Source organism: Mesoplodon bidens (assembly GCF_964165515.1).
Source record: "Mesoplodon bidens genome assembly, chromosome: 10".
Taxonomy (NCBI): Eukaryota; Metazoa; Chordata; class Mammalia; order Artiodactyla; family Ziphiidae; genus Mesoplodon; species Mesoplodon bidens.
This window is the reverse complement of record NC_138172.1, coordinates 35,887,658-36,004,675: the sequence shown is the minus strand read 5'-3', so window position 1 is coordinate 36,004,675 and position 117,018 is coordinate 35,887,658. Positions and strand designations below refer to the sequence as shown.

At 45.2% G+C, this 117,018-nt stretch overlaps 2 protein-coding genes and 2 pseudogenes across 7 annotated transcripts; 1 reads left to right on the top strand and 3 right to left on the bottom strand.

Annotated features, from left to right (window-relative positions):
• Positions 1-13,035: 13,035 nt before the first annotated feature.
• On the bottom strand, positions 13,036-40,036 carry TKT (transketolase). The gene is made up of 14 exons (XM_081247246.1): positions 39,843-40,036; positions 30,436-30,553; positions 29,492-29,605; positions 28,592-28,689; positions 24,149-24,340; positions 22,163-22,281; positions 20,505-20,698; positions 19,595-19,759; positions 18,280-18,436; positions 16,333-16,463; positions 15,646-15,729; positions 15,445-15,538; positions 14,021-14,143; positions 13,036-13,325 (listed from the first exon to the last, which is right to left on the bottom strand). The coding sequence occupies exons 1-14, from the start codon at positions 39,947-39,949 to the stop codon at positions 13,150-13,152; spliced, it is 1,872 nt and encodes a 623-aa protein (XP_081103372.1). The 5' UTR covers positions 39,950-40,036; the 3' UTR covers positions 13,036-13,149.
• On the top strand, positions 16,490-18,123 carry LOC308624204 (dihydrofolate reductase-like; annotated as a pseudogene). The gene has a single exon. The product of its transcript is annotated as a dihydrofolate reductase-like (transcript).
• Positions 40,037-52,334: 12,298 nt separating the features above from the next.
• Positions 52,335-112,482, bottom strand: DCP1A (decapping mRNA 1A). 4 transcript variants are annotated; one of them, XM_081245582.1, is made up of 10 exons: positions 112,312-112,482; positions 109,372-109,412; positions 106,994-107,121; positions 83,936-84,002; positions 79,020-79,158; positions 72,217-72,330; positions 60,926-61,675; positions 58,898-58,963; positions 56,844-57,062; positions 52,335-56,294 (listed from the first exon to the last, which is right to left on the bottom strand). In XM_081245582.1, exons 1-10 carry the CDS (start codon positions 112,444-112,446, stop codon positions 56,214-56,216), a joined length of 1,740 nt encoding a protein of 579 aa, XP_081101708.1. In that variant the 5' UTR covers positions 112,447-112,482; the 3' UTR covers positions 52,335-56,213. The 4 variants fall into 4 exon arrangements, with proteins under 4 accessions (XP_081101708.1, XP_081101707.1, XP_081101705.1 ...); XM_081245581.1 differs by lacking the exon at positions 58,898-58,963 and having other exon boundaries at positions 112,312-112,480; XM_081245579.1 differs by lacking the exon at positions 72,217-72,330 and having other exon boundaries at positions 112,312-112,466.
• LOC308623760 (ferritin light chain-like) lies at positions 63,200-69,410 on the bottom strand (annotated as a pseudogene). Its single transcript has 2 exons — positions 69,406-69,410; positions 63,200-64,936 (listed from the first exon to the last, which is right to left on the bottom strand). The product of its transcript is annotated as a ferritin light chain-like (transcript).
• Positions 112,483-117,018: the final 4,536 nt, after the last annotated feature.

Here is a 117,018-nt window from a genome sequence, read left to right as displayed (position 1 = left end):
TATAGATTTGCCTATTCAGGATGTGTCATATAAATAGAATCATACAATATGTAATCTTTTGTGACTGGTTAAGGAATTCCCTTTCAGGGTTGTATGATATCCCATCATATATATTGACCACACTTTATCCAAATAAATGATGTAGAATCCTGCTTTCATCCTGCCAAATGGAGTAGAAGGGACTATATTTACCTTTCTGTCCTGCCTGAGGAAAAAAGAAACAAAAAACAAAAACAAAAACAAGATAAAATCAATGAAACAACAGTTCTCAAGATTCTGCACATGAGGTAACAAAAGGCAGTGTTCCCTGAGAGATGGGAAACATGGAAGGTGAGCCCCATGTTTGCCCAGCTTACTGCCTGGAGACAGTCTCCAGGCTGAGGCTTAGGGAGGGGAAACCAGGTGGTGCCCCGTGGACTCCCCAAGTTGGGAAGATGAAGCTGGGAATTCAGGAAAGCCAAGGGGGCTGGAATTCAGAATGTAGCCTATTGGAGATGAGAGAGAAAGGCCCAGAGGTCTGCAGAGAATCCTTCTGGAGTATTTGGCTAAGCACTCATCAGGGCATGTGTGTGAGGAAATGCTCCAAGGTGAGAAAGGATTATCTGAGTGGATAAGAGGGAGCAATCCTTAGAACTCACAGGGTGTTGGGAACAGTGGCTATTCTCAGAAGCCATACTGGAAAACCTCATGATTCAGGGTCATTGTGTAGAGTACCCAGAGGTCACCACATCCTAGAACAAAGCCTAAGAATATTTATGGCAATATAAAAAGTATCCAGCAACCAATCACATAAAATCCACAATGTCTGGTATCCAATCAAAAATTACCAGGCATGGGACTTGCCTGGTGGCGCAGTGGTTAAGAATCCGCCTGTCAATGCAGGGGACACGGGTTCAAGCCCCGGTCCGGGAAGATCCCACATGCCGTGGAGCCACTAAGCCTGGTGCCACAACTACTAAGCCTGCGCTCTAGACCCCTCAAGCCACAACTACTGAGCCCACGTGCCTAGAGCCCATGCTCTGCAACAAGAGAAGGCACTGCTATGAGAAGCCCGCGCACCGCAACGAAGAATAGCCCCCACTCACCACAACTAGAGAAAGCCTGTGCACAGCAACGAAGACCCAATGCAGCCAAAAATAAATTAAAAAATAAATAAATTAAAAAAAAATTACCTGGCATGAAAAGAAACAGGAAAAATATCAATTGAAACTGACCCAGAACCAACACACATATTAGGATTTGCAGACAAGGACATTAAAACTAGTTATTAACTAAATAATTATAATAACTATTCTGTATTTCAAAAAGTTAAGTAGAGGATGAATAGGCAAAGCACAACAAATTTTTAGGGCAGTAAGTAAACTATTCTATATGTTAATATATCGATACAAGTCATTATACACTTGTCCAAACTCACAGAATGTATAACGCCAAGAGTGAACCCTAATGTGAATGTGGGCTTTGGGTGATAATGATGTGTCAATATAGGTTCATATCAATTGTAACAGTTGTACCACTCTGGTGGGGGATGTCAATAGCTGGGGAGGCTATGCATGTGTTGGGGTAGGGAGTATATGGGAGCTCTACCTTCCACTCAGTTTTGCTTGTGAACCTAAAACTGCTTTTAAAAATAGAGACTTTAAAAAAAATAAACAGAAATATAGAAGATACAAAAAAAGACCCCAATTACACAATGATGTCTGAGATTTTAAAATATGCTGACTGGGATTCACAGCAGATTAGACATTGCAGATAAAAACTTAAAGACATAGCAACAGAAAGTATCCACAATGAAACCCAGAGTGGGGGAAAAATTAACAGCACCAGTAAGTCATGGTACAACCTCAAGCAATCTAATCTATATCGAAGTGGAATCTCTGAAGGATAAGGGAATGATGGTACAGAAAAAATATTGGAAGAAATAATGGCAGAAAATTTTCTAGACTTGATGAAAACTATAAATCCGTAGCTCCAAGAAGCTCAATGAATCCCAAGCACAACAGACACAAGGAAAATACACCAAAGCACATCATAATTAAATTGCTAAAAAGCAGTGATAAAGAGAAAATCTTAAATATATCCAAAGAAAAAAGTCATGTTACAGGCAGAGGAACAAAAAAAAATAAGGATGACAACAGATTTCTCTTTGGAAACAAGGCAAGTGAGGAGACAAGGGGGCAAGTCTTTAAAATACTGAAAGACACACACACACTCAGAACTCTATGGCCAGCAAGGGTGTCAAGAGTTTTTCAGACATCCAAAGCTAAAATAATTCATCTCCATTTACAGAAAATGTTAAAAGAGATCCATCAAGCAGAAGGAAAATTATTCCAGATGGAAAGAGGGATCTACACAAAGGAACAAAGCATACCAGAAATAGGAAAAGTATGGACGACTTGGTATAGTAATGAAGCTTTGGTGAACTGTTTTCTGGAATTGCACATGCAGGGCAATTAGTTCCAGAGGTGACATGATTTAACATTTCTTTATAAAAATGTCCTTATTCCTCTAGGGGTGGACGCAAGGCAGGAAAACTGTTTCTGCAGGTAATGAAGGGCAGGAAATTAGCAGTGCATCTGCATACACCTTTCCCAACCACCACAGTGAAGTTTTTCTCAGGTTAGTTGTACTCTTTTGCTACTCATTTCTCATTTACCCATTTTGTTGGACAGCTATTCATGTGCCATCTGCCCCATGCACAACACTGCAACTGGCTATGTGGAGAAAAAGACAAACCAGAAAATTACCCAGGTTTTAAGGATTTCACAGTCTAGAACAAAGTGCCATAATAGCAAGTAATAAATACAACTGCCTTATGAAAGGAAGAAATATAGAAGAGGCAGGGAGGGATTTCTCCCAACCAGAGATCTAAGGAAGGCCATTTCCTAGGTAACCCTCCGAAGCATGAGAATTTAGAAATATTTAGTTAAGAAAGGCTGCATCTTATCTGTCACGTGTTGGCAACTTCTGATGAAAATATTAAATTTCTGGTTAAAATATAAAATTTCTCCTCCTGCTTCATGCCCCTGCCTTCTGTTACTCTACTATGTTTGAAACTGGAGGAGCATGGAGAGGGAGGGGGGGGGGGAGAGACACAGAATGGATGGTGAAGCAGCAAAGTGGAGGAAGATAGTTTTCACCACCAGAATATCTCGATTATCTCCAAAGGCCGCTGCTAGCAGGGTGAGTGGCCTTGGAAATTACGACTGTAATTTGGGCTTGCTTGCAGATTTCTCAGGTGTGTAGGGGGTGTGAACAGAAAGACGACCTTTTGGTTTGGGAGGTTTGGAATCTGTGGAGAAGTGTGATTAATTTTTCAAGCACTCTATGCATTGATATCCTTTTTGTTTTCTCTTGGTTTAGTGGACCCTTTCTTGAGAATTTCAGCCCATCTTGTCTTTGCTAAGGAAAGCCACAGAAAGGTGATATTCTGGGCCTGGGACTTGACGTGTGTGTGGAAATCTCCCATTCTGTTCATTAGCCGGGTTTGGGGAATCACTGGCCTGGAGGACATGAATTAGGGCTGGTCCAGCTTTGGACTCCTCTTTTCACAGGACCCGGGCCATGGAAAACATTCAATAAAATATTGGTTGGAGATGGAAAAAAAAAAAGAAGTTCCTCTTCCTGTGAAAGTAAAATTAGAAGTCTTTTCAGGCATAGTTGAGATCCAAATTACTGACGTTAGCATTCAAGGCTGCATCCTTCCTCCCCCAGCCCCCCACCATGTGTGCCCTCTAGTTACACTAGGCATGGGCTGTCACCCAGATGGGCTGTGCCTTCCTCCTGAGAGGCCCTTGCCCGCCAACCCAAGCTTTCTCTTCCTCCTCCTCAGCCCCCCGTTTTCTTCCTGTTGTCAAACTGCCTTGTGTTTTTCTCAGCACTAAGTGATCCACACCAGCGCAGCCTGGGGAGGGGGTGGGAGGGAGAAGAGGAAGTGGGAGAGACCATGGAGGAAGTGACAGAAGCTGGGCCGCTGGGGCTGGCGCTGGAGAGACAGGGGCGATGGTTTGAGGTGAGGTTGCAGCAGGGCAGGAAGAGGCCATTCAGGGCTTCATCCAGTGGTAGTCATGAGGGAGGGGATGTGCTTGAACAGTAAGTGTTTGCGTCAGGTTCTAGAGGATTCCCTTGGGCTGCTGTGTAGCGAATGAGCTGGGGGGAGGGGCAGAAGTCAGAAGGCATCTGGAGGCCATTGACTGCGCTCTGTATAAGAAGAGGTGATGGGGACTTCCCTGGGGTGCAGTGGTTAAGAATCTGCCTGCCAGCACAGGGGACTTGGGTTAGAGCCCTGGGCCAGGAAGATCCCACATGCGGCGGGGCAGCTAAGCCTGTGAGCCACAACTACTGAGCGCGCGCACCACAACTACTGAAACCCGCGTGCCTAGAGCCCATGCTCCGCAACAAGAGAAGCCACCGCAATGAGAAGCCGGCGCACCGCAACGAAGAGTGGCCCCCGCTCATCACAACTAGAGAAAGCCCGCACGCAGCAATGAAGACCCAGCGCAGCCAAAAATAAATAAATAGATTTATTAAAAAAAAGAAAAAGAAGAAGAAGAAGAGGTGATGGAGGTCTGGACCAGGATGCAGGCAGAAGCTGGCATATTTGGGATCATTTAGGAAGCAAAATCAATGGGTCCTGGAGTTACTGGGAGAGAACCCTGTCCGGTCCCACGAGCGGGGCAGGGGTGAGTAATTGCCCAAAACTTCCTCTTCGTCCCAGCATGCATCTTGTAATTTCAGTGCTGTGTGACTACTGGGAGCCATTGCTGCAGCCCAGGGTCTCTGGTCCATGAGTCAGCTCTTCCCTAGTCCTTACAGGTGGAGGTACAGGCTACTCCTCCACATGGGCCACTTTTTCCTACAAAGTGATGTGACTTGGGCCTCTGAGGTGATGGAGAGACAGGCTCTTTGCTGAGGTCTGTGTTCCTGGGATCAGCTAAAATGAAATTCCTCGCGGGTCTAAACTTCAACGCCCCTCACCCCCAGCCTGGTGGACCTGGGCTCAAGCACATGCAGAGGCCCTGGCTTGTCTCCAAATAGCTCTTGTAAGGATAGAGCTGCTCATCCAGTTCTGAACTGTATGATGGTTTTCTTCATCTTTTGAGCTGGAGGAGCAGAGGGAAGCTTCTTGAATTTAAGGTGCGAGTATGGTTAGGAAGTTTTTGTTAAAACTCTGATCAGCTGCCTCCTACCCCCATGAAAATATGAGAAAAACATTTATTGCATGTTCAGATCTGAAGTCACTGAAGGCAACATAAAAATGGGCCATGTATGACTTGGGTACTAATAAACTCACCCTTTGTCCTTTGAGGAGTACTGAGGTAGAAAGAGACATTTTCTGGGGAAAAGCATTTGTCGATGTTGGAAACTCTGTTGCTTTTTTTTTTTTGTGGTGAGATGGGGATGAAGGATGGGGGCACTGGGCTTCCTCCACCCTGGCTCGGGTGTGTGTAGGGAGGTGGTCAGTGACCTGGGGATGAATTTCTGCTCCCTTTTTTTTTTTTTTTTTTTTTTTTTTGCTGTACGCGGGCCTCTCACTGCTGTGGCCTCTCCCGTTGCGGAGCACAGGCTCCGGACACACAGGCTCCGCGGCCATGGCTCGCGGGCCCAGCCGCTCCGCGGCATGTGGGATCTTCCGGGATAGGGGCACGAACCCGTGTCCCCTGCATCGGCAGGCGGACTCTCAACCACTGCGCCACCAGGGAAGCCCTCTGCTCCCTTTTTAAAGAAGCTTCCCTCCTCTTCCCCTTTAAATCCCAGATATTTTCCTTTTTCTCTTAAACTTCAAGTTCTAACGTCCAGATGAGTGTTCTCTGGGAGATGATGGGTGAACCATGAACTGGGCAGATTGGGGGGCTGATATGCACTGAACTGTGTTGCTCCCAAATTCATAGGTTAAAGCCCTAACCCCCAATGTGACCATATTTGGAGATGGAGACTCTAAGGAGGTATTTAAGGTTAAATGAGGTCATGTGGGTGGAACCCTGACCAGATAGGGTTAGTGTCCTCTTACTTAGAGACACCAAGGGCACTGTCTGTCTCCACTGGCACAGGGAGGAAAGGCCATGTGAGGACATCTATAAGCCACAGTGTAGGCCCTCACAAGAAACCGAATTGGCCGGCACCTTGATCTTGGACTTCCAGCCTTCAGAACAGTGAGAAATAAGTTTCTGTTGTTTAAGCCACCCAGCCTGAGGAATTTTGTTATGCAGCCCGAGCTAAGACCAGGGCTTCAGCAGCTTTGGGGTCCTCCTTTTTTTTTTAAAAATAAATTTATTTGTTTATTTATTTATTTATGATTTGCCCAGTAGTGGGATTTCTGGGTTGTATGGTAGTTCTACTTTTAGTTTTTTAAGGAACTTCCATACTGTTCTCCATAGTGGCTGTATCAATTTACATTCCCACCAACAGTGCAAGAGGGTTCCCTTTTCTCCACACCCACTCCAGCATTTATCGTTTGTAGATTTTTTGATGATGGCCATTCTGACTGGTGTGAGGTGATACCTCACTGTAGTTTTGATTTGCATTTCTCTAATGATTAGTGATATTCAGCATCCATTCATGTGTTTGTTGGCAGTCTGTATATCTTCTTTGGAGAAATGTCTATTTAGGTCTTCTGCCCACTTTTGGATTGGGTTGTTTGTTTTTTTGATATTGAGCTGCATGAGCTGCTTGTAAATTTTGGAGATTAATCCTTCGTCAGTTGCTTCATTTGCAAATATTTTTTCCCATTCTGAGGGTTGTCTTTTCGTCTTGTTTATGGTTTCCTTTGCTGTGCAAAAGGTTTTATATTTCATTAGGTCCCATTTGTTTATTTTTGTTTTTATTTCCATTTCTCTAGGAGGTGGGTCAAAAAGCATCTTGCTGTGATTTATGTCATAGAGTGTTCTGCCTATATTTTCCTCTAAGAGTTTTATAGTGTCTGGCCTTACATTTAGGTCTTTAATCCATTTTGAGTTTATTTTTGTGTATGGTGTTAGGGAGTGTTCTAATTTCATTCTTTTACATGTGGCTGTCCAGTTTTCCCAGCACCACTTATTGAAGAGGCTGTCTTTTCTCCATTGTATGTTCTTGCCTCCTTTATCAAAAATAAGGTGACCATATGTGCGTGGGTTTATCTCTGGGCTTTCTATCTTGTTCCATTGATCATATTTCTGTTTTTGTGCCAGTACCATACTGTCTTGGTTACTGTAGCTTTGTAGTATAGTCTGAAGTCAGGGAGCCTGATTCCTCCAGCTCCGTTTTTCTTTCTCCAGATTGCTTTGGCTATTCAGGGTCTTTTGTGTTTCCATACAAATTGTGAAATTTTTTGTTCTAGTTCTGTGAAAAATGCCAGTGGTAGTTTGATAGGGATTGCATTGAATCTGTAGATTGCTTTGGGTAGTAGTGTCATTTTCACAATGTTGATTCTTCCAATCCAAGAACATGGTATGTCTCTCTATCTGTTGGTTTCATCTCTAATTTCTTTCATCAGTGTCTTTTTTTAAAAAATTTATTTATTTATTTATTTATTTTTGGCCACCTTGGGTCTTCGTTGCTGCCCGCGGGCTTTCTCTAGTTGCAGCGAATGGGGGCTACTCTTTGTTGCGGTGTGCAGGCTTCTCATTGTGGTGGCTTCTCCTGTTGTGGAGCACAGGCTCTAGGTGTGCGGGCTTCAGTAGTTTTGGCTCACGGGCTCTAGAGCGCAGGCTCAGTAGTTGAGGCGCACGGATTTAGTTGCTTTGCGGCATGTGGGGTCTTCCTGGACCAGGGCTCGAACCTGTGTCCCCTGCATTGGCAGGCGGATTCTTAACCACTGTGCCACCAGGGAAGCCCCATCAGTGTCTTACAGTTTTCTGCATACAGGTCTTTTGTCTCCTTAGATAGGTTTATTCCTAGGTATTTTATTCTTTTTGTTGCAATGGTAAATGGTAGTGTTTCCTTAATTTCACTTTCAGATTTTTCATCATTAGTGTATAGGAATGGAATGCCTTAATTTTGTATCCTGCTACTTAACCATATTCATTGATTAGCTCTAGTAGTTTTCTGGTAGCATCTTTAGGATTCTCTGTGTATAGTATCATGTCATCTGCAAACAGTGACAGCTTTACTTCTTCTTTTCCGATTTGGATTCCTTTTATTTCTTTTTCTTCTCTGATTGCTGTGGCTAAAACTTCCAAAACAATGTTGAATAATAGTGGTGAGAGTGGGCAACCTGTCTTTGCCCTTACGTATTTTCCAAGATTCATACTTCAAATCCCCATGTCTGTAACACCCAGATCCCCGAGAGTTAGTGATTTCTGGAATCCTGCCCAGAGCACTTGCCAGTGTCCCCTTGCTTTCCTGTTACCTCTCCCCTCACCCCGAAGGGGACAGAAGAGCACAGGGGAGCCCCAGGCAGGGACTCATCTTGGGGAGGAGGGCTGGAACCTGCCTCTGAAATGCTTTAATTATTAAAGTAATACCCACCCCCAAAACCCATTGTCCCAGAGGCTGGGAAGGACAGGCTGTTTGAAGTGGCAGCTTTCTTTGTGGCACAACCTGGATCCCCCTACACACAACATCCGGGGAGGGGATCTTTGGTGAGATGAGGGAACGGTTGTGACCCCAGCTCTGCTGCAAGAGGTGTCTGTGTGGATCTCCACACGGAGATCCTGGAAGCACAGGTGTCCTCACTGGGAGAGAAAGGAGCACTTGGTCCGCAGCTGCAGTAAGACACCTCACATTCTGCCCCCCTGTCCTCACCACAGAAAGGACAGGAAGTGAAGGTCTTCAAGTCCTATCAAAAAGACAGGAACTGGTGAAATCTGAGTAAGGTTTGTGGTCACCTGAGACATTGTACAAACGTGCATGTCCTGGTCTTGGTGATGCACAATAGTTATGTAAGATGCCACCACTGGGGAAAGCTGGTTGAGGTCATGAGACCTCTTCTTTTTTTGCAACTTCTTGTGAATCCACAATTATCTCAACAAAAAAGATTTAAAATAATGGCAGACCCACAGAACGGGAGAAAATATTTTCAAATCATAAGTCTGATAAGGGACTTGTATCTGGACTATATAAATAAAGAACTCTTACAATTTGTCTTAGTTTGGGCTACTGTTATAAATTACCATAGACTGGGTGATTTAGCCAACAATTATTTATTTCTCATAGTTCTGGAATGTCCAAGATCAAGGTGCCCTCAGATTTGGTGTCTGAAAGCCCTCTTCCTGGTGTGCAGGTGGCTTTTTAGTTATGTCCTCACATAACATTTCCTGTGTGCATACAGGAAAGACAGATCTTATTTGCTTCCTCTTTTTTTTTTTTTTTTTTTTTGGCTGTGTTGGGTGTTCGTTTTTGTGCGAGGGCTTTCTCTAGTTGCGGCAAGCGGGGGCCACTCTTCATCGCGGTGCGCAGGCCTCTCACTATCGCGGCCTCTCTTGTTGCGGAGCACAGGCTCCAGACACACAGGCTCAGTAGTTGTGGTTCACGGGCCTAGTTGCTCCGCGGCATGTGGGATCTTCCTAGACCAGGGCTCAAACCTGTGTCCCCTGCATTGGCAGGCAGATTCTCAACCACTGCACCACAAGGGAAGCCCCCTTTGCTTCCTCTTTTAAAAGGGCATTAATTCCATTGTAAGAGCCCCACCGTTATGACCTTATCCAACCCTAATTATCTTCCAAAGGCCCCACCTCCAAATTTCATCACACTGGGGATGAGAATTTCCACATATGGACTTTGAGGGGATACAAACATTCAGTCCATACAATTCAATAATAAGAAGAAAAATAACCCAATTTTAAAAATAGGCAAAGAATCCATATAGATATTTCTCCAAAGAAGGTGTGCAAATGGCCAATAAGCATATAAAATGATGTTCCACACCATTATCCATCGTAAGAATGCAGATCAAAACCATGAGATACCACCTCACCTGTAATAAAAAAGATAATTACAAGTGTTGGCAAAGGTGAGGAGAAATTGGATCTGTTATGCATTGCTGGTAGGAATGTAAAATGGCACAGCCATCAGCCTTGCAGTTCCTCAGAAAGTTAAACATAGATAGTTACCAGCAATTCCAATCCTAGGTATACACCCAAGAGAAATGAGAACAGACCACAAATGTTTATAGAAGCGTTACTTATAATAGACAAAAAGGAGAAATAACTGATGAATGGAAAAATAAAATGCGGTATAACCATACAATAATATATATTATTTGGCAATAAAGAGAAATGAAATTCTGATACATGGGTGAACCTTAAAAACATTATGGTAAGTAAAAGAAGGCAGAAAAGACCTGTATTATTTTGTCAGGCTCACCTAGCTCAGCCTCGCCTGAGAACCGAGAAGTCCCCAGGGCACCCCTCACCCCTGTAGCCATATCACATGCACAGCTGTGGGGTGGTGCGAAGAAAAGTGGTCCCTGGCCTCCCCTCCCTGCCAGCTGGGCTGGGAGGCCCTTCACTGGTGCCAGGAGTTTGTCCTGAGGCTGTTGTGGTGCCCTGAAGCTGACCCTCCGCAGGCCATGCTGACCTCCCACTCAGCTGCCTAAGCCATGAGGCTTGGCCAGGCCTTTCTGGCTGGGAGGTCAGGCCAAGGAGAGCCTTGGGCACTGTGTCCTGGCTTCTCATCCTCCCTGGCCAGGGGCTGAGGAGGAAATAACAGGTTCCTCAGACTCTCATGAGGGCCCAGCTGACTGGGCTTCCTGCACGTGCTTGGCCACACCGCACGGCATGTGGGGTCTTAGTTCCCTGACCAGGGATCGAACCCGTCATCCCTGTAGTGGAAGCGTGGAGTCTTAATCGCTGGACCCGTAGGGAAGTCCCTACCAAGCACGTTTTATACTATGTCTTCTCAGCCAAAGAGAGGAAGCAGGGTTTCAAAGGCTCATCATGGGCTCTGGGTCCATAAATGTCCCAGTTTCCTGTGTCCCTGATGTCTTAGGACTAGGTCTGGGGCCTTGGGAGTATTGTCACTTCCTCCATATCCTGCCCAAGTCCCAAGGGCCTGCCTGCCCAGGCCTTTGTCTTCTCCCTCACAAGCTGTGTGGGTTTCAAGAGGCTTAGCAGGCTGGGGTGTTGGGGCAGCTGCCTGTCCTGTCCCTCTGCTTGGATTATCCAGGGCTGCCCAGGTCCTTGGGGCCTTGGCTGATGCATATAGATGGGCCCAGCAGGTCTACCCTAGCCTCCCTGCAGGCCTGGGCCTGTGTCCATGGCTCAGGTGCCCTTTTCCCACCATTTGCTTCTAGAAAGTTACGTGCATGGGCCTTAGGCCCCAAGGACCACAGGTGGCTTTGCTGACAGCTGTACAGAATCTGAGCTCCAGCGTGCTCCGTCCACATTCCCCATGGCCATGGTCCTGCAGGACCCAAGGCCCTTCTCCAGGTGCCCGCTGCACAACCCCTTCTCCAGGGGGCCGAGGGGTAGTAGGGTGCAGAGGCTGAGGTCTCGGAGTGAGAGAGACCCAGGTTCCAATCCCAGCTCTGCCTTTTACTACCGTGCTGGAGTAACTGGTGTCTCATCTGAGCCTCAGTTCTACCTCATCTGAAAGATGGGGATGATCCAGTTGGAAGGGCTAAATAGATGTATACACATAAAGCGCTGGCTTGCAGGAGGTGTTCAGCAATGTCACCTTCACCTCCCACTCCTCACTGGTCTTGGCTGGCTGCAGCCCAGTCCTGGGACAACAGCCGCTATCCCACTCCTCGTCTCAGCCCCACCTTGGGGATCCATTCCAGGCATCACAGTACCAGGGATGACCACCAGGTGGCGCCCACCCCAGCTCCCTGTCCCCAGGCTGCTGCTTTGCAGACCTCCATGGACTTTCTTACTTTTTTTCTGGTTTACTGTAGTTTATTTTGGATTATACAAGAAGGGGCATCAGAGTCGTGTCAGGACCCAGAGCTCTGGCTGAGAACTATCCTCTTCCCCCCCACCCCATTGGTCCCAGGCAGGAAGAGAGGGCTTGCCTGCTCCCCACCTCCCCCTACCCATGTGGGCTTCCTGCAGTGCCTGGTGCCAGGCTCCCTGGTGTTTGCCCTGATGTCTGCTTCTGGTGCTTAAATTGTTTCCAGTTGGTGCCAGCAGGCTGATAAGCCCTGGCCCAGGACTCCTCCCCACCCCTGCTCTTCCTGGCACCCTTTGGAATTGGTGTTAAACATAGGCACACAGCCTCTGGTCCAGCCAAACCCGGCTGAGTAGCCTTGTGAGCTTGCTGACTGTGGGTGTGACTGCTTTATACTGTCCAGATTGTTGGGGGGACAAATAGACATGTCTGTGAATGTCTCATCTCCCCAAGGACTCCGGATTTCCTGGGAACCCCACCAGTGGCTGGGAGCACCCAGCCCTCTTTCCCTGGCATTAGTTTGTCCTAGGTCGGGATAAAGTTCTATGCATTTGGCTACAGGCAAGGCCTACCGCAGCTGAGCCCAGGGATCGAGGGAGAAGTAAGCTGTGGTCACAGGGGTGAGGGAACCAACCCCACACAGAGGCTGGAGCTTGAGCCTGCACAGCTTTCTAAGTGTGAGCAGAGGCTCCTGGACCAGCTGTCAAATACAGAGTCCCCGGCCCCAGAGGCAAGGCCCAGGAAACTGCATTTTCACAAGTCGAGGGGAGGCAGTTCTGCCCACTTGGAATTGAGGACTGCTGGGTCTGTGGTGCTGGGTGGGAGATTCTTGTTTTTCTTGCTGCCTGCAGCTCTGATGCCAACCTGAGAGCTTCATTCTTTCTCAGGATGGGGCTACCCTGTTTCCCTCTGCTTCTCTGAGGCTGCTGGTTAAGAGGGCATGGGAAGGAACTGGAACAATAAGCAAGTGCCCTCCCTACCCCAGGAGACCTCGGACCACAGGGGTCAGACTATGAGGCAGCTCCCTAGACCCCTGGGGCCGGGCCAGCTGAGGGTGAGGGTTTCCGCCTCTGGGCTGGAAGGCAGGTTGCAGGCGAACCTGGTGGTGCTTGGGAAACAGCAGCAGCTCAGAACCAACTGCGCCAACCTCCCTACTTCTCCCTCCACCCTTCTTCCTCTGAACCAGCACTGGCTGCATTCACACCAAAGAAAAAACATTTCAGGAGCCAATTCATTTTTCTCAAAACATATATTTATGACTCCTCTCGGTACATCTTTGAGCACCTCTGCCAGGATCTCAGGAATGTGTAGAACTCACTCCCACGCTGTACCCCACACCCCCCACTAGGCCTTGGTGACCAGGCCCCGCACGGCTTGCGCGATGGCGTCCTTGTCAATGCCGAACATCTTGAGCAGCTCTGTTGGTTTCCCGCTTCTTGGCACCTGGCTGACAGCCAGGCGAGTGACAGTGACGCCAGGCTCGCCCACTACTGCAGAGGCCACTGCCTCACCTATGCCACCTGGACAAAGGGAGGGAGGTGAGTCAGGCGATGCAGCCTCAGGTGAGCAGTGGGCGGGTCCCCAGAGCCCCTAGCTGCCCCCGGGGCCCTGAATCAGTCTGAGTTTATTCCCTTTCCCAAGGATGGGGGGATGGCATATATACCAACCACCCTGCCCCACGCCTGTAGCCAGAGCAGACATCACCAATCACAGTACTTATTTTTTTCATAAGCCCAAATATGGCCTCTGAATCATATTTAACACCATCCTCTGGGCAGCTGTCATCAACATCTGCACTTGATCTCAGGGTCTAAGCCCGTCTATTCCCCTGGGGCCTGCCTTGGAGGAGAGAGTGGTGTGTATTTGTAGAGAATGGCTTTGTGAAAAACTCATTAAAGCCAGAAGTTTGTGTCGCTTTCCCAGTTTGATTCTGCACAACAGCCTTAACTTTCAGGTACTTCAGAGACATGACCACTGTGTGCTCTTAGCACGGCTGGAACCCTCTCGGGCTTCCTGGGTCAGGCAGGGATCCAAGGAGCCATTCCAGCCATTGAGTTCAAGGGTCCCCAGGCCAAGCCTGAGGTCTGTTAAGAGGCCAAGTCCCAGCCGCTCTGGGTTTCCTGGGCCGCAGCTACCCTCCTGGGGCTGGGATAAAGGAGGATGTCCAGCCCTGTGCCCCCAGCCCTCCCAACCCGTGTGTCCCTGGCTCTCTCACCTTCACAGTAATGGTCCTCCACGGTGACGATCCTGCCCTTGGTAGCACGGGCGCTGTCGAGAATGAGCTTCTTGTCCAGGGGCTTGATGGTGAAAGGGTCCAACACGCGAATGTTGATCTTCTCTGTGAGGGGAGGAGAAGTGGGGCGGGCTGAGGGGAAGGAGCTGGGCGCCGCGGGTCTGCCCTTTGGGGGCCTTTGATGGGCACCCTGCGAGGGGGCCTGTCACACAGCTGCCCACCCCTGATGGCTCGGCCACCTCCTCTGTTGATCTGTGATGCCCGTGTCCTCCGCACCCACCCCTCCACCTCGGAGCCTCCCTGGCCTGACAGGAGCAGCAGGTCTCAGGCAGGAAGAGGAGCGCCTCTCTCTCCCCTCACGCCCTGCGCTGCAGGATCTTGGCCTTTGGACAGACTGTCAGGGAAAACCAGAGGGACGGCCGCCTCCAGGGGTCCGCCCTGAGGTAAAGTGAGGGCATGTGGGGTGGTGGGGAGGGGAGCTGTGGCTGCAGGCAGGGCGGTGTCAGGTCAGGAGGATGGGTCAACCCTTCCCCTGGATCTCCAGCCCGTCTCGCTCCTGCTCTGGCCCTCCCCCCAGTTCCTCAGAGCTCTGTTCCTTCTGCCTGGGCCTCTTCGATACCCTCTTTGCTTATCAGTTCCTACTCACATCTGAGGTCATTTTCTTTTCTTTTTTTAAATTTATTTATTTTTGGCTGCACTGGGTCTTCGTTGCTGCGTGTGGGCTTTCTCTAGTTGTGGTGCCTTGTCTTGTTGCAGAGCACGGGCTCTAGGCGCGTGGGCTTCAGTAGTTGTGGCACGTGGGCTCAGTAGTTGTGACTCCCAGGCTCTAGAGCGCAGGCTCGGTAGTTGTGGCGCACGGGCTTAGTTGCTCCGTGGCATGTGGGATCTTCCTGCACCAGGGCCTGAACCATGTCCCCTGCACTGGCAGGTGGATTCTTAACCACTGCGCCACCAGGGAAGCCCTGAGGTCATTTTCCTAAGGACACCCATGTCCGCCCTCTCCTGGGTGCTCAGCACAGCTGAAATCTGTTGTGATTCTACTGCAGGGGAGGCTAATGCCTGTCTTCCCTATAGCTAACACTTGTGAGCTCGCAATGATGATAATAATGCCAGGTCACGTTTATTAAATCCTCAGGACAGCCCCGTGGGGAAGGTGACAGAACCTCCATCATGGGTGGGGAAACGAGGCACAATGATGCTGAATAACGTACTTAATTAGAAGCCAGCTAAGTAGATTCAGGCTCCAGGGCCTCGATCTGGCCACCATGCTGGGCACACAGTGAGTGCTCCAAGCCTGGCTTTTAGTAATATTCTCATCATTTAATTAGACGAGATTTTTCTTCACCCAAGACCGGGTCTGCAGTTAGCACCCCCATCTAAGACTTTGTGGGTCCCGCCCTCCTTACCTTTCTTTAGCAGGTCAGCAGCAGCCAAGGCCTCATGCAGGGTCACCCCCGCCCCGATCACAGTCACCTGGTCGTCCCTGCTCTTCAGGACCACCTGGGGGCAACATGGGGGCCAGTGAGGCTCAAAGTCTGGTAGACTGGGGTGGATCCCAACCTCAGGCTCTCTCTGTGGGGTCTCACTGGGGCATAAACCACACTGACCTTGGCCTGCCCGATTTGGAAATCCTCATTGTTGTTGTAGATGATGGCGTTTTCTGGGCGGCTGGTCCGGATGAAGCAGATGCCCTGGAATGAAACAGAGTAACTGAGGATTTCAGGACACAGGACTTCCAACCTTGAGGACTGGAGTCTTTCCTCTGCAGCACGTGCCTCTCCAAATATTCCTCCTGCGTGACAGCCAGCCCCAAGCCCCAGATGGAAGGTAACTTCTCCATCAGGTAGACTGGCCTCCAAGGACTACACCCCCTCTGCCCCCCGCCCCAGAGTGTTGTGGCTTGCCCCCTGCCCTCAGAGGGATGAGAGCCACGTGAGACATTCCAGTCAATGGCAGCGTGGCTCTTGTTCAGGACTCAGTTCATTCTGTCTTGGAGAATCCAACTCAGGGAGGGCAGACAGGCATCAACTGCTGGATTGGCAGGGGCTGCCAGGATGCTCAGTGGTGAAAGAGAGCGGTGATCAATTAGCAATGTCTGCCACGCAGCAGGAAGGGTGGTGTGTATTTCATTTTTCCTGGTCTAACTCCTCCAAGTCACACCACCAGTGCACGGTCAGGAGACACCACTCTGGGGCAGCAAATGACCAGCTCTGGGCCTGCATGCTAGCCTCCCTTCCCGTCCCTTTAGGGAAGCGCTAGCTGCCAGCTGAAGAAAGAACAGTCAAGTGACCCACCTTTCTATTGGCTGCTAATTCCACTGCCTTCTCCGTAGACACCCCATCGCTTGGGTAAAAGACGGTTGACATGGGGAGAGACCGAAACATAGCCAGATCTTCCAGGGCCATCTGGGAGGGCCCATCTTCCCCTAGGGTGTGGGAAAGGATATGCTGAAGTAAGACCTCATGCGTGGAATGGAATCCTGGCCCCAAACCCTGTTTCAGAAGTCCGGGGACAGAATTTCGCGCCAAGCTGGTGGGCTATCCCTGGCAGTGTGACGTGGTAGCTCGGAAGTGTTTTCTGCCACCGTCATGGTTCGTCTGTTAAACTGCATTGTCGCTGTGTCCCAGAACATGGGCATTGGCAAGAATGGGGACCTGCCCTGGCCCCTGCTCAGGTAAACAGAATTTGGTGATTATGGGTGGGGAAACCTGGTTCTCCATTCCAGAGAAGAATCGACCTTTAAAGGACAGAATTAATATAGTTCTCAGTAGAGAACTCACGGAACCTCCAGAGGGAGCTCATTTTCTTGCTAAAAGTCTGGATGATGCCTTAAAACTTATTGAGCAACCAGAATTAACAAATAAAGTGGACACGGTTTGGATAGTGGGAGGCAGTTCCGTTTATAAGATATCCAGGTGTTCCTTCTGATGTCCAGGAGGAGAAAGGCATTATGTACAAATTTGAAGTATATAAAAATAACAATTAATGTGAAAGTGATTTCTGATCTATTTCAAGCCTCCTCCTCCCCCCCCAAAAAATTATGTATTTTTTGTTGTGGAGACTTTTATTGACTTTAGATCTATGGATAATTATTTCTAAGCAAAGTACTTTTATTCCCCATTAATCTTAACTAGACTGTATCAGATACCATTTGTGAAACATTTCTTGCTGTAACTGCCCGAATGCCCATCAAGAGTCAAGAATAGGTGACCAGCACGTGCCTAGGGTAGAATATCTACCAAGACAGCCCAAAGTGGCAGAGTCCCCTGGTAGCATGAGTTGAAACCAGAGCCTATAGGGCTAGGAGCTAGGCAGATGGGTCCAAAGGTCAGAAATGGATTATAAACAGAAGAGCTAGCATTCAGTTATTAAAATTAGATCAAAAGAGGGGCTGTGAATTACTTTATATCACACTCTTGAAAAAAATTCTGTTCACTCAGACTAGGAGTCAATAAGTTGAAAACTCCAGGATATTCCACAGAGCTAGTAAAGAGGCAGGTATGAGACTACCTTTTCGGTGGTTAAAGGAGAAGGTTTGAGACCTTAAAAAACTTTGTTTCTGATCTTCAATGAGATTGCATGGGATGTTACAATGATAGAATAAGAATTGGCTGCTCTTTACAAAAAAGAATAACCTAATGTCAAGCATAATGGCTAAAATTAAAAATTCAAAGAGGTAAAAATTGAGAATGAATATTGCTAGAAACCAAAATTAGTAAGTTAGAAACTAAACTTCACAGAATTAAAAAATGAAAATTAAAACTTGTTTTACCCATCACTTTAGCAAAGATTTAGATTAAGTATCCAAAAAAAAAAAAAAAGCATTTTCTGCCTTATAAATTGGTACAACCTTTTTAGAGTGTAAGTTAGCAATATCAATTAAAATTCAAAGTATTCTGGATTTGGACCCAGAACTTCCACTTCTAGAAATTAATCCTGAACAAAGAAATGGACCCAAGAGTATTTCTTGCAACTTTCTTTTTCAAACTTGGAAACAGCCCAAATGTTGATTAATAAGAAATAACCAGTATGTCTATAAAATGTAACATCTGTAGCAGTTAAAAAGAATGAAGTACTGACAGAAAAATGCCAAAAATTGCTAAGTAAAAGAAGCAAATTGTGTGTAATACTCAAAATGTTTAATAAATGTTCATGTGTGGGAAAAAGCAAAAAAAAAAAAAAAAAAAAAAAAAGAACTCCGGGGACGTCACAGGTGTGAGCACCCGGCCGCAGCTCCTTACCGATGGACACGCCGCAGTGGGAGCCGCAGAGGTTGATGTTGCTCTCGGAGATGGCTGCCATGCGAATCTGGTCAAAGGCCCGCGTAAAGAAGGCTGCAAAGGTGCTGCAGAAGGGCACCGTCCTGTCACGTGTGGCACAGCCCACGGCGACGCTCACCTGGGGGCAGAGTGGGTGGTGTCAGCCCCGAGGAGGGAGAGGGTGGCCAGGGGGCCCAGGACCCCCAGGGCCACCTCTTGGGAGGTGAGGGTTCCGTCATCCTAGTAACTGTTAATTCTCCTCCTCCCATGCAAATGATCCTGTGCACCCACGGACTCCACAGTCTGTTTCCAAACTCCTTCAACTTGCAATAGTCATTTCACAAGTTCTCTTAAAATCACTGTCCTGGGGAACACTTTTCTAGCAAAAGCCTTTCACAGAGCAGGCTATTAAGCTTGGGCATGGACGGTCCATCCTTCCCAGGCCTCTGCAAGTCTCCTCCACCATCTCCCTGCCACCCCAAGGCCTCTGCAGAGACCAGCCCTCGCAACCCCTCTGCATGCCCAGAGGCCCCAGGCCCCAAATGCTGGCCCAGAAGCACTGAGTGCAGGCACTGGTTCTAAATTGGCATCACCTCCACAGCTCTGAAACCCACCAGCTGACAGGAGCCCTCCTTCCCCAGCCCCCCACCCCCCGGCCCCGGACCCTCCAGCTGCCAAGGCTGGAAGCCAGAGACAACTTCAGGTTCAGGTGGAGGAAGAACTCTGGATGCAGCAGAGTCAGGTGGTCTCCAGGGGGAGGAAGCTCCCAGTTCCTAGAAGCCTGCAGGCCAGGCTGGGCTCCTCGGCCAGGATATTTTGAAAAACAGGACAAAACACTGTTCCTTATTTAACAACCATAGATCCTGACAAGGAGCTGTTAACCCAACTGTGTGCATGGCAGGGGTCCACAAAGTTCTCTCAACTCTGTATTCCACAGGGTGGCAAGGGCCAAAGCCTTGTGCATAAAAGGGCCCAGCAGACTTTGGCTGCTCGTTCCAGCCTCTTGGCTGTGCCTGCCCTTCCGCCTGGAGGGCCCTTTACCCCCAGAGAAAGCCCATCCACCACAATGACTGGCCTGCGTGCAGCATCCCCTGCTCAGCTCCCCTGTGTGCACTCACCCAGCCCTTGGGTGTCACAACACCCCTCCCCCACCAGTTACTTGAGGTCAAGGGTCAACGCTGGGTCCTAGCTGTTTCTAGGGCCTAGCAGGCACCTGGCACTGCCAAACACGGCTGCTCAAGGGAACAGGAGGGGTTCAGCCCTGCCCCTGCACCCCTCAGACCCCAGCTGCACCCACCATGTTCTGCTCAGCAATGTAGCACTCGATGAAGCGGTCTGGGTGCTCCTTTTTGAAGAGTTCTGAGAAGGTAGAATTCTTGGTGTCCCCGTCCAGGGCGATGATGCGGTCGCTGGCGTGGCCCAGCTTGGCCAGGGCCTGCCCATAGGCCTTGCGGGTGGCTATCTGTAGGGAGGGGAGTGGGAAGGCTGAGCACCTCGGGGGCATGTGGCCTGGAGCCCAGCTCAGCCTCTGGGCCATAGCTTCCACCAGGGAGGAAAAGGGTAAAAACAGGAGCAGAAAAAGGAAGCCCAGCAGCATATGGCCCTGTGGAAACTTCTGTAAGGTTGCCAATAAGAAGTTAAAACGATGAATGTCTTGGGTGCAGCCTCTTGTCTCCAGCCCGGCTATGAACCATCTGAGCTGGAAAAGATGTCCTAACACCCCCATTTCCCCAGCCCTGTAAAAGAGGCCTGTGAACTCGCCCAACTCTGCACGAGAATACACTGAGGGCCTGGCAGTCAGAAAGCCTGACTCAGGTGGCACTGATGGGTCCACAAGGGGGAGTGCCCAGAGCCGGGCAGGCCTGCCCTTTGCCTTTGCCTGGCCAGAAGTGGGGGAGTCCTGAGCACAGGCCAAGGCCGTGATGGACTGGGGCTGAGGGGGGACTCAGAAGCTGTCAGCTTTGATCCCAGTAGCTTGCTGTGTGACTATGGGCAAATCCCTTGCCCTCTCTGAGCCTCTCTGCATGTAAATAATTCCAGAGCTGGCTGGCCCCATGAAAGAACTGGCAGGAGCACCAGCTTAGGGTTCCTCCTCAGCCCGAACTCATCTAATCTCTCCTCCCTTTCCCAGCCCCAGCCCTGGGGAACCAGAGAACCGCTGCCACCCTAGCCCAGCCAGTCCAGAAAAGTGAGGCCCAACCGGGTACCTTGTCCCCAACTTTGTAGCTGGGTGGGGTGGGCATTCGGATGTTGGTGATGTCCACTGAGGGGGTGTCCTCTTGCGGGGGTTTCGCCAGGATCTTCTTTTTGCTCTGGATCTGGCTGTAGATTTCCTGGATGATCTGATCAGCCATGTTTTTGGGGAGGGGCTTCCCATGCCAAGACTCCTTATCTTCTACCCCTATGGGTACAATGTAGGAGGGCAGAGGGACAGGTAAGGTGAAAGCTCCCAGAGGGCCAGGAAGCTGCTCGAGGGGGCCTAACCCCCCACACGTCAAGGGCAGGCCACCATGGGGGTCAGGGAAGGAGGACCATGGTGACCAGCACTCAACTGCAGGCCCCTGTTGAGTAGCGGCCCAGTCCCCCAGGAGCTCCCAGTGGGGAGGGGGCATGTGTGGTAGATGAATGTTGCTGGCATGCCACCCCATCCCATTCCCCTTGCATCACCTCCCCATCCCAAGCCTGCACAGTGTGGGGTCTGCTGTAGAAATCACACTCAGTTTGTTGAATAGGTTGGGAGAGGAAGCTGAGGCCTAGGGCGGGGGGAGCACCGCCAAGGTCACCTATGCATCAGTGAGCAGCAGACGGGGCTCTGTAAGCCCGCAGGTGCATCCCCCGCCGTGGCATCTTGCCGTACGGGAACCAGTGAGACTTAATAACCCTCTCCTCTAAGGTCACCTCAGATGTCACCACAGCCTGGAGAAAGCCAAGGACTAACCCTCCCAAGCAGCCCCCAGGAGCTATGAGGTTTCCAGATCCCACGTGGTGGTAACACCTGAGGGGTCAGCATCAGCAGCACTGAGGCCATAACTGATCCCAGAGTCCTCTCCCAGAAGGTTCCAGAGCTGTACACTTCTTCCCAGATACCAGTGAATATCCTCATTTACCTCAAGTCCACACAGGCAGAGGGGGACGTGACCCCTGGTGGGCAGGGGGAGAGCCGGGCACGTGAAGCCAGCCCAGAGCCTGCAGTTAGCCCTTTTAGTGCCAGACTCCCTGTATCCCTGGGCAAGTCCCTGGCCACTTCTAGCCCCATCTTCCCATCGTTACAATGGGCAAGGGCCATCCCAGCCCCAAGCGAGGGTCTGGAGCCCGTGCCTAGGTGCTAGGGAGGGACTTATGTCTGCATGGCTCTCAGGCCAGGCACAGGAACCATCTTCCAGACGCTCCTGGGCTGCCCACCCGCACAGCCCTCTGAAATCAGTTTTCCATTGCATGAGGGGTACCCCGCTTGCCTCCTAGGGAAGAATCTAGGTCTCCCCAGGCTTTCCTGGGGCTCCCTGCATCAGCCCTTCGGCTCAGGGCAGACATCGGGAGCTGTCAAGGTCGCTCTGCAGATGCCAGGCAGGGAGTGTCCTCTCTCCTTACCCACAGTCCTTCCCAAGTCCTCCCTCTCCTCCTGCCTACACATGACCCCCAGTCAAGACCAGCCTAACCAGGCTCTAAATCCCAGCTCAGCCACGCTGCCCAGCAAGTCTCCTGCTCCCCCTTCCCTGGACTGTGTGCACTCCGCTGAGGAAGCCAGCGGCTGGCTCAACCCCAGACACGGGCTCTCAGAGGCACGCCTCCTAAACACCCCCCTCTTCAGTCAGCCACAGGGCCCGGTCCCGGGGTGGTGGGTGGAAGGAGACTCAAGCATACAGACCTGTGATGCCTCGACCCTTGAAGGTCTTGGCAATGATGGCCGTTGGCTGGTTCTTGACCTGCCCGAAGGCCTTACACAGCTCCTCCACGCTGTGTCCATCTACGATGACGGCGTGCCAGCTGGGGACAGAAAGAGGGCATGAGGGGTGAGGGCCCTGAGAAGGGTCCTGGGGAAAGGCCCTGCCCTCGCTCCACTGCACGGCTGCGATCTGGAAAAGAGCTGGAGGAGTTGGGGCGCCTCAAACCTGCCGGTTTCCGATTTGGGTTTAATTTTCTCTTTTCACATTGTTTTACTTCCTCTTGTTTGCCTTTGAACGGATTTTCCTCCTCTCTCCTAAGTAATGCAAAGCCTAGTTCACTTATTGTCTTTCATTCCTGAGCTATTCATTTCCTACTGAAAGCTGCTTTTAGGACAATGCACTGGGTTTGGAATCTACTGCTAGATTTTTGATGAATTTTTATTTAAGGGACACATCCGATCACTCCATAGATGGTGGACGTGGTGCCGGAAACTTGAATAAATTAAGTCATGTTGTCAAACATCCAGAGGAAGGAGCCTTTCTCTTTCAGGCAATCCCTTCTGGGACACTTTTTGGCAGATTAATAGTAACAGAAGTAGCAGCTCACACTTATTGAGTGCTCACTCTATGTAGGCACAGGGCTGAGCACATATTAACCCATTTAAACCTGTTGTTGGGCTTCCCTGGTGGCGCAGTGGTTAAGAATCCGCCTGCCAATGCAGGGGACACGGGTTCACACCCTGGTCCGGGAAGATCCCACGTGCCGCGGACCAGCTAAGCCCATGTGCCACAACTGCTGAGCCTGCGAGCCACAACTACTGAAGCCCGCGTGCCTAGAGCCCGTGCTCCCAACAGGAGAAGCCACCGCAATGAGAAGCCCACGCACCGCAACAAAGAGTAGCCCCCGCTTGATGCAACTAGAGAAAACCCACGCTTAGCAATGAACACCCAACGTAGCCAAACATAAATAAATAAAATAAATAAGGCAAATTATTAAAAACAAACAAAAACCTGTTGTTGTCCCCATTTTATAGACATGTAAGCTGACATACTGAAGGTGGAGTAATCTGCCCAAGGCCGCAAAGCAAGTTAAGTGATGAAACCAGGACTTAAGGAATCTGGCTTTGTAGCCACAAGGTTATGGACACAGACCCAAGGATGCTGCCGGGGTTATACTCCAAGCCCCCAGCCCGATGTGGCCTTGAGGAGGTCTGTTCCTGAGGCATGTTATGGCTGTTTCTTCCCCTGTCCAACAGAGAATCTTTCTTCTCTTCATTTTCTCCCTCTGTGAGGTCACTCAGAGTTAACAGCCCTGTGTCTGCTGTGTGATCAGGTACTGCAACTCCAACTCGACTTTCCCTGGTCATCGGCTCATCTATGAAGGGTGGCCTTGGAGGCCCTGGGCCCTCAGAGCCCAACTGCAGAACTTGTATTTGGGGTAGGGGAGGGACATCAAGGTGAGGCCCTCTCTGGCTGACACCCACCCAGATGGACCTCCCTGCTTTGTAACACGTGACTCTGAACTCACAACCATCCAAGGCCCATGGGGGAAATCTGGAAACCCTATCTCCCGTTTCCCTATGAGAGGTCTGTTCCTCCTCCTGTCACAAGAGGTAACCAGTGGCCTGACGTACTGAGCGAGCCTGGTCCACACCGTGCACCTCCTGCCTCCTCACCCAAGAACAAGGTGAGGATGTGTGAGATCACGTTATGTGGATGCTCTGAGAGCCATCACACCACTCAACGTGCAAATAAAGGAACTTGCTCAGAGCTGGGCCTCAGCCCACAAATCCATGGCACTGGTCAGGGTGGCCACTTTAAGTCCAAATGCCCTGTGAGTCAGACCCTGAAGGGAGACCTTCTTTTGATGGGGCTTAACCTCTGGCTTCAGCCCCGGCATCTGCAAAGCTTCTGGCACAGAGGTCTCCTCTGCTATGAGGGTGCTCAGGCCACAGCCTCGTACGTACCCGAAGGCCTCGCAGCGCTTCTGGTAGACGTCCATCTGATGCTGCAGCGGGGTGGGGTCACTCTGGCCCAGGCGGTTGATGTCAAGAATGGCGACGAGGTTGTCCAGCTTGTAGACGGCTGCAAAGGCCATGGCCTCCCACACGGAGCCCTCTGACAGCTCGCCGTCTCCCAGCATGCAGTAGACACGGTAGCTGTGGGTGGGGGTGGGGGGTTAGAGACTGGCCCCCCTGCCTGGCCCACGTGCCCCTGGCCTTTCCCTCTGGGATGTGCAACAGCTGTGCCCACCCCAAGTCCACACCCAGTGAGGAAGGGGCTGTGAAGGAAGCTGTCAGGAGCTCCAGAAAGTAGCACCAGCTGCCAAGAAACAGCTCCAGACAGCAGTGTGGAGTGGTTAGGGCACGAAGAAAATGATGAGGTTCACACGGGCTGACTACTCACGCTGGGCGGGAGGGCCCTGAGCCGCCCACTGCCGGGGTGCACCCACTTCTCTCCGCCTCACCGTGAACCAGGACTGCTGGGGGAGCCCTGGGACTCGCTCAGTGAGCCAGAGGGACAGAGGACCTTGCTGCTCAGAGGAGCTGGGTCAGGGAGGCCATCTGTGATGCACCCTAGAGGGAGGCTCCAGGGGAAGATGAGCACGCACGAGGGGCTTGAAGGCCGGGGTCACGGTGTGGGAAGGTGCCTCAAAGGATGGGCTCCTCCCAAACTGCTGGGGCTGGTTCTCACCCAAGACTAGAGCTGGGCCTAGGCTTTCTCCACCCCAGGGGCTACCTCCTGCCCTCAACACAGGCAGCCATGATTGTTCCAGAGGCAGTGTGACACGGTAAAAAGAGCAATGAACTTGGGATAAATTACCCAGAAACAGAACCTTCCCTGGCTGGGGAGGGTGGAGCCAAGGGGTGAGGCTGGAGGCAGGGAGACCAGTTCAGGGACCTTGACCCCAACGCCCAACCCCCCAACTCTGCTTAGCATTGAGTAACCCTCTCAAAGAAGGAAGGTAAGTGCAGTTGCTACTCCCAAAAAAACACACAGACAAGGAAACAGGCTCAAAGGTCAAGGCACCTGCCTGAAGATCATGCAGTTGGGGAGCAGCTGAGGGAGGATTCAAACACAGGCCTGACTGCCCAGCCCAGTCTGTCCACTCCTTGCTGACTAGGATCACACACAGGGGGAGGGGCAGCAGGATGCCGAGACCCCCTTTCCCCTGCCCAGCGTCCAGATGCGTGACCCCAGGGAGCGAGGCTGGTACCTGGATGGCTCGGAGGGACACAGCCGCCCGCCCTGTTGCTGAGTGGGTTGGGCCTCCAGGCCTCCCTGCTGCAGGGCCAACGCAGGGGGAGCTGAAGAGAGGTGGGGACGGCTGTGGTGCTGTCAGCATGACTCAGCACCCCTGCAGGCCTCCAGGTCAGGGAGGGCTCCTGCATCCTCCCCTTGCCGTGCCAGGCCCGTACCTTCACTTCTGTGGCCTCCAGCAGGCCAGGCCACTGGTTCCCCCACAAGGAGCAGAAGGTCCCACTCACAGAGGCTTATCTGAAGCTGGGTCTTGCAGGCTGCAAGGGGGGCCCAAAGACACTGCAGGGGTGGGGTCTGGCACAGCAGCTCCCGAAAATGACCAACCTGATGGGGCTAAACCAGAGAAGCTGGTAGGGAACTCGACTTCCCCAAAAAGGGATTCCAGGGAAGCAGACTGGCTGCCTTCCCAACCCCACACCCACTTCCAAGGAACCTGAACTGGGGCCAAGAGTGGAGTTCCAGCATAGCCTCAGACTCAAGTCAGGAGGGTGGCGTGGGGAGACACTGGGGGTGCTTGTGAACAGGAAAGGGGGCCCTGCAGAAGCCAGGGCTAACCCTGAGGCTGCATACTTCCTGAAGCTGTTAGATTCAGGGTAGGGCTACAAATGCCCACAGTCCTGAATTACCATGAAGAGAAGAGACCCTAACGAGAGGGCCAACATTTGCTGCAGGAGTTGGGAAACCACCTCAAATATCCAACAACAGATGACGGTCTAAACGTGTTACAGCATCCCCATAAAACAGAACAGTATCCAGTCATTAAAACTAGCTCTTGGACTTTCCTGGTGGCACAGTGGTTAATAATCCGCCTGCCAATGCAGGGGCACGGGTTCCAGCCCTGGTCCGGGAAGATCCCACATGCCGCGGAGCAACTAAGCCCGTGCGCTGCAACTATTGAGCCTGTGCTCTAGAGCTGGGAAGCCACAACTACTGAGCCCGCGTGCCACAACTACTGAGCCTGAGTGCCACAACTACTGAAGCCCACGCACCTAGAGCACGTGCTCCACAACAAGAGAAGCCACCGCAATGAGAAGCCTGCGCACCGCAACAAAGAGTAGTTCCCACTCGCCACAACTAGAGAAAAGCCCACGCACAGCAATGAAGACTCAACACAGCCAAAAATAAAAATAAAATAAAAAAAACAAACACTAGCTCTTGACAGGGTGTGAGAAAGTGTTCAGATTTTTCTAAAAAGCATTGGGTAAAATTGTATAAATACTAGGATTATAAATCCATTAAGTTTTTTCTCACAATAACATGGAGGAAATAGGATACATTGTTAAGTGAGACTGAAATGGGGGAGAGGTGGTTAAGAATAGGGAAGATGTTTGTTTCTTCTTTTTTTTTTTTTTTTGGCCACACCTCGCAGTATGCAGGATCTTCATTCCCCGACCAGAGAGTGAACCCATGCCCCCTGCAATGGAAGCACAGTCTTAACTACTGGACTGCCAAGGAAGTCCCTCGTTTCTTTTTAATGCATTCCTGTATTTTAGATTAGTATGTATTTTATAATAAAAAAAATTATTTAAAAGAGAAATGGGGAATTCCCTGGAGGTCCAGTGGTTAGGACTCAGTGCTCTCGCTGCCGGGGCCCCAGGTTCGATCCCTGGTTGGGAACTAAGATCCCATAAGCCATGTAGTGCAACCAAAAAAAAAAGAGAGAGAAATGGAAGAGAGCCAATTGGATGTGTGCTCCCTGGTTGATGGCTGGACAGACCTGACTGGAGGCTGGATCCAGGACCTCTGGCAGCTGGAGCAGCCTGGTAATTCCCTTAACCCCTCAGCCTTAGCCAACCCTGGCCACTGAGAACCCAGCTAAACGCTTTCTCCTTACACTGGCTTTTCCCATTATGTTAGGGTCAGGAAACGACCCTTCATGAGGAATTATTTCAAGCAACTGTAGAGAATAATTAACTCACAGCTCTGGTTCTGTGCCAAATAAAATACTCTTAAACACACATCCCATTCTTTGTGACTTTCTTCACTGCTGCATGGTGAATCACTTCTGGGTGTAGCTGAGCCTGGCCCCAGAGCCCAGCCCGGGAGGCTATGCCATCAGGTAACACTGGCCTGAGTCTGGGAGGCCTCACAGCCCCAGCCCACCTCCTGGAGAGCTGTCTCAGGAGCTTCCCCTGCACACAGTAGGTGCTCACTGGGTGGAGCATCCAGTCAGGCTCCCTGTAGCCACCTGCCGCCTGCAGGCCAGACTCCCTCGGCCTCTCCTCTGGGAAGCTTCCCACCCACAGGGCTCCCTGAGCCTGTTGTGCTTCCCTCAGGCCCCTCAGAGCAGCCTGGGGACCCTGAATATGGACTCCAGATGCACACCCTGGGTTCACATCCTGCCTCCACCATAAGCAAACATCTTACCTCAGTTTCCCCACCTGTGACAGGGGCAGCTGTACGCACCTTATCACCTTATCAAGGTGAAACCCTATAAAGCACAGAGTACAGGGCCCTAAACGGTAAAGGAATGCAGAAACCACTTTGACAGCCTGCAGCCAACACTCCTCCCCTCCGCAACAGAGACCTGTCTGCAGGCCTCGGTGGATGGCCTTGTAGTTGAAACCTGCCTCGAGGGCCTTCTCTCCCAAACTGCCTGGTGCTGGAGCAGCAAACCTCTCTGACCAGGCTGCTCACCCTCCACAGGCCACTCTCTCCAGGGTTCATCTCTTCCCTGGCTGACACGTGGTGGTCAGGGAGGCCCAGAAACACCCCCGGAACACCCCATTTTCTCCTTTCCCGAGGTAAAGGCGAGTGGCTCGGGCCTGGGTTCTTGGCACCTAGTCAGGCATTGAGAGGTGGGCCCACCTAAGACTTCCAGGGTCCAGGTGCCAGGCTTGGGAGCAACATGGGAATTCATGAGCCAAAGCGCTCTGGCCAAAGAGCACGTGGCTCTGGACGCAAGCCTGGTCCTACCGGTCACTATCCAGGGACACTGGGCAGGTCCCTTCACTCCTTTGAGCCCATTTCCTCATCTGAAAAGGGAGCTGGTCCTGGTACCAGCCTCATGCCACACATGCACGGTTAGTCACTCAATTCCTAGTCCGCCCTGGGCAGGCAAGGAGGTGCTTGGGGGCAGCGAGTAAAGCTGGGCCACCAGGACCCCTCCCAAAACCATCGTGGGTGGGGGTGGGGAGTGGGAGTGTTACCTGGCTTTGTCGAAGTATTTGCCGGTGTAGGCCATCCCGCAAGCGGCCCCAAGGCCTTGGCCCAGGGAGCCCGTGGCCACGTCGGTGAAAGCTTGTTTCTGTCATGACAGAGGGCTACAGTTACTACAGGCAATGTTTCCCAGAAGTGCCTCCCAGGATTCTAGCCCTGTGGCCTTGGGAGCCTCGAAGCCACACCCCACCCATACCCAGGGTGCAGGCAGGTCTGCAGAAGGCAGAGTGTGACTTCTCATTATGCCCCTACAGCAGTAATTGTGGGTGTGGTTCAAATACCAGCTCGGGCCATGGGGAGCTGCGTGACCTCAGGCCACGGACTGAATCTCTTTGGGCCTTCGTTCCTTCATCTGTAAACAGAGCCCACATTATTCACCTCACACAGTGGTTGGGAGAATTCATGACAAAACTGAAGTATTTGGCCCTAGTGGGTGCCCAGATGGGGCGTCACAGTTTCCATGGTAACCTCATGAACTCCAAACGTTTGCAGCGACCCGAGGAGCACACCAGGCCCCTTCCGTGGGTGTCACCAGCATCCTGCTGTGACCCCCTTAGAGAATCCCTGGTGAACCTCTTCTCCCAAGCTGTGTCTAAGTGGCCAGGGAGGCCCAGCAGGGAAGGGAAGCCGGTGTTTGGTGCCTGGGGAGAGGCCCTCCCTGCAGTTGACCCAGAGTGCCCTGGGCTGGGGCCTTAAAGGTCTCACCCTTCAGCACAAGCTTGGGGTAAACAGCGTGCCCCCAAACGCCTGCTTCTTCCTCCCTTTAATGCCCTCCTCTGCCCTCCAACACCCTCAGCTCCTCAGTGGGTGCCCTGCCCCCTTCCCGCATGCCTTGAGAAACAGGAAGTGGAAGCAGAGGCGTGGAGAGGCTCCTGGTGGGGTGCACTTACCGGGACAGGGTGCCCGTCCAAGTCAGAGCTGATCTTCCTCAGGTTCAGCAGCTCTGCCTCAGGCAGGAAGCCGGCTTCAGCCCAGACGGCATACAGGATGGGCGCTGCATGGCCCTGCAGGGGATGGACGGGGGCGGGTGGGGGGGGGGATGGGTCCGATGAGGAGCTGTTCCCGCCACGCCCCGAAGCCCAGGGCCTAGCCAAACCAAACCTGCCGGCCCGGGTATCCCTTTCAGGAAAGGAAGCAAGTGAAGGCTACCTTCCCTCCTTTCATCCCTCTCCAGCCCAAGGTTCCCACAGCCAAGGCCGAGCAGGCCCTAGGACAGGTGCAGGGGGAGCGCAGCTGTGAGGCCCGAGGCCAAAACCCCAGCAGGCAGCCGGCCGCCCTAATCCCTGGGTTCTGGCATGTGAGCAGACTTGGACAGACTTCTAAGCTCTCATGCCTACCCCGAGAGACCAGAGGCCATGGAGCCAGGCCTGGGTACAGGTGGATTTCGGGGTTTCATGGCATAGTTTGTGGCTATGGTTCTCAAGCGGGGCGGCGGGGGGAGGTGGTCAGGGCGCCCCATCCTAAACCCTACTGCAGGGCATCACCACTCTTGAGGGAGCGAGCGTGGCCTGGGTACTGGCCCAACAGAGACGCGTGTAGAAAGCCACAAAGCTATACCCCAGACCCGGACTTCAGTCCTGCCTGTCAACACCAAACATGGGCGGAACACCCAGACCATTACCATTAACCCCTATGAATTCGGTTGTTTATTCCTTAGCTTGGGGTTAAGTTTACCAGCTGGGTCAGCACAGAGCAAGACACCGAGGGAGGGGCCGGACGGAGCAGGTGGAGAAGAGTGGTGAGGGGCTGGGTTCACACCAGGGAGGTAGGTCCCCTTCTCACCATTTCAGGGCCCACCCAGCCCCAGGTGAAGGACAGAGGGCTGGCGTCCTACCTTGGAGAGCACAAAGCGGTCGTTGTGAGGGTTCTGAGGATCCATGGCCTTGTAGCGCATGGTGTGGAAGAAGAGGACAGCCATGATCTCGGCGGCGCTGCAGCATGACGTGGGGTGGCTGTGGCCCAGGAGAGAGACGAACGCATGCATCACAGCCCTGAACCCCTGATCTACAGGGCTTATCCCACGCCCACAGACAGGGACCTGGGGGTGCAGGTCCCAAGGAGTCACGGGCTTGGCTTGTCAGAGAGCCACGTGCTCCTCCCTCCTGGGAGGGTTACATGGGGTCTCAAGGAGGCACTGCTGGCAGCATGGGGGTTGCACCCTCCCAGGGGCCAACAGTTTGGACCCTCAGAGTCACGGTAATTGAAGAATTCTGGGGCTGGACTAGAGTAAGAAAGGAGGAGGGGTCCAGGAGACTGCGGTGGCCCCTCTATGAACAGTTAGCTAAGTCCCAGTGGGACTGCCCAGGACTCTGCCCACCTGTCAGGGCAACCTGGCCTCCCAGGCCCCCAGGGGTACTGGGCCTCCTACGGCCCTGGGCGGGGGCTAACGGACGAAGGCTCCCAGCAGCCCCCACCCACAGGGTTGGTAGTCTGAAAACTGGGCCTTCGGGCTCTCCAAGAGCATCACTGGGCTACTCGGCAGGCTTTTAATGGGCATTTTGAGGGCTGGTATAGCCACCAGGAACCATGTTTTTGCACAGAATTTAAAAGGCAAAGCAATCTCTTGTCTTCTACAAAGGCTACAATCCTGGAAAAAATAAAAACTCCTTCTGCCTGAGACAGGGCTGGGCTGGGGCTGACAGCAGCAAGCACCTGCCCTTCCAGGCCTGGGGCGGTGGGGTCAACGGGTCTCCCTTTTCTAGGCTCTTGTTCTATTTGCTGCACAGTTATTTGAATGGCTCCTGGGCAAAGGACTTAACCAGAGAACGTACAAGGATTATGTCTTAGAGATGTGACTTATTCAGGTTTCTTAGGACCCACTTGGTTGATTCAGCCCCAGCCCCCAGGAGTGGAGACTGGGGTTCCCGGCAGGACATGCTGTGATTCCTGAAGCCCTCTGGTCCGCAGCTTGATTACAACGTCAGCCTCAGGGCACGTGCCTCCCAGCCGCTCCCTCCATGCAGCTCAGCACAGCCTTCTGCCGCTGCTCTGAGGCCCTTCATACTAAAACATGCCCACTGCCAAACTCAAGGGCACATGCACCACCTGGAGTTCCGTGGGCCTCCCTCCTCCCTGCCAGCCGGCTCCCACCACGGGTTAGGGGTGAGTCACTCCCAGAGCAGACACATTAGTAGAGAAATCCGGAACTGTCCATGCTGGTTTAGTACCCACATCCCCAGCACACAATCGTCTTATACTTAACCATTTCTACGAACTCCTGGTCATGGGGAAAGACACTAGACCTGAAAGAGGGAGGCGAGGAAATGTGAACGAGAAACCTTTCCCTGCCTGGCAGGAACCCAACTCCCTTGTCCCTAGCGCAAAATTCAGCTGGGGGACACCCCAGTCAACACCAGCCAGGCTGACCTCTTGCCCTTCCCCTCCTAGGGCAACCCCATCCCTGAGGAACCCTCTTTCAAAAGTCATGACCCTGTTAGGAGAACAGTGGGGGAAGGATGTGGGTGGAGAGCAGGCCAAACTGCTCCAAGAGAAAGAAGGCAGACACGGGACAGGAGCTTGGCCTGCCCTGCCCACCTGGCGGTTCCCAGGAAGGGGCTTCAGGCAGAAAGGGCTGTGACACAAGCACTTTCTGCACATGGTGGAAGTGTGCCTGGCCCAGGCAAAGCTGACGTGGTAGGAGGGAGGTCACCCGTGAAGAGACACCAGAAGTTGAAAAGTAGTTGATTTGAACCCTTCCTTGCGAGACCCATGGGGGTTGAGCCTGTATTTCCTCCAAAGCCTGCATCCCGGACACACTACTAGCCCTACCTTCATACCTGCCAAATAAAAACATACAGGATAAGGGATCCTTGGGGGCCAGGTGTCTGCTCCACCCCACCCCAGAGCTTTCAGGGAACTCCCTCTGAGAGGTGTCCCAGGGTGGGGATATGGGCCACTCAGGCTGTGACTTTAGCACATGCTTCACCTCCCTGAGGCTCAGCTTCCTCACTTGTAAATGGGGTGCTGTGTGCAGATGGCAGGGGGTCCCTAAGACAATGAACTCAAAGTGCCCAGGTTACCATCAGCCACCACCATCTGCTGGAAGACCAGATGCCACACTTCTCAGTGCCTCCAACTCCTCATCTGCAGGCTGGGACCGCGACCCTCTGCGGACCACGGGGCAAGCAGGAGGGAAGAAATAAGCTGAGAATTGAGATGGGGCTCTGCAAACCGTAAACTGCTGAACACACGGGAGACAGTTACTTTTAGGTGCAACTTACTAGAGGAACTTCAGTGTAGAGAGTCTGTGGTCTGAGGGCCTGAGATTCTCCTGTAACCCCAGCCTGCCCTGGGGGGACAACTGGGGGTGGGGGCCCACCCCAAGGTGCTGTACAGGACAAACCCATGAATGTAAACTGGCAAGAGGCAGGGAGGGGTGTGGGCAAGGTGGGAGGCTGCAGGGAACTTTATCCACTACGCAACTCTTTGTGATGCGTGGGGGTTATGAGTTTGTTCCAAAACCTGTCCACTTACTCCTAATTAGTTCAATCTATGAAGGTGGTGCTGAGGCCTTAGAGCTGGGCCTAGGTAAGTCTCCCAAAGGCCCCCCACCTCTGGGAGGACATTCTTCCAGATGTCCCCACCACCACCCTTCCCTTCAGCATTCACTCTGCTTGCTCACAGGTTTCCCTGCAGAAAAAGTGCAGAGAAGATCCCTCACCCCCTGGCTGGGCACCTCTCCATTATCAACAGATAATGCTGCCAGCTGCTGGAAGATGGCCCTTCTCCCACCCTACACATGTCATACACATGCCTCAAGGCCTCAGAAAATGAACCAGGGAGGTGAGCACTACAACAGCCTCTCCAATGCTTAAAAATACAAAGAAAAAAAATCTGTTATGAAGAAAGTACCCGAAGGAAAAAGTAAGAAATATGAGTTGAAAACCAACAGTTAAGGTCCAACCTAAAAAGTTAAAAAATACAGTGAGCTCAAAGACAGTAGAAAGATAAAAAATGGAAATTTATGAAATAGGAAGCAAATGTACAATGTTTAAAAATCGAAGTCAAGAGCTAGCTCTTCAAAAAAGAAAAAAAAGGGACTTCCCTGGTGGCGCAGTGGTTAAGGATCTGCCTGCCAATGCAGGGGACACGGGTTTGAGCCCTGGTCCGGGAAGATCCCACATGCCACAGAGCAGCTATGCCTGTGCACCACAACTGCTGAGCCTGCGCTCAAGAGCCCGTGAGCCACAACTACTGAGCCCATGCAGCCCAGAGCCTGTGATCCGCAACAAGAGAAGCCACCACAATGAGAAGCCCGCGCACCGCAACGAAGAGTAGCCTCCGCTGGCCTCAACAAGAGAAAGCCCGCGCACAGCAACGAAGACCCAACGCAGCCAAAAAGAAATAAAGAGGATATTTCATGACAGTATATTCCTATAGTGGAATGCTATGCAGCAACCTCAACAAGATCTCACAAATACGACACGTGAACAAAGCACACTGCTGACAGATCTCTACAGCAGGGAAGACCATACTGTTTATGAATTTATACAAACATTAGAAGACTATAAGGAAAACAATAAAATGCAAAACTCAGTGTATAGTTCTTTCTGGGGGAAACCCTCCTTCTGTGAGGAGGGAGAGACACCCAGCAGGTTCTAAAGCACTGTAACGTCCTAGTTCTTAAGCCTGGAGGTACACCCAGGTGAGTTATTTATAACATGTACATCATTTATATTCTTTTTTAGGTATATATTAAAAAAAAATACTCAGGGGACTTCCCTAGTGGCATTCTTAACTAGTGGTTAAGAATCCGCCTGCAAATGCCGGGGACACGGGTTCGATCCCTGGTCTGGGAAGATCCCACATACCGCGGAGCGACGAAGCCCGTGCGCCACAACTACTGAGCCTGTGCTCTGGAGCCTTTGAGCCACAGCTACTGAAGCCCGTGCGCCTAGAGCCCGTTCTCCGCAACAAGAGAAGCCACCAGTGAGAAGCCCACGCACCACAACAAAGAGTAGCCCCCACTCACCACAACTAGAGAAAGCCTGCGCGCAGCAATGAAGACCCGACGCAGCCAAAAATAAATAAATAAAATAAAATTTATATATTAAAAAAAAAAAACAGTAAAAAAGAAAATACTCAGGCAAGAGAACCTCAGGATGCCAGGACACAAGCCATCCTTGTTTTTCCTGTTCCTAGAACCACCTGGGCTGGCTCCTGCCTGGAAAGACTGCCTCCACACCTCAGGCTGTGAAGAAACAGAGCTATGCCCCACACCACTCCCTCCGAGAAGCCCTCCCTGACCACACTATCTAAAATACCTTCTTCAAGACTTCCCTGGCGGTCCACCGGTTAAGACTCCGCGCTTCCACTGCAGTGGGCTTGCGTTTAATCCTTGGTCAGGGAACTAAGATCCCGCAAACCGCATTAAAAAAAAAAAAAAAAAAAAAAAACCTTTTATCCCCTCACTCATACCTGCCGCCAACTGACATTATGTGGCTATTTGTTGCCTGTCTATCCTAGGTGCAACTCCAGCTCCAGGAGGGCAGGGAGTTTGAGCCTTTTCACTGTTGTAGCCTCGGGCCTGAAGAGCATCTGGAACAAAGACTGCACAAATAAATGATGTATCCTGGCTCCAAGACTCTAGGGATGTGACCTCTCTGAGCCTCAGTTTCCTCAATGTAAGATGGAGACAGTAACAGAATCTGACTGAACGAGGTAGTATTTGTGTGTAAAGAGCTTGACACAGTGCATAGGAAAACGGCAACTGCTCAGTAAATATCAGCTTTAAAAATACCAGATACGAAGTTGAACCTCCTTCTCATTTTGAGGATGGGACCACTAAGGTCCACAGAAGGGGGAAGTACCTTGCCCAAGGTCACACAGTCTACCATCAGAAGAGCTAGGAGAAAAGCAAAATGCTAAGAGAAAGTGAAGAATGGATAAACAAAATGTAGTATATCCAAACAATGGACTATTCAGCAATAAAAAGAAACGAAGTACTAATTCATGCTACAACATAATGACCTTCCAAATATTGTGCTAAGTGAAAAAAGCCAGACCCCCAAAGACCTCATTCTGTAGGATTCCATTTATATGAAATATCCAGAAGAGTTAAAATGGGAAGTGGTAAATTCACTAAAACTTATTGTAAATCAGTGTCAATATACTAAATTTACTAAAAGCCACTGGACCATACACTAAGAATGTTATGATATGAAAATTATACCTCACTAGAGCTATAAAAGGATGATCTTTAAAAGGAAAAAGGTGCTCAGAGCCCAGTAGAGGAAATACTTGAGCAGCCACACTCCCTTACCCAGTTGTGCAGCCCTCAGAGATTACAGCCAGGCCATGGGTGAGACTGACTTCTGAGCAAGAAGGCCAACAGTGCAGGCCCCCACCAGCTAGACCCCACATGCTGGGGCAATCGCCAGCTCCCACCAGCCCACCTCATGGAGTGGACTTCACCTCACTGTTCAGGGCAGGAGCACAGAGTCTGCCTAAGGACCCAGCGTCCAGGGCTGGTAGCTGTAGTCTGTGGCAATAAGGGAGTTCCTGAATTTGTGAGACTGGGCTCTAGTGACAACAGGCCTCTGCCTAAAGAGGCAAAGTCAAGGGGAGTCAGAGCTGGTGGTCCAGGGGCCACAGTGTGATCAGCTCATGGGAAGACAGGAGAACATCTCAGACCCTAGCCAGGTGGCTGCACCAGGTTCCCAGCTTCAGGAAGCACTGCCCATCAGCCCTGCTGAGTTCAGAGGCAAAGAACAGGGTCATTGCAGGACAGCCGGGTGTCCTCACACAGAGTTGGGAAATGCCGCTGCTGGGGTAATCTCAACGGGCTTGCTCTTGCCTCAGTCAGGGCCAAGCTGGGGCGAAGACAGCCCGAATGGAGAAGCAGGCCCAGGCAGCAGTTTTCTGCCCAGAGAGGCTGGGCCAACAGGGGCCCTCTGAGCACTCAAAGCCTCTCTAAGCACCAGAGCTGGGTAGAAGGGAGGGATGTACTTCCAGCCACTTCAAGGTCACGTGAACCCCCCAGGACATGAAACCCGCAACAGGAGGTGGCAGGACCCCAGAGCTTGCTCATTCTGGTCCCCCAGCCCCACCCCGGAGAAACCCAGTTCAAAAACCACCTATCTGTGAACTTCTCCTTTAGAGATGGGGAAACTGAGGCCCTGGGACAGGAAGGGTCTTTCTGACAAGGGCACAGCCAGTCGGAACACAGCCAGGGTTAGATTTGTCTCCCTGTGCCCACCAGCCAGGCCTGGCCAGACCTTATGTTCCCGAGTATCCACCCCAACGCTGTGGGTCAGAGCCCCGGGGACTTCTAAGCACAGCCCGCGCCTCCAGATCTGGGCCTGACTCTGATGGCGTCCTCAGATGACACTCAGCACTGTTTGGATAATGCCAGTCTAGCCCGCTTGGTGAGAACTCAGAAATCTCCACCATGAGCCTCAGCAGTAAGGGCCCCTCTGACAAGGCCGTCAAGTCTCATCTTTTAAAGCCTGGATGAGCTGGACCCTTGCCACGGCTGCCACAGCTCCCCCAGCACGCAGAGGGAGGGGCAGGTGACCTGGAGAAGCTGTGGGTGTTGCCACAAGGAGCCCTCTGTGCAGGCTCTGTCCCTCAGCTCCTCGGACACAGAGGCCAGTGTCCTCACTTCCCGGGCCTGGTGACGTCCACTATCACTTGGTCAGTGATGGCACAGGAAGGGGAAAGCTACCAAGATATCAGGACTTCACCGAATCCTGAACACCACGGCCTGGTCCTCACTGATCCAATGTCAGTCCAGCCTCCGCAGTGACCATGAAAAGACTTTGGCCAAAGTGCTGTTTCACCACTGGGGGTGTAAGCTCCCCCAGAAAGGAGACAACCTGACAGGATGGTCACTTTGGCCATGACTGCACAGAGCCAGGGCCTCAAAGCTGAGCCTTCACTTGATGGACCGCACCCATTGCTGTGAGGGAATAGTCGGCCTTAAAACAAACATCTGGAGACCTGTTCAAGTCTTCCTTTACTGGTTTTTTTTTTGTGCAGAGCTCTTGGCACATGCCTTTCAAAATCTCTTGTGACAGAGGTAGTAATAGTAACGTTACTTCCTTCTGAAAAATTAAGTTTTTTCTAAGTATTTCTTTTTTTTTTTTTGGCCTTACAGCATGTTTTTTTCTAAGTATTTCTTTCCTGCATTTTTTTCGCATGCTCAAAACGAACAGGATTCACTGTATCTTGCACTTTTTCTTTTTGTAAATGGACACTTTGAGTTCAGTGAGTTCCTCCCTAAGGCATTACAATGTAAACCTGGGTGTAACTTAGTTGCCAATCCAGTATCTTTTCCCCATAGAAATCAGAGTTTAACTATCTAACAAAGACCCCGGAGACCCATTGGACACCCTCTCCCTTTGGGAGCCCCCCTCCCCCAGGTGTAAATGTTATTTCATTTCTTTCCAAGTGCCTTCAAACTGACTGAGATCCCTTATCACTGTGCCTTATCTTCCCCTTTCTAGTTTCTCTCTATTTTCTGGCCTGGTGCTGCCTGCCTGCCCAAGAAGTCTTCCTGGTTTAACATGAGCCCCTCACTGGACAGCATGGAACAGCTATGGGCAAGTCACTTAACACACTAGCCTCACTTTCCTCCTCTATAAAATGTGATATGACAGCGTCTGCCTCATTGGGTTATTCTCAGAATCCATAAAATAATACTAGCAATAAAGGATGCTCCGTGTCACACCAGGGGTACTTACTGACCACTCAGGAACCCTGTGATTGTCTACAGGTTTTATCCAGACCTGTAAGATGCTCAGAAGTGTAACACGATTTTGTGTCCCTCCAGCTAGACCGACAGGAATCTGGCTAGAGAGCTCCTAGCATACAGCAGGGCTCAACAAGGTTCTGCAGGGCAAATGATCCCCTGAAGTGGTCAAGGGAAGGGGATCCAGTAGTACTCACCAAGCAATATAGGTGTGCAGACCTACTGTGTGCCGGGCGGGGGAGAGGGCACCAAGAGTAAGCCAGATCCCTGCCTGGCCAAGGGGTACCCCGCATGATCGGGTATCAGCCAGAAGCAAGAATCTTGTCTTTGTTCTAAAGAGAAGACTTGGCTGGGAAGGTTTCTGGAAACCATCCCCCACCCAGACTTCAAAATCATTTCATGAACCCATCACATGCTGTCTGGGCAGCCTCATGCCCCGCCCCAAAGGGCTGGAATCCTGAAAACCACTCAGTGTGTAGGCGCTACTACTGTTCCCATTTTACAGAGCGGGAAACAGGCTCTGAAGCGACTCACTAGCTGACCCTCTCAACTACCCCACCTGATGCCTCCAGCTGCACAGTCGCCAGCTATCATTACTGTCCCTTGCAACTGGCCATCTTCAGAGAAGGCTCCTTGGGATGGGCAACAGCCTTTCTCCATCTTCTGAGCCATTAGGGCTGACGGGAAAGAACGCTGGGGGATGGGCCTCTGACTTGAGGAAAGTGCACCTGGAGGCTGGCCCTGCATGTTCACTCCAAGGCCCTGGGGCTCGGTTCTTGGTTCTCTTAACTTCCCAAGTCTCCCCTCCTCCACCCCATCCCCTCCTCATGCCCCCACCCCAGAGGAGATCCTACACTTTCCCTCACAAGGGATGCCAGGGTTCTGCATCCACGTGGCCACCTTCCTCCTCGCTCCCCACTCCTGGAGTCTCAGCACCCCTGCTCCAAAGCCAAGAGTGGCAAGAATGTGCCTCTGAACAGGAATGTGAGGTGAAGAAGGGGACGGGTAGTTTGAGGTAGGGACAAGGCCGGGGCCCCCAGGCTCCTCTGCAAGATGAGGGGTTAACACAGGCGGCACGGGTTCAAATTCCAGCTCTCGCCGCGTGCGACCTCGGGCAACTGAAAAATTCGGAGCTTCAGTTTCCTCACGTGTGGGTGGAACATTACCAGTTACCAGGGTGGAAAGGGTCCAGGGGTCGCGCGTGCCGAGGGTACAGGGCTTGTCTCTTGGCGAGTGGGCACTAATGGTGGCCTTCCCGGGACGGCCGGCGAGGGGCCTCCGCAGTGCGTAGCCGCGCGTCCCCTGCGCCTTACAGCAGCGGGGAATGAGGAGCCGAGCCGGCCTGAGGCCTGCTGGGAGCCGGGCCCCAGCAGGCGGAAGCCGGGCCGAACGCGGGCGCGGCGGAAGGCTCCTGCGGCGCTGACCTGCGAGGCGCGCGCTCCGCCATCTGACCGCGCCCCCGGCCGCCTCCCTCGTGGTGGCGCCGTGCAGCGCGACATGGAGCCGGCGTGCCCGCGGCCCCGGCGCCCTCGCCCTGCGCCCCCACTCACCCCGAGCCGGCCGCCGTGGTGGCCTGGATGGAACTGATGCGCAGGCGGTTGGCCGTGTCCTTCAGGGCCTGCAGCTTCTGCTGGTCTGGCTTATGGTAGGCCTCCATGGCGCGGCCGGGCGAACGGGCGGGTGGGGAGGCCGAGGAAGAGGAGACTCAGTGCAGCGTAGCTGCAGGCAACTGCTAAGGCCGGACGCAGCGCGAGGGCGCGTTAAGAGTCCTGGGAGCCGCCCGCGGGGGCGGGGCGCCGGCATCACCCCAGGTTGCCCCGCCCCGCCCCGCCCCCAGACCCGCGGAGGCAGCCCCGCCCCAGCCCTCCGGCGCTGTTAGGAAACCGAGGCCGTCGGGAGCTGGCGAGTCTCTGGACCCAGCCCGATGCTGTCCACCCGCCTAACCTCTCCGTCCCTCTTTCCTTACCCCGAAATCTGCGGGGCAGCTGCGGGCTGCCAGGCTCCTGTGAGTCAGGCTACACTGCCATGCCGAGATTAACCACCGATACAAATAATGTGATAATAACTGCAGGTTCTAGGCCCGGCTCAGGGTTCAACTGTTGACTCGCATGTTCACTGCAGACCGCTCTCCTTCCTCCACAAAGCCCTGGAGTGAAACTGAGAGGGGAGGCTTCATTGATTATCCCTTAGTAAAAATGAGCAAACTGAAACTGGCAAGGTCAATTAAGGTCACAGGGCTGGTGCGTGCAGGGGGCTCTGCCCTAGCAAACACGCCCTATCCTCAAGCCCCAGCCCCAGAGAGGGACCCCAGGGCTTGAGGAGCCTGTAGGAGGATGAGGATTATGAAAATGAGAATACATATTAGTAGTAACGATAATATCAGCTAATGTTAACTGAGAAATTACTAGAGGCAAACCCTTCACAAGTTATTAGGGCCTAATAACACTGCTGACTCTTAGGGAGATCACTGGGTTTGGTTTCCAGGTCTATAGGGACAGGAGAACCCACCTCTGCTCTTACCAGGTCCCCTGGTCCCCAGGAGGACGAGGGTCCCCCGAGTGGGAGTAGGGAGGGGACCGTCATCACAGATGTTGTCGGTGGAGTTCACCCACCCCACATGCCTCAGGAGGCTGATACCCTTTACCATGTCTTATACAGGAAGAAGCTCCATTTTACAGAGGACAGAGAAAGGTATCCTCTCAAATCAGTGGCTGAGGAGGAGGCTGCATCAGACCTGTCTGATGCTGAGCCCCTGAGCGAGCTGAGGGAGGCAAGTGGCCAAGCCTTCCTTGCCTGTGTCCCCTCTCTGTCTTTTGCCAACACTCAGAGCTCTGGGTCATGAGGGACAATGGACTGAATGTGACTGAGTCCCCCACCCCAACTCTAGGCGCTCCTTGGCTGTTCCTCTGCTGGCCTGGCTCCCAGATGCCCAGCCAGACCCTAAGCCAAGTGCATCTCATAGCACTTGGATCCTGCTGGCCCAGCCCATGGAGGGCTGCCCACCCAAGGTTGGCTCCAAAGCTGGCAAGGGCTGCAGGCTGGATTGGAGTGAGATAGCCCCAAGGGTATGCCATGTCAGAGACCTGACATGTGCCTCTGCCCTCAGTCTGATAAGAAAGCACATACCTTTGAAACCCTTTGGAAGCTCTGTGCCTTCCAACTCTGGCCTTTAGAGCAGTGGTTTCCTGTTCCGAACCTCAATTTCTCCCTCTGCCCAATGGGACTAATCCTTGCCATTCTGCACCTACCCTGGTCTCTAATGGTGGCACAGGTCTCTCCATGGCTCTGGGGATCCAGCAGTGATAGAAGAAAATGCCCCTCCACCTGCCCCATTGTGGGGCTCTAGGGACCCCTGGGGCAGCTTCTTGTCATCCCAGGATTCCAGGTGAATAAGACCCAGTTTGGCATCACCACAGCCTTCTCTCCCACCCCGACCCCCGACCCCCCTGGCCTACAAGGGCTGGGCGCCTTAGCTAAGGCACAGGGCAGAGCCAAGGTCTAGCTCCTCCTGCTGCTCAGATCTGGGCACCCAACTAGACCTTGGACATGAAGACCTCCACAGTGCTCGTGCCCTTCCACTAGAGACTCTGTGCCTGGGAGATGATGCTGAGGGAAGTTCCATGGGCAAGCATGTCTGCAATGGCAGCAGGCACGGGCTGGTGGGGGCCTACGTGGCCATTTCACCCAATCGGTGTGAAGACCAAGCCTCCTGAGAAATGGGGATACTCTAAAGTATCCCCATTTCTGACTTGTGGACAGAAATTGGAAGGGCCTGTGGGGAACTGTAGCTCGTAAGGGTCCCAATCACCAGACATGACAGTCCCCTAGCTGGCTGAGTCATAAGAATTGTTTTGGGGCTCTGAGAACTCTCCAGAGAAAAACATCGGGGAGACCTGGACAGACCTGAGTTCAATGCCTCATTGGTTACGCCGTGGGGCTAAGTGAAGCACTGAAAGTCCAGCTGTGGTGGGGAGATGTCTGTGACATGTAAACAGGGTAAAGCAAGGTATAGAACAGCAGGTAGAGTGTGATCCTATTTCTGTCAAAAATAAAGCGTGCACACGCATGTGTGTGTGTGCGCATGCGTGTGTACCCATGCATGTGTGTGTTCGTAAGTGTGTCTGGGCAGAACAGAGACTGCAAGGACAGACTTCAAGCCATGGGGGACTTTGGAGGGTTGGACTGAGGGAGACTTTGGGTTTCTACTTTACGAATTTCTCTTTGGCTGGAATTTAGTGCTAGTGAACACTTTTGACTTTTATAATCCAGAAAAAAAGCAAAACAAAATTCCGTCTTGAAAAGAGCACTGTTGAGATTGGGAGATGCATTTTTTAAAAAAATTTTATTTTTTAAATTAATTAATTAATTAATTAATGGCTGCTTTGGGTCTTCGTTGCTGCACGCGGGCTTTCTCTAGTTGTGGTGAGCGCACGGTACTCTTCGTTGCGGTGCATGGTCTTCTCATTGCGGTGGCTTCTCTTGACGCGGAGCACGGGCTCTAGGCGCACCCGCTTCAGTAGTGTGGCTCACGAGCTCTAGAGCACAGGTTCAATAGTTGTGGCACTCGGGCTTAGTTGCTCCGTGGCATGTGGGATCTTCCCGGACCAGGGCTCAAACCCATGTTCCCTGCATTGGTAGGTGGATTCTTAACCACTGTGCCACCAGGGAAGCCCTGGAGATGCATTTTTATGAATGCGTTTTTGCTTGTAACTTCTCATGATTATGTAAAGCTGCCTCTGTGTTTCATAAGCCAGGCTGTTTCCTTGGATGTTTTTGAGTTGGGAGCAAACCTCCAGGTGGTAGGTGCTCACCAGTGGGAGGTTCCTCCTGCCCTTGCTCTGCTATCTACATGAAATTCAGGGCAGAGCTATCCTGATGTGCTTCTGCACATCCCCTAAGTGGACACCAATGAGGCGTGAATGGGTCCTGAGCAGCTGTGTTCCTGAATGACAGCACTGGGCATCACTTTGGCAGGTCTGGCCCACGTGCGGCTCCCGGGGCAGGCCTGGGCTAGTGCTGGGGGCCCTAAGTCAGGCTTGCAGTGGAGGCAACATCCCAATCTGGGTCTTCGGGACACTGTCTTTGACTCATATCCGGGGCTCAAAGCCTGTGGGGGCCTGGGATGAGTCCTTGTGCGAGGATGTGTCCAGCCTCGTGTCCACCAATGCGTAGTAGAGGGTCCACTCTTGGACACTCTCTAACGGGCTTGTAGGTTGATGAAGAATTCAGTTTTTTTTTTTTTTTTTTGTGGTACGCGGGCCTCTCACTGTTGTGGCCTCTCCCATTGCGGAGCACAGGCTCCGGACACGCAGGCTCGGCGGCCATGGCTCACGGGCCCAGCCACTCCGCGGCATGTGGGATCCTCCCAGACCGGGGCACGAACCCGTGTCCCCTGCATCGGCAGGCGGACTCTCAACCACTGCGCCACCAGGGAAGCCCCAAGAATTCAGTTTTTTTTTTTTTTTTTTTTTTTTTTTGTGGGTTTTTTTTTTTTTGCGGTATGCAGGCCCCTCACTGCCGCGGCCTCTCCCGCTGCAGAGCACAGGCTCCGGACGCGCAGGCCCAGCGGCCACGGCTCACGGGCCCAGCCGCTCCACGGCACGCGGAACCCTCCCGGACCGGGGCACGAACCCGCGTCCCCCGCATCAGCAGGCGGACTCCCAACCACTGCGCCACCAGGGAAGCCCAAGAATTCAGTTTTAATAAATCCATCTCTCCTCTCAATGCTGGAAATTTCCTTCCAGAGGCATTTTTGGGGTAAAGTTTCTTTTGATAATGTTGCCTCCAGGGACGTGAGATGACACACAGTTCAACTCACAGAACCTCTGATTTTTCTGATTTAACTTTTGATTTTATTCTTGTTTTTTAAAAACACTGCCCCCCCTCCAAAGGTAAAAGTAAAAACCTGGAAGGTATAGAAAATTTAGAAGTAAACTAAAATTGTATGTAATGCCACCCAGAGAGGCTCACTGTTAAAGTCATTTGTTCATTTGACAAATTTTTTTTTTTTTTTTTTTTTTTGGCTGTACCACGCTGCATGCAGGATCTTAGTTCCCCGCCAGAGACTGAACCTGTGACCCCTCCAGAGGAAGTTCTGAGTCCTAACCACTGGACCACCAGGGAATTCCCTCATTTGACAAATACTGATTTATTACAATTGTTTGAAGAAAATAAAACAGGGTCAAGGGTCAGGGAGAGGGGCTGGAGAGTAGAAGTGGGGGTCCCTTCAATAGGTGTTTGCTACTATAGTTCTTTTGTTTTCTTATTGTCAGGATCACATAAAATTCTCCATTTTTCATTTACATTTTCCCATTAGCATTCCCAAATTCTTCAAAGACATCGTTTTTACTAGTTGTGTATTGTCCCATCATGGAGCTATGTCCTCATTATTAACCATCCCTCAGTGATGAGTATTTGGAGTGCTTCCAGGTTTTCACCAAGATGTATTACCCTGCAGTTAACATGTGGTACCTAAATCCTTGACCTCCTGGCAGCTTAGCCGGGAGTTTTCCCAGAATTTTTAATGGGAAACTGCTAGGTCAGAGGTTGGCAACCCTTCTAAAGCCCTTGATACATATTTGGCAATGAGCTCTCCAGGAAATCTGGTTGTGACTCAGTCACCTCTGCCTCTCAGCCATGTGCTTGGGGGAGAGGGCAGAGGGAGGGAATCCAAGACCTGCATGGCCTTGGGTGGATCCCTGCATGTTTCTGGGCCTCTGTTTCCTCACATTTGTAAAATGGGCTCATTCTCACAACAAACAGAGGTTTCTTCTTGTTTTCCCTTTCTCTGCCTGGGGAAAGCAAATTCAAGGTGGGGAGGCTACCCTCATTTTCACAGCTGTAAGCTCGTCCTGGCAGTGGTATGTAGGCAGCAGGAGGTATTAGACCCCCTTGGCCAGTGAGCAAAGGGAAAATCAATGAGAAGAGAGAATTCTGAGATGAATTTTATAGATGGTTTTCTCCAGGACACCTGCAGACTCTGGGACCGTAGGCACTGGGCAAGAGCCCCATGACAGGGAGGCAGGGGTGGGGAAAGGGAACCTGGACACAGGGGATAACTCACCAGCTCCTCGACTTTGCTGGAAGTCAGCTCTAACCCAGGTGCACATGGCTCTCTCTCCTTCCTTTCTCATTTTATTGCTTTTAAAAAAAATCACAACTTGGGAATTCCCTGGTGGCCCAGTGGTTAGGACTCAGCGCTTTCACTGCCAGGGGACTGGGTTCATTCCCTGGTCGGGGAACTAAGATCCCGTAAGCCGCGTGGTACTGAAACTGTGCACCTCAGATTGGGACTTGAATCCACATGCCGGGACTCGAACCCAGCTTAAACCCAGATTGGGACTTGAACCTACACGCTGGGACTCGAACCCGGCCAAAACCCTGACTGGGACTCGGACCAGTCAGGGTTGCTTCTTTACTCCCAAATCTTCTCTCTGGATTCACTTTTCTTCTTGCAAAAATGTATCTTTTAATAATTTTTTAAAATAAATTTATTTTTATTTTTGGCTCCGTTGGTTCTTTGTTGCTGCACATGGGCTTTCTCTAGTTGTGGTGAGCGGGGGCTACTCTTCGTTGCAGTGCACGGGCTTCAGTAGTTGTGACACGCAGGCTCGGTAGTTGTGGTGCACGGGCTCGGTAGTTGTAGCGCACGGGCTTAGTTGCTCCGTGGCATGTGGGATCTTCCCAGACCAGGGCTTGAACCCATGTCTCCTGCATTGGCAGGCAGATTCTTAACCACTGAGCCACCAGGGAAGCCCATCCTCTTGGATTTTTTATTTTAACTAGCCTTGTAGGTACAAAGTAGTATCTCATGGTGGTTTTGTCATTTACTGCTTTAAAAAAAAATTATACAAGTAACAACACATGTTCTTTGTAGAAAATTTGAGAATATATCAAAATAATGTGATAGACTGTTTTATATGTCATTCTGAAACCATGCACCCCAAATTGGGACTTGAACTCACGTGCCGGGACTCAAACCCAGCCAAAACCCAGACTGGGACTTGAACCCACATGGCTGGGACTAGAACCCGGCCAAAACCCCCAGTCTTCCAACTGAGATTGCACACCTGGTTTCAGGACTTAATGAAGCTCAGGTTTTTGATGTCTCATCACAGAAAGGATTCAGTGAGACAAAGTAATAGGTAAGAAGTGAGAAACACACTCCACAGACAGAGTGTGGGCCATCTCAGAAGGTGAGAAAGGCACCAGGATATGGGATTGTCAGCTTTTATAGGGGTGGGTAATTTCATAGGCTAATGAGTGGGAGGAGTATTCCAGCTATTCCGGGAAGGGGCGGGGATTTCCAGGAACTGGGCCACTGCCCACTTTTTCATCCTTATGGTTGGCCTTGGAACTGTCATGGCACCTGTGGGTTTGTCATTTAGCTTACTGATGTGTTACAATGAGCGTACACTGAGGCTCGAGGTCTAGTGGAAGTCGACTTGTCCACCATCTTGGACCCATTTGGTTCTAATCCGTTTATGTCATGTCCTCGGGCTATGTCATTCTTTCAAAGGTTGTGCCCTGCCCCCCTTCCCTCCTGTTTCAATTCACCTAGGCTGTGTCCCCAATTATTCAATCAAACACTAACCTAGGTGCTGCTGTGAAGGTATCTTGTAGATGTGATTACATCCCATAATCAGTTGATTTTAAGTAAAAGAGATTATTCTAGATAACCTGGGTGGATCTGATTCAGTTGGTTGAAAGGCTGAAGAAAAGTGACTTCTTCTGTGGCAGCTCCAGCCTCCTCTGCAGTTTGTGACTTACCTATCAGTCCCCTCACCCCACCACCTTGGAGCAATCCAATTCTTTGCCATAAATCTTTAATATAGACCTACAGGTTCTGCTTCTCTGCTTGTATCCTGACTGATACACAAAGAGGAAAACTTCATCCCCCATAATCCACCATCCAGAGGTCACTAAGGACAACATTTTGGTTATTTCCTTCCAGCCTTTTGTTTTCCTTTTTATCCATGAACATAAATATTTTAAGTAAGGTCATGATCCCTCTGGTTTATATCACTGTGCATCTTAAATGCTTTCCCGCAGAGTCCATGTGCTTTTCTACCCCAGAATTATTACTGGCGCAGAGGAAGGTCATCCACTGTCCCCTCTTGGTTGGACGTTTGCGTTGCTTCCGCGTTTGTACTGTAGCAAACATACTTGTGCTTTCACTGTAGCTAGCACTTGCTTCTGGGAGAGAGGGCTTCTTTTCTGGTCATCACTGTGTGTCCTTGGCCAATCCCAGGACCAGATTGGATGGTCGACCCTCTGAGTCACCCCCAAAGGCTGGGGCTGCAGGCACCTGGCACTCCTGAAAGGTGAACACCAGCATGGAGCCCAGCGCAGCCCTGCCAAGCCTGCTTTCCTTGCACACAAAGGAAAAGTGCCTAGTCATTGCAGCTTGCGGTTTGAGTAGCAGAGCCTGGGCACCTCCCTGGGTGGGGAGTAAGGAGCTGCCTCAACAGCCCCCATCAGTTCCTGTCCGGGTGTGCCATGCCAGGCTGGGCTTGGGCAGTGCTGCTGACAGTCAGGGCACTTCTAGGGCAGCCGGGCCCACCTGCATGGCCTGCGGCACAGAGTGGGGAGAGATTGTCACCCTGTTCCCTCTTCTGATATCTCCTGGTTTCCCTGAGCAAGCTGGGTGGTAGAGGTGGCTTTTATTCCTGTGGACATTAAAGATGAACATTTTTGTTTTGTTGTGGGGAGATTAAGTGGATTTTCTCCTGGGCAGTTGTTGAATAGCTGAAGTGGTGGTTATTTAGGGTAGGGCTGCAGCAGCCTGGAGAAAGGCATGGATCCTTTCCCTGTTTAGAGCCACATGGCTCCTCCTGGGAAACACGAAGCCGTAACAGTGTTTGGCTAGGAGGAACAGTCAGCAGCCACAGGAAGTCCCAAGCCCAGGTTGGTTGCCCTCCAAACACAATGGCTTTTTCTCCCCACCCCACCCCCAGAATTAGCAGTGACATCTAGTCAGCCTTCCTTCTGGTGACTTTGATGAGGCCTCAATTGACCCTTTGATTCTCTCATGAATTCACTCCTTTGTTGCATTTACTAAGGCCTGTGTGCCAGCACTGTGCTAGATGTTTGGGGAAGAAGATGATCCTGTCTTGGTTCTCAGATCACAGGTCACAGGTCGGCAGGGGCCACATGGCCCTGTCCTGTGATCTGTACAAAGAATTGCCTGCTGAGACTGCAAATCAGGGAAGGCTCCAAGGAGGAAGTGACAACCGACAGCAAATTTTGAAATAACAGTATTCCCTGCCACCAAACTGTACCTGTGTCATGCTGGCATGGGTGATGGGGATTGAGACTATAAACCCATTTCAGATCTGGACCTCGGCTTCCCAGCTCGGCCAGTGTCCTGGCAGGATGCCTCTGAGCCACTCCCACGCACCCCCCCACCCCCGGCCTAGGGCTGAGAAAGCCCTCTGAAGAGCCATACCTGGGAGGAACGGATAACAACTGGTGACTGGCAGCAACGCCACTGTCATTTCCAAATGTGTTTCAAAATTCTCCAGGGACCTGAAAGCTTTTTCCACGTTCCACAGACCCAGAGGGAGGTTTGAACTGAACACGTCCAGGTCAACTCTTGCCTCTGCTGCCCCCTAGCTGGGTGAACTTGGATGGATGGCCTTCAGCAAATCACTCAGCGGTCAGTTCCTTCATCTGGAAAATGAGGCAATGACATGTGTCCCCCAGGTGGTCAGGACGGTGAAAGTCACTCTATTCCACAGAGTGACGTGCAGCCCTGTTCCCGAAATCGCAGTTTACCACGGAGCCCAGGCTAAGGGGACAGGGCAGGCGTGTGTGGGGCTGTGCCCATAGTGGCCAGCACTGAGTCTGGGACAGAATAGGTGCTACCCCCAGCCCCAAGGGTCAGATGGGGACCAACAAATAGGGTGTGTGTGTGTCTCTCCCACCTTCCCTCCTACCTTTTTCTGAGGTTGAGGCACCAGCCATCGCACCGGCCCATCATTTAAGGGCTCCAAAGTCCTCGGGGAGTGTTAATTAATAACTTCGCCATCTTGGGCTGGAGCGCAAACAGCTCCTCGGTCTCCTTTTGGGCAGGAGCCCAGTGAGTCAGGGCAGGCGATGGAGGGGGGCGGGAGCTGGCTCCCAGGTGTGTCAGCCCTGGACGGGCCCTTTGTGGGAGAGTGGCCATCTTCTGGGTGAAGGGGAGCCGTGTCAGAGTGAAGACCAGGGCTCCTATTTACGGGGGCATTCTGAGAATTTGTGTAGTCATGCCCAAGCATTTCCATATTTAATATGGAACATCTGATTATAAAGTACTTTAAAACTTCTCCTTTAGATCACAATTTAGGTCTTATTTAAAAATTATGTAGGCATAGGTTACATTCTCTATGAATTCTAGGTCAAAATGGTAAAGGTGAAATGACAAAATATTTGTTTAAAAGGGGGTGAGGTGCCTGCTAGGGTGGAGACCACACAGTAAATGGGGGTGTTGCCGGCAACATTGCTAGCGTCCCCTTTCCCATCAGGGGGCCTGTCGGGGTAAGGGTCAAACAGAAGTCAAGGAAGCTTCTCGGTGCCAGCAGGACGGGAGAGGATGTTAGCCCTTCTGTCCAGAGGGAAGACCCCTGCCTGGGAGAGGCTGGGAGGGGCAGTCTCGGGGGGCAGGGACACGTCAGATATAAAAACAACAAAACGGGGCTTGGTTAGCAAAGTGCGTAGGGGTCCAGACCTTTGTACATGCTTCAGAAGCCAGGGCACCACTGCCAACACTGAGAAATTCCACAGAACATGGCGGGCGGTTTGCTGGGGGTGCCTCTAGAGCTTTGCCAGGGCTCAGGCAGTACCAGACCCATCTTTCTGGAGGGGCAGGGACGCGGTAAGCAAGCAGCAGTTCCTGTGGACTGTGGCCGCCTTCTCAGCTCCGAATTCTGGGGCCCTTTTTAGACTGATGGGCTGACGTCAGTCTAATCACAGCCAGGGCCTCAGCCCCTTCCCAGGATGACAGGAAGCTGGTGTCGTGAGTGGCCCTTTCCCGAGGCTGCACTTTGAATGGCCTCCACCTCTGAGGGATGTGGGGAGGGTTAAAGAATGCACACAGAGCACACAGCACACAACAAACGTCGGTTATGATGACTTGTGGGACTGTACTTCAAATACATTCAAACTTATGTGAAAGAAGTGCCTGGGAAACACAATGTGACTGTCATGCGGCCTTTGTATCACCTCCTTCCAAGCCATTCTACCGCTGGGCATAAGAAATCTCTTAGTAGTAGCTTTACTTTTAGCTAATTTGCCTGGTGAACCTGAAGAGAATATATGTAAGCCCCATCCTCCCACCCTGTCATGAGTTCCGTCTGCATGAGCGTGGCAGCAAACTTAGGTGGAGAATCTTGATCTAAGCCCTTTAGAAACCTGTTGGCGTCTTCCCATTACATTTGGGGGTAACAGAGACCCCAAAAGACACGGTCTGAAGGAGGGAATGCAGGCTGGGCTCCGGGGTTTGCTTGATTTAGTGACTGTTTTGCTGCTCTTCCCTTCAGCTTTCCAAGAACCTGGCTTCATCTTTAGAGGAAACCCCACGGCCGGATTTCTAGCTGCTCATCCAGGAGAGACAGGCTGGTTCTTGTAGCTCTGACAAACACAGACGCCTCAGCAATCTCTAACTCACACACTTACTCAAAGACCAGGTATTTTTAAAAATTAATCACTTAATTAATTAATTAATATTTATTTTATTTTTGGCTGTGTTGGCTCTTTGTTGCTGCATGTGGGCTTTCTTCAGTTGCGGAGAGCGGGGGCTACTCTTTGTTGTGGTACGTGGGCTTCTCATTGCGGTGGCTTCTCTTGTTGCGGAGCATGGGCTCTAGGCACGCGGGGATCAGTAGTTGTGGCTCACGGGCTCTAGAGTGCAGGCTCAGGAGCTGTGGCGCATGGGCTTAGTTGCTCTGCGGCATGTGGGGTCTTCCCGGACCAGGGCTCGAACCCGTGTCCCCTGCATTGGTAGGCGGATTCTTAACCACTGAGCCACCAGGGGAGCCTAAGATGAGGTATCTTTTAGCAACAGCATGAACCAGGATCCATAAACGGTGAGTGAAAACATCATTAGAAACAACCAGGAAGCCTAAAATCCCAAACCCTATGGCTCTTGTTCACGATCCAGTGGCCTTAGTTTTTCACGAAATTCCAATGAACCTGGTTACCTGGTTTCCTAGGTCATGACAGCTGAAAAGCAGCACGTGAGTAGGTCAAACTAGCTTTTTTTTTTTTTTTTTTTTTTTTGTCAAACTAGCTTTTAATAAACAGTGGTAATGTGTGACCTAAGGAATTATAGAAAGCAATCTAGAATAATTTATCGTGGAGGCAATGGAGTCAAGAAAGGAATTCTAGACCAGCCCTCTGGTCTGCTTGGCTTTGGGTCCCTAACTCAGTACTGGCTTAATAAGCAGCAGGCCCTGTCACTCTCGGCTTCAACTCCCTTCTCCCTAAAATGGGTTATTGTGAAGATCAGGAAAATAATGGACAGCAATGCTTAAGTGCTGAATGAGCATGCATTAATGATGACTGGGGGGTGTGTGTGTACAAAAGTCATAAAGCAAGGGTTAAGCATATGCTCTGCTCTAAAAAAGCAGGCAGCCGTAACAAACATTTTAGAGAGAATTTCATTTGGAACCACACTTAATGTGAACAATTACTAGGGAGATATATGATTAACACTTTTTTCCTTTTCCCTATGTCCCATAATGATCACATTTTACTTTCTTCCCTCCCTCTTTCCTTATCATCCTAGATGCCTGGCACATATGACAACTCAATACACATGAACTGAGTGAATTTGGGAAGTGACCTGGAAGGTTAAGTCCCCTGTAAAACAGTGTTTTTGGTCGTGATTAGACCTGTACCCTCCATCTGGGGAAAACTCAGAGGAATAAATGGAGTTGTTTTGTTCTCTCACCTCACTCCCTCTCAGCAGTAGGAGACTCTGGCAAAGTGTAGCAACTCATTCAAAAGTTCCTATTTCTGTAAATTCAATAAAAACACAATTAAAATTTAGTAGGTGCTAAAACTTGGTTTTGAACTTTTATTAAAAAAATATATTTGCAAACATATAAAATTTAGGATGAAAAATGCTCATCTGAAAACAGGTAATAACTTAATATTTGCAAACATACACAGATGGTATAAAATCCATACCATTAAAAATGTTAATGATGCTGTATTGCGCTCATGGAACAAAAATCTTGCTGTAACCCCAGAGCTTCTCATGCTCACGTTTCAGGGCGCTGAGACTCTGGTACACTGAAGGTCATGAGAGCCACATGGCCAAAGCAGGAATACAGAATAAAAATCCATTTAGAACACATACTGTTAAAAACACGTTTCTTAAGGAATCACACAGATAAAAGGGAAACACAATTTTGCATTTTCCCCATTCAAAGTGAACGATATTGCATCATAGCATTTCAAATGAAGATGTCAAATACAAAACCGAGTGAAACATTGCACACATCTCTCCTGCTGAATTTGCTGAAAAACAGGCTCCTTGAGGCCCCGGCCCACTCAGGGAAATGTTCTCAAGCACAGCTTTAAAAAGCTCAGTGTAAGTTGCTTTACTTGTTTCAGATCTTAACATTTTAGACACCTGAAAACACAGGGCACTATTGGTTCCAGAAGGCCCTTTGAATACAACTGAAGAAAACCAAAGACAAGTAAGAAAGAAACACGTGCTCAGCAGCAAACACGCAGCAAGAATGCAGGACACACGTCCCTGTGATTCCTCGTCTTCACTCACGTGGACTGAGCCCACTCGTGCCTGTGCTGCCTCTCATTCCTCTGTGTTTCATTTTGCCCAGAGTTACAGTATGATGGCTAATTTTGTTTTTTAAGCAGTTAGGCACCTTCAATTTCATGTTGCATTGTTAGTAATACAATGGCAGTTATGGCCTCTACTACCAAAATGAGAAAATTTCAAACTACATTCTTTGGGGAGGAGAGTAATAAAGCTGCGTGGTTTAAAAATATTTACCTAGTAGATTTGATGGGGTTTAAAATTTTTACAAGAAAACATGGGTGGAAAAAGAACAATTCTTGACATGCAAAATCGGGTCATATTCTAAACTTAGCCTGTGCATCCTCCGGCAGAGAAGGACCCAGGTCAACTTGGGCTCTTAACAAAACCCCACTCCCAAAAGCCTTCCAAAGTAAGCCATGGACACACATTCACATGCAGATGGCATGAATGCTTCTGAAACTGACAGTCACTTGAAAACCTAGGATTCAAAGTCACACCTTACAAACCTCGGGAGAGATGCACAATGAGGAGGAGCTTCTTCCTTAAAGGAAAGGAGCAAGGCTGTTTGGGAGGTGGGAGTCCATTCAAAGACACCACATTAACTACAACCAAAGAAGAGTAGTGCCACCCACCCAGGTGAGGGGTGGCATACAGACAGTCACGGTGACCTAAATGCAGGCACCTGCAGTTCTGCAAACCTAGCAAGAAGCATCTCTGTTTTGGTGTCCATTTTGATTCAACTAAGGTTTAAAACTAAGATTCCAGTAAAGTCACTGTAGCAATGTAAACATGCAACCTAAACTAGCATGAGGTTCTGGACAGAAGCCTGAATGAGGAATAAGGCAACTGAACTGCGACTTTCGGGCCAGGGTCATCCAACTGCAACTGTTCAGGCTTGGCCTGACTTCTCTAGGGACTCATTCTGGCCTGAACTTCCTAGTCATCATGATGGGGAACTTCTGGCTTCTGAATTTTCAAAATGCTTTGAATACATAAATCTGGGAGTTGAAACAGGTTTACCCTTTTCAAGTCTCCATGACTTGGGCACTTAAAAATTTACTTTCACACTAAGGAAACCCTATCACAGATTCTCTTTACTGTCTGTGATATTCATTCCTTGGATTAAAGGGTGAAAATTAACAGATCTGATTAAAGACCCTCTTCAGGATATTCTCTCAACTCTCTCGTAATATTGTCCATACTCAAATCATCATTTCAATTCAAATGTCTATCATAACAAGAATCCTTCGATTCTTCCGCTTACCAAAGCCCACTGAGACTACACCTGGGATGCTAGCAAACCTACCAGGGCAACTGTTTTCTGAGAACAGTCACATGGCTCCCTGGACACCATCTCCTGGTGTCAGCAACACTTCACGTCTTACTGTAACTTTCTCTTTCCCAGGTGACACGCAAGCAATTCATTTTTGGTTGCTGAATTTACACACTACCTTTGAAAACAAACTATTCCTAATGGAGTATGAGAACTTAAAAGCTTCCCTGACTTCTGCGCAATTCACAAATAACTAGGTAAATGCAATAGAAGACACTAAATTGGGAAGCAGAAAAGTTGCCCAGGAAGCATGTTTAGATTAACAAAAGCCAATCAAGGTATTCTTTATGCTAAAAAACTAAGAGCAAACTAAAACAAGTATGTAATTCACAAGTAATTTTCTAAAATCTCAGCTAGAAAAAAAAAATCTGTGGACTTATGATTGAGTTACCATTAAAGCTTAAATGATTGTTCCCGAGGAACCATTACATCTGTCAGCATTATTCACAGCTAATCCTTATGCTAGCTGGTTGAGCCAATTGGGTTTTACCCCATCATTAAATAGTGCTCAGAAAAGTAAGCAGTGCATCTTAATTGGTTAAATACTACAAAATGACCTGTATCATAGAAACGAAGACACTTTCATTCAAAGAAAATCTTAAAATTACTATTGCTGAAATAAATCAAAATCTACATTAAAATATTACTAATCACCATTACATGCCATAAAAGAATAAATATAAATCATGGCAGATCAATAGCAGCATAACAAAGCATCTTTACATATTTTCACACTTTGGGCTGCAAAAGTACTCACAGCCTAGGAATACATTGGTAAAGTTCTGAATTTCACACTTTGTTTTAAACTCCATATTCTATAATAAAGTAAGGGCAGTGTGAATAACAGCTCCCTTTTCTGCATAGCTTTAAAACTATTCTCAGTAGACTTGAGGAATGGAACCAGAATGGCTTTGTCAGATTGGTCCACTGGTCCTTTTGTCAAAGTGTTAAGGAAAACAATTAACAATGACTTCTCACTGTGTTTAGACAGAAAAGGAAAATAAGGCTATGATTCACACACAAATTTAACATTTTCAAAACCACTGGAGAGTAACTTAAAGTGAAGATTTCTGATAGAATTCGGGCCTTACCAGTCTCAGCCTTTATTTCAAAGGTGTGCCACGCCTGCTCCTATACCATGACAGGGCCTGCAGGGCCCGATTCCAATGTATCCCCGCACTGGGAACCTGCTACATGGCAGCACTGGGGACACTTAAAAACAAAACACAATTAAGAAATTTCAGAACTTTTAAGGCCCAAGTGAGGCATTCATATAAAATATACTTCACTTGAACAAATCATTCCTAATTTGCCAGCTTAAACTCTGACCGTTAAAACACGAAGCTACTTTGCACAGAGCTGACTTCTGCTCTGTTCTGAACTTGACTATCAGCCCAATGCTCAAGTTTTTATGGGGGGAGTGGAGGGGAGAGGGGTGTAGGCTGGGCTGAACTCTGACTGCTGCAAGGCTGGTGACCCCTTTTCCCTAAGACCTTGAACGTGAAAGTGAGTTGAAAATCAGATTCCTTATTTCACAAACTTGCTTAGATCTGATGAAAACACCCACACAACTCAACACAATGGTCTTTTTTTTTTCTTTTTTTTTTTTTGTCAAAACAAAGGTCTGCTGGTGATGCTTCACAGTGAAACCTCCATTATCACTGGGAACGTCACTTGGAAAACATTCTTAAGGAATGAGTCTCTTTCTCATAGGCTCAATTTCAGGATTCTCAAAACTCAATGTTGTGTTTAGAAGTTTCCATGATGAGGCCTATTTGTTTCTGAGGTCGACATTCTGCCTTCGGATTCACTCTGCTCCAGTCATAGGTTGTGGTTGTCTTTGTTCTTGGTCAGAACCTGCAAGTAGACTTCATGAAGCGTACTGAGGAAGCTGGAATCATTCTGGAAGAGATGGTAATGTCACATTTACCTCATTAGAGCTTACTTTCTTGTTTTTTGTTTTTTTGTTTTTTGTGGGGTTTTTTGTGGTACGCGGGCCTCTCACTGTTGTGGCCTCTCCCGTTGTGGAGCACAGGCTCCGGACGCGCAGGCTCAGCGGCCATGGCTCACGGGCCCAGCCGCTCCGCGGCATGTGGGATCTTCCCAGACTGGGGCACGAACCCATGTCCCCTGCATCGGCAGGCAGACTCTCAACCACTGTGCTACCAGAGAAGCCCAAGAGCTTACTTTCTTGATAACAGCTTAGGAAGAAGCTGTACACATGATTTGTATAACTAATTACCCAAAGAATCCCACCACCCAGAGATAACCATCATTAATATTTTGGAATTCACTCAGATATTTTTCCACCTGGAGCATATGCCCAAGAAGAGAGAAACACTGGTTCTGGCTAGTCTTGAATTTTCTTTATGAACTGATTTTCTAAGAAGTCATACAATTTTTTTATTTTTAAAGAATGAAATTCAAAGACTAAATTGATATTCTACATACCTTAATTAGATGTATTAATGTATCCTGGAGCTGAGACTTGCTGAGGATAATGGAAGGCTTTCTCTGATTTTCTGATGTTCCAACAGTGAGAGGAGAAGGGGAGCTTGCTTTCCTCTCAAGGTCTGAGGACCTTGTAACTGTCTGCTGGAAAACACTTGGGGACAGCAGGACTGAGGACACTGCCGAAGTTGTTGCAGGAACCAGTGGGGGGCCTGCCACCTGCAGGGGAAAAATGGTCATTTTGCACCGAAGTGTGGAAGCCAGCAGCCACGTCCAGAGTAGTGGACGCCTGGTAACAAGCATAAGCAGCAGGAGACTGGAGCCCAGAGTCCAGTGCTAACTATTTGGGGTTCAGATAAACATTCAGGAGCAGCATCTGGGCATTTTACGTCTGGTTAGGAAGCTTGTTAGCTGAAGGATAAAGAGTCCATTTATATGATAAGGATGCCCTAGAGTTGTTATGAGAAGCCAGGCCCAATCATCACAGAAGGGGAATCTGATAAATAACAGCAGGGTATGCACAGTAAGAATAATCCTGTGATAAATCAAACATGTAAAGTTTTTCCATGAGGGGCACAGAAATGACTGGAAGAGGGTGTGAAGGAACTTCCTGAGGTGATGGAAATGTTACATAAATCTGCATTTTATTATATGTTTTATTTCAATAAAAAGAGAATTAAAAAAACCCAGTTATATGAAGCCTAGTTTCTTTCTTTTTAAAAATATTTATTTATTTGGCTGTACTGGGTCTTAGTTGTGGCATGTGGGATCTAGTTTCCTGACCAGGGATCAAACCTGGGCCCCCCTGCATTGGGAGTGCGGAGTCTTAGCCACTGGACCACCAGGGAAATCCTGAGCCTTAGTTTCTTTGGTGGTGTTCAACGTATTTATTATACCATTACAGGTATCAAAGATATATATATATATATTTTTTTTGTGGTACGCGGGCCTCTCACTGTTGCGGCCTCTCTCGTTGCGGAGCACAGGGTCCGGACGCGCAGGCTCAGCGGCCATGGCTCACGGGCCCAGCCGCTCCGCGGCATGTGGGATCTTCCTGGACCGGGGCACAAACTCGTGTCCCCTGCATCGGCAGGCGGACTCTCAACAACTGCGCCACCAGGGAAGCTCCCAAAGATACATAAATCTAATATCTATCTCCTTTCATTTAGATGTACTTCTGGGCTAATAATGGCTAACCATCAGAATACACAAAGAGTAATAATTAGTATTTTAAATAATTCTCACATTTTGATACAATCAACAGAGAGCTATATATTTTTTTCCTCCTATGTGTCACCCTCCTCATTTACAAATAGCCAAGAGCTTGCCATAGCTTTGAGAATGTGGTTTCTGGGTTCTGAGCCATTTGGTTTTTTTTTTGGTGCAACACCAGGCTGAGAGCTCCCGCTGATCACCATGCAGCAGGACAAGCTACAGAAAAGACCCATTAACAAGACCAGTCAGAAGCTGGCTATACTTTAAATTATGAGACTTGAGGAGCGGTGTAAAGGCTCAATGGCAAAAGGAATGTAAAAGTTTAAAAACTGAAAATAATAAGTGTGCATGTCAAGGCTGGTAGGTAATGGAGGGCAACTTTTAAAGAATGAGGCAGAGGAGAAACAGCAAGACACAGAGCACACAGGCCTGGGAGGCTTTGTCGTCACAGCAACGGGAAGCCAATGAGAGCAGCGTAGTGATGCTGCCCTCTGTTTATTGAGACACCACAGCTCTTCCAGGGCAAAGACAATCTCCTACTCATAGGGACCAGGCTGACTTGCTCTCAGCAGTCGCCCATTCACAAACACTGAGTGCCCCTGCTGTGGCCCACCCTGCCCTCCCATACACACAGTCAGGGAAGACATCACTGCAGACAGATGCCTTGAGGCCTACAGAGGCCACAGCAATGAACTCTGCCTAGGGGAGCAGGAGGGGGGGGCATCTAGATGGGCCTAGGCTTGAAAGCTAAAACGTTTCACTCAAGTGACAATGTTTTACTTCACACTCAGCAGAAGAACTTAAACATACTGTGCTCTTCAGAAAAAGGGAATCCTTACCGGGATGGCACTGGGTAACATCTTAGGCTGGGCAAAAACTTCAGGATCCTGGTTTTGCTGCATAGACTGCAACATTTAAAAAGAAAAGATGAAAAGATGCAGCAAGTTTTAATTAAGATTTCTTAGTTACTGTGGAAAAATCTAGGTTAGCAGCAGTAAGGAATAGTTCAGACATGAACTGGTTCCTAGACTCCTGAGGGGAGAGGCTGACCAGAACTTGTGACAATGCAGGATGAGAGCTCTGGGACAGTACCCGATCCCCTTCAGTTCCACCCGAGAACAGGGGTGCGTGCAAAGCCTTGAAAGCGTCTCTAAGGAAGAAGCTGAAACCTGTGTCTCTTATAAGAGCTGGGACAGCCCAAGCCTATTTTTGCTGTGAAGGCTGTAGAGATGCAAGCAAGATCCTGGCAGTGTGATACCTCCTGATAAGTGATTTAAACTTTGGACAGGTGGCACTAAATAGTCTTCATACAGAGTCACACTTCCACATGCTAAATTTTATCCCCATTCACTGGGAGACAAAAAAACTTCCTGTGTAGAGCAAATACATTAGAACTCAATAAAGCCCAAGGTCCTAAAATTCAATACTGCCACATAAATGAAAATGTACATGTTTGTAAGCTTCCTTTGCAAGGGGCATGCTAGAGAGCAGGGTGCCATTCCAGAGGTCAAAATCTGGAGGGGGTGGCATTCACCACTGCTGGTTGTACTTCCAGAACAACAGGAACAGTGGCAGCAGACACACTGCAGGGGTGTGATACCTAACTGTTAAACAACATTTTCTCTCTTCCTTATACTGCAGACAGAAACAGAAAAACATGACAATTTAATGATGTAACCGGGACACTAGGTTTCCTCTTTTTCTGTACAGAATTTCAATGGAATGGAAAAAATACTCCATTAACTAAGAAATAATATTCAATTATTATGATGGGCTCTTCTATATAATATTATTTGGTAAAATGTTAAGAGTTGGGGACTATAATTATTAAAGGGCATGAGACTAAAACCCTGAAAGGTTCTACCCCCTTTCAGTTCTGTGATCTTGCACAAGTCACTTCCAACTCTGACCTGACTTCCTCATTTGTAAACTCACCGACCTTATAAATTGAGGGACAAGCCTCTTCTTCACCCCCACACCCACTTCACCACTAAGTCCCACTGATCCTACTTCTTAACAAATCCACGAGTCCACACTCCCCAGTGCAGGCCCCCACCAGCTCAAGCCTGGGTGACTGTCCCAGCCTCCTTCCTGATGGGTCATTCTACTTCCATCTTCTCCTTTCCCGGCACGCCACCCTTGGCTCAAAGCACTTAAGACTCCCCAGGGCCCTTAGAACAAACCTCTAACTCCTTGACACAATTTACAGAGTTTTGCTCATCAACGAATACCTGCTCCCCTACGTTTCTTTCCACGTAGATCCAGCCACAGTGCAAGTTCAGCAAATGCCCTCTCATGTCCAGGCCTCCGTATGTGCTATTTTCCTTGCTTCCACATACTCTTCCTACCTCTAGAATAGGTCTGGCTAACTTCTACTGAGCCTTCAGATCTCAGCTGAACATCAGTTTCCTGAGGAAGCTTTATTTGACCCCAGACCTCCAAATCTGGGATGGTCTGATGGCAGCCCTAATGCTCCTGGCACAAGGCAGGCACTCAGTGAGAGTACTGAGGGAGCCGGGGATGGAACAAAGATTGGGATAATCTGGATCTGTGGTCCCGAGTCAAATAAGGACTTCTGGAACTGTTAGGCAAAAATAAACAAAAAACCCTAAAATGTACACCCGGGAAGGAAAATACAAATACTGTTTCTTAGCTTTTATCAGTTGAAATAACTTTGGGAAGTGAACTGAGTTACAACACCAGTTACCAATGGTCTGGCTGATCACTGCAGGGCTTCTCTCTCCTTTCTTCTAGCTCCTGACACACTCAACAGCTGTCTCTTTAAACAACTGTCTCCTGTCAATTAAAATCCAGGTCTTTGCAGTTTCATCCCACCCAGTTACAGCCACCCACCCTCCTGTCAGTACCTGAAGGGGAGCAAGCACCATGTTGCTCAGGGAGGCTGAGGCTCTTGCTGCTGCTGTCTTCATGGGAGGCTCTATGAAGCTCTCGGGCGTGGCCAGCTGGCCAGCTGCTGCAGAAAAGCTGGGTGCCACTGCACCTTTCCCAAGTGACTGTGACTGTATTTGGTCATGCTGTGGGGTCAACCTGAGTTTCTGGAGAAGATCAACGCTTGGGAGGGATGTACTGGCTGTGTTTGTCACACTCAGTGGGGCCCTGAATGGGCTCTGGCTGGCAGTCAGACTGGTGTGGCTCAGCTCAGGGACTGGCTGACTCAGAAGTGGAGACCTCTGTCTAGGTGTGGTCTTCACTGCTTGCATCATGGTGGTGTTTCGGGGTAGGCTTGGGGGAGCCTGTCCAGTAGAAGCTTCTGCTGGTAGAGTAGGACTAAGCACAGGGTGCAACGGGATCGCATAGCTTGGGGCCTGCTTTTCGCTGGACTGTGTGATGGAGGCAGGAGTGATTAGCACCGGGGTGGTGACTTCAGGCTGAACTGAGTGGTGGGCAGCAGGATGGACACCCAGGTTTTCTGACTGAGGGGTCCCTCCTGGCTCAAAGGAAAATGGTAGGAACGAGCTGGGATCTTTCTGGGAGGCATCTCCTGGCAGCTTCTCCACTTCTTCTGAATCCAGACCCAAAACTGTTGGCTGTTCCTTTGGCAAAGAGGTTCCAAATAATTCTTCCACTGTCAGATGTTTGTGTCCAGACGGAGCAGACTGAAAAACAAATCAAACCACCCAATGAAAGAAATCTCTTGCAAACCAGCGCAACTAAACTTCTTTTCCATCAACCAAAACAGTTTGCAGAAGCAAGGTTGGGTGGAGTCTAAAAATAGGAAATGGAACAAACTGAAGATGTCCTCAGGATTAAGGCCTAGGTACATCTATCTGGTCTCCCCAAGGTGGTGGACAGAAATCTGCATTAGTAGTAAAATTCCAATTTTCCGGACTCTAGGTGATAGCTTAGAATTCACCTTTTTTTTGTTGGCAAACAGATATAAGGTGAAGGGGCAATTACTTTACTTCAAAGTTAATTGTGCCTAATTGCCCTATGTCAGTCACACATGGTAGGGAAATTACACTCAAGAGGACAGAGGGACCAAATGCTGATCAAGCAATCACACCTTCATTTTCATGATTTTTGACTAGAAGGTAGGCATTGCACCTTGAGGACTAGGCCCCAAATACCAGAAAATAAAATTAACTATTAAAAAAAATTAAAGTATAGCTGATACAACATTATATTAGTTACAGGTGTACAACATAGTGATTCAATATTTTTATAGATCGTACTTCATTTAAAGTTATTATAAAATATTGGTTATGTCTTCTGTGCTGTACAATATATCCTTATATCTTATTTATTTTATACATAGTAGTCTGTACCTCTTAATCCCCTACCCCGATCTTGCCCCTCCCAATTTAACCATTTTTTAAATAGCTAGCCATTCCTCCTTCCTACTCCCGAATCACAGAATCCTTAAGAAAAAGCAAAGCATTTAAGCCTGAACATGTTAAATTTACATATATTTTAGTGATCTGGTTTATTGATACCACTGCAGCGACTCAAAGGAGAAATATTCATGCCTCCCACTTGTGAGCTTCCCTGCCCCTTCCCTTCAAGGAGTATTGCTGAATTCATTTAACCTTTATTTGCTCAGTATGCACAGGGTGGCAGGTTCTGCTCTGACCTGGGCCCAAAGGACATACCAGGAAGTAACAAAAAAAACTCCTACCCTGACAGAGCTTACATTCTCATGGGAGACAAAGTACTCTGAGAACACAAGCAGCCTCAACTTATGGTTTTATCCCTAAAGTGTATGGACTTCTTAGTTGTTTACATGAAAAAAAAAATTCACTGAAAACACATGATTTTCAGGGCCCCAGAGAGTCTATAAAGGCCTTAAAGTACACTGCATCTGAAATACAATGATGATAACACTATGGTATGATCCCATTTCTACAGGAAAACAAGCTGTTTTCCCCCATTGTTTGCTGCGTCCATTTGACAAATAATTAACGGTGTTAACCAGGTGCCAGGTGCATTGGGCTGTGAAGGGTGGGGAGAAGGACAGAGAGGGAGCTTCTGGGCAGCAGGCTCTTAAGGGAAGGGGGTTAGGGATCCCTGTTGTCCGGGAGGACTGAGGATGCAGGGGAGCTTACACATAAGGGACAGAAAAAGTTTCGGGGGCGCCGCTGTGCACTTTCTCCCTGGTGTGAGGGCAGAAGCACCTGCTGGGTGAGAGAGAGGTGGCCGGGAGAGCGTAGGTGGTGCGGAATAGCTGTTGTGGAGGAAGAGGCAGAAGCCTCCTCCAGTTGTAAAAAATGACAATTTCGTACCAAACCATTATATCTTAGAAAATAGTCAATGAAGAGAATTCTATTAATATTAAAGCTAACACAATGTATCTTGGCAAGTTAATGTGACGAGAGGCTTTGTTTAGGTGAAGGAACTCTCACATGGCACATTCAGGCCCCCGCTAACAACGCTGTAGCGAGACTAGTAAGACTATCTTGTCACAACACTTTCTGGTACTTCAAGGGATTTTCCAGATTCACAGTCTCACTCCAAATACTAGGCAGCACTAACACCTCATCATAAACTGTGGATGTGAAGAACTGCAAAAGACTTTATATGGTTTAATATCCTTACATTTTTACTTCTGAAAGACTGCAGAGCTTAGGGTCTGAAATAAAAAGTACCTAGGTTCAAGTCCCAGCTGTTAACTGGTAAAATTACAGCATTTCTATGTAGTGTGCTCATTTGAAAACTGAGGGCAACTGTGGCTAATTGCCTCACAGAGCTGTTGTAAAAATTAAGTTCTCGATATAATGTCTGGTGCCCAAAAAGCATTCAATAATTGGGAGTTGGCTATTATCATCATTATATGTATGAACCCAGATACAGTCTTTTTTTTTTTTTTGCTGCAAAAAGCTTTATTGTTTCCATTTGGTCCAAGGCTTGGGACAGGGGTCCAGGGTGGTTAAAAAGCTGCCTAGTGGCTGCAGAGAGGGGCTTCAGGCAGAAGCCCTGACACCAGAGGGGCTCCTCTGGGCTCTGGAGGCTCTTTTTTTTTTTTTTTTTAAAGTGAGGTGGAATAGCTAGCTGCTTGCTTGCTATCTATCTATCTATCTATCTATTTATTTATGGCTGTGCTGGGTCTTCGTCTCTGTGCGAGGGCTTTCTCTAGTTGTGGCAAGTGGGGGCCACTCTTCATCGCAGTGCGTGGGCCTCTCACTATCGCGGCCTCTCTTGTTGCGGAGCACAGGCTCCAGACACGCAGGCTCAGTAGTTGTGGCTCACGGGCCCAGCTGCTCCACGGCATGTGGGATCTTCCCAGACCAGGGCTCGAACCCGTGTCCCCTGCATTAGCAGGCAGACTCTCAACCACTGCTCCACCAGGGAAGCCCTCTGGAGGCTCTTAATCGTGCCAGAGGGTGAGACTTTCGAAGAGATACTCGCCCAGCCCAGCCTGGGGACCAAACAGCTTGCGGAGGTTGCTCAGGCGGTGACTCATCTTCTTGATGAGTTTCACCTCCTTATCTAGGAAGTGGCTCTCCAGGAAGTCACAGAGATGGGGGGTCTGGGCGGGCAGAACCCAGGGCATGCAGATCCAAAAGGGCCTGGTTCAGGTTCTTCTCCACGAGAATGGCAGCTTCCAAAGTGTCCTGGGTTTGTACCCCACTCATCTTGAGATGGCTTCTGCATGTCCTCGAAGAGGGCACGGCTGCCACACTGGTTTTGCATTTTCAAGAGACACTGGGCGCCCTTGCACTTCTTCCCCACCAATTCACAGAAAAAGTGGCCCATGCCCTCCAGAGCCACGTTGTCGTGGTTGAAATAGAAGCCCGGAGAGGAGGTAGGTGTAGGAGGCCCGCAGATGCATGCTGACCAGGCGGTTGATGGCAGCCTCCACCTTGGTGGAATAATTCTGACGAATCTGGGAGCTCAGGGTTGATCGGTAATAAGGAGTTAAGCTCAAAAAATGGTGTTAGCTGGTCCTGGTGGCCGAGGATAGCTGAGTGGCTGATTCCGAAGGTTATGACTGGAAAAAAGGTTGGAGGGTGGTTGGAGGCTGGAGTAAGGGGTGTCCCTGGGTCTGTTCCGTCCAAACACTGTTGAAGCAAGAGACAGATCTGCAGGACCGGTGAGCACATTGCCCCACATATACTCTTAACAGCAATTATGATACATCTGTGTGTGGATATGTTTTAAAGAATATCAAATAATATGTGGGGATATTAAAAATCTATCAAATCCTTTCAGAATATCATCCCCTATAATGCAAAATAATAACAACAAAACCACTTGACGGGATATGGAGGCTGTGCTATTATAAATCACCCCATTGTTCCCTGAGGCAAGGAGTCATTAAAGACAGCTGTTTGTTCAGAATTCACTGGTAACGTTTCAAATCCATTCAAAGTAATCTGAAATAGACAATGAATTCTGATATGGGACAGATGTCTCTTTCTCTCTGTCCAGGCCACATAACTGTAGTAGAATGCATAGGTTCCAACCCCAGGCTGGACACTGTGATCTACTCACTTTTGGATTCCTGGCATCATAAATGTCTGCTGATGAGCAGAGAGACAATTCCTTCCCCCTTTCCATTTCTAAAAGTTATGGTAAAATATACATAACAAAAGTTACCAATTTAACCATATTTAACCATATTTATACCTAAGTGTAAAATTCAGTGGCATTCAGAATATTCACAATGCTGTCTATTTACAGAAGTTTTTCATCAACCCTAATAGAAACTCTGTACCCATTAAACAACTCCCTATCTTCTCTCCCGGTCACCCCCCAATGCCCCACCGACAGACCCCGGTAATCTCTATTCTACTTTCTGTATCTATAAATTTGCCTACTCTACCTACCTTGTTTAAGTGTAATCATACAATATTCGTCCCTTTGTGACTGACTTAATTTCACCTAGCATGTTTTCAAGGTTCATCCATGTTGTAGCAGGTATCAGAATTTCATTCCTTTTTATTTTTTATTTTTATTATTATTTTTTTGGCTGCGCCTCGCGGCTTGCGGGATTTTAGTTCCCTAACCAGGGATCGAACCTGTGCCCTCTGCAGTGGAAGCACAGAATCCTAACCATTGGACCACCAGGGTATTCCCAGAATTTCATTCCTTTTAAAGGCTGAATAACACTCCATTGTATGTATATACCACATTTTGTTTATCCATTCATCTGATGATTGACAATTTGTTTCCACCTCTTGGCTGTTATGAATAATGCTTCATAAACCCTTAGTGTAAAAGTGTCTGTTGTAGTCCTTGTTTTCAGTTCTCTCAGGTACATATCCAGGAACAGAACTGCTGGATCATATGGTAATTCCACATTTTAACTTTTTGAGGAACTGCCAAACTGTTCTCCAGGGCTGCTGTACCATTTTACATTACCATAACACTTGTTGGCCTTTTGTGTATGTTATTTGGAGAAGTTTCTATTCAGCCCTTTGCCCATTTAAAAATTTTATTTGTTTATTTATTATTTTTTGGCTGCACCATGCAGCATGCAGGATCTTAGTTCCCAGATCAGGGACTGAACCCACGCCCACTGCAGTGGAAGCTCGGAGTCTTAACCACTGGACTGCCAAGGAAGTTCCCTCTTTGCCCATTTTTGAGTTGGGTTAATTCCTTTTTTACACATCATGTTTAGAACAAAATGGTGAAGACTGCTTGGCAGAAGAAGTACTGGGAAACTACACTAATTCTTATTCATTAATGCAAATTATGTAGTTTTTTTTTTGCCACGCCACACGGCATGCAGGATCTTAGTACCCCAACCAGGGATTGAAACTGTGTCCCCTGCAGTGGAAGCGCAGAGTCCTAACCACTGGACTGCCAGGGAATTCCCAATTACGTAGATCTTAACCACCATATTCTTATATATATATATATATGTGTATATATATATATAAACACACACAAACCAACATTTAGACATACCTACTTTAAAAAACACAGACCACATTGGGACTATCTTGCAGAAACTTAAGAGTCTTTTCCAGGGAAGAATACTATTTTATGTTATAAGAAAAGGAGCAATCAAACAATAGGACATGGAGACGCCTCACCATGAAATACACCTTAGGCTTCATAAATGACATACATGATCCAGGTAGCAATTTTTACCTATCTAGTGGAACACAAATCAACTTTTGAACAACTAACATTACCCACATTTACATGTGAAATGTTTCTACACTTACACTTAAAAACTGGTATCTCTAGGGACTTTCCTGGTGGTCCAGTGGTTAAGAATCTGCCTTCCGATGCAGAGGACATGGGTTTGATCCCTGGTCAGGGAACTAAGATCCCACATGCTGTGGGGCAACTTAGCCTGCGCGCCGCAACTGAAAAGATGGAAAGGAAAGATGCCGCATGCCACAGCTAAGACCCGATAGAGCCAAATAAATAAATAAATAAATATTTTAAAAAGAAATCACCTTCTAAGACGATTAGAATGGTGAATGTCTTATGGTGCCTGATGATAATGTTTATTTCAGTACAGAAAAACAGGGCTTACTTTGAAGTATAAATTTAATAAATATTTACTGAATTAATACATATATCTCAGACTGTTGAAAAAACTGTTTTTTTAAAAGTCTCTCTAAATCCTCCATTAAAAAATACATATATATATATATTTATTTTCTTTCTTTCTTTCTTTTGGCTGACATAGGTCTTAGTTGCTGCACACAGGATCTTTGTTGAGGCATGCGGGATCTTTCGTTGCAGCACGTGGGCTTCCCTCTAGTTGTGGTGTGCAGGCTGCAGAGTGTGTGGGCTCTGTAGTTGTGGCACGAGAGCTTGGTAGTTGTGGCGCACGGGCTTGGTTGCCCCACAGATCTTAGTTGGGATCTTAGCTCCCTGACCAGGGATCGAACCTGAGTCCCCTGCATTGGAAAGTGGATTCTTTACCACTGGACCACCAGGGAAGTCCCCAAAACTGGTATTTCTAATGGTATGAAATCTACTTCATATTAAAAAATGGGACTTCCCTGGTGGTCCAGTGGGTAAGACTCTATACTCCCAATGCAGGGCGCCCGGGTTTGATCCCTGGTCAGCGAACTAAATCCTGCATGCATGCTGCAACTAAGAGTTCGAATGCCACAACTAAGGAGTCTGCATGCCTCAACTAAAAGATCCCGCATGCCTCAATGAAGATCATTCGTGCTGCAACTAAGAACTGGCACAGCCTAAATAAATATAAATAAATAAGTAAATAAGTAAATAAATAATGAAACCATATGGTAGAATGCTGAACTCTGACGGCAAAAGCAGCAGAAAGTTTCCAATTTCTCCATGCTGCCTCCCTGCAACTTCTGCCAGGCCAGAGACAGATTCTCAGACTTTCTCTGGAATAGAGTGTGTGGTAAAGCTTTAGGATTTCAGAGGTATCTCACATGAGGCAGAATAAATGAGGTTACGAGGGCAATAGGAGTTATCATAGACAGAATGCTCATTACACATGAGGCCCTGTGCTACACACTTTACACGCATTACTCTATTAACTGGTAAGGGTAGTACTATTATTATTGCCATTTTATAGATGATGACCAAGTAGAACAACAGAACCAGACTCCAACTTAGTTCTAACAAGACAGTCCATATTCTTAACCATTATGCCACCATCCTGAGATGTCCATCAAGCAGACGATAGGTTACCTACTCAATTGAGTGGTGATATGATCCTCTGGGGAACAGAGGTGCAGCTAAGACTTGAATAACTAAGAGGTGGATACAAGTCAAAAGGTACCAACTTTTGGAAATAAGTAACTGGCTGAATCAGTCGCAAGAGGCTGAGTGGGCAGAGCATGCGTCTCCACACAAACTCCCCAAAGCTATATAGTCTCTGAGTTGGACAGGACCCTCTCTACACTTCTCTGCCTCTGACAAGAAAAACTGGCTGCATTCCTCTAGTAGCTGGGCTTATTTATTCATGGATTCATCTTCCATCATCCATAGAAAAGGTGAAATTTTATTCTTTACTCATCTTTAAAGACTGGATTCTGAGTTCTGTAATGCCTCACTTAAATCAAGTTTTAGTCTGATCATGCCCCTAGGAAATGGAATTCAATGAGTGGCACCATGTATGGTACTCAAAAAAATTCTAATAAACTGTATCAGGGGACTTCCCTGGTGGTCCAGTGGCTCAGACTCCGAGCTCCCTATGCAGGGCGCCCGGGTTCGATCCCTGGTCAGGGAACTAGATGCTGCATGCCGCAACTAAACATCCCGCTTGCCACAACTAAAAGATCACACGTGCTGCAACGAAGATCCTGCATGCTGCAGTGAAGATCCTGTGTGCCACAATGAAGACCTGGCACAGCCAAATAAATAAATAAATATTTTTTAAAAACCCAAGAAACAAAACAACAGCAACAACAAAACTGTATCAGGTTTTCCATTGTTCCTTCCTCACCCCATAGCTCTTGCTGTTTAGAGAACTTCATATTTCTCTTTGGATTTATTGTGTCCATGTCAGATTTCCTACCTGATAGTGCCCTGGGCACACCAGAAGATATGATTATTCTTAACCACAGGAACCAAAAAACAATACAAAACAAACTAGGGAAATAGTCCCAAGGGAATTTTAATAAGTGAATTATGAAACTGAAATAAAATTTAATACTATTAAGGCTTGACAGCACTACTTGCTCCTCAGCACTAGATGGCAGTGTTACTAAACCAACATACAATCAGCATGCAGGGCCATGGATTTTAGCTAATTTTAGACATGGCTCTGACAATATCCAGATCTCAATATTTTACAAAATGCTGTCACTTTGGCTATAAAATGGAGTTTTGGGGGGTCCACTTCTTCATTTGGATCTCACAGTAAGTCTGTGAGTTAGGCATTGCAAGAATCCTTAATCCCATGATTCAGAAGGAAAGGGCAAGTGACTGGCCCACTGGCTGATAAACCAGACCAGAAGGAATCTGCTCCTTCCCTTGCTGCCTCTCTTAACATATATTTTTTAAAAATTAAGTTTTACATAGCACTGCTTTTTTCTTTGATTTTTTTAAAAACACAGCATTGCTTCTAATATATGTTTGACCTTCAGGATCCTAAGTCCAAATACAGGAAAAATGGAGCAAAGGAATGTGGTATGCAAAATGTGGTTTAAATTAATTACCATCTACAAACCTAAAAACTTTATAGATACATTGCTGATGGGAATGTAAAATGGTACAGCCTCTCTGGAAAACAGTATGGCAGGGCAGTTTCCTATTAAACTAAAACATGCAATTACCAAATTACCCAACATTTGCACTCTTGGGCATTTATCCCAGAGTAAAGGGAATTTATGTACAAAAACCTATATACAAATGTTCATGGAAACTTTATTCATAATAGTCCCAAACTGAAAACAACTCAGATGTCCTTTAACAGGTTAATGGTTAAAAATGTTAATTCCACTCAGCAATGACAGGGAACTATTGATATACATAACAATTTCAATGAATCTCCAGGAGTTATGCTGAGTGAAGAAACATAATCCCAAAAGGTTATATATTATATGATTCCATTTATAGAAAATTCTTTAAATGACAACATTACAGACCTGGAGACAGATTAGTCACTGCCAGGGGTTAGGGATGCCAGAAGAAGGCTGGGAGGGCGTGACATGTAAGTTAGTGCGATAACAAAAGGGCAACACAGAGGATTCTTGTGGTGATGGAAGTCTTCTGTATCTTGACTGTGGTGGAAGACATACAAAACTCTACGTGGGATAAAATTGCATAGAACTAAATAAACACATGCACATACACACAGATGAATACGAATAAAACTGAGGAAATGTGAACAAGATGGGTATACTGTGTCAATATTCTGGTTGTGATATTGTACTGTATTTTACAACCTGTTATCAATGGAATAAATGGGCAAAGGGGACATGGATCTTTCTGTATTATTTCTTACAACTGCATATTAATCTATAATTATCTCAAAATAAAAAGTTTAATTAAAAAACTATGGTTTTCTGGGACTTCCCTGGTGGTCCAGTGGTTAAGACCCTGTGCTCCCAATGCAGGGGGCCCAGGTTCGATCCCTGGTCAGGGAAGATCCCACATGCCATGGAGCAACAAAGCCCGTGTGCCACAAATACTGAGCCTGCTCTCTAGAGCCTGTGTGCCACAACTACTGAAGCGTGTGTGCCTAGAGCCCGTGCCCTGCAACAAGAGAAGCCACCGCAATGAGAAGCCCGCGCACCACAACAAAAACTAGCCCTGCTCGCTGCAACTAGAGTAAGCCCGCGTGCAGCAATGCAGCCAAAAAAAAGGGTGGTGAGGGACTTCCCTGGTGGCGCAGTGGTTAAGAATCCTCCTGCCAATGCAGGGGACATAGGCTCGATCCCTGGTCTGGGAAGATCCCACATGCCGCGGAGCAACTAAGCCCGTGTGCCACAACTACTGAGCCTGCGAGCCACAACTACTGAAGCCCATGTGCCTAGAGCCCGTGCTCTGCAACAAGAGGAGCCACCGCAATGAGAAGCCTGTGCACTGCAATGAAGAGTAGCCCCCGCTCATCACAACTAGGGAAAGCCCACGTGCAGCAACAAAGACCCAACACAGGCAAAAATAAATTAAATAAATAAATAAATAAATAAATAAATAAACAAAATAAAATAGGGTGGTGAGAGAGGCTCTCACCTTTATGGAAGACACTAGAGATCTGAAGGAAGAAAGGAAGCAAGCTACTTCTAGGAGGGAAGTCTTCCAGGCCAAGGGAACTGTAAGTGCAAAGGCCTGTGCTGAGGCAGGGGCATGTGTGGCACATTTGTGGAAAGGCAGAAAAGCCAATGAGGCTGGGAGCAAGGCAGAAAGATAGAGGATGAGGCCAGGGTTAGGGGGGCCAGATCAGGTAGGGCCTTGTGAGCCACTGCCATGACCCTGGCTTTTATTTGAGTGAGATGAGATACCACTGGAGGAAGGCCATGATCTAACTTATGTTATACCAGGATTACTTTGGCTGCTGGGTTAAGAATAGGGGAGGGAGTGGCAAGGGCAAATGCTGGGAAACCAGACAGGAGGCTATGGCAAAATCCAGATGAAAGATAGTTACATGGACCAGGGGATATGACATGAGAGGATAACATTACGTTGCTGCCTGTACATACATACTTTGACAGATGAACAACAAATCAAACTTGTACTGCATTAAAATCCTTACAAAATGTTGACTCTGTTAGGTTACCTTGGATGAAGTTAGGGCTTTAGCTGTACAAACCTTATCTTGGGACCCGGATGGCGTCTCTTCTAGAGTCTCGGTGCTTCCCAGATTGGAGATCTGAGTACTTGGCTGTAACCCAGGGCTGGAGATATTTGAATTGCCCATCTGATTCTTAAATTAGAAGGAAAAGTATATCATGTGAAAAGCTTGCTATTCTTTGGCTCACAAAACAGCATTCAAGGTTACTAGAAACATTATTTTAAAAGTCAAGCATAAAATCCCCCCAAATGTTTGCTCTGGACCTACATGTAAATTAACCTGTACAATAAAATTTCTAGAAAGCTAAGCACCTGATTTTAGACAATAGTGTTAGTAACAACTGCTATTTTTATAACCCCTTTAAGGAAAAGCAAATAGCATTACTTTATCATGTACTCTTTTCCATTTTATTTTTTAAGTTAACATATGGTGAAATTAACTTTTGGAGTGCACAGTTCTATCTGTGTACCTATCACCACAATCAGGATATAAAACATATTGATCACGCCCCAAAACTCCCTTGTGCTGTCCCAATGCAGTCATGCTCTCCTTCCACTCTGGGCAACCAGTGATCTGTTCTCTGGCACTAGTTCCGTCTTTTCAAGAATGTCATATAAATGGAATGCTGGCTTCTTTAACTTAGCATAATGCCTTTGAGATTCATCCAAACTGTTGTATGTATTGGGCTGGCCAAAAAGTTCGTTTGGGTGTTTTCCTTAACGATCTTAAAGTTTTTTAACCATTTACCTATAGGAGGACATTTGTGTTGCTTCCAGTTTTTGGTGACTATGAATACAGCTTCTACAAACATTCATGTACAGGTTTTTGTGTGGACAAAAGCTTCATTTTCTAGAGTAAATTCCTAGGAGTGGTATTTCTGGGTCATATGGTAAATATATAATTCTTCTAAATTTTTGAACTTTTATTTTTTACATTTAGATCTACTGACCCATTTTAAGTTGATTTTTGTATAAAGTGTTACATTTAGGTTGAGGTTCATTTTTTTGGACATATGAGTGTACAAGTACTCTAATACCATCATATATTTTATTTTATTTATTTACTTATTTATTTTTTTTGGGATACGCGGGCCTCTCACTGTTGTGGCCTCTCCCGTTGCGGAGCACAGGCTCCGGATGCGCAGGCTCAGTGGCCATGGCTCACGGGCCCAGCCGCTCCGCGGCATGTGGGATCTTCCCGGACTGGGGCACGAACCCATGTCCCCTGCATCGGCAGGTGGACTCTTAACCACTGCGCCACCAGGGAAGCCCCATCATATATTTTAAAAGTTAAATTAAAAAGGTCTCTAGGGACTTCCCTGGTAGTCCAGTGGGTAAGACTCTGCACTCCCAATGCAGGGGGCCTGGTTCGATCCCTGGTCGGGGAACTAGATCCCGCATGTATGCCACAAGTAAGAAGCGTGCATGCTGCAACTAAGACCCAGCACAGCCAAAATAAATTAATTAATTAAAAAAAAAGTCTCTAAACATCACTATCACAGATGACAAAACATTGTAATAAAGTGTTTAAAAATTCCTGTTAACTTGTATCTTTGTTCTTAGAAAGAATCCTAAAAAAATGATCACTAGATGGACATGGAATTTTTTGAAACTTAAGCTATATTTAGGCTATATAATCGAGCATCTAGTGAGCATTATCTGTGTCAAAATAGACACCAAAAACAGTTTAGAACAGTCAAGGGACCACACTTTTTAAAAAAAGAAGCTCCAAACTTTAGTTCAGAGACAGATTAACTTTCTTGACACCATATTATAAAGATATGTGCCTAGTGCAGGAGTAGGTACTGAATGTGAAATGAATGGATAATATGCATTTTTTTCTATTCAAATGACTTAGTCCTTGTATTATTTCAGAACACCATTTACTCAATGTTACCCATTTAAGCAGAGGTGAAATAGTCTGTGAAAGCTTATGAACTGTCTTATCTTCTAACATACCTCTTTGTGCAACACCACCATCAACCAGTATCAATACCTTATGGGGAATACTTGGAACTGAATTGTATTAGAGAAAATATAATGGGTTGGCCCAAAAGTTCGTTCCGGTTTTTCCACAAAATGTTACCCAATATAAACTGAAAACACTGCTCACAACAAGTTCTTAAGATGGAAGGTGTAAATGTTCAGGAGTGTCTTTAAAATTGGGAGTTTTCACATAAAAATCCTGGCTTGTCATTTTCAGAGAAAAGCTGAATAATTTGGCACACTAGCTCATTTGGTAATGACTGGCTATAGCTAAGTTGCAACTGACCAGATGACGCAGGGACACGCTCTCTGTTGATTTTACTTCCACTCTGGCCCACTGTGGGCACCACTGTGGCCCACCTGGTTTTGGGACGTGTGAGTCTGCAAAACTTACTTAACTCAACATAAGCTATAAGATGGGTTGTACTTTAAAAGGTTTCCAGAACTTCAAATATTTTCTTACACTTATGCAGGGCTGTTCTTGGAAGGTTTGTTTGTTTATTTATTTATTTTTGAGGGTTTATTTTGGGTTTGTTTGTTAATGATAGTAACCAGTATTCATAAGGATTGGGGGAAATGGACAATCACAAACAAACTTTTTTTTTTTTTAATTTTGTTTTTGGCTGCGTTGGGTCTTCATTGCTGCGCACGGGCTTTCTCTAGTTGTTGTGAGCAGGGGCTACTCTTTGTTGCGGTGAGCGTGCTTCTCATTGCGGTGGCTTCTCTTGTTGTGCAGCACAGGCTCTAGGCATGTGGGCTTCAGTAGTTGCAGCATGTGGGCTCAGTAGTTGTGGCTTGCGGGCTCTAGAGCACAGGCTCAGTAGTTGTGGTGCACAGGCTTAGCTGCTCTGAGGCATGAGGGATCTTCCTGGACTAGGGATCGAACCCGTGTCCCCCGCATTGGCAGGTGGATTCTTAACCACTGCGCCACCAGGGAAGTCTCACAAACAAACTTTTGGGAAGATAATTTTACAGTATTTGGTAAAAACCTTAAAAATGTCAAAATCCTTTGATTTACCAATCCCATTTCAAGTAACTTAAGAGAAAATTAATGCTAATTAATAACAAGACAGCTACAAAGGTATACTTCTGAGTTCTTAAACAGAATTAGAAAAATCTAGGATATTGCTTATATAAGGCACAGAAATAAAAATATACAACTATTAACATCACAGTTTGCTTTTTCAAAAGCTTTTCATTCTACCAAATGAACTCTCCCAGGGACTCCCTGTGAGATAAATACTGTCACAAAAAGATACTGTTCTTTGGGGAAAAAAATAGATTACAAAAAAGTTAATGAAAAAGTAGTTTTAAAACTAGTTAATAAAACTGTGTACTTAAATATTATCACACACATTGGGACTTATTTAGACAAATTTGTGGAAGGATAAATAATAAGGCATTAGTAGCAATTATTTCTAGGTGGTGGAATTATTTTTTTTCCCGTTTATAATTTTAAAATATAAAATTTTCTATAATTAATATGCACTGCTTACATAATAAGAAAAATAATAGTGTTCCTATTTTTTTAAGAACAAAAAAATCCCTACCAAAATCTAGGATTACATCCTGTGGCTAGATGTGACTCAGAATGGGCCAACCTTAGTCAAGGCCTGTGTTTCAGCTATCTTTCTTTACATTAAAAACAGGAAATCTGGGGGACTTCCCTAGTGGTCCAGTGGGTAGGACTCTGCACTCCCAATGTAGGGGGCCTGGGTTTGATCCCTGGTTGGGGAATTGGATTCCACTCCACATGCATGCCGCAACTAAGAGTTCACATGCCGCAACTAAGAAGTCCACGTGCTGCAACTAAAAAGATCCCACATGCCGCAATGAAGATCCTGTGTGCTGCAGCTGGGACCCGGCACAGCCAAAATGAATGAATGAATGAATGAATGAATGAATGAATAAATAAATAAATAAAAACCCAGGAAGTTGGTTAAAACAAACTACTATAGGACGTGGGGAGAAAATGTTTATTATAAAGTGTTTTTATTTTCAAATAATCTCTATTATAAATTCCTCACTCAAAAGTCTGGAATTTCTGGACTTCCCTGATGGTCCAGTGGTTAAGAATCCATCTCGCAATGCAGGGGACGCCAGTTCAATCCCTGGTTGGGGAACTAAGATCCCACATGCCACGGGGCAACTAAGCCTGCATGTCACAACTAGAGAAAAGCCTACACACCACAACAAAGCAGAAGAGCCCGTGTGCCGCAACTAAGACCCAACACAGCCAAAAAAAAAAAAAAAAAAGTCTGGAATTTCATTCACTGTATTATATACACTGGACAGGGGAGATTTAGAATTGGGATTAAATTCCATCACTGAGGGCTAGCTTGCACCCCTGCCCTTGAAACTATCAATCTCCCAAGTCTCTACCTAAAGATAAAGGGTCCATCTGGAACCATCGGCACCAGAGAAGAGCCCACCCAAACACTAAGATGTGAAATCACGGGCCACTGCTAATACTAACTCCATTTGATTAGATGATAGGCAAGTGCAGACAAGAAACGACTCTTGTTTAATGAAGCGCCACCTATTTATGGATGGTTTCCAAAAATAGAAAGAACATATTATGAAGTAAATATCAAAGATTTAACTAAATTCCCAAAGGTTTAGTCTTAATCCAGCCACAGAAATTTCATTTATTCCACACCATGGAAGAATTTTCTTTACAACAGTAATTATTGCACTTTCCATATTTTCTACTTTTGCAGTGTTTATTAACTAGAAATCGTGTCAGATTTTTATTCTGCTCATGTGACCTAGAGTTCCTTTACAGCTCTGTGTAGAAAAACAAGGCTTTAGTTCTTTCTTTCCTTTGGAGATTACTCGCTTCTCAGCCTGAGGGAGAAGGTGGGCCATCTCCTGGAGTGTCTGCTCTAGTGTACAGCGCCTATACTTCCTATCCTGTGTGGCACCTTGATCTACTCATCACCGGGAACAGGTGACAGAGCTCAGAACTTATTAGTTACTTGTTGTCAGAACACCAAAAGGTCTCTATAAAAACAGAACAAGGCATCTATGTAGATAACCCATATCTCATTAAGGATATGAGAGGGAATTTATGGTAATATATGGTAATCTAAAAGTTCAGAAATGATTCTTGAAATTAATCTCATCTAGTTTCCGAAGAATCAAGGAATTCATTATAGAGATGACTGCTTTTCTTATATTAATTTTCACAGATCCACAAATTCTTCATAATTCTCTATGAGACACTGAGGAATTTGGTCCAAACTGAAACTTCTCATGGGCTCTAATGCACATTTCTCTACTCAGGAGGTGGGACCTTTGGTGTCTGAACATAGAAGATTTGTTGTAGTTTATGGTGAATATGACTGTTTTTAATTAGGGGCAACTACCTTCTAGAGCACTGCTTTCAAAGTTTGTTCCCCAAACTCTAGATTCTTGAGATGTTAACGAGTAGTATGTGAAAAATGGTCCTGTAGTCAAGTCAATCTGGAACTTGGGGTTACTGTTTTATTGTGGGACCTCTCAGAGTCTTGAGCACTGTAAAGCCCCAAGAAGATGGGGGAGGAGAAGCCACTCTAACAATGTTTTCTTAACTCATTTGACCAATTAGAACTTCTTTTCAAGGACTGCCTGTTAACAATGTAGAGGCTAGTGTTAGAGAACTGTTAGGGGAGCTACAGTCTTAGTGTTTTTCACACCTTGTTCCTTTAACTTTTGGTGAGGTGAAGATTAAACAAAAAAAGCTTAACTTAACCCAATGTTAGTAAAGAGTAAGATGACAATTTACAATTCTGCTGAAACAAAGTGCAGCAGTGGAAACCTTCAACCTCACTCCAAGGAAGCGTGGGGCTCTGAAGTGCTGATGTCAGGTGAAAAGCCAGGACAGTTTCAAAGCCACAAGGTTTGAAGACCACTGAGGAACTGCCCACTGCTTGGCACATAGTGGACAGTTCATAAATATGTATTGAATAAATTAATGAATGCACCATAACTTCTATTTAATTCAACTTTGGGGAGAAAATGTTATTGATTAACTTTTAAACTAAAATACAGGGAGGGACTTCCCTGGTGGTCCAGTGGCTAAGACTCTGTGCTCCCAACGCACGGGGCCCAGGTTCAATCCCTGGTCAGCGAACTAGATTCCACATGCCGCAGCTAAGACCTGGCGCAGCCAAATAAATAAATAAACAAATAAATATTTAAAAAAACAAAAACAAAACCCAGGGAATTCCCTGGTGGTCTAGTGGTTAGGACTCTGCACTTTCACTGCTGAGGGCCTGTGTTCAGTCCCTGTCGGGGAACTAAGATCCCACAAACCATGTGGCGAGGCTTAAATAAATAAATAAATAAATAAACAAACAAACTAACTAAAATACAAAACAGAAAGAAAAAAAAGCATTCTAGAAAAGCCTCTCATTTGGGTAATATTCCAAATGATGCTTAATGAGGGCTGTGCACCTAGCACCAATTACAGATCATAAATTATACACTTTGGTATTGCAGGGTGCAAGTTATCAGAGTACTTTTCAAAAACTACATAAATTCCTAAGACCTAGCAGAGCCTGCAGGGTGGAAGAAGTGGCGTAAAACCTTTCCAGAACTACCTGCTACAGGCTAACGCCTGCAGTCCAAGATCATTTTCTCCCACAGTAATTTTACAGGAATACAAAAAGAGCATTCTAAATTTTCTGAGGTAAGAAAATGTCTTTCCCTATCTTTTAGGCTTAAAATTATAAGACATGTTTTCTTTTTGAACTACTTATTCCCGCAGGCCCTGGAGGTGACTTCCCCAGCCCACAAGCCTCCTGAAGGTCTCCTCCTCCCTTTAGTTCTCCCACTCAGCATGCAGAGTCTCACCCTCTCATACTCATCCTTGGCTCTGCTTAGCATCTCCAGGATGTCAATGGGCCTGTGGTCACTGCAGCCGTTGGCCTGGCTGGGACTCTGCTTATCCCGAGCTGCTTGCTGGGACCGCCGTGTCTCCTCTTCTACCACGCTACAGGAGGAGAACCAGGTTTTAGAAAGACCTCTTTTGATACAATCTGACCCAAGAACTCTTTTGGTGTCCATCTTCCAAGGATACAGGAAGAATGCCACACGGTAACACCGTCCTCACAATACAAAACACAGAGCCTCGGTTATCCCATCCCAGGAGTATTCGACTACCTACTTCACCACCTCACTCACAACAGTACCAACCAATATATTTCACTGTCAGAAGGCTAAAAATACAGAATTCCTTTCCAGAGTGGGTAGAAGTAGGTACCTTTAAAACTCTACTGAATTATCTCATTATCTCTCTCTCTTTTTTAAAAGTATCTCAAAATCAGTCAAACTAACTGGTGAAGTAAATTTGAAAATGGACAATGCCACCAAGACAAAGGAAGGCTGCACAGTTGAACAACCCCTGTGGAGAGTGTGTATTGATAATGGGGTAGCAAGGAGAAAGATCAGCTTCTTGAAAACGGAGGTCTCGGTGAATCTTCAAAGGTTAACGATAGCACTACAAGCAAACAAAAGATTTCTCTTGTTCTCTCCTTAAAAAATCACTAAGTGGGTGACTGAGGTTAGGGTGATTGTGGTGATGCTCTTTATTTTGATTGGTGCTGCTTAAGTTAATTCTGCACTTGAAAATATATAAAGCATGAAAAGTCAAGGTCTAAGTCGAGGGTTGGGGTCTTCAAATCTATCTGAGGGGTTTCATTTCTTAGGAACACCCTCTCTCCCCTGCCACATATTAAAGTCTGAAGCAATTATAGCAAAATGTGAGAAACTGAAAGCTGGGCGGTGAGCACATGGATATTTTATTGTTTCTTATATTTTTCTTCAAGCTTGAAATAAAAGTAATACATTTTAATAAGGCAACTAGTCTTTTTTTTCTTTTAAAGATCCATTCAGGTTTCAATCCCAACTGTAATGAATAGGCCTACCTGCCATGGGATATCATAGGTACAGTCACAACTTGATAATCGTATTAGTTGAGAACTTTCAGACAGTGATGATGACAGGCAATAAAACAATTCAGTAGCAAAAGGCTTGTTTTTATGGACTAAGAGGAGCAGGACAACAACAGGCCACCCAGTGTCAGTTTTACTCCTTTAAAACAGCCTGGCTAGGAACTCCCAGTAGTGTGTGTGGGATGGTTCTTTTATTTGAAAATACTGGGTTAAACAATATTAAACAGATTTTTTTTTTTTAAACAGCAAAAACATTCTGAGTTTTTAACATGCTAAAATGTATTATGATTCTCCAAGGATGGGCTTATAGATGTCCCCAAATTTATTTGACCGTAGAATCTTCTCTTGAAGCAGGATTCTTATTTGGAAAATGCTGCTTTAAGGTAATGGTGTCGTTTCTCTATTTAGATTCTTACAGCTCTTAATAGGATTATTATTTATAAAACAAATGTAGAATCATGGACTTGATGGCAGACTGAAAGAAGACAGGCATGTGATATGAGGATCAGACCAATTAGAATATTGTTTCATTTATATCCATATTGGTAATCAACTATTGGGAAAGAAATACTGTATTGTGACAACTGTGAGGCCTGTTGCAAAGGAAAAAAAGACTTGAGAGATATACATTGGTTATTTCTTGATGGTAGATTACAAGCAATTTCACTTTCTTTTTTTGTACTTCTCTTCATTTTCCATAATTAACAGGCACTCTTTTAATAATCGGAAAAAAGAGTACTATTAAAAATGACTAATTAGTTAATACTCAGTTATAGGCCACATCAGCCTGAATCCACCTTCTTGCTCTCCTACATAGCTTCTCAGTTCTTATTAACACCTTTTGGAATAAATCAATTTTTTACTTGAAGAATTTTTATTATATTGCGGCTGTCAAAACAGTGATAAGAACTAGATTTAACAGAATGGGCAATAACAGGCACTTTTATTTAGATGCACAATATGCCCAAAAGAATTTTACCTGTATTTCTGGTTAAGAGAGGTGATATTCTGAAATATGGAGCAAATAGAGGCTGTATGCAGGCAAAGTTAGAGCAAAGAAGGATAAAGTAAACTTTTTATCTTTGGTGACCAGAACACCATTTATCACAAAGTTAATGTTAACATATTAGGTATTCTCTTCAGCCATAAATAGGCCAGACACTTGAAAACTCACTATCAACACTTTCATCAGGGCATTCACTAATCAGTTTCAATACCACCCCTGCTTCTAGTAAAACAAGCTTAAAGCTTAAGCAAATGTCCCTCTTTTGGGCATTTCTAGTGAAGGAACCCTGAATGTCCTTTTTCCTTTCTGCTTCCTGTTTCTATTTCCTCATCCTATTTCTAGGCTCAATACAATAGTTTCAGATAGGCCTTCAGTCTTCTGCTTTATCTACATTCTGAAGTCTTGCCTTAGGTGTACCACCTGCCCTGAGAGAGAAAAAAGCTCAAAATGGTTTCCTGCAAATAGCTGTTAGTGTTGCAAGAGCCAGGTTCTCTCACTTTGGGCCCAAAGGCTCTCAATCTGCAGGAGAAAGTCTATGTATTAATATATTCCAAAGCATAGATATTTAAGAAAAATATTCTGGATTTCAGGACAACCAAGAATCAACAAATCTTTGTCTTCTAAGTTATCAGAAGCTGCCTCTGCTGCCACTTTCAGAACTACAAAATAGTCAAATAAATGGGTTTGTAAAAAAAGTTTATTATCTTTTTTTTTTTTTTTTTTAGAGAAAAGTTGTTTTAAAAAGAAAGTCTGGTTCTAGAGAGCCAACAACACATTTTCAAATGAATGACACAAGTTCATATGGAACAATGTCCTTGGGGTGCACACAGTAATAAACATGGCCTGCCAGTGGCTCATAGCTACAGCAAACAAAGCAGGGAGCAGATAAACATCCAACTGAGACATGTTAGCAGTCCTGGACTAAAATGTGGCCTTAGCCATGTGCACTTCTTTTAAAATGCAAATATACCTGGAACTGAGATTTTGGGCCTAATTATTTACACTTTTACAAGAATTAGCTTAAAATTAGACTGTTAAAAAGAAAATTAAGACTGTTTTCCCCCAGGCATGTAGGTCAAAACCTTGCAGGAGAGCAAAGGGAATTTTGATTTGACAGAGGGGAAAGAGAGGTCTGCATTTCTGAGGAGATTCAGGCAAAAACTGCAAAGGAAATATAAGTGCACCAGAACTCGCTGCCCACTGCAACAAGTTGTCCAGAGCTCTGTAGCACCTCAGGCCCCTCTAGCACCTAAGTGTCTTGGGCTCCCAGAAACCAGAATGGCAATACCAGCAATACAGATAAGCCACATGAGGGGTGGCTTCTGTGGGCCAGTCTGAGAAAGGTCGATGAACCATCATCCCTTAGAACATCAATCCAATGAAAATTACTTTCCAAATTCCAAGATTCTGGTTTATAAGAACTCTCCTGGAACATAATCCATTAGAGGATTGGGGACTACTAAACCTAGAATCTGTGTCAAAAATAAGTTCTCTTAAAGGAAGTAGCCACGGATGTGTGCAGAAGTTCTCTATCAGTTACTGAACACAGTTCCACCTGCTACAGTGGAAATATGGAGGGAACCTAAGGCAGATCCACTGCATGTGGTGGTTAGGCTGTGCACTGGATATAGAGGATAACCTCTGGAGCTAGGCAGTTCAATGGCTCTAACCACATGTTTAACAGTTAAATTATGATCTGTCTGCAGGACTGAATACAATGCAGTCATTATAAATACTAGAATGCCCTGGAAAAATGCTGTTGACATGAAAAGTAGGATGTACAGTATGATCTTACTTTTTTAAGTGTAAAGAAAAAAGTGTTGCTTGCCATTTCAGTTCAAGAAACATCAAGCCTATAGCTACTGCAGTTGCCCACAGAGAGTGCGCCCTGAGAGGAATTCAGAATGGAGAAAAACAGGAAACATTCTGTGCTTTGGATATACTGGTCCTTAGATTAAGATGCACATCTAAGGAATCATTTCAATGACCCCAGATTCTTGCATCTTTCCATACATAGAAAAGCACTAAAATCATCAACTTAAGATGTCCGTTCTTTGCTATTGGCAATAATCTTTTGATGCTTGACTACATGTTTTTCTCAGCAAAAAAGTTCATATATCCTCATTCTTTTGGCATTCCATTCTCTAGCTCCCTTGTTTTTTCTTTTTTTCTTTTTTTTTTAAAGTATTTTAAAATTCTTGTTCTATTGCTGAGGGTCATATTTTGAATTCTTTTTTTTCTTTCTTGCCTTTTTGGTTTAAAAACAAAGTAGTCTTTAGCTGGTTTCAATTATGTAAATATATTTTTCCTATGGTATTTTCCTCTTGGTGGTAACATCTTAAGTAGATGATTTTTTTCTGATGTATATATATATTAAAAAAAGTTCATATATATCCTGGCTCCTCCTTTACCTCTTGGGAGCAGTTCCTCAGAGGTCTCTGAGAGGCTATCTCCCAGGCTATAGCGCTCAGTAAGGTCACTGAATAAAAATTAACTCACAACTTTTATGTTGTGCATTGTTCTCTCAGTGGACATAAGAAACAATCACACACATCAACCCAAGGTACACGTAAAGAAAAAGACTGGAATGAAACAGACAAAAAGGGTAATGCTAGTAGTAGTAGTAGGATTATAGATAATTTTAGATTTCTTTAAGCTTTGCTGCCTTTTTCAAAACTTTGACAATAACAGGAAATCAGGGGAAAATACATGAGTTAGTGGACTCCAGTAACAAAGAGAAAGGGGAAAAGTCATTTTTTCATCTCCCATATATCACTAATTAAATCTATGGTGTAAACAGAAATACTTACTCGGCCATGAGTTTGGCTATGCGGTGACAGTCATTCTTGTCATAAAACCAGATACTGTATATTGACACTTGAAAAACAAAGAAAAAAAATAAGGGGAAATGAGGTTTCAATACTTGGGTAATATGTAAGTAATATATTATCACCATAAAATGTCACAGAATTTACCATGAGGACCTCAAACTGTTAACAGTTACTCTAAAGAAAAAAAAAAGCCTCCCCGCAAACTGTTTAATAATAAAATTATTAATAAAATTAGGACAGCTAAAATATTCAGATGAAAATTGCAAAAATATTTGGTTTTAGACATCATTACCAGATCTCATCAAACTTAAGATGCCACTAAAGTACAAGATAAACTATTATTTTATGTATTATCAAGAAAAAAAATGCTGCCAATTAAACTAAGAATTAACGTTGATTGTGTGGAAAGGGAACGTTGCCTACCATTCCAGTAAATATCGTATATTGCCCTAGCCTGCCATCAAGCCATCAGCCACTTCAGCCACCCCCCCACCACCACCACTATGGTGAGCCCTAAGGCAAATTCAGGATGGAGACAAACAGCAAACATTGTGTGCTCTGGATACTGGCCCTAGATAGTTGCATATCTAAGATGCCTATCTAAGGAATAATTTCAATGAGCCCAGACCTTGCATCTTCCCGTACACACAAAAGCACAAAAATCATTAACTTGAGGTATCTGTTTTTTGTGATTAGCAGTAATATTTTGATGTTCAACTATATGTTTTCAGCAAAAACTCCTACATATCCTGGCTCCTCCCATACCTCTTCGGAGCATTCTTCAGAGTTATCTGAGAAGCTATCTCCTGGGCAACAGTCCTCAGAAAGGTCTCAATAAAATTTAACCTGCATATGTATAGCCGAGTCCCTTTGCTGTGCATCTGAAACTATCACAACATTGTTAATCGGCTATACTCCAATATAAAATAAAAAGTAAAAAAAAAAAAAAAAAAAAAAAAAATTTAACCTGCAACTTTTAGGTTTTGTTTTTCTTCACTTGATAATTGTAAAATGCTTTCCAAATTGATAGTCAAATGTGGGGAAAAAGGTGTCTTAATCGTTGAAAACCATGTTCCAAAACCAAACACCAGAACCTTTATGAGTCTCTTGAAATTTAAAAATATAAAATTAATACCATGTTACAGTAAAAACAAAGCTTTAAAAAACAAACACCAACTCCAGACCCATCCTATGATCGACTCTATTCACACGTGAAATGGAAGTGCCCAGGCTGAGCTCCATATCACACTTCTTTTCCAATCTTTTATTCCCAGTATGGTGATTACCACTAAGAAAGCCCCCACAAAACACTGAATAATAAACAAGATCCTGCTGTATAGCACAGGGAACTATATTCAGTATCCTGGGATAAACCATAATGAAAAAGATAATAAAAAAGAATGTATATATGTATATAACTGAGTCACACTGCTGTACAGCAGAAATTAACATCGTAAATCAATTATACTTCAATAAAAAAATAAAGGAAAACACTGGTGAATGGACAGATGAACTTTATTATAAAGATGACTAAATATAAAACTACTGTAAATACTTAAAAAATTGATTTATTTATTTCTATTTATTTATTTTTGGCTGCGTTGGGTCTTCCTTGCTGCACATGGGCTTTCTCTAGTTGCGGTGAGTGGGGGCTACTCTTCGTTGCAGTGCGCAGGTTTCTCATTGTGGTGGCTTCTCTTGCTGTGGAGCACGGGCTTCAGTAGTTGTGGCACGCAGGCTTAGTAGTTGTGGCTTGTGGGCTCTAGAGTGCAAGCTCAGTAGTTGTGGCGGATGGGCTTAGTTGCTCTGCAGCATGTGGGATCTTCCCAGACCAGGGCTCAAACCCTTGTCCCCTGCATTGGCAGGCGGATTCTTAACCACTGTGCTACCAGGTAAGTCCAAAACTACTGTAGATGCTTTTTTAAAAAACTTTAATTAATTAATTTATTTTTTATTTTTGGCTGTGTTGGGTCTTCGTTGCTGCACGGGCTTTCTCTAGTTGTGGTGAGTGAGGGCTACTCTTTGATGCGGTGCGTGGGCTTCTCATTGCGGTGGCTTCTCTTGTTGAGGAGCCTAGGGCTTCAGCTCTAGGCTCTCTTGTTGAGGAGCACAGGGCTTTAGTAGTTGTGGCACATGGGCTCAGTAGTTGTGGCTCGTGGGCTTAGTAGTTGTGGCTCGCAGGCTCTAGAGCACAGGCTCAGTAGTTGTGGTGCTCCACAGGCTTAGCTGCTCCATGGCATGTGGGATCTTCCCAGTCCAGGGCTCAAACCTGTGTGCCCTGCATTGGCAGGTGGATTCTTAACCACTGCACCAACAGGGAAGCCCCAGATACTTTTTGAATTTATTTTTTCACTTGAACTTTTAATTTTTATACAGTTTTTAAAGGTTACTTTCTACTTACGGTTATTATAAAATTTTGGCTGTATTCTCTGTGTTGTATATATAAATGCTTTCTGGATAAGGTAGATATACTGAATATATAAGTCAAAATAAACATAGCAATAGGCATGGCTCATTGCTACCATGTGCACCCACTGTGGCACAGCACATCCCAGGTTGTATTCCCTTTCATACTTACTGTGACTCTCTGGCACAGGAAGGGCAGATATACTTTTATTTTATTTTATTTTTTATTTTTTTATTTTTTTATTTTTTTGCGGTACGCGGGCCTCTCACTGTTGTGGCCTCTCCCGCTGCAGAGCACAGGCTCCGGACGCGCAGGCTCAGCGGCCATGGCTCACAGGCCCAGCCGCTCCGCAGCATGTGGGATCTTCCCGGACCGGGGCACGAACCCGTGTCCCCTGCATCGGCAGGCGGACTCTCAACCACTGCGCCACCAGGGAAGCCCCTACTTTTATTTTTTTAAATTAAACTTTTAGTTTTGAAATAATTGTAGCTTAACATGCAATTGCAAAAAATAAACAGAGATCCTGTGTGCCCTTTGTTTCTTCCAGTGGTAACATTTTTTAAAACTATAACATAATATCACAGCCAGACTACTGACATTGATAAAATCAAGATACAGAACATTTTGGGACTTCCCTGGTGGCCAGTGGTTAAGACTCTGCCCTCCCAATGCAGGGGGCCCAGGTTCGATCCCTGGTCAGGGAACTAGATCCCACATGCATGCCACAACTAAGAGTTCACATGCCACAACTAAGGAGCCTGGAAGCCGCAACTAAGGAGCCCACCTGCTGCAACTAAGACCCAGCAAAACCAAATAAATATTAAAAAAATATATATTAAAAAGAAGAAGATACAGAACATTTCTGTAGCCACAGAGATCCCTGTTGCCCTTTTATTGCCACACCCATCTCCCTTGGTACCCCTCTCCCATCTCTGACCCCTGACAAGCACACTAATCTGTTCTCCATTTCTATAATGTTGCCGTTTCAAGAATGTATTATAAATGGAATCATAGAGGATGCAACTGAGTTTTCTGTCTCAACATAATTCTCTGGATATTCATCAAAGTTGTTGCTTGCATCAATAGTTTGTTCCCATTTTTTGCTGAATAGTATTTCATGGTATGGATGTACTAGTTTATTTAACCATTTATCCACTGAAGGACATCTGGAGTGTTCCCAGTTTTTGGCCATTATGCATAAAGCTGCTATGTTCGGGTATAGGTTTTTGTGAACCTAAGTTTTCATTTCTCTGGGTTAAATGTCCAAAAGTACAGTTACTGAGCCACAGTAGTTGCATGTTTTTAAAGAGAAACTGTTAAACTGTTTTCCAGTTTTCCAGTGGATGACACTTCTAGTCTCTCTGCATCCTTGCCAGCATTTGTTGTTCTATTTTTAACTTTATGCATTCTGATAGGTGCATAGTGGTAACTCATGGTGGTTTTAATTTACATTTCCCTAATGGCTAACGTTACTGAACGTCTTTTCATCTGCCTGTCATCTGTATATTCTCTTTAGTCAAATGTCTGTTTATGTCTTTTGACCCACTGGATTGTTTTTTAAACTGTTGAGAGTTCTTCATATATTCAATATACCAGTCCTTTGTCAGACTTGTAGTTTGAAAATATTTTCTCCTTTGTCTATAGTTTTTTTTCATCCTCTTCACAAGGTCCTTCCAGAGCAAAGGTTTTTAATTCTGACAAGGTGCAATTTATGAGTTTTTCCTTTTATGGATTATGCTTTTGATGTCAAGTCTAAAAACTCTTTGCTGACCCCTAGATTCAAAATTTTATCCTGGGCTTCCCTGGTGGCGCAGCGGTTAAGAATCTGCCTTGCCAATGCAGGGGACAAGGTTTCCAGCCCTGGTCCAGGAAGATCCCACATGCTGCGGAGCAACTAAGCCCGCGCACCCCAACTACTGAGCCTCCAGTCTAGAGCCCGTGAGCCACAATTACTGAAGCCTGAGCGCCTAGAGACAGTGCCCTGCAACGAGAAGCCACTGCGATGAGACGCCCATGCACCGCAATGAAGAGTAGGCCCTGCTATCTAGAGAACGCCTGCACGCAGCAATGAAGACCCAAAGCAGCCAAAGGTAAAACAAATAAAATAAATAAATTAAAAAAAATTTTTTATCCTGTGTTTTTTCCCTAAAGGGTTTATAGTTTTACATTTAAAATGGTGATCCATTCTGAAGTTTTTTGGGGAAAAGAAAGGTTTAGGTTAAGGTTCTTTTTTTTCTTTCTGGTGCAACTGTTACAGTATTATTTGTTGAAAATGCTCTCTTCTATTGAGATACCTTTTGTACCTCTGTCAAATATCAGTTGGGCATATTTGTATGTGTCTATTTCTGGATTCTTTATTCTGTCCTATTTATTTGTTTATCCCTCTACCAATATCACATCATCTTGATTACTGCAGCTATATATAGGCTTTAATATTGGGAAAAATAATTCCTCCCACTTTATGCTTCTTTTTCCAAGACTGTTTTAGCTTCTAGGGTCTGTGTCTTTCCATATAAATTCTAGAATAAGTTTTTGTCTATGCCTAAAAAAATCCTTGCTGGGATTTTGACAGGACTTGGGAAGAGGTGACATCTTTAGTATGTCAAGTCCTTCAATGCACAAATATAGCACATCTCTCCATTTATTTAGGTTTTGATTTCTTTCATTTTGTAATTTTCAGCACACATACCCTGTATGTTTTTTGTTATGTTTACCCTAAGTACTTAATTTTCTTTGTAGAGATTATGAATGGTATTGTTTTTAACTTGGGTTTCCACAGGTTCATTGTTAGTATGTAGAAGTCTGATTGATTTTTGTGTGTTGATCTTGTATCCTCACACCTTACCAAACTCACTTATTAGTTCTAGGAGTTTATACATAGACAATCATGTCATTTGTGAATAGAGACAGTTTTATTTCTTCTTTTCCAATCTGTAGCCCTCTTCTTTTTTCTTTTTCACCTTATTGCAGTGGCTAGATCTTCTAGTGCTATGTTGAATAGCAGTGATGACAATGGATATCCTTGTCTTGTTCTCAATCTTAGAGGGAAAACATTCAGCCTTTCACTTATGATATGGTGGATTAGAGTGACTGATTTTTAATATTGAACCAGCTTTGCAGATTTGGAATAAGGCCCATTTGGGCATAATTTATATTTCTTTTCTATATATTGTTGGCTTTACTAATATTTGGTTAAGGATTTTTTTCATCTAAGTTCATGAGAGATAGTGGTCTGTGGTTTTCTTTTTTTTTTGTACTATCTTTGTCTTGTTTGGGTATTAGAGTAAATACTGGTCTTACACAATCAGCTGAGAAGAGTTCCTTCCTTTTCTGTTTTCTGGAACAAACTGTGTAAAATTAGTGTTAATTTTTCTTTGAATTCTCCAGTAGAACTATCTGGGCCTGGAGATTTCTTTTTCGAGAGCTTTAAAATTATGGTTTCAATTTCTTTCATGGCTATAGGACTACACATGTTATCTATTTTATCTCGGTTGAGTTTTGCAGTTTGTTGTTTTCAAGGAATTGATCCATTTCTTCTAAGTTGTCAAGTTTATGAGTATAAAGTTAATAGCATTCTCTTATTACAGAGGATGTGTAGTGACATTGTAAGCAGATATGGTAGGAGGTACCAGGAGAAAGAGAACCAGGCACAGTTTTCTTGACAGAAGAGAAGCCATTTTTGGCCTAAGACATTTTGTGATCTAAGCCTGGCCACCATGCTTGCCCCTGAACAGGTCCCAGTAACTGATGATCTTAAGGGAACAAAAGAATGCAGAAACAAACTATTATCAGGCAAGAGAAGTAACAATAACAAAGATAACATATCAGTCTTAGATTCCCTGTTCTGTTTCAATGGTAAGACTAGCCTGAAAAGCTCAACCACCAGATCAACTGAAACCTAAGGAGTGATGATGTTGACCTTTTCTGACCCTCAATCAACTATAGAAGCTTGGACTCTGTGGACCACTCAAGCCCCTTCATGAATATGCATGACTTCAATCAACTATAGAAGCTTGGACTCTGTGGACCACTCAAGCCCTTTCATGAATATGCATGTATCCTTAGCTTAAAACTCCCCTAATTTTGCTGTTCGGGGAAACCCTGCTTTGGAAAAGCCCAGCAGTTCTTAATTGCTGCAAGTAATAACAAATCCTTCCGGGCTTCCCTGGTGGCGCAGTGGTTGAGAGTCCGCCTGCCAATGCAGGGGACACGGGTTCGTGCCCGGGTCCGGGAAGATCCCACGTGCCGCAGAGCGGCTGGGCCCGTGAGCCATGGTCGCTGAGCCTGAGTGTCCAGAGCCTGTGCCCTGCAACGGGAGAGGCCAGAACAGTGAGAGGCCTGCGTACCGCAAAAAACAAAAAAATCCCCAAAAAAACAAAAACAAAAAAAATAAATCCTTCCTTCTACTGATCTTTGGCTTGGTTTTGTCTTTTGGCTCAACACCCATCAAGAGGCAAACCCAGTTTTGGGGTAACAACGTCCACTGTTTCATTCCTGATATTGCTAATCTGTATCGTGTTTTTGCTTTTGTTAGTCATTACTAAAGGTTTATCAATTTTATTGACTTTTTCAAAGAACTTTTTTTTTTTTTTGTGGTACGTGGGCCTCTCACTATTGTGGCCTCTCCCGTTGCTGAGCACAGGCTCCAGACACGCAGGCTCAGCGGCCATGGCTCACGGGCCCAGCCGCTCCGCGGCATGTGGGACCTTCCTGGACCGGGGTACGAACCCGCGTCCCCTGCATCGGCAGGCGGACTCTCAACCACTGCGCCACCAGGGAAGCCCTCAAAGAACCAACTTTTTGTTTCACTGGTTTTTCTCTATTTTCATCTTTTCAATGTCACTGATTTTTCTGTTCTCATCTTTGTTCTTTCCTTCTGTATGCTTTGAGTTATTTTATTTTGTTCTTCTTTTCCTAATTTCTTGAGGTGGGAATTTAGTAGACTCCCAGGCAGTGTTGCTTGAAGGGGTGAGAGAAGTTTCCCATGGCTAGGCCATCTGGTATGCCTTTAGTGGGGAGCCTCGGACCTTCAGAGATGAAGACTGCTTCCCAGGCCAGGCTGGTTGTGATGTGATTCCTCCCCTGCTCCCACCACACCTTCATGAAAAGGAGGGAACATATTACCCCAGTGGCCACTTATTGTCAGTAGGGCTTCCAATCCTTCCTGCCAGTTTTGCTGGGCTCACCTGGTATTGTTGGCAGGACTCCCATTTGATCTGGGAGAGGAATGAGCCTAACTGGGGCACCCTCCTTTGCTACACTGGAGGTCAAGAAACACCAGGCCTGGGTCCCCTTCTTCTGTTGGGCGGGAGGGTTGTAAGACAACATGCTGTTGTGTTTTCCTTTGAGTTCTGGGTCCTGCACCAGATCATCTTCCTCCTTCTACTGTTCAGAGTTTTCCTGATTGTCTTTTGGGTTACTTCTGGTTTTTATAGTTGTACTTAACAGGGTAGAAGCAAAGAAAGACAAACCTATGCCATTTTGTTTGGATCATTAGTCTCATTATATATGCTTATGGATGGAAAACTGAAGCTCATGGAAAGACTACATGACATTAATAAATCAGAGAAAAATAGCCTTATAACTGGAACTCAGGTCTTCTCATTCCTAGGCCAATAATCCTGCCACTATACACCCAATGCCTCATTAGTTGAAATAACGTAAAATATTTTGTAGAAACAAAAAAGTTAATGAGCTTCAATTATGCTTGAAGACTAAAGGAACACATAAAAGAATAAAGAATAAATAATTGAATAAGTTAAAAATTATACACTAAAAGACTGACAGAATATAGAAAATATAAATGCTAGCACAAGAAACTAAATTAAAAATCCTTTTTTATAACTACGATTTGAATTTCATCAATACACATGAACATATATTGATATTACCAATACACATTCATTTAGAAAGCCACTGTTTTTTTGTTTTGTTTTGTTTTGTTTTTTTGCGGTACACGGGCCTCTCACTGTTGTGGCCTCTCCCGTTGCATCGGCAGGCGGACTCTCAACCACTGCACCACCAGGGAAGCCCAACTGAAAGCTATTTTAACGGCGAATTTTTTGTTTCACCCTGAATTAAGGTCATTACATTCTATAAAAGACTTCATGGCCAATCACAACTTTAACAGTTTCTTTTCAATGGAAATAAAAGTTTAATTGGCTTTTTTATTGCCATTGTAGAGTGAGATAAAACACCATCCCAGTGAATGGTTTCATTTTAATCAATGAAGATCATGAACATGGATTTTTTTTTTTCCCTATTCCGTTCACAAGGGGGTTTCTCTGACCCCACATCTGGCCATGTGTCCTACCATGAGGCAGCCCAGGCTTGCTTTTGTTTTCTGAGCCGTCAGCCTGCTGTGAATAGTTCCCTGTGTTTGGAATCCATTTTCATCACCCCTCTTCTGTTCACAGAGCTTCAAAATACTACCAATGCTTCAAACAGAGTTAACATCCTTGAATAATAGATAATTCTGGAATATTTTACATGATGTAAGTCGACAGATTAAACTTACCTTTGACATCCCAATGGAAGAAGCACAGAAGCAACCTTGTTACAGAGGAGATAATTGCTAAGCATTATCTACCACAGGCTCTTAGTTATGTTCCTTGCAGCTAAAAATTGCTCCAACATAGAGTAAATTGGATTGGGGTTCTGAAAAGACTTCATATATGGCAATCACACACAACTACCTTTCTCTAAATATGCCTCATCTGACCTTGGCTAAAGAACACACAAAATACAAGAGGCCAAATACAAAAGATGCCAATATTTCTCTAATAGACACCCCATACAACTTAGAGTGATGAGAAAAAAGGATGATATGCAATACATCAGGCTCAGAGAGGAACACACAATATTTCTGGGGGCTAAGCAGAGGCATTTAAGTATGTTTTCATAGGAGATTTGCAAACCAAACTCTTAAGAAAGAATTCCATATCAATAATCAAAGTAAGTCCACCCGAGCTGTCAACTTACTTTGACAAATCTTTACTTAAGCCCTACCCCCTTTCCTTTGAAGAAATACACTAAAATTTAGAAATAAGATGCACACTTTCCACACTTGTACATTATCAAGTAAATGCCAAAAAAGAGCCAAACACTTTCAAAGGCATGCTGCAGAAGAAATAAAGATAAGGAAGCCATAATGATAGCTTAATGGGTAAAGGATAAGAGTCACACTCGATTCTGCCAAAAGCAGACCTGTAGAGGTTCAGACACGCATCAAAGAATCAGCTCTGTCTGCCAACATATCAAATGCTCAGTGCATGCAACTGGCAAGGAGGCCCAGGGACCTGCCACTAAGCCTGTCACTGTCACTGGTGAGGAAAGACAGACAAGTTCACCAGATAGCTAAAACCATGGAAGACCTTGTCTCTAAACCAAAGCTAAGTATTCTTCCCTCAAGAGAACTTACACTCTAAGGCCCAACACATTTTGCCAACAATTTGCTTGCTGAAACATCTTGATTAATTATACCACAGAGGATTTAGGGATTTGGCAATACTGTATAATTTTGCTATGGTAAATAATAATGGCATCCTGTTTTATAAGTGGCTTTTCTCAATATGAAAGCAAATTATTTAGTTATTGGACACCCACCACATATCATGGCTGTTAACCATTGTCCCAAGTAAGTCATGCTGTTACTGAAGAGTTAGGGGGTGTGACAGGACATTTAAATACCTTTATGTTGTACTTCCATAAAAAATAGCAAAGTGCAGAAAAGTATATTCAAAAGTAAACGTTTCCATTGCTTTTTTCTTTTTATAACTTAAAAAAATTTTATTTAGTTTATTTATTTTTGGCTGCATTGGGTCTTTGTTGCTGTGTGCGGGCTTTCTCTAGCTGTGGTGCATGGGCTTCTCATTGTGGTGGCTTCTCTTGTTGCAGAGCACGGGCTCTAGGCACGTGGGCTCAGTAGTTGTGGCTCACGAGCTCTGGAGCACAGGCTCAGTAGTTGTGGCGCATGGGCTTAGTTGCTCTGCGGCATGTGGGATCTTCCCAGATCAGGGCTCGAACCCGTGTCCCCTGCATTGGCAGGCGGATTCTTAACCACTGAGCCACCAGGGAAGCTCTCCATTGCTTTTCAAGTGACAGCCCTTTTCTTTTGAAAGTATGAAAAATACAATCGACAAAGATTAAAGTTATTGGATTATTTAATATTGATAAATTTTAAAAAGCTGAAGGGCAAGACATCCATTTCCCTGCAGAGTCCTGTCTGAAGATCCAGGAGCCAATTATGATTTGATGTTATACCTCACTTTGCTTCTCATCTGCAGTGGCATATGGCACACACAAGATCAAGGAAACCCAAATTAATTTGGAGCCTTTAAAAAATCCCTTGAGACTTCTAGAGATTCTGTGAACTGTCACAAAAACAGAGCTGGGAATCACTCTCATGCACGTTGTCTTTTTATTCATTTATTATTTAGATCTGATCTACTTTCTAAAAGGATGTGAGGAGGCTGAAGATTTTCTCAGTATGGTGCCAAGCAGAAAAGGGGGTTTGATAAAGCTTTTTGGCATTGAGTTATAAAATTATTATAAAGTTTATGAAGACGACACCCACAAAGATCCCCTAGACCGGGGAACAAAAACAAGAAAATGTACTATCAACATAACCAAAAATATTTACCCTAGAATGAGGAAGACCCTTCTGATTATAAAAGTACTGTTAAGAATGGAGATGATACAGACATAAGCCTGCCCTGACAAGTGAAAAAGCAAATGCCTTGACAGATCATTTCCTTTAAGAAAAGAATAAGCCTGGTGGCTCCTTATCAGTATCAAAAGGTTGGGAAAGAGAGAGAAGAGAAAGTCTCCGAGGTGGGGTGGGGTTTAGAACACACACACACACACACACACACGCACACACACACACGCACACACACACACACACAAAGGGGTATGGAGCCAAAGACTGCGGACCTGGGATTACGACTGGAGACTGTGGTAGGTGGCAAACAGGCAGGTGAGGCAATGCTATGAATCTATAAGTATGGCTGGTAAGTGTAACTGGGTTACGTCAGCAGCTTACCTTTTTTGGACAAAAGAACACACATATTAAAACACCACTGAACACTAACATGGCAGAGAAAGAGCACACCTTCTAAAATTTAAATTATAATGTCCATTTAGTAAACACTGATTAAAAGACTTAGGCCAGGAAATTAAAAATGCTATTCTGCAAGCTCTTTGGTTTGTTTCTAAATTTGGTTCCCCTCTCTAAATTAAATCAAGTCCAAAGTATTTACCAGCAATACTGCTTCCATAGTCCCTTTTAACACTGTAATTTCAGTATAGGATTCAGACACATGAAATGACCACTGAATGTTTTTGGGGACTAGGAAAATAAACCCCAAAATATCACAACTGATGATTCCTATTTTTTTTTTTTTTCGGTACATGGGCCTCTCACTGTTGTGGCCTCTCCCATTGCGGTGCACAGGCTCCGGACGTGCAGGCTCAGCGGCCATGGCTCACGGGCCCAGCTGCTCTGCGGCATGTGGGATCTTCCCGGACCGGGGCACGAACCTGTGTCCCCTGCATCAGCAGGCGGACTCTCAACCACTGCGCCACCAGGGAAGCCCGATGATTCCTATTTATAAACTTTTTATTCTTTAATGATGGGCAACACTGAATAAAATAGCAAATCACACTAGGGTTTCACCTCTGCTGTCAGGACTTATCGCCACTATTGCCACACAGTACTTGCCACTCCCTAAGGCAGAGCTTCCCCTGAGCTGCAAGTGATTATGGATGTGCCAAAATGTTGGATTCATCCAACCCCCATTAGTGGTCTATTCACCCCAGTGTCCCACACAAATCTATATTATCATTTTTATGTATCATAAGGGACAACAAAGGGTGGGAAGCATGGCCCTTGGCTTCCATGCAGCCAAGTTCCTGTTTTCTGGGCTCCTGAAAATCTACACTTAGGGGTTTGGGAAACAGGTCAGACAGTGGTGTAAGAAAAGGGGGAATTTCTTTTTTCTCCTTTCTCTAACTTCTCTCCTACATGTTTTTCTACTAATTTACTAAGAGATTATCCAAACCAGGGTTGTAAGGCAAATGCCGAAGGTGGTATAAGAGACCTCAGGGTGTGATGGGATCAGCGAAGCTCTGGTGAGCAGGCCCTACCCAGTGCTCTGCTGACTGTTAGTGCTTGCAGGAATGCAGGTGCTGTGTGGCCATACATGCCATTTTATCATAAGAAGAAAAGGTAGAACTCCAGATATGTGTGTGTAAAATACCCCCAATTTTTTTTAAAATTTATTTTACTTATTTATTTTTGGCTGCGTTGATTCTCTGTTGCTGAACGCAGGCTTTCTCTAGCTGCGGCGAGCAGGGGCTACTCTTCGTTGCGGTGCGCAGGCTTCTCATTGCAGTGGCTTCTCTTGTTGCGGAGCCCAGGCTCTAGGCACACGGGCTTCAGTAGTTGTGGCTTGTGGGCTCAGCAGTTGTGGTTCATGGGCTCTAGAGCGCAGGCTCAGTAGTTGTGGCGCATGGGCTTAGTTGCTCCGCGGCATGTGGGATCTTCCCGGACCAGGGCTCGAACCCGTGTCCCCTACATTGGCAGATGGATTCTTAACTGCTGCGCCACCAGGGAAGCCCAAATGCCCTAATTTTTAAAATGTTGGTAGCAAATGCTTATCCTATGCCCTCCTCTAACAAAAAGAAAAAGTTGAGCATGCCTAGCAGCAGTGGCTTTGCAAGTAGCTCAGATCTGCCTGGACCCTCCGGGGGACTGAATGTCACAGGGCTGTCTTCAGGTTTATTCTGCCCACTCCAGAGTGGCTTCAGATCTTCCTGGACAAGTGGTTACTCTGTTTCAATTTTTCACCTCCACAGTGTGCTTCCCTATATTAACACAAGGTGAAAACCTATACAACACATAGTAAGAAGTTTCTGCCACTTAGCTATAAGTAATTGTTGCTTTCCTTTTTGAGTTCTTGAAAGAGAAAACATTAATTACCTAAAAGAAATAAGTGGAGCATACATGGTTAACTTTTAAAATCTTTACAATTAAGATTACACTATAATAAAAAATGATAAAAATTGCTTTTCCCCTGACAACACTACTTTGGGCAGGGGGGGAGCCAGTAATTAATTAGGCATAATGAAAAGAATCTGCTTTGGAAATTCTGACACATTCACAGGCTCATGAAGTTAACAAGAAGGTACCTGATGGAGCTCTACAAGAATACTAAGTGGTGGCCTATGACAGGAAGCATTAAAGATTTTTGATATGTCTGACTAACAGTGTCACCAGATCAGCCTTAGAGTCTAAGTCACTGTTTTCATGGTGTTTTTACCTCTTCAATCTACAAAGGTGGCAACAGCAAGGCTCTTTATCTTGGTTCAGAAGGCCAGACTAATGCAGCGCCACAGATCCTTCTTCTTTCACTGATTGCAGAATCATACCAACCACAGCAGCTGCTGCTGATGGGGGAAGACTGCCTGCCTTTCTTCAGGCTAAGTAAGAAGCAGTGTGCTGGATTCAAAGATCACAAAGAATGAACTGTGTAACTTTAAAAACTGTTTATAAATTCCTCTTTCAGTCTCGAGGTAGAACTCACATTTTCTGAGTTGACAAATTGTAAACTTATCTTGCAAGGAAATTTCCTGCACTGTGCTTTAAGTCTGAAGATTTGTGCCAAATGCCAGCAGCCACCTAGCATCTCTACTGTTCCGAGTCTTGCCCTTGAACTGAGAAAGGACAAGGAGAGACCAAGAAACACAAACACACACTACAGTATTTCTCCTACTAAAACTTTCCATTTGGCAGCTACTTTTTCAACGCTATGGAAATGAATCTCCCTGCTTTTTCTAGTGATCTAATTTTAATTAAAAATGCTCTATATCAAGAGACTGATGCCCGATATAAAGGAAAAGTTACAAGTGAAGCGGAAACGAAGGGGTACTTCGCACAGGTTTTTGGAGGTAAGTTCTTAAAAATATTAAATAGCAATAATATTTTTATATTCAATTGTTTTGTTATGGTGATCTGTTGTTGTTGTTAAGCTGGTTACAGAGTGAAGCTTTGTTGATTTTTTTCAAAAGTACTTCTGGATTATAGAAAACATTTTAAAATGAAAAGTGGCATTCAGTGGGAGATCCATGCCTTAAGGTGTTGGGTGGAGGAAACATGGAGTTGTCCTTGTTAAGATGATTATCGTTCAGTAAAAAGATGTCAAGTCTAACATGCACACAAAGTAAGATAATCACTTCTCTTTTGGCTAAAGCCGCCACCACAAACTTGTCTAAGGACAGAACAAAGTTAGGTGTGAGAAGAGAAAATCTAGACTGTATACTTCTAATTCATGAATCAGTATTGCTGTTAAAAATGACCAGGAAAAACAACACGTAAATACCCTCACAATCTCTCCGGTGGATCACATTTTCACTGTAACGAGCTTAATCATTCAGATTGGCAACTGGTAAGTCTCAAATCACAGATCTTAAATCATTAATTTTTACCACTAATTAACAGGGTTGTTTCAGGAATAAATATGCACAGCACTGGGATTAATATAGTAGCATATTTCTTTAAGAATCTTGACCTTTACCAGAAAGGCAGAGTTCTGACATTAAAAGTTCTAACACAATTTAAAGACTTCTGCTTATAATTTTCTAAGAAAATAAAACAGAATCTCAGAACAAGAAACATACATAAAATTCTTTAAAAGTACGCAATACTGTTAATCAAAATGATACACCGTGTGGTAAAATGCTTAGCAAAAGATATTTAATAAACATTAATGAATTAAGATGTGCATCTGAATTAAATAATCACCTTGTTTGTTTAAAAACAAAGTAAAGCACAAAATAAATAGTTTTTGCAAAAGAAAATCATTAAATGCTAGAATAGATTTTACAGAGCTTAGTGGTACCACAAACCTTTATCTTAATATTTTCAATTAACCAGGTTATACTGTAGACTGTCTAGCTGTAACAAAGAAAAACCAGTTTTGCTTGCTTTCACTTTTTTGTTGATTCACATACCAAATTTTGGATTTAAAGAAACTGTTCAGAACCTACCTTACAAAATGGCCTTGGGGCATGTCATAATTAAGTCATACACACACACACACACACACACACACACACACGCATACATATAAAGAACAGATTCCAGGTTACCACGTTCACCCTGAGAGATACCCACAGAAGTGGAAATCAAAGCACCCCTGACATTGATCTTGGGGAAAGAACCTTCTAAGAGAAACATACTTAGTGAGGTATGTTGCTTGTAGCAGGTGCTCACCAAATGCTTGAAGGAAGAGTGGATAATAGAAGCACAATTTTCTCACTGTGGAGATAAGTGTCCTGTGATAAGATCAGAAATGTACAGATGCTATGGATGCTTTTTCAGAGGCCGGTTGCTATATGGAGAGCTACTCTAGTACCATTTACTGAACCGGACAGAACATTCTTCTCAGCATTTTTTAAGATGTGATGGAAGAGACTTTAAACTACTGACCCAGTTATTTTATTGAGTCCATTTATTCCTGACTAAGTTTTGTTACACTGTGTTTTTTCCAGGAAACTGTCCATATAATCCAAGTTTTAAATTTACAGGCAGAAAGTTCTTCATAGTGGTTTCTTATTTTTAAAAAGTTCTTTGCAATGGTTTCTTATTTTATCCTCTATCTTTAGTCGCTATATATATACAGTATATATTATTACTAGTATTGCCTATTATGCCTCTCCTTACTCTTTTTTTGTTGTTGTTGTTGGATCAATCAAGTTATAGGGGAGAGTTTTTTGTTTTGTTGATTTGCTCTACTGTTCTATTGCAATTCCTACTTTCTGCAATTAATTTCTACTCATCTATATTTTCCTTCAACTTAAAGATTTATTTTTTCCTCTATAACTTCTGTGGCTGGGTAGCCTACATATGGTATTTTTAAAATAAAATTCTATACAGACTTGAAAAAAATGCAAATTCTTGAACTGCTAGAAGCAGGGTTCTTTATATGTCCATTAGATCAAGCCTAACTGTGTTGTTTAAATATCCTATAACCTTATTAAATTATCTGCCTTATCTGTCAATTACGGAGGTGGCCTGTTTAACTCTCCCATTATAATTATGGATTTTAAACATTTGATATGTAATTCTGACAAATATTAATACAAGGTAATACCAGTTTGGAATTGTTTTATCTTGCAGGTTATTTACTCCTTTTGTCATTATGTGGTAACTTTTATTCCTGATGATGTTTCTTACCTTAGAATCTATCATGTGTGATTTACATAGTTACACCAGCCTTGTTTGGTTAATAGTTACCTAATATATATAATTCTATCCCTTTACTTTCAACCTTTCCTGGTTTTTGAGTTTTCAGTTTTTTGAAAACAGCATTTTTGGCAAATTCTGTATCTTTATCCAATCTCAGAATCTCTTTTAACTGGCAAGCACTTAACATTTGTTCTAAATACTGATTTACTTATTTCTGCCATTTTATTATAACTGGGCTATTTCCCATGGTTTCTATTTACGTTTTTCCTATCTTGATTTATACTGGCTTAAAATCAAGACATCCTGTTTTTTTGTTCTGCAGTGATTACCCTGAATCTTTTGGGTAATCACTTGACTTAAAAGTCTGTTGTTCATCAATTTATTTACCCTCTCCTCAGTCTTGGGATGCTTTAGGTTTGGAAAGCTTTTATCTTATATTATTGCTGTCTAGTATTTTTGCTTCACCTTTTTAATACCTCTACTCAAACTAGTCATTTTATTGTTTTATACAGTCAATGCTTATTTTGATATACCTTCTTTTCTTTGCTCATTATTGTTGTTGCTTAAATCTCATTACTTCTGTGTTCAATTTCCTTATTTCTGAACTATAGCCTTTAGAACTGCACTGGTAAAATTAAATTAATTAAACTAAATTAACAATTAATTTACAATTAAAAACTCAGTTGTACTAAGCACATTTGAAGTGTTCAATAGCCACATGTGACTAGTGGCTACCATACTGGACAGTATTGCTTTGGAAGTATATACAACAAGGGTCTGGGGAGACAACGGTTCTGTTTTTGTTGAAAAATGTCTTTATTTTACTCTCTTGAATTACTGAATTGTTTGTTTTTTCCTCAGTACTCTGCATATATTATTCCTCTTTCAAAATCAGTAGCTGCAATTAAATATGCTGTCAAACTGGTGCTCTTTGTAAATAATCAGTCTCAAGCTTGGTTGCTTCTGTCTTTGCCTTTGATGTTTTACCATCTGTCCAGGTGTGTATTTATTTTTATTTATTTTGCTTGGGGCCTTATTTTACTGCCTAAATCTGAGACTTCTGTCTTTCATGGATTCTGGAAAATTCTCAGTCATAATCTCTTCAAATATTACCTCTTTCTATATTTTATCACTCTGAAATTCTTCTCTGTCATATGTTAAACTTTCTAAGACTTTCCAATCCTATCCTCTCTTTCAAATTTTCCATTTTTCCCCTTTCTGGAATGCATCCTGGATAATTTTCTCAGATGTCTCTTCCAGTTCCCCAATTCTCTTTTCAGTTGTTAGAAAATAACTGTTGAGTCCAGGTAGAGAGTTTATTTCAGTAACGAAAATTTTAATTTCTAGAAGTTTTACTTGGTTATTTTTCAAATCTACCTATCATTTTATTTTATAATCTACATCGGATATTCATATCCATTAAAGTCTCTATCTGATCATTTCATTACCCAAAGTTTCTGTGAAGGGTTGGCTGTTTGTTTTATCGTAACTTTTACTGACTGAATTATTTCTTTGTATATATAGTAATTTTGGACCACGAGGCTTGTCAATAAGATGCCTGGGCAATCTGGATTAAGAATATTTCTCTGCAGAAAAGTTTTGTATTTGCTTTTGCCAGATTTCTAGAGTACTCAAGAGTTGATGATCAATTTTATGTTAATTTTTTGGCCTAAGTAAGAAATTATACCAAATGAATGATATAACTTGAATCTCAAATCTGTATGAGAGTTCATGGTTACAATTTTCAGGGGAGACATTTTCCCTCTAACTCATAGCCTAGATTGAGGTAGATTAGCTTGCCTGTCATCTCCCTAGGTTTGTGGGGATATCCCTGATATCCTTCTAATTTATTAATATATAACTCATTAGGGCACCTGGGTGAACATTGGTATGTACGTCTCAGCTCCAATGAGCCACCTCATGAGGGGTCAAGGTCTTGTCTCCTGATCCCATGTAGCTATAATGGGGTCCTTATGTTAAGGAACGTTCCCTATCCCCAAGAACCCTATAACCAGCTGGCAGCTGGTGTCAGCACACAAGCTTCCCACTTCGGCTTTCAGTTTTCACTTTGATGCTGACCCATTAAAATGCCCCCATTCCCTTTCAGGCTATACTATGCATTTAATATTTTATATAGCATTTCTAAGAGTTTATAGGAGGAAGATTTTTTGACATCATATTGCTGGACAGGAGTTTTTCTTTGATGTGCCTATGCCATAACTCCTCGAAATTCAGAGTTAGCAAAGAATGGTTTTATAATACAGTTAGTAAAATGGATTCTGTTCACAAATGAAAACAGAAGATCAGCAGATTGGTAGTAATGCATATGTTTACACAGCAAAAGAATTATGATTTTTCAACTAATCACAGATGAAATGAAAACTATCATAAATGTTTTTAAGGGAGATGTGTCCACAGATTAAAACAGCATTACATTATCCTACAAAATTTTAGCCAGGAGGGGGCTGTGTGTTCCAGCACACCATGACCCACTGATCAAAGTTCTAAAAAATTTGTAGCCTCTAAGATTTCTCATCTTTAACATATATTTATATATTTTCAACTTATCATACCTCAGGCTATCTAGTAATTGCCCTTACAACATTTGAACGTAATATTTGTAAAGGTAAACAGAGTTCCCAGCTTGTCATGGTGCTAATCAGAAGGGATGGAAAGAAGCACACTATGGGCCTAGGTTATAAAAGAGCCTGGCTAATATTAAAGTCTTTATGAATCTTCCACTAATAAGATCATTTGGCTTAAGTCCAAGATGGAGACAAAGTCTATAATATTTTATATTTGTAAGTGCCTGACAAAAAACCTTTACATATATGGTGCTCTCTTAAGATAAGCAGGTCAGATCAGTAGTATAAGTGATTCATCCAAGGTTACAGTTGGTAAAATGGCAAAGCCTAGAATAGAATTCTTGTCTGCAAACTAAATTCCACACAGAAGAGTGTTACCATGGCAAAGCCACCCTCAGGGATATCTTCTGCAGCCTTTGTATCTAGAAATCATTTGTAAGTTTTAAAAAGGAATTACTAAATGAGAGGCATAAAAATCTAATCTAAAGCTTCCCAAGTGCTTGTTCAGTTCAGGTATGGCATAACAAAAGGGTGTGTTTCTGCATGGATCCATGCTTTAGACCTCTGTTGTCCAATATGGTAGCCACTGGTCTCGTATGGCTATTTAAATGCAGATTGAGTAAATTAAATAAACTTAAAAAAATTTTTTCTTGGCCACACCAGCCACACTTCAAGTGCTCAACAGTCACATGTGGCTGGCTGGCGATTGCTATATGAGACAGTACCCATATGGAATCTTTCCATCATCACAGAGTTCTGTTGGATAGCACTGCTCTAGAATGTGGATTGATGAAGTAATTTTATTGTTGTAGCAGAGTAGAAAGAACATTGGTTTTGAAGCTCAACAGACCTAGATTTGACTTCTGCCTGTCACTTATAACCTTTGTGACTCTTGAGCAAATTTCTTAACTTCTCTGGGACTCTTGTTTCCTCATCTGTAAGTTGGGAATCAGAAATAAGGTGCTGGGAACATCATTTTTGCTTAATAACTACAGAATCTGCAGTCTCCACAACCCTCATTGGGGTCTTGTGGCTGCCCAAAGTCCTTGCACAGTATACAAAAATATACTGCTTCCAAAAGGTTCAAGAGAATCACCAAAGCTAAGCTTCTGGAGGGCATAAGCATTTCCTCTGTAAGATTTTACCTTTCTCTAGGATGGGTGGGGAGTGTATAAAGAAAACCTAGGGAATTCCCTGGTGGTCCAGTGGTTAGGACTCTGCGCTTTCACTGCTGTGGGCCGGGATTCAATCCCTGGTCGGGGAACTAAGATCCCACAAGCCGCACAGCACGGCCAAAACAAACAAACAAGAAAAACCACTAAAAAAAAATAATATAAAGCAAAACAAACAATTTAGAACTGGAAAAAGTTATAGCTCAATAGTCTCTCAACTCTAAAAATTGATTTAAGTGGAAGAGGCTAGATCTGAGGGTGTAACTTGAGTAAAATGGGTCAGGTGTCTTGGTGGTATTTTCCAAAAGAAAACAACAGAAGAGCAGCTACAGAATCATGTACAATTACCTGTATACACAATCAGACACTAGTTAACTTTTTATTTAAAGAACAATCCCTAAACAACTCAATAGCTTGCTGACCTAACAAGACTACTTTTTACTTTTAAGACTAGGTAGACAAAACATATACTCAAGAGAGGCCTTAACACTCCCAGAATCACTTTATGCTGCTGCCTTTGTCACTTCTCCCCGATACAGCTATTCCTTTAAATACTTTCCCCAAGCTCCTCCTCTGGACTGTTTCTAATATATCCACAGTATTGTGCTTGACCTTTTCAGGCTTTTCTCTGGTCTGAAAGCAAACTGATGTGCTCTTGAATTTCTAATTAGCAATATCAGAAATTGTAAGGCCCTTGAGATGATTCAGTGCCTCAGTTAACGGAGGAAGGGAACGACCTGGTTAAGTGAGTCTTCTGTTTAACTAAGGAAACCTTTGTTTCAACCTCTTGTTGAAAATCTTTCTAAAATAAAAAGCAGTAGTGCACTTTTTCCCTCAAGAATATTCTAATTAATATAAAAAACACCCCTGACGATTTAAGGTCTTATCATTACAGCAAATCAATCTATGACACTATAGTGCCATTAAAGTTATAGTATTGATTCCAAGTAACACATGAGAAATTTACTAGATTTTCACAAAATAAAACCTAACATTAGCTTGTTTTTTTTACAATTTGCTTTCATTTCTTCCACACATGGACTATAGAAATATTTCCAGATATTTTAGGCTCCGATTAGTTAAATTTTGTTTTATCAACACATTGTAAATCAACGATACTCCAATAAAAATTAATTTAAAAAATTTTTGGTTAATTATGGTTCACTTATATTTGTGTTATCTTGCACTTTCAACTTCACAGGAAACTTTACTTGTTAAAGAAATATAATGAGATTCACTTCAGGCTTATGCTAAATGGTAATCAAGTCCATGGGCCTCTCATAATTTCCCCTACTGACTACTTTACTAATCAAACTTTTCTTAGAGGCAATAGCTAGATTAAATTTTCAGGTAATAAAAAGCAGAATTAAACCAATTTTCCTTAAAAAAATTGGATCTGTGTTACTTTGCAGAATTTCCCCTTTAACAGAATGGTCAGCATAAAGAAAACAGCTATTTGAAGTAATTCTACTGTAACATTAGTTTAAATAAATCCATTCAAACCATCTAAGAGAGGTAATTATCTGGACAAATAGTTTACTGAAAAGTCAAGAGACAGATTTTATTTTGCTTAAAAGTGAGCTACAGAGAAGATTTGGGGTTTCTAGCTTCAACACAGACCTTGTCATTTCTCACTCAGGGAATGAAAAGATGCATAATTTCTAGTAGTTTTTTACATTTTATACTGAAGACATTCCCCCAATACCAGTTACCTCCCAGTCAAGTGAAATTCAAACTTTTACTTAAGGAGCAAAGTTACCTCCAGCAATCTCCTTAGATGATGGTTACAGCACAATCACCTTACCACCGTAACCAGTTTTGATATCCCTACCAAATGCCAAACAAACCGCCTGTCTTCTATCCTCAAACACTCATACCTTTAATACCCATGCTGAAGTACAGGAACTAGGTATACTTTTTAGTGCTTTCCTTCTTGAAAGGGCCACTCGAGCTTTGCTGACCACACCCAACCATTTTTAGAGTCTATAAAATGCCTGAAAGGACCCTGGACTAGGAAGCAGAAAAAAGGGTTACAATCCTCACTCTTCAACTGAATAGCCGCCACTCACCTCAGAGTCTCAGCTGATTTAACTGCCTGCCTACCCCATAGGTTATTATATTATTAACATTAAAGTACAATAGCTCTTGGCCCAGCACTTTTACCCAACAGATACTCAGCTAAATAAACAGATCGAAAAATACCACAATCAGGGCAAAGATAGTACTTTCTTTGTGGACAGAAATATCAGTATCTGTCCTGTGTCTCTTAAACTAAGTTGTGTTGCTCAGGGGCGTGGGCAGCCAATAATACATGTTACAACAAAAACAAAGGGTGAAACTTATTTTCAGAGAACAAACAATAGGAATATAATGTAATGCTATTATATGGAATAGTATAGTTAACTAAAATAATGTAATAAGTTACCATATACAAAAGAGTGTTTCAATTTTAGAAGCTCAATTTAAAAGCTCTGATCTTACTAAGAGACTCATTTATAACCACAAGAGTATAGACCATATTTTTTATTGTACCTTTAATTTCCAAGAATAATGTGCAGACAGAAATTAAAATCACTCAATTTTAACTGCAAACATATGCACTGTAATTAACAGATAGATACTCACAGCTTGCATTTCTATATAGTAGAAATGGTTCATGGAGCTGAAATTCCAAGTCTTTATTCACTGGTTCAACTAGATTGTGCATATTCAGTCGATTCACAATGGTAAAACCATGGTAAGGTGAAGCTGACCTTAGATTTAATAGAAGAAAAAAAATCTGTTGTCATTGTTCAATTTGCAGAAGTGTTATCTACCTCTTTATTTCCATTTTAAAGAATGAATACAATATTGCATTATATAATATTATTAGCACTTAAAATTGTAAACAAAAAAATCTAAGTCAGATCATACCCCTCCTCCTCTTAGAAGCTTTCTCAGTCCCTCAGAGTAAAGACCAAGGTCCTATCTAAGGCCACCAAGGCCTCAGGTGATGTGCGCCCCCTTGACTTCATCTCCTACGCCTCTTCCCTTGTTCCTCCTGCTCCAGCCACACTGGGCTCCTTGCCATTCTTCCTACAGGTATGTTTCCACCTAAAGACCTCTGCCTGGGCCACTGGCCCAGAATCTAGAGTTATCCCATTTCCCACAAACCTTTGGTAAACTGTCCTATTCTCACTGAGGCCTACTAGAGTACTACCCTTTTTAATGCTCCCAAACTCAATACCTCTAATCCTCCTCTCTCTTTTTCCATACCACTTATTATTTTTTGTATTTATTGTCCTTCTCCACTAAACTGTAAGTTCCATGCAAATAAGGTTGTCATTTTTGTATATATGTCCCAAGACAGACATATAGTATATGTTTAATAAACATATGCTCAATAAAAATATAATTTATTTTAAATATGTTGCAGGATTAGTTATAATTATTGCCCACCATTACAATGATTTTTCTTACAACAAATGTGAGAACTATGGAAAAACCTGAGTTACAAAGAAAATGCTTCGAATCCTACAATAAGAAACACCCTTGGTTCTCATATCAGGATGATTCAGCATACGATCCTTTAGATATTTCTCACTGTATACAACACTTTACGGTTTCTCACTTGTTTCTCTGTATACGCTTGTTTCGCTGAATCCTTTAGGTTTTCTGATTCCAAATCCAGGCTTCTTTTATACTAAGGTCTCTCCAAATCGACATTCTGACATCCTGGTATATATTTATCCAAAGTATATAAAATGTTCTCACATTTCCCAAATAGAGTTTCTCTGGTCTCCTTTTATTAGAATCAATACTGTGTAAGCCTCTATAAATTTCATTAAGTCAAGTCGCTCACTAAACTAAATTTCATCTTCTATAACCGGTGGATCTGTACTCTACTGTAACAATAAGGCCAGTAAAGCACTTTCCAAGTACCAACATTCTAACAACAGTTGAAGAGCTTCTAGATATTTATATTGCTAATGAAGACGAATGAAGTAGGTGAAGGGTAAAGGGTTTTTTTTTTAAGGAGAAAGATGAATAAGAGCAAACAAAATGTCAAAAAATAAAAAGTAACATCAAAGCATGTATATTTAAAGGAAGAAAAAGATCAGTATTTTTAGATAAGATCTCAAAGTTGTACAGCAAAATTTAGAAGAATATTTGACAAATTCTTGTTAATAACCATCAGTGGAGAAATGGAGAAAGGCAATCCATAAAAGATAACTCACAATACACACACACAGGAAAAGAACCAGGTATCAGTAATAACTCCTGCTGAGTTCCCTAAGCTTTAGAAATCAAGGGAAGGAACCTACCTCAGTCAGAGCAAGACCTAAGAGGGATCCAGGAAAACAAGGAACTCCAATGACTAACATACCCTGTCAGTTGCCTTTAGGCCAAGAAAGTTGCCGAACAAAACACAAGCTGCATTTACAAACCAGTCATGTTTTTTTTTAAATCATGTTTTAAGACGATAATTCTCAGAAAAGTTAAAAATAAAAAATGTGCAATTATGGATAATCTAGGCTTTCTAAAGGACCCTCAAACTAAAAATACATATTACTACAGACAATGACACAATCCAAAACTTTTGGGGGTAGTTGGAAAGGGGACAGAACCAGAGTCTTAGACGATAACTTTTTGTTTAGTAATCACACAACAGCTAGTCCATCTATTCTCTTTTTCTCAACTATTTTTCTCAATGTATTCTATTTTTCTTAATATGGGGGGAGGGAGAAAGGCATCTGCTTTAGACTCATTCATTACTAGAAAATGTTTTCCATTTTGCTAGGTTCCTAAATAAATTCTAGTTCTGTTTGATTCTGAATCACAGGAAGTGTCAAAGAAAGGACATTACTTGGTAAGGATCTCACAGCAAGGGATGGATGAATACTTGAAGGGTCAAGCAGGAAGGTTCCAAAGACAAATATACAATAGGGTTGAATCACACCATATGACACCGTTCACCATCAAATAAAAAAAAAAATTAAAAAAAAATTTTTTAAAAAGCTTACCTTCGATATACAAATAAGGTCCCTTCTATATCAGTCTTCTCCTATAACAGACAATGAGACAATTAGTTTTTTTCCCCATAATCTAACCCCAAGTAGTCCCAATGGAGAAGAAATACTTCATGTTTAAGATTAACTTATTTATTTTAAAATTAATCACTTTGAACAGGTCAAGTAGGTCTTCTCCACAGACTATTACCAGTTTCTTTTGTATCCTTTCTATTCTATTGATGTGTATTAACTGATATGCAATGTTCTATCCAGCAACACACCTGTATCTGCAGCAATTTCCCTTTCCTTTTTTAAAATTTAAAGGAGAAAAATTCTAGAATTAGCTTTCACTTTTTAAAACTAAAATGTTTTAGCCAAATTTCTTAATTTTAAAGCCAAGGTCCTGTATACAGCAATTTCTTCATCTTTAAAGTTTATCAAAGTTAGTACGGGAAAAAAATTTTTTTTTCTTATAGGACACTTTGTTTCATCATTGGGGGATTTTGGTACATTTTTATGAGTAGCAAATTTTGTAGCAAATTTAGTTAAGAGTTACTGTCAAACAGTTTGTTATTTTTAAAACTGTGTTGAATCATGAATATTGCAACTATACTCTGTCTTAGTGTAATTCTTATAGGTCTTACAAATAATTACTTTTTTTTAGCTTAAAGTAAATGTTTTGATTAACAAAGTGCAACTCATCATCTTTCATTTGCTGTGACAAGAGCGTATTTAGGTTTTAAACACAGTTACAGGGGCTTCCCTGGTGGCGCAGTGGTTGAGAGTCCGCCTGCCGATGCAGGGGACACGGGCTCGTGCTCCGCTCCGGGAAGATCCCAGATGCCGCGGAGTGGCTGGGCCCGTGAGCCATGGCCGCTGAGCCTGCTCGTCCGGAGCCTGTGCTCCGCAACGGGAGAGGCCACAACTGTGAGAGGCCCGCGTACTGCAACCAAAACAAAACAAAACCACACAGTTACAATGTTTTTAAAAAAGCAAAAAAAAAAAAACCCATTAGTTTACAGTTCACAGCCCAGATAGGACCTAAATGGTTTAATGTAATCAACAAACTTAGCAAACTTAAATGTTAGCCATATAAAACTGAATTTGCTGGGATGAAAAAATAATTTAAAAAAATATTTACCATCTTGATTTCTTCCAGAAGTATTGCCCTAGCTTAAACATCATAATGAAACTTTTCCTTACTAAAAATTCAGAGGCTTTTTCTTGCCTTTCAAACTTTATTAGTGCAAGAAATTGGTAATCAACTGTTTCACAATGAAAGAAAACTTGCCCAAATAAACCACTGTGCAAAGTTACAACTCATTGTAAAATAACAATGAGAGAAGAGACTTTGGTTATGCTCCATGTGCCATGACCCAAATGAATAATGGCAGCTTATTTTTCAGTTCAGGTTATTATAGCTTGTATTTCATATTTAAAGGAGAACAACACAATTAAAATTCCAAAATACTGGAAGTCTGTGACAAACTAGAAATAAAAGCCTAAGTCCATGCCCCAAATAATAAGTCCATGCCCCAAATCTTCACCATCTGTCTGCAATCCATATTACAAAAATTCATACGTAGAGCAAGAAATGAAAAATGATTCAGAACGATTCAAACTAAAGCAATGTCTAAAACAGCCACGCTTTAAAAAAAAAGTCTATAATTTTGTTCTCTTTAGCTTCCCATACCTCCTTCTCTTACAGGAGGTGAAGGAAAGAAGATAAAGTAAAGCAAGATGACTTTGAAAACTATCTGAATTAACTGTTTATAAATGCCAAATGATTTTTCACAAAATTACTAATTAACTATAACCTATGTATCTGCACTATGTTGTAAAGGACATACTACGATAATAATCTTTCAGTTTTGTTAGTATAAAGATTTCAATTCTTACTGAAACGTTAACGTCAATCATTAATTCGATCCAACAAACATTTACGGATTATTTTCTAGGTAAAGCCTATATAGCTGAATGAGTTAATCAAGAAGGTTCAATTTTTTTTTTAAGGGAAATTATGTTATCTTTATTTATTTGGCCACTTGCGCGGCTTGTGGGATCTTAGTTCCCCGACCAGGGATCGAACCCGGGCACCCTGCAGCGTAAGTGCGGAGTCCTAACCACTGGACCGCCAGGAAATTCCCTAATTATGTTATTTAAACAACGGATGAAGCTTCAAACGTGCTAACAAGTCAGTGAACAAACTGAATGCAACTTTTCGGATCCTATCCCGTGCAAAAAAGACAAAAAGTACTTAGTCTGATGGGAGCATTCAGAGGTGACATCACCAGCAGCATAGCTGGAACAGACACAGGGTCTCTTTTCCAAAGGTTTCAAGGTAGTCCAATTAACATGGAAGTCATTTTCCTAAGCGTCTTGAAATCTTTTCCAAACTCTGGAAATACAGTGTAGTTCGATAAATGCGGAACTTATCCCCAACCCCTCTCTTCCAAGAATTGAAACTAACTGGATTTCAAGCTCTAAATCCAAATGACCTCTGAGAAGGGAGCCCTTATTTATGTGTCTATTGGGGGGAGAGGAGTGTTTATTTTATAGATTATGTATATATACTTTATCTAATAACCCTCAAAGCTTCAAACACAATCTTTCAGGCATCTTTATGACTCCACCGGTCTCATATCCTCTAACACACCTGCAAAAAAGGCAAGTCACCCACATCCTCGAACCGGACCCCATGGGACTGATCCTCTTCCAACCCTCCCCTCTATCAGCTTTTCCCCCGGGTGTTTGGACCTACTTCTCTCGCTCCTCTCGCCCAATCTCCAGCTCCGCCGACACCCCTCAGGCGCCAGCCGGACTCTTCTCCAGTCCTTGGCCTCGCCCCTGCCGCCCTGGCCTCCCTCATCGGCCCCCACCCAGGACGGTCCGCGCGGCCCCTTTAAGAGGCGGCGGCCGGGCAGGCGACTTCAACGGCCAGGCTGCACTCACCCACTGGTTGGCCTTGGGGCAGAAGGTGTACAGTGCGACCTGGCCCGTGAGGTCTGCGATGCTGGTGATGTAGGGGTCGTGTTGCTTCAAGGCCGCTAGGCTCATCTCTTGCCCAGCTCGACTCAGCGACTCCATCTTGAATTCCGGAACCTAGCCCCTCTGGCGGGGGCGGAGTCGCGGACAGGAAGGTGCCGTAGAGCCAAAGTTCCCCCAGCTGCGTCAGCACCCTCAACTTCCGCCTCTCCGCCGGGCCTCGCGGTGTGGCGGTACGTCAGCTATTATGCTCTGCTGCGCCCACGCCCGGGGCGCCGCGTTCCAGTGTCGTCAGGTCCCAGTAGATTTACCGTCCGGGTTGGCGTATGCCGTCGCGTGGCCGAGCTGGTAGGCCGGGACTCAGGTGCTTCTTTTCCGCTGGCTGAAAGGTCCCGGCGCCCGGAGCAAGGCTGCTCGGGAGCTTTCTCAGCGTTCCTGCCGGACTAGGCTCCCCGGGCCGCAGAATGGAAACCTCGCTGTGGCAAGGCAGGGCTCCACGGGCAGTTTAGAAAGCACAGAGAAGCGGAGAGGAAGGAGGGAGGGAACCCCGAAAATTACCCCAGATTTCGGATCTCTTGGTGTTTTTATGAAGGAAAATTTTGAAAAAGCCCAAACTAACCCGCCTGTAACTATACAGGAGTGTCTTTTATTATCCACGTTTACTTATTTTCCTCGTCTGAATCCCCCGAAAATATTTCTACCAGTCTTGGAAAGAGCCCGTGAAGGCTTGAGTTTGTCTTGGATCATTTAAAGCTTTAAAACGATAACTCGGGGCTTCCCTGGTGGCGCAGTGGTTGGGAGTCCGCCTGCCAGTGCAGGGCACGGGTTCGTGCCCCGGTCCGGGAAGATTCCACATGCCGCGGAGCGGCTGGGCCCGTGAGCCATGGCCGCTGAGCTTGCGCGTCCGGAGCCTGTGCGCCGCAACAGGAGAGGCCACAGCAGTGAGAGGCCCGCATACCGCAAAAACAAAAACAAACAAAAGACGATAACTCATTCTTTTAGCAAACGTCTGTTGAGCATTTTAAGGCATTTTAAAGAGCCAGGTACTAGCTAAAGAGGAAAACAAGGCTTGTAAGGTATAGGGAGCTCTGCCCCACCGCCGACTTGTTAAATATTTTCTTATAGAAAAGATACCCCAATGGAATTGAAACTTTTTGACAGAAAAAAAAAAAAAAAAAGAAAAAGGATAGTAGTTGTATTGTTGATGATTTTACATCCCAAGGCCATTTGTTAATGGAAAGATACTTCATGTGTTACATTCTTTGCAGAATCACGTTACGTATACAAATGCAGACAAGGAAACATGTATCATTCATTTACCGTTCATTAAGCAAGTATTTATTGAACTCCTAATTGTGAAAGGGTAGCCCCCTGGAAGCTTCAAAGACAACTTTCTAGCTCTGGGAGAAACTGAAAGAAGTAGGGGCAATGCTAGAGACCTTTCACTTGAAACCCAGAGGATGGAGCCACTAACTTCATCTGGTCAGGAAAGTATAGGAAGGCTTCATGGAGGAGGTGATGTTTGAATGAATGTTTCAGGGATGAGTAGGAATTCATCAGAGAAGAAAGGCAAGGGCTTCCTTTCATCTCATAGTCTAATGGTAGAAATGTGTTCATCCTCATTTGATGGTTGATTTAATTGAAGCTGGGTGGAGAAATCACTGGCTAGTGATCCACACTAGTCAGGGGGGATCTGGTATTAGAATCCAGGGACTACTGCCTGCTACCCCAGGGTCCTTTTATCCACACTATGGCTGCCTTTCTTCATAGTGGAGGCAGAGCCCTGCATCCCCTCTACCTACTTTTTTTTTTAAACTTTTTATTTTATATTGGAGTATAGTTGATTAACAATTTTGTGTTAATTTCAGGTGTACAACAAAGTGATTCAGGTATACATATATATGTACCTATTCTTTTTCAAATTCTTTTCCCATTTAGGTTGTTACAGAATATTGAACAGAGTTCCCTGTGCTCTACAGTAGGTCCTTGGTTATCCATTTTAAATATGGCAGCGTGTACATGTCAATCACAAAATCCCTGACTATCCCTCCCCACCACCTACTTTCAAGGGAACATTTAAACAATCTGTACCCTAATTTTTTTTAGTTGTATTTTTTGAATAAGTAATACATTCCCTTGGTACAGAATTCAAAGGCACACCTGAAACAGAATTTAGGTGTTTTTAATTCTTATTTTTTAATTGAGGTAGAGTTGACATATAACATTATATTAGTTTCAGGTGTGCAACATAATATTTGATATTTGTATATATTGTAAAATGATCACCACAATAGTCCAGTTAACATCCATCACCACACATAGTTACACATTTTTTTTTCTCATGATGACAACGTTCAAGATCCACTCTCTTAGCTACTTTCAAATACGCAATACAGTATCATTACCATGCTGTACATTACATTCTTGTGCCTTGTTCATTCGTTTTTTTCTTATGTAGATTTCCTGAAATAATCTAGGACATTTCCTTTTTTCTTTATTAAATATTTATTTTTGATTGAACAGGGCTAGACTAGTGAAGAACACCAAGTTATTTTAGGGAGTTTTCATATTCAGAATAGAAAATTGCTTCGAAATGCATGTTTGCGTGGCCCCAAACATGTTAATGTTGTCTTTGATGCCCTATACAGCTCTTAAGATATATTAAAGAGAATGTGAGTATTTGGGAATTGAAAATCTTTCTCATTTACTTTGAGGCCTGACATTACCTTATATTTGTGAATCAAACCTTAAGACCTTTCCCGTGTCTTTTAGACCAGGGGTCCCCAACCTCCAGGCCTCGGACCTGTAGTGGTCCGAGGCCTGATAGGAACCAGGCCGCACAGCAGGAGGTGAGTGGCGGGCTAGGGAGCGAAGCTTCGTCTGCCGCTCCCCATCACTCTCCGTTGCTCTGAACCATTCCCCACCCCCCCACCCCATCCGTGGAAAAATTGTCCTCCATGAAACTGGTCCCTGGTGCCAAAAAGGTTGGGGACCACTATTTTAGACAATAAATAGGCTTTGAGAGGTCAGAGATTCCATCTCAGTCTATCAGGTCTCCAGTACCTAACACGGCCCCGGCAAAGAGTAGACTCTCAATAAATACTGGTGAATGAATGTTGTCTTAAAACCCAACTCCCTTAAGGCCATGGAAGAGACTTGTGGCGGTGGGGGGAGGTGGGTGGCTGGGATCATGCGATCAGAGGTGGGAAGGAGTCTTACTCTGCACTGGAAGACCTTTGGTAACATTTGCGTTGTGTTCCATGAATGACAGTTTTTTAATAAAAATAATTTAAAATATGAAAACCTAAAACCCAATCAGTCCAACCCATGTGTCTCCCACTCTGAGTGGTTCTGTGGTAGAAACTAAAAGTTGCCATTTAAAATCATGGGCTCTAGGTCCACGATGGTGGACAAGTTGATTTCCACTAGACCTTGAGCCTCAGTATACCCTCATTGTAATACATCTGCAAGCTAAATGACACACCCACAGGAGCCATGGCAGTGCCGAGGCTGACCATAAAAGGCCAATAAGTGGGCTGTGGCCCAGTTCCTAGAAATCGCTGCCCCTTTCCCAAAATTGTTGGAATAATCCTCCCACTCATTAGCCTATGAAATTACCCAGCCTATAAAAGGTAATCACCCCCACACCTTGGGACCTCTCACCTTCTGAAATGGCCCACATTCTGTCTATGGAGTGTGTATCTCCCCGAATAAACCTTTCATTTAAAAATAAAATAAAATCATGGGCTCTAAAGTAAAGGGCACTAAAATACATCTACCAGCTGTGTAGCTTTGTCAGTCCCAGACTTCCCATTTCTCCAGTGTCAAATCCCAAGTCCTTGCCATGGCCTAGGAGGAGACATTGCTGGGTCTGGTCTCTTGCTTTCTTTCCATCTCCATTTTCTGTGAATTGCTCTTTCAAATTTTCCATTCCAGCCCACTGACTGACATGCGCTAAATAAGTCTAGTCTCAGGGCCTTTGCACTTGTTGTTCTCCCTTTCTGGAACATTCTTGTCTCTGATATTCCTGTGATATAATAATGGCTCATTTCCTCACTTTCTTCATAGCACTTATCTGTGAGTTGTAGTTATTATATTCACTTATGTTTTGTCTGTCTCATCAGCTTAGTGAAGCGGGAACCATGTCTGTCTTGTTTACTATCACATTTTGACACAGAAGCCAGGCTTAATAAGTATTTGTTGGATTAAATGGAATGTTAAGATGATTTCTATCTACCACATAAACCTGAGAGAAGGGATGGTTGTTTCAGCTCTACAGCCAACAAAACATTTGTTTGTCATAAGTATAAACACATAATCATGATTGATTTACTTGTATTATTAATATATTTTGTTTCTTAGGCTCTATCCTTATCGCTTTTAGCATAGCCCAGAATTCAGCATCTTTTCACTCTTGCAACTTTCTCCCTGTCCATTTTCTCTCCATCTCTGTCTCCTCTCTCTTTCTCTCCTCCCTCTCCCCTTCTTTCTCAGATTTTCTTTTAATTTTTAATTTTTAAAATTTATTTATTTTTTGGTTGTGTTGGGTCTTCGTTGCTGTGTGTGGGCTTTCTCTAGTTGAGGCAAGCGGGAGCTACTCTTCGTTGCAATGCGTGGGCTTCTCATTGTGGTGGCTTCTCTTGTTGCAGAGCACAGGCTTCTAGGCATGTGGGC

What these genes read in the sequence shown, in the direction of transcription:
- TKT (XM_081247246.1), bottom strand. Translation starts at nt 39,949, where the DNA reads ATGGAGGCCTACCATAAGCCAGACCAGCAGAAGCTGCAGGCCCTGAAG. An exon ending in GCTACAAAGTTGGGGACAAG is followed by an intron (nt 19,760 to 20,504) that starts GTACCCGGTTGG and finishes CCCTCCCTACAG; the next exon opens with ATAGCCACCCGCAAGGCCTA. An exon ending in TGCTGACCTGCTAAAGAAAG is followed by an intron (nt 14,144 to 15,444) that starts GTAAGGAGGGCG and finishes CTCCCCTCACAG; the next exon opens with AGAAGATCAACATTCGCGTG.
- DCP1A (XM_081245582.1), bottom strand. Translation starts at nt 112,446, where the DNA reads ATGGAGTCGCTGAGTCGAGCTGGGCAAGAGATGAGCCTAGCGGCCTTG. An exon ending in TGTTACCCAGTGCCATCCCG is followed by an intron (nt 57,063 to 58,897) that starts GTAAGGATTCCC and finishes TTTCCCCTGCAG; the next exon opens with GTGGCAGGCCCCCCACTGGT. An exon ending in CATTAATACATCTAATTAAG is followed by an intron (nt 56,295 to 56,843) that starts GTATGTAGAATA and finishes CATCTCTTCCAG; the next exon opens with AATGATTCCAGCTTCCTCAG.